A 121,896-nucleotide genomic window follows, 5' to 3' on the forward strand; every position below is an offset into this window, starting at 1 on the left:
GGAAGCTGCCCAGCAGAGAAAGACCTGGGAGTGTTGGTTGAGATCCAGCTGGGAATGAGCCAGGGTGTGCCCAGCTGGGCAAGAAGGGCACCAACAGCCTGGCCTGGATCAGCAATGGTGTGGGCAGCAGTGGGGCAGGGATTGTCCCCCTGTACTCAGCACTGCTGAGGCTGCACCTTGAGTGCTGGGTTCAGTTTTGGGGCCCTCAATGCAAGAAGGACACTGAGGGGCTGGAGCAGGTGCAGCAGGTCCTGCGTGGTGCTGGCCCACACAGTGGGTATCTCAGAGCTGCTGTTATGGAGGCAGCAGCAGTGTGCCCAGGGGTGGTGTGCTGGGAAAGGCCATGGCAACACAAACTCATGTTTCCTGCAGCCAAACCTTAGTGTGGTGCACAGGCTGTGATTCAAATGGCCTTAAATGGCAGCTTTGCCTTCTGGGCACAGCCTGGCAGTAAGGTAACAGCCCTCTGTCCCCAGCTGCCCTTTGTGTCCTGTCCTCAGCAGCCTCTGCAGTGCTGCCCTTCATCGGTGTGGCACTCACCTTCACCCTGGCACAGTTCACTCTGCTCCCAAAGGAGTCACAGAATCACAGAGCTAACCAGGTTGTCAAACACCTCTGAGATCATCCAGCCCAACCTAGCACCTAACACCTAATTAACTAACCCATGGCACTAAGTGCCTCATGCAGACTCCTTTTAAACACCTCCAAGGATGGGGACTCCACCTCCCTGGGCAGCCCATTCCAATGCCAATCACTCTCTCTGACAACAACTTCCTAACAACAGCCAGCCTAGACCTGCCCTGGCACAGCTTGAGACTGTGTCCCCTTCTTCTGTTGCTGCTTGCCTGGCAGCAGAGCCCAACCCCACCTGGCTACAGCCTCCCTTCAGCAATGAGCTGCAGGCAGCAATGAGCTCTGCCCTGAGCCTCCTCTGCTGCAGGCTGCACACCCCCAGCTCCCTCAGCCTCTCCTCACAGGGCTCTGCTCCAGGCCCCTCCCCAGCCTTGCTGCCCTTCTCTCAACACCTTCCAGCACCTCAACAGCTCTCTGCAACGGAGGAGCCCAGAACTGGACACAGCACTTCAGGGGTGGCCTGAGCAGTGCTGAGTACAGGGGCAAAAGGACTGCCCTGGTCCTGCTGCCCACACTGTTCCTGAGCCAGCCCAGGATGTCCTCCTCCCATCTGGAAAGAACCACCATGAAACTTTGCTCTTCATCAGCAGAAGCACAAATACTTCCTGGAGGCCTCCATTCCCCACTCCCAGCTGCTCCAGCCCTCACCAGCAGCTCTGGGGATGCCAGGGCAGCACTGATACAAGGTGGGGGGATTAGGAAGACACAACTGCTGAACCAACAGCCTGGGCAGGTCGAGCTGCCTGGCTGCAGGCAGCTGTCTGTGGCCTAGGCAGCTGGGATGGCTCTGGGATCACCTGTTGTGTGGGGTCAGCTCCTGTTGGCACTCCTGCCTTATTGCTGCACACAAGAGCATGGCATTGCCTCACTTGCTGCATGAGCAGCATGGCTCAGCTGGGGCTGGTCCTCCCTCCTGCTCACAGCCCAGGCTGATTTCCTTGTAAAATGCTCCATATGGCAGGAAACAAGCAGGGAGAGAAATCACACATGGTCAGCCTGTGGCCTGTCTTAGCAGGATGGCAGAGATCAGAGGTCCCTAAGGCATCATCTATCCTAGAGATAGTCAGCTGGCTGGCAGCAGATCATCCCTGAGCTCTCCTTTACTGCTTCTCTGGCCTTGACCACGATATGAACCACTCCCTGCTTCCCCTGGCAGCCTGCCGTGAGCCCAGGAGCTGCTGGGCAAACACTCCCTGTTTGCAGTCTATTGTCTGTGCTATCTCTCTCTTAGCAGCAGAGTTATCTGCAGCACCTACAATGTGCCAGCTTTCCTGTAAGGCTGCTTGTGGTTGTGCTCTCTCCCCTGTGACATGTCTGTGCCCTAAGCAGGCATGGGCAGGAGGGTCAGGGATGGCAGTATCCCAAGCTGGGGCATCAGGAAGCAATCACAGAATGCTCCTGCTCCTATCACAGGGCACCACTGGAAAGAGCCTGGCCCCTTCTTCTTGGCATTATAGACATTGATAAGGCCCTGGGGCAGGATGTCCAGAGATGTTGTGGAATCTCCTTCTCTGGAGACTTTCAGGCTGGATGTTAGGAGGAAGTTGTTGTCAGAGAGAGATTGGCACTGGAATGGGCTGCCCAGGGAGGTGGTGGAGTGGCCGTGGCTGGAGGTGTTGAAGCCAAGCCTGGCTGGGGCACTTAGTGCCATGGTCTAGATGACTGGATAGGGCTGGGTGCTAGGATGGACTGGATGAGCTTGGAAGTCTCTTCCAACCTGCTTGTTTCTATGATTCTATGATTCTATGACCCACCTGGAGGCATTCCTGTGCAACCTGCTCTAGCAAGGGGGCTGCACATGAGCGCCAGAGGTCCCTTCCAGTCCCTCCCATCCTGTGATTCTTTGGTTCTATGAAATGAGAATGACAAGGGGAGAAACATGAAAGGCACTTTGAGGTGCACTGGCTGCACTGGTGCTACAGCTACCCTGTAGAGCAAGAGCTCAGGGGGTCAGAGCGAAGCAAAAGCAGAACAGGTCTGGCTTAGCAAGACAGGGAGGAGAAAAATGTTTCATCTTGAGCAATCAAAAGCACTGAGTTCAACCTGACCATTTGCTATGTTTCTTAACTCTGTATTTAACTCCCCCTTGTACTTAAGGCCATTTGCCATGGGGGGAAAAAATGCATTTTGGAAACTTCCATGGGGAATTCAGGCAGTTGCAGAGGCCCTGAGGAGGAATAAAAGACCTGAAGGTTGAACCAAATACCTGAAGGTTGAACCAAGCAAGGCTCACAGCCCTACCTGCTGTCAAAATCATCGCTGCCATTCCCCAAATGCCTCTGAGTACATTTTGGGCAGCAGCTCAGGGGCTGGCAGGCAGGAGAGAAAATCATTACAGAGGTGAAGAAGGAAGCAGCTGAAGCCTGTTCCCCTGTTCCCTGTGCCCTGGTTCACACGTGGTGAAAACAGGTTCTGACCACACTGCTCTGATTGCCTGTTTGTTATGAACATATCATCAGGGGCTGCAAAAAGCAGTGAGTGCCAGAGTTCAGCAGCCCCTCAGCTGGCTCATAGCTGGCTCACATCATGGCAAAGCATTTGGTGTATCCAGTGCTGATGAGGAAATGGAGCCTTCTTGATATGGAGTAAGAGAAGGCTCCAGGGAGACCTTAGAGCAGCCTCCCAGTACTTGAAGGAGGCTAGAGAAGAGCTGGGAAGGGACTTTTGCCAAGGGCTGGGAGTGCCAGGCTGAGAGACAATAGCTCTGAGCTGAGAGAGGGGAGAGTGACAGTGGAGATGAGGAATAAATTGTTGAGAGTGAGGGTGAGGAGAGACTGGCATAGGTTGCCCAGGGAGGTTGTGGAGCACAGAAGCACAGAATATGAAGGAGGAATGGGTTTGAAGCGGCAGAGGGGAGATTGGAACTGGATGTTAGGAAGAAGTTCTTTGCAGTGAAGGTGGTGAGAGACTGGCACAGGTTGAGGGTGGTGAGACACTGGCACAGGTTGAGGGTGGTGAGACACTGGCACATGTTGCCCAGGGAGGTATTCAAGGCCAGGCTGGATGAGACCTTGAGCAACCCAAGCTGGTGGGAGGTGTCCCTGCCCATGGCAGGGAGATTGGAACTGAATGATCTTCAAGGTCCCTTCCAATCCAACCCATTCCATGTTTCTAGGATAATGTGATTGGCACCAGGGAGCCAAGGGTGCTGCCAAGCAGAATTGCCTGGAGCTTTTGGTTTCTGGGCTTATTCAGGGCAGGGTGGTGTCAGCAGCACTCTTTCTGAGTGCCCATGCACTGCCAGAGTCAGGAGGGCAGCTCAGCTTGAGGGTGCAGTGCAGCAAGGGCAAAGGGTGGGGTGTAGGGCACCTTTCCTCCTGCCTGCCTGCCAGCAGCCTCCCGGCCTGTGGACTTTGTAGTGGTGTTCCGCATGTGCCCTGCACAGCAGCATGTGGACCTCAGGACTTTGCCCCCTCTGATCTGAAACAGGATACACATTTCTCAGCAGCTGAAGCAAGCAATTGAATGAAGCAGGACCTTTGGTTAGGAAGAGCTTTGGAGAGCAGCTGTTTGAGCCAAGAGTTTATTACCCAGGGCACAAGTGTGAAGAGCAAGTGTGGCAATGCAGGGGAACTGCTCTGCTGGGCTCCACAGGGCAGACCCTGGCACCACAGGCTTTTTCTGGTTCCTTCCCCAGAGCCACTGCTCCTGCCAGCTGTGCATCACAAGCACCCAGGCACCTGCAGGGGAGCACCCAGGGAAGATCCTGTCCCACACTGTGCCAGTGGCCCCTTCTGGGCAGTTGGCAGCTACCCCCAGAGCAAAATTTCAGGTGCAGTGCCAGCATTCACAACAAGAGTGTCCCTCAGCCTGACAGCCCCAAGGTTGGACTTAGAGAATCATAGAATGGTTTAGGTTGGAAGGGATCTCAACCCCTTCCAACTCTTTGTCATAGGCAGGGACACTTCCCACTAGAACAGGTCACTCAAGGCCTCATCCAACCTGGTCCTGAACACCTCCAGGGAGGTTGTGGAGGACAGAAGCACAGAATGTGACAGATGAGCACCAGGCTGCAGCCTGCTTCATCTGCATCTCTGATTTCTTTGTTATGATTCACCTTCCACAAATACCCAAACAAACAAGTCTGCTGGCAGGAATACTCTGGTGAGGTAAGAAAAAAACCATAATAGTCACTGAACACTCAGCTGAGTGTTCCACTGTCCCTTATCGTGCCACTGGGCAGCACTGACAGGAGCCCAGCCCCATCCTCTTCCCTCCTACCCTTTAGCTCTCTCTGAGCATTGAGAAGATCCCCTCTGGAGCTGCTCTTCCACAGGCTGAGCAGTCTCAGGGCTCTCAGCTTCTCTTTGTAAGAGCTTCTCCAGTCTGTTCAGCATCTTTGTGTGCTCAGCATCTTCGAGTGTTCAGAGAACTCCTTCTGGCACTTTGCTCACCCAAGATGCCCTGGCTTGTGCCCCTCTGCTCCGTGCCCCGGGCAGGCACCCACAGCGAGTGGTTGGCACAGGGCAGAGCGACAGCAAGAGCAGCCCCAGCACTCCCTTGGCAGCTCTCAAGGCAGTGCATATTTTTCTGCTGTGCTGTCTTTTTGAACCCTTACACACAAAACTATCACTAAATGTTCTTGCAGTGTTCTCCCTGCTTTTGCTGATCCTGCTCTCTGCAAGCAGGCCATGTTATCACCAGCGCTCCCCCCCTGCAGCAACTCCCTTCTCAGAGACTGCTGCAGCCTCTTTGATGCCTTCAAAGATTCTCTGTCCCTAAAAAAATCACAGAGCTTTAGAAGTTGGAAGGTACCTCCAGAGATCACTCAGTTCAACCCCTCTGCCAAGGCAGCATCACCCAGGAGAGTTCACACAGGAGTGCAGCCAGGAGAGGTTTGAAAGTCGGCAGAGAAGGAGACTCCACAGCCTCTCTGGGCAGCCTGCTCCAGGGCTCTGGCACCCTCACTGTAAAGAAGTTTCTCTTCATGTTGAGCTGAAACCTTCTCTGTTCCAGTTTGTAGCTGCTGCTCCTTGGCTTAGTGCTGCTGGCCACCAAAAAGAGCTCGGCCCCCTCCACTTACAGAATCATAGAATCAGTCAGTGTTGGATGGGACCACAGAGGACATCTAACTCCAGCCCCCCTGCCATGGGCAGGGATACCCACTTGACACCCACCCCTCAGATATTGAGAGACATTGACCAGATCTTCTCTCAGCCTTCTCCTCTCCAGACTAAGCAGCCCCAGGGCTCTCAGTCTCTCTCCAGAGGAGAGATGCTCAAGTCCCCCACTCATCCTTGTGTCTCTCCATTGGAGGGGCCTGGAGCACAGCCCTGTGAGGAGAGGCTGAGGGAGCTGGGGGTGTGCAGCCTGCAGCAGAGGAGGCTCAGGGCAGAGCTCATTGCTGTCTGCAGCTCCCTGAGGGAGGCTGTAGCCAGGTGGGGTTGGGCTCTGCTGCCAGGCAGCCAGCAACAGAAGGAGACACAGCCTCAAGCTGTGCCAGGGGAGGTCTAGGCTGGCTGTTGTTAGGAAGTTGTTGTCAGAGAGAGTGATTGGCATTGGAGTGGGCTGCCCAGGGAGGCGGTGGAGTGGCCGTGCCTGGAGGTGTTGAAGCCAAGCACTACTGCATGGTTAAGTTGCTGCTGAGCAGCTGGACAGAGCCAGCAATGGGCACTGGCAGCCAGAAGGCCAAGGGCAGCCTGGGCTGCATCCAAAGCAGCTTGGGCAGAGATGGAGAGAGGGGATCCTGCCCCTCTGCTCTGCTGTGGGGAGACCTCAACCACACTGCTGGGTGCAGCTGTGGGACCCTAACAGAAGAGAGACATGGACCTGATGGAGTGGGTCCACAGATGACCAGAGGGCTGGAGAACCTCTGCTATGGGGACAGGCTGGGAGAGTTTGGGTTGTTCAGCCTGGAGAAGAGAAGGCTCCAGGGAGACCTTGGAGCAGCCTTCCAGTGCCTGAAAGGAGCTAGAGAGGGACTGTTTAGAAAGGCTTGAAGTAAGAGGACATGGGGCAATGGTTTGAAGCTGGAGTAGGGGAGATTAAGGTTGGACATCAGGCTGGAGTCCTGCACAGTGAGGCTGGTGCAGTATATCCAGGGCTGTGGTTGAGGCCCCATCCCTGGAGACGTTCAAGATCAAACTTGATGTGGCCCTGGGCAGCCTGGTCTAGTTGGAGGTGTCCCTGCTGCCTGCAGGGGGACTTGGACAGGATGAGCTTTGAGGGTCCTTTCCAACCCAATGCCACCTGTGAATGCATTCCAGAAAGCAGCAAAGAAGCTGGGGGCCAAGGCATCCTTAATGTCCTCGGCTGGCTGAATCCTGCTGCCGAAGCTAAGCGCACAGCTGGAGCTTTTCCTTCCCACTTTCCCGGGGCAGTGCCTGCTCTCAGGCTGGACAAACAGCCCAGCATCCCTTCTCAACAGTTCATGAGCTGCCAGCTAATGCTCACTGCCTTCTGTGGCTAGAACCCGCCCAGAGCAGCAGGACACAGGTACGGAGCCCAAGGGGCTCGGTGGTGCTTCAGGCAGAGCCTCTCACACCAGCTGTGCTGCGGAGGTTTCCTCCCATCGCTGCTGCTGCTGCTGCTGGGCAAGGAGCAGCAGACTCTGGAATGCTGTCCTGCAGAAGGAGACTAAGTGGCAGCGTTTGAAGCCCTGCCTGTGGAGCAAAGCCTCTCTAATTCAGGCTGCTGGAGCTTTTCCTGGAGCCCTGTGCATTATTTCGGGAAGCCTTTCAAAGGAGCAGTTTTTGGGAAGGGAGAGGGTTCACAAGGAGGATCCTCCCAAGCCAGTCCAGGTTCTTCAGCACTTCTGAAGGAGGAGCAGGGTTGTCATTTGAGCCGTGTGATGACTACTTGTGTGCAAGAGATGTGCCCCGGGACTGCCATGAGGAGCCAGAGCCTGCGGGGAAGGGGCTTACAGGAGCACAGGGACGTGCCTGGTCCCACCCTGCCGGGAAACTGCCTCCTGCCCTGCCAGCAAATGCTGAGAGGAGATAATGAGCAGAAATAACGACCACAAAAGAAGCTGGGGAAGGGGCAGGAGCAGATAAACATACAGAAAGTCTCAGGGACCAGTCCTGGGACCAGTCCTGGGACCAGTCTTGTTCAACATCTTTGTGGGTGCCATGGACAGAGGCACTGAGTGCAGCCTCAGCAAGTTTGCTGCCCACACCAAGCTGTGTGGTGCAGCAGCCAGGCTGGAGGGCAGGGATCCAGCCAGAGGGACCTGGGCAGGCTGCAGAGGTGGGCACAAGCCAAGCTCAGGAGGTTCAACAAGACCAAGGGCAAGGTCCTGCAGCTGGGTGGAGGCAATGCCAAACACAAATGCAGGCTGGGCAGTGAGTGGCTGGAGAGCAGCCCTGAGGAGAAGGATCCGGGGGTGCTGCTGGAGGAGAAGCTCAGCAGGAGCCAGCAGTGTGCACTTGCAGCCCAGAAAGCCAAGCAGAGCCTGGGCTGCAGCAGCAGCAGTGTGGCCAGCAGGGCCAGGAAGAGGATTCTCCCCCTCTGCTGTGCTCTGCTGAGACCCCACCTGGAGTCCTGCATCCAGCTCTGGAGCCCCTGGGACAAGAGGGCTGTGGAGATGCTGGAGAGTGTCCAGAGCAGGGCCAGGAGGATGCTCAGAGGGCTGCAGCAGCTCTGCTGTGAGCACAGTCTGAAAGAGTTGGGGCTGTGCAGGCTGGAGCAGAGGAGGCTCCCAGGTGACCTTCTTGAGGCCTTCCAGGATCTGAAGGGGGCTACAAAAAAGCTGGGGAGGGACTTTTGAGGCTGCCAGGGAGTGGCAGGAGTGGGGGGAATGGAGCAAAGCTGGAGGTGGGGAGAGTCAGGCTGGGCTTGAGGAGGAAGTTGTTGAGCAGGAGAGTGGTGAGAGGCTGGAATGGGTTGCCCAGGGAGGTGGTTGAGGCCCCATGGCTGGAGGTGTTTGAGGCCAGGCTGGCTGAGGCTGTGTGCAGCCTGCTCTAGGGTAGGGTGTCCCTGGGCATGGCAGGGGGGTTGGAACTGGCTGCTCCTGTGGTGCCTTCCAACCCTGCCTGATTCTACGATTCCATGACACAGTGCCCTCTTTTATTTCTGGAGTTTCCTGCCAGAGAGCAAAGCTGTTAGGGCTTTCAAAGGGTCTGAACTTTCTGCAGTGGCAGTGCAGGGCAGAGGAGGATGGCAGTGTGCCCTACTTCTCGCTTTCATTGCCGTCTTGGCTTGACAACACGCTGATGCCCCTAGCACATCTCCTTCCCTCTTCCCTTCTATTAGCAAATGCTCTTGGAGTGGTTGAATTATTCATTGCCAACAACTTAGCAGACCACATAAGTGCAGCTCCTCTCTGCCTCTGAGTGCCCCACAAGTGAGGATGCACTTTTGCGTTGATGTATTTGTTACAGGTGCACACTGGAGGCGGTGAGCTTGTGAGCTGCTGTTTGCTTGGACTTGGCCTGTCTCTGGGTGAGAGCTTTCTGAGAAAGAAGGGAGCAGCGAGGCATGGAGTGAAGATGGAGCAGCCTGACCTCATTTATACTGGAAGCCATCCAATAACCTCTGTCTCTTCTGTCTCAGCAGCGCCCTGATCTTTCAGAGCAGCAGCCACCGTGAACATCAAGGCCAGCCAAGCCTTGTCTGCACCAGTGTGTGCACAAATGGGACAAGACAGGGCAATGCACTCATCCCAAGTCAACACTTTGCAGCCTTACAGCACGTCAAACACCACCAATTTCTGCTGCAGGAGGGACTGCAGTCAAAGGAACACTTCCCAGAATGCCTACACTGAGTGTGCAAAGCTTCCCAGCATGTCTGCGCTACCCCAAGTTTAGAGAGGTTGAATCTGTTACAAACTAAACTGGATTTTCTCCAGTGCCACATTTCTCTAGCAGCTCACCCACCTGACAGGGCACTGCTGTTTTATTATTCACAAGAGGAGATGCAGTGCTGGCTGTGCAAAACTTCCCCCTGGCACCTGACCTGGAGGCTCTTTGCAGGCTGGAAGCACAAGCGTTCACCTGCTGCCAAAGGCAACCACTTTGCTTGAGGCAATGAGGCAGCATCAGTTTAGCACAGGGAAAGGCTTCCAGTACATACCACAACATCATCCAGCTATGTAGTCTTCCTGGAAGAGTCATAGAATCATAGAATCAAGCAGGTTGGAAGAGAGCTCCAAGCTCAGCCAGCACAACCTAGCACCCAGCCCTGCCCAACCAACCAGACCATGGCACTAAGTGCCCCAGCCAGGCTTGGCTTCAACACTTCCAGCCACAGCCACTCCACCACCTCCCTGGGCAGCCCATTCCAATGCCAATCACTCTCTCTGCCAACAGCTTCCTCCTGACATCCAGCCTAGACCTCCCCTGCCACAACTTGAGGCTGTGTCCCCTTCTTCTCTTGCTTCTTGCCTGGCAGAAGTGACCATGGAATGATTTGGGTTGGAAAAGATCTTGGAGATCACTGAGTCTAACCCTTCTCTAACTCTACCAAGGCTGAGGCTAAACCATGGCCCTCAAGCACCACAGCTCTGCCTCTTTCAAACACCTCCAGGGATAGGGATTCAACAACCTTCCTTGGCAGCTGTGACAGCCTTTGAGAACCCATTGTTACTAAGGAGCACAGCCCAACCCTCACCTCACTGCAAACTCCTTCCAGAGAGCTGTAGAGAGCAATGAGCTCTGCCCTCAGCCTCCTCTTCTCCACACTAACCCTCTCAGCTCCCTCAGCTGCTCCTTCCCAGCCCTGTTCTCCAGACCCTTCCCGAGCTTTGTTGCCCTTCTCTGGACCTGCTTCAGCCCCTCAGTGTCCTTCTTGGTCAATCCAAAACTGAGCCCAGTATAGACTTGTGCTGAGCAAATCAGAACAGCTAAACTCAGCACCAGTTGGGCATTGGCTGAAGTGGTTCCCACATAAAAAAAAAGAGATTAAAAAGAAAAAGCTTTTACATTTTGGGTTGAAAATATGAACTAAAACCCTTAGTGTGCAGTTTGCTGGGAGATGATTTGGTGCTTCTTTGTCCTTTCTCAAAAGGACTCTAAGTTGCAATTAACATTTTCTGATATGGAAAGCAAAGGGGTGGGGGAATAGAAAACCTCCTGACACATTTGCCAAGGTCAGCTCAGAAGAAGCAGCTGCCTCCAGGCTGCAGCTACAAATATTAACAATCCAAAAGCTGGAAGCCTCCTCTCTAGTTAGTCTGTTCAGTAAAAAAATATGACTGAGCATCTTGGTTCTCTCTTCACCCCAGAACCATCCTGGCTGCCCTCAGAGGGAGATTCTGAGTGTTTGATTCTCTTGAGATTGGAGCAAGTGTCCAAATATGGACTTAGGAGCCAGCATTTGAACCTGGTCAGTGAGAGGTGAACTGCAAGTGCACACTGCAGGCTCATGTTGGCTGGGCTCATGAGGAGCTCCACAGGAGCCAGCAGTGTGCACTTGCAGCCCAGAGAGCAAGCAGAGCCTGGGCTGCAGCTAGAGAAGTGTGGGCAGCAGGGCCAGGGAGGGGATTCTGCCCTTCTGCTCCACTCTGGTGAGACCACACCTGGAGCACTGTGTCCAGTTCTGGAGCCACTGTGACAGGAAGGATCTGGGATACTGGAAGGTGTTCAATCTCATCCCCTTGGCCTTTGCCCACCCATGCAGCCTGGCCAGGTCCCTCTGCAGGGCTCTCCTACCTTCCAACTGCTCCACAGCTGCTCCTAGCTTGGTGTCATCTGCAAACTTACTGATGCTGGACTCAATCCCCTGCTCCAGATCATCAATAAAGATGTTGAACAGGCCTGTGCCCAGCACTGATCCCTGGGGTCACCACTAGTGCCAGCTGCCAGCTGGATGTGGCACCTATGTCCCACCTGCTTCCTGGCTTACAGTGACAGGGAGAACCAGTGGTGCTCAGAGGGTCTCTGCATCTTCCACTCACAAGGCAGAGACATTTAGAGGCAAGAGAAGACTTTGGGCAAGGATGAGTTTAAAATAACCCCCCTCCAAAACCAAACCAGCACAAGTGTGGCTTCTCTGTGTGCTGCTGTTGTCCTGTGGTCATCCTGGAATAGCATCTGTGAGTCAGACGTGAGCACAGAGCTGCAGCTGCCCTCCTGACACCTCCCTCCCAACCTGCTCACAACAGCCACAAGGCTCTGCTGCTCCCTCCCTGCTGTTTCAGCTGTCCTGGCTCTGAGCTTGAGCAGACCTGGGCTGTCCTGGCTATAATGAGCATGATCAAAATGAAGCCCATGGGCCATAAATAATCCAGAGGCGAGGCGCGGGCGCAGCCTGATGCAGTTACAGCTCTAATTTGCACATTTGCTCTTTGACAGCACTCCTTTCATCTTCCCTGCACAGCCCAGCCTCTCCCAGATGTCATTTGCAAGCCAGCAGAGGTGTTTTGCATCAGAGCCAGGGCACCGGGAGGGGACCTGCAGGAGCTCTTCTGACCTACCCACCAAGAGTTGCACATGAAAGACAGGACGGAGCCCTCCCATCTGCTCTGTCCATCAGCAGTCCCTCACACCTCCCCCCAGCCTTCCAGTCAGCTCTGGGGACAGACGGGAGAAGAACTCCAGAGCTTAACAACAGCCCTGAGCTGAGCTTCCTACTCAGGTGCTTACTGCCAGCAGCTATGGCACAGAGCAGCTACCAGGAGCCAATTATTACTAAAGCAGGACCTGTAGCTCTCAGTGTTTAGAACCTGCTCCTCCTGTGCACCCCTTGGTAGCTCCTTGCAAAGCAGACCAGGCTACCAGCTGCTCTCCTTTCCTAGTTCCTCCCCTGAATGTCTCCTTTTCCCTAGGCCAGGGATGTGATTGTGGAGCTCTCCTGTGGCTGGGCAGCAGCAGGCTGCGGTGCAGAGCTGCACTTCCCTCTCTCTGTGCAGCAGGAGAGAGGTATGTGCAGAGAGACGGTTTGGGATCCCTTCTGAATCTGGGCTAGAAACAGATCCAACGTGCTGGGCGGCACCAGAAGTCCTCTGGCACAGCTTGGTGCTGTCTAGTCACCCCAGGAAAAAGATGTGGGTGTTCCCAGTTGCTGCAGCTCTCTGTTATCGAGCCACTGCCTTCCTTGCTGCTATTTGCTATGCTGATGTCACTCTGGCAATCACGAGTAGCCAGCCCCTGCCAGGATGTGCTGTTGGGGCTGTGATAGCCTGGGCACAAACTCTTAAGCTTTTGCCTACAGCTCTCTGCCTGTGCTTGACAAAGTACCACAGAGTACTCTTGAGGAGACCTCGTGGATGAGGTCTGCCAGCTGCAGGCAGCGACAGAGGGAGAGCACCACACGGAGCCTGCTTTTATGAAGATGTCTGTCACCACCCCAGCGTTTCCTGCACTTGGGGATGCTATGGCTGAGAGATTTCACTAACAGCTCTTTCATCAGACTCTAAGAAATCTCCTATGTATCAAGGCTGACCTGAGAAATATCTGCTGGAGACCTGCCTCAGCCTTTGAAACATCTACAACTAACTCAGGAGCAAAGCTGTGTGACCATAACTGCTGACAGTGCTCTGAGAGCCAGCTCGGCAGTGCTGCCCTTGCCCCACTCCTGCCCAGGCAACAGGCTCCACCTGCCACAGCATTCCCACCCGTGGCAGGAAGCCTGTCCTTATGTGCTCCTAAGCAAGGCTGCTCCCCTGGTGGCACTCAGGGCTCTAATCCCCAGGTGAAGCTATTTTCATGTGTTTGCTGGGGTGACACAAGCTTAGAGCAATGTGTAGGAGTTGTTATCCAGGACAACAGGGTCAGCAGAAATGCCAGTGCTGCTTGGTGGCTCCTTTAGAACTGCAGTACAATCACAGAACTGACAGGGTTAGAAGGGACCTCCAGGATCATCCAGATCCAACCCTCCTGCCATGGGCAGGGACACCTCACACTAGATCAGGTTGCCCAGAGCCACATCTAGCCTGGCCTTAAAGACCTCCAGGGATGAGGATTCCCTGGACAACCTGTGCCAGTGTCTCAGCACCCTCATGGGGAAGAACTTCTTCCTAACATCTCATCTAAATCTCCCCTCTCTAGCTTGATCTAATCTAAATCTCTCCTTTCTGGCTTGGATCCCCCCATGTCACCCATTGGATCCACCATGTGACACCCTAAAAAGTCCCTCCTCAGCTTTTCTGTAGCCCATTTCAGATATTGGAAGGCCACCAGAAGGTCTCCTTGGAGCCTTCTCTTCTCCAAAATGAACAGCCTCGAATCTGTCTTCATAGCAGAGCAGCTCCAGCCCTCCAATCATCCTCGTGGCCCTTCTCTGGACACCTACCAGCACCTCCAGATCCTTCCTGTCACAGTGGCTCCAGAACTGGACACAGTGCTCCAGGTGTGGTCTCACCAGAGTGGAGCAGAAGGGCAGAATCCCCTCCCTGGCCCTGCTGCCCACACTCTCTAGCTGCAGCCCAGGCTCTGCTTGCTCTCTGGGCTGCAAGTGCACACTGCTGCCTCATGCTGAGCTTCTCACCCACCAGCACCCCCAAGTCCCTCTCTCCAGGACTGCTTTCAAGCCAGACAGAGTTCTAAGGAACTGCTGCAAAAGGCAGTTCAGATCTCTTGGGTCCAGGTCCTCTATCTGGATGGCCTCTGAGGCACAGCTTACTGGAGAGGGAAGTGTCATCTGTCAGAGCTCCTCTGGCCAGCAAAAGCTTGGAGGGAGCAGTGCTTTATAGCCAGTAATGATCTTTCCTGGTGGCAGAGTTAATGATGAACATTACCCATGGAAAAGAATTTTTAGCAACCGAGGAGAAGGTTGTGCTTTCCTCTGCAGAGAGATGGAAGGATTGTGTGCTCATGGATGGGAAAAGCAAGGCAAAAGGAACCCCTGGAAGTGCCCATTTTTGCAAGGAACCCTAAGCTTGGCAAGAAAATGTGAATTCCAACTTCCTGTGCCATGATGAAGTTTAGCAAGGCTATTGTCTAGAATAATGGCTGTAGCTTCCTTTTTGGGAGCAAATGCCAGCCAGGACTGGGGGAACAAAGACTTAATCATAGAATCATAGAATCAAGCAGGTTGGAAGAGAGCTCCAAGCTCAGACAGCCCAGCCTAGCACCCAGTCCTGCCCAACCAACCAGACCATGGCACTAAGTGCCCCAGCCAGCCTTGGCTTCAACACCTCCAGCCACGGCCACTCCACCACCTCCCTGGGCAGCCCATTCCAATGCCAATCACTCTCACAACAACTTCCTAACAACATCCAGCCTAGACCTGCCCTGGCACAGCTTGAGGCTGTGTCTCCTTCTTCTGTTGCTGCTTGCCTGGCAGCAGAGCCCAACCCCTCCTGGCCACAGCCTCCCTTCAGCAATGAGCTCAGACAGCAATGAGCTCTGCCCTGAGCCTCCTCTGCTGCAGGCTGCACACCCCCAGCTCCCTCAGCCTCTCCTCACAGGGCTCTGCTCCAGGCCCCTCCCCAGCCTTGCTGCCCTTCTCTCAACACCTTCCAGCACCTCAACAGCTCTCTGCAATTCAGGAGCCCAGAACTGGGCACAGCACTCCAGGGGTGGCCTGAGCAGTGCTGAGCACAGGGGCAGAAGAACCTCCCTTGTCCTGCTGCCCACACTGCTCCTGAGCCAGCCCAGGATGCCATTGGCTCTGCTGCCCACCTGGGCACACTGATGGCTCAAGAAAAGGTTCAGGATAATTCAGTCATGGCCTCCCAGCCAAACCTGTTCGTGTTTCCCAACAGAAGCAAGTCATTCTTTGGGTCAATATTTGAATTAGATAGACATTATTCCCTGTTCAGCCAAGAAATGGGCTACGGCCACTGAGGATTGTTATTTGTGTGAAAATGGGTGGAGGTTATTATAGACTCATAGAATCACAGTGATTGGCATTGGAATGGGCTGCCCAGGGAGGTGGTGGAGTGGCTGTGCCTGGAGGTGTTGAAGCCAAGCCTGGCTGGGGCACTTAGTGCCATGGTCTGGTTGGTTGGGCAGGGCTGGGTGCTAGGCTGGGCTGGCTGAGCTTGGAGCTCTCTTCCAACCTGTTTGATTCTATGATTCTATGTTTACTAAGCTATAGAAATGCTTGATAAGTTTTTCCCCTCCCCCCATGTAGCTGTTATTTTTTCAACTCAGCATTCCCAGGAATTGCTGTTTGCTTTTGGAAACAGCTAACAAAGTCAAAGTCACACAATGCAAGAGAACTGGAGGAGAGTTCCACATCATTCTGCTCAGCTGCATTAGCACCCTCAGTAGATTCCTACTCCCTGCTCTCAAAAGGAACAAATCATTACTCTCCACCCAACCAATTGTCCTTTGCATTTCTGTTCTTTGCTACTTCATGTGGAGTGCTGGAGCAGGTCCAGAGGAGGGCAATGAAGCTGGTGAAGGGCCTAGAGAATAGATCTTAAGAGGAGAGACTGAGGGAGCTGGGGATGTCTGAGGAAGAGGAGGCTGAGGGGAGACTTCATTGCTGTCTACAACTACCTGAAGGGACATTGTGGAGAGGCTACAGATAGGCTCTTCTCACAGGTAACTGGAGACAGAACAAGGGGGAATGGCCTCAAGCTGAGGCTGGGGAGGTTCAGATTGGACATCAGGAAAAAGTTTTTCACTGAGAGGGGTCAGGAACTGGAATGAGCTGCCCAGAGAGGTGCTGGAGTCACCCAGCCTGGGTGTGTTTAAGGTTTGGATGTGCTGCTTGCAGATAGAATTTAGGGTGAATTTTGTGGACTAGGGTTCTAGGTTGGACTTGGTGCTCCTGAGTGGCTTAGCCAACCTGGAAGGTTCTGTGGCTCTGTGATCTCAGGGCTTTGTGTTGCTCACTGGCAGTTTTCAGGTAGGAGGGAGGTCATCCAGACAGGGGCTGTGCACACTGTTGGGATTTCACCCTGCCTTTGCAATGGGTGGTTTAACAAGTGTCTCTCTGTGTGTGTGAGTGTTCAATGTTATCACAAGAACTGAATTGTGAAGTGGTGAAGTCATCTGCAAATGCAACAGGCCCAAGAGGCACTGCACAGTTCACGTCCATTAGAGCAAGCTCAGCCCCAAATATGCTCCTGGTATTTGCCAAGAGAATCTGTTCTTTGCCAGCAAGCACAGAGGCAGAAAGCTGGAAGCAAAAGGACATTTTTCATGCTTACCTCCTGGTCCTTTTGTTGCACACTGGGGAAAGGCTGAGATTCACTGGGTTTGTCCAGCCCTGGGAAGAGAAGGCACAGGACAGACCTTATCATCATGGACCAGGACATGCCAGGAGGATGCAGACTCCCTTTGCACAGGGAGTGCCATGGAGCAGACAAGAGGTGCTGGGGACAAGTTACTGCTGGGGACACTCCCATTGGGGTCCAGAAGGAAATGTTTGCCATAAGAACAGTCAGAGCCTGGAACTATCTCCCAGGGGAAGCAGTGGAGTGCCCTGCACTGGGCAGTTGATGGCTCAGCTTGCCAGAGTGCTGGGGCAGCTCCCTGCCACTGCACTGTCACCTGGAGCAGGTGACCCTTGGGGTCCCTTCCCTCCTGGCATTCTGTGAGTGTATCTTTCAGCCAGACAATGCAGAGCCAAACTCTCCACAAGAATTAACAGAAAGGGGATTAAGAGATTTGCCAGGCTTTTGAAAAATAAATAACCACTAAAGTCAAAGGCTCTGCTTCTGCAGTGGTCCAGGGCCATGTGGACAGCAGAAGACCTACACTGGGTGCTGCAGGGCTTGGGTGATCAGTTTCTCTCCCAGAATTCTCCTATCCCTCTTTTCCCCAAGGCAGCATTGCTGCTAGGTCACATCTTCCTTAGAAGTGCAGCTCACTGTGCAGGAAGGGCAAGCAGCAGCCCTGTGTGTGCAGCCAGGCACTTCATCAGAGCATTTTCTGCCTTCAACTGCCTCTAAGGCAAGCAGGTTGAGGGAGGTTCTTGTTCCCCTTTACTCTGTCCTGGTGAGGCCACATCTGGAGTCTTGTACCCAGTTCTGGGCTCTCCTGGTTCAAGGGAGACAGGGGCTTGCTGGAGAGAGTACAGCAAAGGACTACAAAGATGCTGAGGGGCCTGAAACATCTCTGGTGAGGAAAGGCTGAGAGAATTGGGGCTTCTATTCTGGAGAACAGAAGACAGAGAGGGGGGATCTCATCAGTGCTGATTCATGCTTCAAGGGTGGGTGTCAGGAGGATGGATCCAGGCTTCTTGCAGCGGTGCCTGGTGACAGGACAAGGGGTAACAGGCACATAGGTGATCATAAGAATTTCCATCTAAAAATGAGGATGAACTTCTTTAAGGGCAGCAGAGCCCTGGAGCAGGCTGCCCAGAGAGGTGATGGAGTCTCCGTCTCTGGACACATTCCAAACCCAGCTGAATGTGTTCCTTCTCTAGGTGAAGCTGGCTGGGCCAGGGGGTTGGGATGGATGATCTCCAGAGGTCACTTCCAACCCCCAGCATGCTGGGATTCTGTGATTCTCTGCTGCTTCACTGGCAAGTGCAGGCCATTCAGTCATGGGATCCTGATAAACATCAGCAGGTTTGAGAGAGAGCAAATTTGTTCCTGCTCTGCCAAAGCAAACCAGTGCATGCCTCTGTTTGCCTTCCAGCACACAAGTGTGGTTTGCTGGGATTGACCAGCAGCTGCTGAGCAGCATTTGAGTCCCCATGCAGATTCTATTTTTTGATCTAGAATACCCTGGTGACACTCACAGAATCACATAGAACCACAGAGTGTCAGGGGCTGGAAGGGACCTCCAAAGCTCAGCCAGTCCAACCCCCTGCAGAGCAGGGGCACCTAGAGCAGGTCACACAGGAACATAGCCAGGCAGGTCTTGAGTATCTCCAGAGAGGGAGACTCCACAACCCCCCTGGGCAGCCTGTGCCAGGCTTCTGTCACTCTCAAAGGGAAAAAAATCCTCATGTTTCCATGGCACTTCCTATGCCTCAGCTTCCGCCAGTGCCCCTTGTGCTGGCATTGGGCATCACCCAGCAGAGCCTGGCTCCAGCCTCCTGGCACTCACCTGCACATCTTTATAACCATTGATGAGGTCACCTCTCAGTTTCCTCTTTTCCAAGCTCCAAGCCCCAGCTCCCTCAGGCTCTCCTCATAAGAGAGATGTTCCATTCCCTTCAGCATCTCTGTGGCTCTGTGCTGGACTCTCTCAAGCAGTTCTGTGTCCCTCTTGAACTGGAGGGCCCCTGAACCGGACACAGTACTCCAGATGTGGTCTCATCAGGGCAGAGCAGAGGGGCAGGAAAATCTCTCTTGACCTACTAACCACAGCCTTTCTAATCCACCCCAGAGTGGCAGTAGCCCTCCTGGCCACCAGAGCACATTGCTGGCTCATGCTCACCCTCCCATCAACTACAACCCTCAGATCCTTTTCCCCTTCTCTGCCTTCCAACAGCTCAGTCCCCAACCTATCCTGCTCGCTGGGGTTGTTGTCTCCCAGGTGCCAGACTCTCCCCTTGCCCTTGTTGAATTTCATTCAGTTTCTCCCTTCCCACCCCTCTCAGCCTGAATGGCAGCACAGCCTCCTGGTGTGGCAGCCACTCCACCGAGCTTGGTGTCACCAGCAAACTTGCTGGCAGTGCACTTTGTGCCCTCATCCAGGTCACTGGGCTGGCTTTGAATGCCTGGCTGATTTTAGCTAAGAAATCTCCCATCTATTAGAAGCAGAGCATTTCTTTCTCATGACTACCCCTCCACAAGTGTTGCCCAGTACCTACATCACAAAATTGACTGTGTAGCAAAGTCTTTAAGATCTAACAGACTACATAAAACTGCCTTTGTATCTCCATCTTATCTTGTACAGCTAACCCAGCGTGAAAATTGCAGCTCTCTGTACTGCATGGCTCACAAAGCCTTCTTCTGCACTCCCCTCTCAGGCCCTTCTCCTGCCAGCACAAACTGCTTGCATGGAATTACAGAATGAGTTAGGTTGGAAGGGACCTCAAAGCTCAGCCAGTTCCAAGCCCCTGCCATAGGCAGGGACACCTCCCACTAGATCACTCAAGGCCTCATCTAGCCTGGCCTTGAACACCTCCAGGGAGGTGGTGGAGCACAGAAGCACCCAATGTGATCTTTGATCACATTCAGTGCTCCATCACCTCCCTGGGCAACCTGTGCCAGTGTCTCATCACCCTCACCCTGTGCCTGTGTCTCACCACCCTCAACCTGTGCCAGCGTCTCACCACCCTCACTGCAAAGAACCTTTTCCTAACATCTAGTTTGAATCTCCTCTCTGCCAGCTCAAACCCATTCCTCCTCATCCTCTCATTACAAGATCTTGTCAATAGTCCCTCCACAGCCCCTTCCGTAGCCCCATGCAGATCCTGGAAGGCCACTCCAAGGTCTCCTCAAAGCCTTCTTTTCTCCAGGCTGCAGAGCCCCAACTCCCATAGCCTGTCCTCAGAGCAGAGCTGCTGCAGCCCTCTCAGCATCTTGGTGGCCTCCTCTGGACTGGCTCCAACACTTCCATGTCCTGCTTGTGCTGGGGGCTCCAGAACTGCCCCCAGGACTGCAGGTGGGGCCTGAGGAGAGCAGAGCCAAGGGGCAGAATCCCCTCCCTTGCCCTGCTGCCCTCACTGCTCTTGCTGCAGCCCAGCACAGGGTTGCTGTCTGGGCTGCACTCACACTGCAGGCTTCTCTTGAGCTTTTTGTTACCCCAGACCCCCAGAACTGCTCTCAGCCATTCCCCACCCAGCCTGGAGTTGTGCTTGGGGTTGCCCTGACCCAGATGCAGACTGTCAAGACTGCAGTGAGAGTAAGAGGGGATGTCCTGGAAGTGAGCATCTAAGAGCTCCTGTTGCCTTGCACCAGCCCAAGTCAGACTTGAATCTCACACTCCCAGCATAATACCCAGACAAAGACATCTTCTGCTTTGTTGTGTAATAAGATGTACTGTAGGGACTAATTAGGCATGGTTTGGGCACTAATTGCTTTGCAGCCCTGTTTGCCTTCAGAGACCTTGCTATGGCAGTTGCATGAGTTTGTTTGTTTCATCTAATCAATGGAAGGAAGCTGGGTAGCAGCCAGGTCTGCCAGGAGTGGCTTCGGTCCCTGCAGCACCCGGGCCAGAAAGCAGCACTCAAACTTCAGGGCTTTGAGTTGCCTCCACCCTGGCACAAAGCACCTCTCCTGCTGCAGATGGCATTTGCCACACATCTAGGGCATGGGAACCACCTGGCAGAGCTAGGCCCTGACAACTAAGTGCTCAGGTGGTGCTCAGAATCCCCTTTGGAGCCCCACAGTCTGCAGTTAGGCTTCAGAGAGGGTAAGGTGGCAGCAATGCTAAGGAAACTGCACGAGTGGAGGTGAACAGTAGAAAATGGGGTTTTTTTGGTTCAAAGCCAACAAGTCTTCCCCTAAAGGGAAGGACTGGAAAGGTTGAAGTGTCAAATTCCTGTGGGAGAGAAGCTCTGCCTCTCCCAGCTCTGCTCCAACTGCAACACAGCCTCTCAACACCTGAAGGGCTCTGAGCTCCAAGCACAGGCAGATCCTCATGTTTGAGGTTTCAAGAGGCAGAGCCTTTGGGACTTGCTGCTCTGCCTCGTGATCAGCACAGAATAAAGCAGGCTCAGTGCAGCTCTCCAGACAGCATCTTCTTTCTCAAGTCCATGTCCTGAACAAGCGTATTAAGGTTGACTTCACATCAAACAGAGGCAGCTAATCACTTGGGATTAGACACTGTACTCCCTTCCCCCATGACACTTGCTTCTGGGAAAGACCCAATAAACACCATTGCTTTAATTCCAGACCATTAGCTCCTCCAGGGAGGCAGCTCCACCTGTGCACAGCCTCCAGAAGATTTTGGCTATGCCAGATGCATCTCTATGTAATGGCTTAGGTGCTGCATTCACTGCTCTACTGAAGCAAACTACAGAAGGTTTTTTAGCTGACATATTAGAACCATAGAGTCATAGAATCAAACAGGTTGGAAGAGAGCTCCAGGCTCAGCCAGCCCAACCTAGCACCCAGCCCTGCCCAACCAACCAGACCATGGCACTAAGTGCCCCAGCCAGCCTTGGCTTCAACACCTCCAGGCACAGCCACTCCACCACCTCCCTGGGCAGCCCATTCCAATGCCAATCACTCTCTCTGACAACAACTTCCTAACAACATCCAGCATAGACCTGTCCTGGCACAGCTTCAGGCTGTGTCCCCTTCTTCTGCTGCTGCTTGCCTGGCAGCAGAGCCCAACCCCACCTGGCTACAGCCTCCCTTCAGGAATGAGCTGCAGACAGCAATAAGCTCTGCCCTGAGCCTCCTCTTCTGCAGGCTGCACACCCCCTGAGAGAATGCTCAGAGCAGACTTTAGCATCATGGATCAGGACACACAGGATGGCTGCCAGGAGGATGCAGACTCCCTTTGCACAATGAATGCCATGGAACAGACAACAGGTGCTGGGGACAAGTTACTGCTGGGAACATTCCCATTGGGGTCCAGAAGGAAATGTTTGCCATGAGAACAGTCAGAGCCTGGAATCATCTCCCTAGGGAAGCAGTGGAGTGCCCTGCACTGGGTCATTGAAGGCTCAGCTTGCCAGGGTGCTGGGGCAACTCGTTGCAATTGCACTGTCACCTAGAAAGTTTGGAGCAGATGATTCTCGGGGTCCCTTCCAAGTAGCATTCTATGCAGAGCTGGTTTCTAACACAGACCACAGCAGGACAGCTCAGGGAAGAGGAAAAACTCTGCCCTGGCCCTGCCTGGCTGCCTGAAGAAGTCCAGCCCACTCCACCAGCAAACATTTTGAGTGGATTTTTTTCCTAGCTAGCCCTAGTACGAGCACATCTGAGCAGAGAACCACCTTGCAATCTGCAACCCAGCTAAAAATGCTCTCCTTGAGGCACATGTTGAGGTGCTGGAATGTGTCCAGAGAAGGGCAACAAAGCTGGTGAAGGGCCTGGAACACAAATCCTATGAGGAGAGGTTGAGGGAGCTGGGCCTGTTTAGCCTGGAGAAGAGGAGGCTCAGGGGTGAACTTATTACTGTCTACAAGTACCTGAAGGGACATTGTAGCCAGGTGGGGGGTGGCCTCTTCTCCCAGGTAACCAGCAATAGAACAAGGGGACACAGTCTCAAGTTGTGCCAGGGTAGGTATAGGCTGGATATTAGGAGGAAGTTCTTCACAGAGAGAGTGATTGGCATTGGAATGGGCTGCCCAGGGAGGTGGTGGAGGCACCGTCCCTGGAGGTGCTCAAGCAAAGGCTGGATGAGGCACTTAGTGCCATGGTCTAGTTGACTGGATAGGGCTGGGTGCTAGGTTGGACTGGATGATCTTGGAGGTCTCTTCCAACCTGGTTGATTCTATGATTCAATGATTCTCTGTGATCTGCACCATCTAGCCTCCGTGTGAGCAAAGATGTAGCTGGGGGCTCAGATTAGGAGTTAAAGCCTTGCACTAAAGCTGGGTGGAAGGGGCTGCACTCTCACTTGCTGTTTGTGGCCAGGCTCTGTCATCACCCTGCTGGAGAAGCGCTGCAGTTCCTGCCTGTGTTAATGAGCACTGCTGGGGATGATAGAAATACAGCACCACAACATCTCGTATGCACTGCACAGCAGTCCCTTTCCCCTTCCAGAAGTGCTCTGGTGTTCATTTACATCCAAGATTCGTGACCAGGCACATTTAGCAGCAGGAATCAAAGTGCTTCTAAATGCAGATTCAGACCCACTGCACCCAGTCAGGCTCTGCATGCTCACCAGTGAACGGCACCTCCAGAAGCAGGACAGGTGTGTCCATACCTGGGCTCTTGGTGTGTTTCTGGAACGCTGTAGGAACATAAGCAAACAGACACACATTTTTAACCCCCACTGGTGTAGCTGAGCAGGGATAACAGCCACCAGCTGCAGCAAGCAGGGTGCTGGGCATCCAAATTCCCAGGCAGTGCTGGGGATTCCCCTGCCCAGGGATGCTCCGGGAACAAAGGGGATTCTGCTGCTTGCTAGCACTTGGATACGCCCTCCAGTGTTTCACGGCTGTGGGGGGATGCAAAATGCCTCTGTCTCTCCAGCTTCCTTCCTACTGCCAGGCTTTCCTGTCCCTGGAGGAGGTGATGAGGGAGTGCAGATATGCTACAGAGGAGAGCTTTGTGCCAGCACATGGAAGGTTCCCTCCTTGAGCAAAAGAGGGCTCTGCAGTTCCCACAGGGTCTTTCAGCCTCTCCAACCTTCGCCTTCAGCCTCTCCACCTTCCCTTTCAGATTTTCTGCTTTCCCCAACCCTTCTCTGCTGTTTGTTGCTGAGGTCCAAGCAGGGCCCTTTCCTGCTGGTCCTTTCCCTTTTCATCACTAACAGCAAGGGAAGCAAATGAACAGTTTTTTACCTTTTTGTGGAGCTGGTGAAGTCCTGGGAGGCAGGACATTTCTTTTTCCTCCAGGAACTGAGATCCTTAAGGAATCTCCTTCCCTTGCATCAATCCTGTGTTGAAGTGGAATCAGTAAATCTTTTTGCAGATGGTGTAAGCTTCTCAGAAACTGAAAAAAAAAGAGCAAGTTCTGGACAATTTGCAGGGTTATGCAAAAAAAAACCAAACCAAAACTTCAAACAAACAAAGAACAAAACCAAACAACAACAACAAACCACAAACAAAAAAACCCCAAACCAACAAACAAAACAAACGAACAGAACCAAACATACACAAAAAAAACCCCAAAGGCAGGGGGAAAAAGTTATCTAGTTCTAGTTTCTGGCTGTTTGAACTTTGTTTTCTTTTTGTTGGACACAAGCAGCTTCCATGACCAACAACAAGCAAAAATATGCCCAAGTGCCCAGCAGCCAGCACTGGTGGCTGCAGCCCAGAGCCAGCTGTGTGCTGGCTGCAGCCAAAGCAGGGAGAGCAGCAGCACAGATCTCACCTGCAGCACTGCCTCCAGCGCTGGGGAAGACAGCACAAGAAGGACCTGGAGCTGATGGAGAGGATCCAGAAGAGGCCAAGAAGATGATCAGAGGGTTGAGACCCTCCCCTATGGGGACAGGCTGACACAGTTGGGACTGTTCAGCCTGGAGAAGGCTGCAAGGACACCTCAGAGCACCACTGCAGTGCCTGAAGGGGCTCCAGCAGAGCTGGGGAGGGACTTCTGACAAGGGCTGCGAATGACAGGAAGAGGGACAATGAATTTGAGCTGGGAAAAGGGAGCTTGAGAGTTGAGATGAGGAAGAAATTCTTTAGAGTGAGGTTGGTGAGACATTGGCACAGGTTTTCCAGAGAGGCTGTGGATGCCCTCTCCCTGGAGGTGTTCAAGGCTGGGTTGGATGAGACCTTCAGGGACCTGTTTGAGTGGGGGATGTCTCTGCCTGTGGCAAAGGGGTTGGAACTGGATGATTTTTAAGCTCCCTTCCAACCCAAACCATTCCCTGATTCTTTGGTTCTATGGAAGATTTTGACCTCAGTCTTTCCTAAAGGGAGAATGCCCTCAGCCATGCCACGTGTCCTGCATCCAAGGCTCACTGCATGCCAGGCTGTATTTTCTTCCCTATCTGGAGTCTACGTGGGCTAAGAAACCCACAGGCTCCTATGTACCTGTGTTTATTACAGAAGACCCAGACCTTTGAGAGTGTTTCAGCTCAGTCCTTCCTCAGTTGAGATCCTTCAGAAGTCACATTTCAGCAGTGTTGTGACCACAAAACCTTCAGGACAGAAACTGGGAGTCAAGCAGCCGGAGCTGTGGGTCTGTTGCTGATACCTAGCAGGCAGCTTGCAGGCACCGAATCTGAAGCTGGATTCCTCTCTTCACCCAGGCATTTTCTGCATACCAAAACAAGTCTGGTCAACAAAGAGGCCTTGGATGGGTGGACAGTGACATCCTTTGAGCAAAGACACAGATGAGCCATTGTGCAGGGGGGAAATCCACATGGAGGAAGCGTGCTCTCTGCAGACCCAGAGGAGGTGTGAAACCTGTGAGCTCTTGCAGACACCTTTTTGGCAAAGCTGAGAGTGTGGAGCAGAAGTGGCTGCTATGGAATGTGGCTGCTTTGATTGGTATGGAATGTGGCTGCTTTGACTGGTAGCTTTATGTGGGTGTGCTCCCCAGCAGAGCTGTGCCCAGTGGTACACAGTCATACAATAGTCTGGGTTGGAAGGGACCTCCAAAGCTCATCCAGCCCAACCTCCTCTACAGTCAGCAGGGACATCCTCTACTAGATCAGGTTGTCCAGAGCCTTGTTGAGCCTCACCTTGAATATCTCCAGGGATGGGGCCTCAACCACTTCCCTGGGCAACATGTTCAAGTATTCATAGAATCATAGAATCACAGAATCAGGCAGGGTTGGAAGGGACCACAAGGAGCAGCCAGTTCCAACCCCCCTGCCATGCCCAGGGACACCCTACCCTAGAGCAGGCTGCACACAGCCTCAGCCAGCCTGGCCTTAAACATCTCCAGCCATGGGGCCTCAACCACCTCCCTGGGCAACCCATTCCAGCCTCTCACCACCCACGAGATGAAGAACTTCCTCCTCACATCCAGGCTGAACCTGCCCACCTTCCACAACCTTCATGGTGCAGAATTTGTTCCTAACATCCAGTGTAGATCTGCTCTGCTCTACTTTGAAGCCATTGCCCTCATCCTGTCCCTGAAGGCATTTACAAACAGTCCCTCTGCAGCCTTCTTGTAGCTCACTTCAGGTACTGGAAGACTGTTAATAGCTCTCCCTGGAGCCTTCTCTTCTCCAGGCTGAACATCCCCAGCTCCCTCAGCCTGTCCTCATAGCAGAGCTGCTCCAACCCCCTGAAACTTTGTGTGGCCTCCTCTGGACCTGCTCCATCAGGTCCATGTCCTTCCTGTGTTGAGGGCTCCAGAGCTGAATGCAATACTCCAGGTGAGGTGTCCTCAGAGCAGAATAAAGGGATAGGATCCCCTCTCTCCATCTCTGGCCACACTGCTTTTGGTGCAGCCCAGGTTGCCACTGACCTTCTGTGCTGCAAGCTCACGCTGTCCAGCTTCTCATCCATCACCACTCCCAAGTCCTTTTCTGCAGAGCTTCTTTCTATCACCTCATCCTCCAGCCTGAATTGATACTGAGGATTGTTCTGACCCAGGTGCAGGACCCTACACTTGCTCCTATAGACCCTCATGAGGTTCACCTGGGTACACTTCTCCAGCCTGCCTGGGTTCCTTGCTCTTAGGGCTTTTGGAGCCTTTCATAACTTCATAGACTCATAGAATGGTTTAGGTTGGAAGGGACCACAAGGATCAGCCAGTTCCAAGCCCCTTGCCATAGACAGGGACACCTCCCACTAGAACAGGTCACTCAAGGCCTCGTCCAACCTGGCCTTGAACACCTCCAGGGAGGTGGTGGAGCACAGAAGCACAGAATGTGATCTTTGATCTTTGATCACATTGGGTGCTTCTCTGCTCCACCACCTCCCTGGACAGCCTGTGCCAGTGTCCCACCACCCCCAACCTGTGCCAATGTCTCATCACCCTCACTGCAAAGAACCCTTTCCTAAGATCCAGTTTCAATCTCCCCCCTGCCAGTTCAAACCCATTCCTTCTCATCCTCTCATTACAAGACCTTGTCAACAGCCCTTCCCCAGCCCCTTCCATAGCCCCCTGCAGATCCTGGAAGGCCACTCCAAGGTCTCCTCAAAGCCTTCTCTTCTCCAGGCTGCAGAGCCCAAACTCCCATAGCCTGTCCTCAGAGAAGAGCTGCTGCAGCCCTCTCAGCTCTTGGTGGCCCCCTCTGGACTGTCTCCAACACTTCCATGTCCTGCTTGTGCTGGGGGCTGCAGAACTGCACACAGGACTCCAGCTGGAGTCTCAGGAGAGCAGAGCAAAGGGGCAGAATCCCTTTCCTTGCCCTGCTGCCCTCACTGCTCTTGCTGCAGCCCATGGGGTGTGGTTTTGCCATGAAGTTATGAAATATTCAAACACTGAAGGGCTGTCAACCTACAGCAAGAGCCTTCCTCATACATCACAGGAGAGCCAACTTATTCCTCTGCTGTGTATTTGGGGATGTTAGAACTGGGAATGCTCCATTTGGGGGCTTTGAGAAGGGCACCTCATAGGGCTGGGAGAACTGTGCTGAGCGCTGCATGCAAGTGCTCAGCAAAACACAGGCTGGGAAGGGGCTTCTGCCCATACACACTGCTGGGGGACACAGGCCAGCAGAGAGGTAAGAGCTCAGCAAAGGCTAAGGCTGGCTAGAGACCACACAGAGAGCCACTAACTCATTTAAGGTGGAAAACTGAAGCTAGGAAGGGTCTTCAGAGAAGGGGGTGCTGGGTGGCCCCCAGTAAAAGCAGGAGAGCCTGCCTGCCTTGGGTCTTGTGTCTGCCTCAGGGTTGCCAACTGCCTTGACTCTGGCAGACCTTTATTTGTCCACTGAGAGGCACTGGGAGGACAAAATATGTGCAGAACTTCACCTGTTCCTGACACTTCCAGTGGCACAGCAGGCTCCGTGAGCTCAGTGAGTGCTCCCAGCAAGAATGACAGAAAGCTCTGTTCCTGGAGCAGCCTGGGGAGACACTGCAGGGGCCATGGAGGCGTTGGGCTGATGTTTGGACTTGGTGATGCTGTGATTCTGTGATTATCAGCTGCAGTGTGCTCACAGCCAACATAAGGCCCTCTCTCCTCCCTTGGTGCTTGGCTTCACTTCCCACTCCAGCCACCTGGGGAGTCCTGCCAGTCACCCCCTTCCACCTGCACCCCATGGGACACTTGCTCGAGCCATGGCTGGGGCCAGGGACATCCTTAGCCTCTAGGGATGGGTGACTGAAGAGCAACAGTACCATTGCTGATCTGAGCTCACCTCTTCTTTCTAGAGCCCAGCAAGAGGAGGATTAATGCTTGAAGCCTGGTGTGGTTTAAAGATGAATGTCCTCTTCTCCAGCCTTCACCTATGTGAGGAGTAGAAGTTATGTTTCTCAGGCAAGTGTGTGCTTCTGCAACAAACTGGGGGTGGTACTGAGGGGCACCAAAGTGCTGCCACAACAGGGGATGCGAGGACAAAAGCCTCCAAATGCTGATGGTGGCACAGAGATTCTCATTCATAATGAGACAGCCAAGCAGTGTGTTCTGAGCACTGCAGAGCCAAGCTCCAAACACCTTGAGGCCAACTTAGTAATGTGACATGAAAAAGGAATCATGAAACTGAAGAACTTCCTTAGGTTTTGGCCTCTGATGTCCAAACTTTTCAGTTACTCTTGAGTCCTGGTCTTGCCCACACAGCCACAGCATTGCAGTTTGATTTTCCCACGTAGGATAAGAGAGATTTTCAGCTCTCAGTGTGCCTTCAGCAAACAGAGTTTTAACTGCACCATTAAGCATTGCAGGACCTTCAGTAAAACCATGAGTGCTGGCAGCAGCCCTGCCAGAACTAGGAAGGATCTGCTCTAGGATGTGGCATAATCCTAAATCCTAAACCTCTGATCTTGGGTGGATAAAGTCCCCATCTGATTATTCTGCTCTTCTTGCCTCCACATTTCCGTGCTCTGTTAGGTGATCTCAATGAACAGTGGGAATGTGACTTGAGCAAATATGAGCCAGCAGTGTGCTCAGGTGGCCAAGAAGGTCAATGACACCCTGGTTGGCATCAGGAACAGTGTGGCAAACAGGTCCAGGGATGTGATTATGCCCCTCTACTCTGCACTGGTGGGGTCACACCTCAAATACTGGGTTTAGTTTTGGGCTCCCTGACACAAGAAGGACACTGAAGGGCTGGAGTGTGTGCAGAGAGGAGTAATGAAGCTGGTGAAGGGCCTTAAACACAAGTCTGATGAGGAACAGCTGAGGGAACTGGGGCTGTTTAGTCTTCAGAAAGAGTCTGAGGGGAGACTTCATGGCCCTCTACAGCTCCCTGAAAAGAGATTGGAGCCAGGTGGGCTTTGTCTATTCCCACATGCAACAATTGACAGAAGAGGAAACAGCCTCAAACTGCCAGAGGAGGTTCATGTTGGGCATTAGAAGAAATTTATTCCCAGCAAAGGTTCTCAGGTGCTGGCACAGGCTGTCCAGGGAGGTGGTAGAGTCCTCATCCCTGGAGGTGTTTAAAAGCTGCATGGATGTGATGTTGAGGGATGTGGGTTAATGTCAGTGGCTCAGCATCGTGGTGGCATCGTGAGCTCTGGGGGAGCTTGGACTCAAAGGTCTCTTCCAGCCTTAACATAGAATCATAGAAACAACCAAGTTGGAAGAGACCTCCAGGCTCAGCCAGCCCAACCTAGCACCCAGCCCTGTCCAACCAACCAGACCATGGCACTAAGTGCCCCAGCCAGGCTTGGCTTCAACACCTCCAGCCACGGCCACTCCACCACCTCCCTGGGCAGCCCATTCCAATGCCAATCACTCTCTCTGACAACAACTTCCTCCTAATATCCAGCATAGACCTGCCCTGGCACAGCTTCAGACTGTGTCCCCTTGTTCTGTTGCTGCTTGCCTGTCCAACCCTTACCTGGCTACAGCCTCCCTGCAGGGAGCTGCAGACAGCAATGAGCTCTGCCCTGAGCCTCCTCTTCTGCAGGCTGCACACCCCCAGCTCCCTCAGCAGCTTCTCACAGGGCTGTGCTCCAGCTCCCTCCCCAGCCTTGCTGCCCTTCTCAGCAGGTGGAGCTGCAGGCAGGCTCTGTGGTAGTTCAGAGCTAACACTCTGGCTTCACTCAACATTGTAAATAGAGAATTGCACTGGATACAGAAGAACAACACTAGAGGAGTCTACACCATTCCATTTGCTGCTATAAACAATTTTCTCTCTCCTCTTCTCACTTTTGCCTCTCACTCCTCTGCCCTAACTGACTTCTGCACTAACCTTAGCTCAGCAGTCAACAGTTGGGGCCTTCCTGGTTGCCTCTGGCAGGAGGGAGAAGGTTGCAGTTGACTTTGGCCACGAGGGGATTTCTTTGTTCTTTCTGGAGTGTAAATAATTGCAAGTCTATGTGGATATAGTTTGTACACATGCAGTGTATTAGATGCTTTTAAACTTCAGCTTGCTGTAAATGCACAGCTTCATTTGCTTCCAAGCCTCCCGACCCAGGCTGGGGATTTGATTTTGGGGGGTAATTTAAACACTTAGCGCAGGCTCCAATATCTGGTGAGTGTCTGCAGAGGAGTTCTGTCTGCTGGCTGTACTGCTGCCATCAGGACCTGCTGAGCTGTACCCCTAGGAAGTGAAGGGGGCACAAAAAGACAGCGGGGGGGAGGGGGAGGGGCAGCTGAGGTGCAGCACCTGCTGGCACCCCAGGTCTGCTCGCACACTGCAGCGCTGTCGCTATGGAAACCACCAGACAGTGTCAGACATTGCTGCTGTTGGCACCCCCAGGCTTTGGGCCACATCCCAGCGAAGCACAGGAGTGTGCTGCTGGAGGCCAGCAGAGGTCCAGTGTGGGCTCAGAGGTGGTGCAGAGCAGCTTCTCGGCTCTGCACTGCTGTGCCTTCCTCAAGCAGCGCAGGAGAAGATGCGGGGGCCTTGTCCTCTTCTTCTCCTAGAGCACCATGACCTCTGCTGCTCTCCTCAGCCAAGGGCCCCTCACTTGCATCCTGAGGGGCTGCTGGAGCCATCGCTGCCCTTGGCACAGGAGAACTTTGTGCCAGCTCTTGCTGCTGCTGGACAGCAAGCAGAGCCCTGCCATGATCTCCTCCACAGGGAATTCCCTCCCCTTCTCCAGAGGTTCTCCTCAAGGAGCCCAAGCTGAAGGGGCTGTACCTGCAGACAGCTCCTGTCACTTGCAGCTTCCTCCCCCCACAGGTAACCTGTGCATGTCAGCTGCTGGTGCCAGCCTGAGGCGGCAGGAGCTGCAGCTGCACAGCAGCACAAAGGTCTCTGCTGTGGGGGTGCTGGAGCCCTTCTGGCCCAGCACAGCACAGAGGAGCACCAAGCTGTGTGGCCTGGCTGGCAGCCTGCAGGGAAGCGCTGCCCGCCTGAGGGCTTGGCCAGGCTCCCGAGGGGGGCACAAGCCAAGCTGCTGAAGAGCCCTCAGGCCCCTGATGGCTCTGGCAGTGCTGAGCAGCCCCAGGCCCCGCACAGCCCCGCAGCCTGCTCCTGCCCCTGCCTGCTGCCAGCCCAGGCCATGGTGGCAGAGGGCCTGCAGGAGGTGGTGCTCACAGCAGCAGCTCCAGCAGCAGCAGCTGGGGCTGTGGCCTGCAGGAGCTGTCCCACAGCTCTGCCCAGGGCTGCTGCTAGCTGGGGCCAGCTCTGGGGGTCTCTTGCCTGCACCTCCTCTACCTCCACTGCCTCCTGCTCATCTTCTAGCTGCCTTCTGAGGCCCCTGCGCAGTGCCCAGCCCTGATTGCCAGAGGGACACCACAGTGCCTTCAGGCCCCTGGCATCTGCTCGCAGTGGCCAGGGAAGGGCCTGGGTGCTGCCAGGCATCGCCATGGCGACTGCCTGCCCCGGGATACCCCTGTGCAACAGCTGCCTGCCCCACGGCATCGCCATGGCAGCTGCTCCCCTCAGTGCCGTCACAATGGGGTCCTCGGCTATATAAGGGGGTGCAGGCTCAGGGGAGCAGGCAGTCGGCACAGGAGGTGCAGTCTGGTCAGGTTGCAGCCTTTGCCCCTGCCGGGTGCCAGCAGCGCTGGGACCCTGTTCCCTGGCGTCGCAGAGCGGAGCTGCGCTTGGTGCTGAGGGAGCGTTGTGAGCACACCTGAGTGTGACCCGACCTGCTTGTGGGCACACCTGAGTGTGACCCGAGCTGCTTGTGGGCACTCCTGAGTGTGACCCGACCTGCTTGTGGGCACACCTGAGTGTGACCCGAGCTGCTTGTGGGCACACCTGAGTGTGACCCGAGTTGCAGCACCATGTTTGCCATCCGGTGCCTGCTGGCGCTGCCGAGGTGCCTGGTGCTGCTGGGCCGTGCCCTGCTGGGCTGGGCGCTGCTCCTGGCCGAGTGGCTCTGTGTAAGTGAGCGCTGCAGCCGGCAGGGTGCCCTGCATGGGCTGGTGGGGGATGGGGGTGGGACGGCGTGGGGGTGGAGGAGAAGCTGTGGGGGGAGCACGGGCAGGAGCGTCTCAGGGCAAGGGGGCAGCCAGGCTGCCTTTCCAATGCCTGCCTCTCTACCATCTCCCTGCAGAAGTTGCCGCAGAGGCTGTGCGCAAAGAGGGGCTGCAAGCCCCAGGCGGGAAGCAGGAAGCAGCAGGAGCTGCGAGAGCTGAACGGCAGCGATGCTGGCGGTGAGTGAAGGAGTGCAGCGGGGCAGAGGGAGGGGGAAAGCTGCAGAGGGCAGGCAGTCAGGGCCCTGGCACCGAAGGAAGGAGAGTGGGAAGCTGTTGCCCAAGATGATGTTCACATTTATCTCCCCTGCAACAGGTGAAGAGGCCTCGAGTGGCGAGGGCAGGGAGGGCGAAGCCCTTCCAGTGCCAAGGGCTCCTGGGCTGGCAGCACGGTGGAGAAACCCTTTCCATGCTCGGCGGCTGTGGAAGAAGGTCAAAATCTCTTCACTCTTCAAGAAGCGAAGGCCTGCCCCACAAGAAGCTGCTGGCCCACAGAGTGCTGCCCTGCAAGGTACTGCCCCAGGAAACCCTGCCCCACAGGGAGCTGTCCCGAAGCGCCATGCCTCGAAAGAGCCTGCCCCACAGGGAGCTGTCCTGAGGCACTCTGCCTCGAAAGAGCCTGCCCCACAGGGAGCTGTCCCGAAGCGCCCTGCCTCGAAAGAGCCTGCCCCACAGGGAGCTGTCCCGAAGCGCCCTGCCTCGAAAGAGCCTGCCCCACAGGGAGCTGTCCCGAAGCGCCCTGCCTCGAAAGAGCCTGCCCCACAGGGAGCTGTCCCGAAGCGCCCTGCCCAACAAGGTCCTCTCCAGCAAGGTCCTGTCCCACAAAGTGCTGCCCAACAAATGCCCAGTTTTGCCGTCATAAAAGATGAGGCCTTCACAAAGGAGGCTGTGGAGGAGCTGCTGCCTGGAGTGGTCTGGGAACACCCCTCAGAGATCTTCTGGAAGACCAAACCTCCTAAGGACCAGGCCGTGGCACACATCTTCATCTTCCAGCAGCGCCCAACCTTCAGAAACAGGGCTCAGAAACAGATAGTCCTGTTGGACCTCTCTCAGGTCGCCCGGAACCAGGCTTCACCAGAGCCCTCTGGGCAGGCACAAGCCACAACCAAACAGGCTAAACCACAGACCTCTAGGCAGGCACAAGCCAAAACCAAACAGGCTAAAGCAGTGATCACGACGACACGAGTCACAGCCAAACAGGCTAAAGCAGCGCTCTCCAAGACGACACAAGCCACAGCCAAACAGGCCAAAGCAGCGATCTCCACTACAACACAAGCCACAGCCAAACAGGCTAAAGCAGAGATCTCCACGACGACACAAGCCACAGCCAAACAGGCTAAAGCAGTGATCACGACGACACGAGTCACAGCCAAACAGGCTAAAGCAGCGCTCTCCAAGACGACACAAGCCACAGCCAAACAGGCTAAAGCAGCGATCTCCACGACGACACAAGCCACAGCCAAACAGGCTAAACCAGAGCTACCTGCACAGACAGAAGCCACAACCAAAGAGGCTTCGTCAGAGCTCTCTCTGCAGGCAGAAGCCACTACAAACCAGGCTTCACCAGAGCCCTCTGGGCAGGCAGCAGCCCCCAGCCCCCATGCTGCAGCAGTGATCAGGCCACGCTTCTTCCGTCGCACAGCCCAGGGCATGCGCAGGCTGGGCAGGAGTTTCCTCAGAGCCTTCTCTGGGCAGGCTTCACCAGAGCCCTCTGGGCAGGCAGCAGCCCCCAGCCCCCATGCTGCAGCAGTGATCAGGCCACGCTTCTTCCGTCGCACAGCCCAGGGCATGCGCAGGCTGGGCAGGAGTTTCCTCAGAGCCTTCTCTGGGCAGGCTTCACCAGAGCCCTCTGGGCAGGCAGCAGCCCCCAGCCCCCATGCTGCAGCAGTGATCAGGCCACGCTTCTTCCGTCGCACAGCCCAGGGCATGCGCAGGCTGGGCAGGAGTTTCCTCAGAACCTTCTGCATGGCACCGAGCCCCCAGCAGTAGCAGGGTGCTCTGCTGGCAGCGCCAGGCTGGGCCCCTGGCGTGCCACCTGGACCCTGAACTAGTGCCTGGCCCTGAGCCTGCCAAGAAAGCGGCCCAGGGCAGGCATCCTGCTGCCTTCTGCTGCTTGAATGGCTGTGGCTGCTTTCTGAGCGCAGAGGAGACAGGAGACAGACAGAAGCTGGGTTGCTGCTGCTGGGGCAGGGAAACCGCATCAGGTGACAGACAGCCATGTGCTGGGGTGCAGCAAGCGCAGCGTGGCCAGCAGAGCAAGGGAAATGATTCTACTCCTTTACTCTGCTCTCCTGAGACCCCACCTGCAGTCCTGGGGGCAGTTCTGGAGCGCCCAACACAAGCAGGACATGGAAGTGTTGGAGCCAGTCCCGAGGAGGCCACAAAGACGCTCGGAGAGCTGCAGCAGGTCTGCTTCTGAGCATAGGCTGAGAGAGTTGGGGCTCTGCAGCCAGGAGAAGAGAAGGCTTCCAGGAGACCTTGGAGTGACCTTCCAGGATCTGCAGGGGGCTGCAGGACGGCTGGAGAGGGACTATTGAGAGGACAAAGAGGAATAGGCTTGAAGTGGCAGAGTGGAGATTTAAACTGGATGTTGGGAAGAACACGGACATGGACATGGACATGGACATGGACATGGACATGGACAGAGGCATTGAGTGCAGCCTCAGCAAGTTTGCTGACTGCACCAAGCTCTGTGGGGCAGGGATGCTAACCGGAGGGACCTGGACAGGCTAGAGGGCACAAGCCAAGCTCAGCAGGTTCAAGAAGGGTGGCATCTACTGCACTCATAGGCTTGCTGAGGTGTACAAAAAAAAGGACATAGATATGGGTGTTGCTCTTGGGCTCTGGGGCTGTGTGAACTTCTTTCTCTAACCTGCCTGATTAATCTTTCTGCTTTCTAATCCCCCTGATCCACCCTTCAAACTCACCTTGAATATAAGGCAAAGTCTGGGGTAAAGTAGATGGGTGGAGAGGAGGTGGAAGGGTGCTTGGGAGCCCCTCCTGGAGACTCTGGATTCTGAGAGGGCTGTTCAGTTTCTGTATTACTTTAAGTTGTCTATATCTGTCTATAGCTGTAAATATTACAAATATCTACTTGTATCTTGTACTAATCTGTAAATATAAAGCTTCATTGTTCAATTTCCAGCAGCTGAGCCTTGTCTGGGTGATTTCTCTTAAGTGTGGGGGTCAGAGAACACCCAAACCATCACATCAACAAAGAATCACCATTAGTTCTGTACTGCCTGTGGTGCACAGTTTGAGTATCAGATCCTCTGTCATGATGTCCCACAACTGCAGATTCATCTGAAGGTTCAGGTCTAATGGACAATTTCAATTTCTCAGTTTCTCTCAACATCCTCAATTTCTACAGATGCTATTCCAAAAGCCCATTTGTAACCGTTAGGATCTTTGAAACAACCTTGTCTCACTCTGAGAAGGACATTGAGGGGCTGGAGCATGTCCAGAGGAGGGCAACAAAGCTGGGGAAGGGTCTGGAGAACAGAGCTGGGGAGGAGCAGCTGAGGGAGCTCGAGGGTGCTTACTGTGGAGGAGGCTGAGGGGAGACCTCATTGCTCCCTACAGTTCCCTGAGAGGAGGCTGCAGTAAGGAGGGAGCTGGGCTCTCCTTCCAAGAGACAAGTGACAAAAGTGGAAATGTCTTCAAGTGGCCCCAGGGGAGGTTTGCTTTGGACATTAGAAGGAACTCCTTTCCTGAAAGGGTTCTCAAAGACTGGCACAGGCTGCCCAGGGAGGCGATTGAATGCCCATCCTTGTCGGTGTTTAGAGGACAAGAAAGAGGTGGTGCTGAGGGCCAGGGTTTGGCAGCAGCTTTGGTAGAATTGCAGAGTGGTTGGACTCAGTGAGCTGAAAGCTCTTTTCCAACCTAACCCATTCTGTGATTCCTGCTTTTATGGCACCTGGATTGTTTGCATGCAAGGGTTAGGTCTTCTCCTGGGGTCATTAGTCCTGAAGGCAGTTTGCAGTCATTTCTCTCTGGAGTCACAGGGCTGCTCTCATTGCCAGGCCTGCTAAAGGCAAAGGGGATCACAGCAAGGATCTGCAACCCTGCCACTGCTCTGGCTGCGCTCTAGAGGCAGCTTTGCCAGCAGCAAGGTGCATGCATGGCCCAGCTGGTGCCCCACTGCCTGTGGGGGGCACCCACAGGGACTATGGCCTCCCCCAAAGCACTGTGTGCCCTGTGCCCTGCAATGCCACACTGAGGGGCTGGACTCAGAGCAAAAGCCTGCTGACAGAAGGGAGAGGACCAGAGGTGCCAGCTGAGAAGTCAGGTTCTTTATTCAGTACTTTGGACTCGTACATCACCCCTGTGCCAGCTGACACCACTGCACACGCTCCTTGAACCCAAGGCCGAGTCCAGTCTCCTGCTGAAGGTGCTGGGAGTGAGATGGAAGCAGTCTGCTGAAGATTTGCTGTCATGAGCAGAGCTCAGAGGCCAGGAACAGGCTGTGTCCAGTGCTGGATTGCAGCAGTGCGTAGAGAATGGGTCAGTGACTCACGGCTGGTGCAGGCCTTCCTTAAATGCCTAGACCCAGGTCATCAGCATCTCAGGCAATGCTCTGCAGGGCTGCTGTGGAGCCTGTCCTCCCCCTGCAGCTGCGGGTTCCACTGTGGCATTGCTGTCAGCAGGGCTGGGGTTGCACTTAGGAGATGCCTGATACAGAACCACGGCAGCACTGGAGATGCCTGATACAGAACCACGGCAGCACTGGGAAGCCTGACGTGGGCTGAGGCAGCCTATCTGTGCTGCATGCCAAAGGCAGTCCCCTGGCAGCAGGACACGTCCCTGCCCATCAGGCCAGCAGTAGCAGCCAGAGCAGCAAAGCAAGGAGAATGCCAGGTCCCCAGGCCTGGCTGCTGAGGCTGGCAGAGCTGATCCCTTCTGGCTGATCTGACACTGCACAGCTCGGTGCAGGGTTGCTGCACACACCAAACGGGGCAGGCAGTGGAGTGCAGCAGCTGGTGCCACTGCTGGGACATGACCCTCAGCTCCACACCTGCAGGCAGGCAGTGTCTTCAATGCAGTCCCAACCCCTGGGAGAATGCAGGGAAGGCTCCATGGGTATGGCTTACAGCTGGTCATCCCTCCTCTTGCAGGAGGCACCCCAGGCAACATGGGATGTACTGGCAAGGAGATCATACTGGTGCCAGCCCCATGGCTCCCTAGCAGAGCACTCCAAGAAATTCCATCTCTGCTCATTCTCTACCAAGCCACTCACATCCCACCTGCCCTGCATTCTGGCCCTGACTCTCATCCTGCCTCATCCCTGCCCTCGTCACTCACTCACTCATTCTGCAGGCAAGGAAGGAAAGGGCATGGTGCCAATCAGCTATCTCAGAGGAGGTCTATGGAGCTTTATTGAGCTGCCCGTGGGGGCCCAGCTGCGGGCAGCCGGCAGGGGAGCAGCACTGCTAGGCCATGGTGACCGTCCGGCCGGAGCTGCGCGCTGCCGGGAAGCGCCGCCGGTTCCTCAGCCCAGAGAACCTCTCATCCAGCGTCAGGCTGGTCTGTGGGGAGAGGAGAGCCAGTCAGTCCCGTGGCCCGGGGCAGGGCACGGCCACACAGCACCCATGGATTAGAGCCCACGGGCCAGGACACTGCCAGTTAGTCACCACATCACTCAGCACACGGAGACACGGACCTCAGCGGGCTGGGACGCCTCCAAGCAGCACCCGGCCCCGAGGCACCAGGCATCCTTGGCATGAGCAGGAGCAAGCAGATGGCATTCCAGCACAAGGCATCAGGGACAACCAAACCGTCCAGGTAAGAAGGTGGAGGAAGATTTCTGACCTGCCCCCAGGGCCCTTGGGCCATATTTCTTTGGCACCAAGAAGGTCACCAAAGCACAGAGAGAGCAAAGCCTAGCAGCGCTCCCCCACAGGAGGAGCGAGGGGCACTGACAGTGCCAGGAGCACTCACGAGCAGCATCTCTCTGCTCTGAGCAAGCACATGGGCAGGCCAAGAGGGGCCAACCGAGTGTGGAAATCTGGGCTGAGTCTATAGTTGCTGAGCAGTCTTCTCAGGTGCCTTCAGTTCTGCGAGCAGCCCAGGCTGGCACAGCGGCAGGGCCTTCCGCCTGGGTTATGCTAGACAAAGCCAGCTGGCAGCCCCCGAAACCTGAGCGTGATGTTAACAGCTTAGTGGCAGGGCTGCTGCGGGGTGCAAGGTGCCTCCTGGCCCATCGACAGTCCTCTACCTGGTTGGCCATGGCACGGAAGTTGAATCTCAGCAGCACCCCCTTGGGCTGGGGTTTGGCCAGCCGCGGTGGGGGCCTCTGGCCTCGCAGGAACGGGCGCTTGTATCCAGGCCTAGGGAAAACACAGAGCTGCAGTCACTCCGGAGGCTAAAGCAGCTCACTGCCCATCACCTCCAAACCAGCAGGGACTAAAGGAGACACCTGCACATCCCACACATCCCATGGCATGCCTCACAGCAGCCTGGCTGAGTCGAAGGTTCCATGAGAGCAGCCAGACACACACAGTTCTGGCAGCGGGGACTAGGTCAAGTCAAGGCTATCATGGGGTGCTCTCAGTGTCAGGCCATGCCAAGTGCCCTCACCCACCCTTCTGAGTGCCAGGTCCCATAACTGCACCAGCTCAGCACAGGGGCAAAGCTGCCCCCTCCCAGCCTCTGTGCTCCTTTCACACAGCAAGCAAGCAGTGTCCCTCCAGGGTAGTGCACCCTGCATAGAGGTGACACTCCCCAGTGAGCACAACCAGCCACCTCCCAGGCACTGCTGATCTCTGCACTTCTCCTTACTCTGGATAACAAATGAGCTGCACAGTCACTACCATCTCCTTGCAGATGGACATGAAATTAATTGGCAGTGTGGTTCTGGGGGCAGGAAGGCGCTGCAGAGGGGCTTGGCCGGGCTAGATCAATGGGCTGAGGTTAGCTGTATGAGGTTTAACAAGGCCAGCTGCTGGGTCCTGCACTTGGGTCACAGCCTCATGAATGTTCCAGGCTTGGGGCAGAGAGACTGGAAACTGCCTAGCAGAGACAGACCTGAGGGTGCTGGTTAACAGCTGGCTGACTATGAGCCAGTGTGAGCCCAGCCACCAGAACCCTGACCTGGGTTAGCAACGGTGTGGCCAGCAGGAGCAGGGCAGGGGTTGTCCCTGGAGAGGCTGCCACACCTCAAGTACTGCCCAGTCTGGAGACTCTCACTCCAAGAAGGACATTGAGGGGCTGGAGCAGGTCCAAAGAAGGGCAACAAAGCTGGTGAGGGGGTTTGGAGAACAGGGCTGGTGAGGAACAGCTAAGGGAGCTGGGGTGTTTAGTGTGCAGAAGGCTGAGGGGAGACCTCCTTGCTCTCTACAGCTCCCTGCAAAGGAGGTTGCAGTGAGGCTGGTGTTGGCCTCTTCTCTCAAGGAACAAATGACAGGATGAGAAGAAATGGCCTGAAGCTGTGCTAGGAGAGGTTAGATTGAACATCAAGAAGAATTTCTTTACTGAAAGTGGTCAGGCATTGGAACAGGCTGTCTAGGGAGGTGGTGGAGATGCTGTCCTTGGACGTGTTCAAAAACCAAGGAGATGTGATGCTTTGGGACACAGTCTAGTGCTTGTGGAGCTGCTGGGTTGAAGGTTGGACTTGATGATCTTGGAGGGCTTTTCCAACCTTAGTGATCCTATCAGATATGCTAGACAGGGAAAGGGACGTCACTGGGTCTGGAACCACTCACTGGGCAGTAGGGAGGCTAAAGGGCTTTGCAGTGGCTCCTGGAGGCTCCCATCCCAGCGACCCCCCTCAGACACTTACGCGCCGCTCTGGCCCGCCTGGGGGTTAGCCACAGACACCGTCAGGACCGCTGCAGGACTGGGGTTCACCCTCCACCTGCCAAGACAGGGAGAAGCAGCCAGCTTTGACCCCAGCCTGGCAGCACACGGCGTGCTTGCAGGGTGCCTGTGCTCACCAATTACCTTCTCAGCCTCGCCGGTTTCGCTTCACCGTTAGCATCCATCTGCTGGGAAACAGATCAAAGGGAAGAAAAACCCAAACAGAACCATTAATTAGCTCTCAGAAACAAAGGATTCCTGCCCAGTGCTTCGTTTGGGGTATCTGAACAGCTCTTGCTTTTCATGCTGTCAAGAAATTTGCTAATTTGGGCTTTCCTGCTGGCTTCACTTCACCCTGCTTGTGCTGCTGTATAAGCTGCACGATTTACTTTCATCACCTTCCCAGTTTTTTTCTTTCAGTGGCCAAGGTATTAAGCTGCATTCAAGATTGCCTGTCCTGAACAAAACAGGAATGTAGTAATATTGCTAGGAATATATTCCTTGCTGAAGACACCCATCTCCCCCAGTTACTTTTGGAAGCAAAGACAGCATTGGGTAAAGGCCAGTGAAATGAAAAGCCAGCAGGATGAGGAGGGTGATTCTCTCTCTCTGATCTGCTTTCACTTGACCCCACCTACAGCACTGCATCCAGTTCTGGGGTCCCCAGTACAAGGACCTGCAGCTGTTGGAGAGGGTTCATAGGAAGACATAATCAGAGGACTGAAGAATCTCCCACTATGGGGACAGACTGAGAGAGTTGAGGCTGTTCAGTCTGGAGAGGGGAAGGGTCCAAGGAGACTTTAGAGCAGCCTTCCAGTATCTGAAGGGAGCCCCAGCAGAGCTGAGGAGGGACTTGTGACAAGGGCTTGGAGTGCCAGGATGAGGGACAATGGCTTGAGCTGGGAGAGGGGAGACTGAGAGTGGAGATGAGCAATAAACTTGTGAGAGTGAGGATGGGGAGACACTGGCACAGGTTGCCCAGGGAGGCTGTGGATGTCCCCTCCCTGGAGGTGTTGGAAGCCAGACTGGAGGAGGCCTTGAGTGATCTGTCCTAGTGGAGGTGTCCCTACCCACAGCAGGGGCTTGGAACCGGATGATCCTTAAGCTCCCTTCCAACCCAACCCACTCTGTGAATCTGTGGCAGGCTTGGCATCAGCAGCAGGCTGCAGAACAAGCTGACTGGATACTGACCCCTCTCTGCAAGTTGGCTTTGTAGAACCGCTGCTGCACGCGCTTCTGCTGGAAGACTGGCCCCCTGCTCAGCACAAGAGAGAGGAGAAGGGCAGAGGTGAGTATCTCCTGAGGGATAATGCCAGTGTGGTAGTACAAAGCAGCACGGGCAGCAAGTGAGGCTGTGTGTCACCAATTCAGCCCGGCAGGTTTTGCTGCCAGCAAACCACTGCAGAAGCACTTGTTTGCCTGCTCAAAGCAGACAGGTGTTTGTTCTGAGCTCTGCTCCTTACAAAAGCCATGGGGGGAGGGGGGAGAAACAGCAGAAAAAACCTGCTCTGAAGGCACCTCTGGAAGTCACCAGCGCCTGCTCTACTCAGACAAAGATGGGGTTGCTTCCTCTCCAGCTCAGAGAACACAGGGACTGTAACGTGACAGGCACCGAGGCTGTGCCCAGCACCTGGTAGCTCACCTTCATAGCTCCTGAGGTGGAGCTTCTGGGGGACAGACTCCCTCTCCTTGCCCATCCCTTATGGTTGGAGTCTCTATCTCCTGCCTCAGTGAAAGTAAATAGTACTTCCCCCTGCTGAAGCTTCCCCCAGAGTGACAAAGCTTAGCAGCAATGCCTGGTCACATTCCTCATGCTCTCTAAAACACCAGACCCAGCTCCTGCATTCTCAACCATCCCCACCAGGCTGCTTTACTCCCAGCTGCCTTCTTAACACCTCAGGGGTGTTTCCTCTCACCTCGCACCAGCACATGGCTACAGCCTCTCCCAGCTGGCACAGCCCAAGAGCAGAGCTCCACAGTTACAAAGGCTTTACCTTCTCCCCGAGGCCTGGGTGCTGGCAGCAGCTGCACCAAACCTCTTGGGGCCTGGGGGTGGTCGTGGCCGTCCCTCTGGCTGCCCACTGCTGCCGCTCTTGGCAAAGGCATCGCTGTTCTTCTTGTCCTGAAACAGCAGCAAGAGCTCAGCACCTGCCACCCCTGCCACAACCTCGCTGCACAAAGAGGGAGTGAGCACAGGAGGCGACATGCAGCTGTCCTGTCCTTTGCTGCCTGGGCGCCTCCCTGGCATTCTCTTTGGCTCTGCCTGCTGGGAAGCCCCCAGCGTGCAGGGTTGATGGCTGACACTGCAGCACTGCCCTCTCTGCTCTCAGAGGTGGAATCACAGAATTGTTTGGCTTGGAAAAGACCTCTAAAATCATTGAGCCCAACCACCAGCATAACATCACCATGTCCACTAAGCCATGCCCCCTGGTGCAACTTGAGGCCATTTCCTCTCATCCTGTCACCTGTTACAAGGCAGAAGAGCCCAACCCCCACCTCACTCCAACCTCCTCTCAGGGAGCTATAGAGAGCAATGAGGTCTCCCCTCAACCTCCTCTTCTCTACACTAAACAGCTCCAGTTCCCTCAGCTGCTTCTCCCCAGCCCTGTTCTCCAGACCCTTCACCAGTTTCCTTGCCTTTCTCTGGGCATGTCCCAGCACCTCAATGTCCTTCTTGGAGTGAGGGCCCAAAACTGAACCCTAGATGCAAGCTGTGGCCTCACCAGTGCTGAGTACAAGGGGACAATCACTGCCCTGCTCCTGCTGGCCACACTTGGGCTGACCCAGGCCAGGATGTTGGTGTCCCTCTTGGCCACCTGGGCACACACTGACCACATAGCTCTATGAGAGAGAGGTGGGGGGGGGGGTTGCTTTTTCTGCACAGCTGGAAATCCACTCAAGGAGAAGATCACATACACTCAGTTCAGCTTTTAAAACCCCACTCTGGTGGTTGTGTCACACTTAACAGCTGTGCCCTGGGGAATATAAGCAAGGCAGCCCTAAGCTAAGCATGGAAAATAAAGGACTGCAGTGACTCAGGTGTTGAGTGAGGCTGGGTATTAACAGAAAGCAATAAGCAGTTGCTAGGAGGCATAATTCTACACCAGCTTCCCTTTTGCAGAAATAAACCAAGTGGGAAGACTGTGGCAACACATCCCAGTCGGTGGGGAGTACCAGTGCTGGTGGCTGTCCCACAGAAGGAAGCAGGAGAGAGCCTGTGGCAGTTTGTGTAAGCACAGAAGGAACCACACTGCAGGAGGCTCTTCTGATGTGCTCCCTCCCTCAGGGCTTGCAGCAAGCCAGGTACATGTCCAGACAAAGGGTCAATGAGCACAAAGGCAGCTAAGCAAAGCTATAATGCTTGGTTTGTGTCAGATTTGCTCTCTCTGCACTCGTTTTTGGTTTTTGGCATTCCTGCACCATCAGAATGAAACATTCTTCCTGGCCTTGGGGGTCTCATGCCCAGGAACTGAGGCACACACACACTGATGGCTGAGAAGAGTCTATATACTGAAGCTAGGTGTTGAAACTAACACTGCTTGGTAGAGATATTCCAGCTGGAGATAAAAAAGAACATGGAAGGGACCGATTTTTAATCTATTTACAGAGCACTGGCACAGGCTGCCCACAGAGGTTGTGGAGTCTCCTTCTTTGGAGCCTTTCAAGGCCTGTCTGGATGTGTTCCTGTGTGACCTGAGCTACATTGTGTGGTCCTGCTCTGGCAGGGGGTTTGGACTCAGTGATGTCCTTGGGTCCCTTCCAACCCATAACATCTTATAAGCCTGTGAAGTGGTGGAATTCTCATCCCTGGAGGTGTTTAAGGCCAGGCTGGATGAGGCTCTGGCCAGCCTGATCTAGTGTGAGGTGTCCCTGCCCATGGCAGAGGGTTGGAACTGGTTGATCCTTGTGGTCCCTCCCGACCCTGACTGATTCCATGAGTCTGTGATTGTCTCCCTGTACTCCACACTGGTGAGGCCACACCCGCGGTAGTTAAGTTCAGGTTTGGGGCCCTCACTGCAAGGAGGACAATGAGGTGCTGCAGAAGGGCAAGGAAGCTGCTGGAGGGGCTGGAGAACAGGGCTGGAGAGGAGCAGCTGAGGGACCTGAGGGTGCTTAGCCTGAAGAAGAGGAGGCTGAGGGGACACCTCATTGCTCTCTACAGCTCCTGAAAGGAGGTTAAGGCCAGGTGGGGGTCAGGTTCTTCTCCCTAGTCTCAGGTGACAGAAGGAGAGGAAATGGCCTGAAATTGTGCCAGGGAAGGGTTAGGGTGGAGATGAGGCAAAATGTCCTCGGTGCAATAGTGGTCAGGGATTGGCACAGGCAGCCCAGGGAGGTGGTGGAGTCCCCATGCCTGGAAGTGTTGAAGAAACCTGTAGCCATGGCACTTGGGGAGATGGCTCAGTGGCCACAGTGGGGTTGGGTTGAGGGCTGGACTCAGTGATATTAGAAGCCTTTTCCAACCAAAATAACTCCATGAGTTATCTGTGATTTTCACCTTTTACACCAAGCCAGTTTAATATTAGCACCACTCAGAAAGCAGCTGTAAAAATTACTGTAATGCTGAACACAGCTTTCTCCTGCCCATGTCTCGAGTCTTAAAAATAACTCAAAACCCATCTGAAAACACTTCAGCACTTTCTTTTCTTGGATGTTTTTTGAGCAGAGACAAGAGCTAGACACTTACATTTGAAAAAGGGAAAGCTATGAATAAAAACCAAATGAATGTATTTGGCACTGAAGCATGTGGGCAATGCCTCACATTGTCCTGGGATCTGGGTCTCAGGGTGTGGAGAGGATATCCACTTGCTAGTGAAAAGTGTGTCTCTGAAGCCCTGGACTAGGAAGAGGAACAGAAACCCGTCATGGAGCAGGTCACCTTGAGTGCCACCACACAGCACCTACAGCATGGATCAGCCCCAGCCAGCATGGGTTTAGCAAGGGTAGGTCCTGCCTCATCAACCTGAGCTCCTTTTATGATCAAGTTCCTGCCTGGTGAGTGTGGGGCAGGTGTGAATGGAGTCTGCCTGGACTGCAGCAAAGCCTTTGGCACCCTCTGCCACAAGCAGCTCCTGGCACAGCTGGCAGCTCCTGGGTTGGGCAGAGTCACTCTGCTACGGGTCAAGAACTGGCTGAAGGGCAGGGCCCAGAGAGTGGTGGTGAATGGTGCCACATGCAGCTGGCAGCTGGCACTGGTGGTGTGCCCCAGGGACCACACTGGGCGCTTCTGTGCTCCACAACCTCCCTGGAGGTGTACAAGGCCAGGATGGATGAGACCTTGAGCCACCTGTTCTAGTGGGAGGTGTCCCTGCCCATGGCAGGGGGGTTGCAGCAGCTGATCTCTGAGGTCCTTCCCAACCTGAGCCACTCTGTGATTCTATGACCCCTACAGGCTGTTAGGGAAGGGCTGTGCCTGCCTTTCCCCCAGCTCTTGAGCTGATACCTGGCGATTCAAAGGGCTCACTCCACTGAAGGCAGCAGCTGCTTTTCTCCTGGGCCTGGGCATCATATTCCTGAATTGTCTCCGACTGAACTGTTGTTGTCCAAATCCTCTTCTGAAACCTTTAGGTCCTGTGAAAATAAATCTCTGGTTTTAGCACCCTTCAAAACCCCAGGTTAGGATCACAGTTTTGCCAGTGGATTACAGGGGCAACCAACTGTGCTATAGGAGTATCTACCTAAAGGGTGGTGCAAGAACCAAACCCATTTATTGCAGGAGAAGAAATTAATCTTGCAGAGTACTAATTAATTTCTCTTTCCTATTTTCTTGTCCTGTTGTAGGTAAGGCTGACAAAGACATGATTTGATTGGAGAGAATACAGAAAGGATCCCTAACAAAGGCAGGCATGCTCAGACCAGGAAACCTGTCAGTCTGCTGTCAGAGCTCTCTTTGCAGTGAATTAACTGTGAAAGGAAAATCCCTTTGGATACAGACATGCAAGCAGCTCCAGCACCCAGAGGCCAACAGGCAGCAGTCTGGAATAGATATGAACTCCCACATTAGAGCATTTGATAAGTGAAGAGTGGATCATAACTTTTATATATATATATATATTCATTTACAACTTGTTTATTTTAGCTTGACATAGGAAGAGTGGCTGTGAGAGAACTGAGGTTCAGCCTGCAGAAAGGAGGCTGAGAGGAGACTTTCTTGCTCTCCACAGCTCCCTGAATGGAGGTTGGAGCTAGGTGGGGGTTGGTCTCTTCTCCCTAGGAACAAGTAATAGAATGACAGCAAAGGGCCTCAAGCTCAGAGACCTCAAAGAGAGGTTTGGGCTGGACATGAGAAGAAACTCCTTCACTGAAAGGGTTGTCAAAGCCTGGTACAGGCTGCCTAAGGAGGTGGTTGCACATGCCTGAAGGTGTTTCAAAGAGGCAGAGCTGTGGTGCTGAGGGCCATGGCTTAGCCCCAGCATTGGCAGAGTGAGAGAATGGTTGGACTGGAGGATGTGAAAGGCCTTTTCCAACCAGGACAGTTCTTTGGCTCTACAGTCTTCCTTACTGCATGTACTGAACAAAGCAGCTCCTGCTGCTGGTTTCCACAACTGCACCCATGCTGCAAACACACCAACAGCCTCTCCTGCATTTAACATTTCCCCCTAAGCCAGTTTAGGGAGGTGGTGGAAGCCTCATTCCTGGAGGTCTTTAAGGCCAGGCTGGATGGAGCTCTGAGCAACCTGATCTAGTGTGAGATGTCCTTGCCCATGGCAGTGGGCTTGGAGTTGGATGATCCTTGAGGTCCCTTTCAGCTCTGACAACTCTGTGATTCTAAGTTTGCTGAAGTGTAGAGCTAGAGGAAAGCACTGTTGATGAAGGCACAGAGCATTAGAGCTTAATTACTCCACGTGATGAACTTCTGTAGTCATCAGAAGCAGACATTCTCCAAGTCTCTGTATCAGTGCAGTGTGCACACAGGCTCAGAGTGGTGCACAAACCAGGCAGGAATCAGCACATGGCAGAGGGCAGCAGCAGCATGGTGAAACTCAGGCTGCAGAGCAGAACCTCTCCGATGCAAACCACAGAGCAGCCAGACACAGGTTATTGATCCTGAGCCATTGATTCCTACAATTAATAATGACTTGCAGCAATTAGAAATGAAGTGTTGGGAGGCAGCAGTGATTAATGAGAGCCCCAGCCCTAGGGTGCAGCACTGGCCAGAGCCAGTGTGGGCTGCCGACACAACTGGAGATGATCTGAGCTGCTCTGGCTCTCAGACCCCACCTGACTGTGTCCCCAGTTCCTTTCCTCTTCCCTTCAACAATCATCCTTGGCTTGTCCCCTGCTTGCAGGCCACCAAACTTTTCAGCACAGCTCTGCTGCAGCCTGGAGAGGACACCTGTGCAGCAAGACAGACTGAGCTTAGCTGCCTTTCCTGGGTGCTTCATTGGTACCATGGCAGGGACTGGTGCAGAAGGGAGCCCTGACTAGCAAACCATCCCCCTGTCAGTCAGTTCACATTAAGGAGCCTCTGCTCAGCAGTGCACTCAGGCAGACCTTGGCAGGGCAAATAACCAATGACAAAGCCATCAAGCCTCCAATGGGTACCCTGTGTGCACCAGCTGGAGACTAAGGCCTGGCACTGTCATGTGTATCCTGAAGTGTGACATGTGGGAGATTCCACCTCTGCAGAAGGTGACTCTGCCTTGCTGAGGCTGCATAGGGAATAATGTATCCAGTTCTGAGCCCCTCAGTTCAAGAAGGACTTCAGGGAACTGCTTCAAAGAGTCCAGCACAGAGCCACAAAGATGCTGAAGGCAGTGGAAGATCTTCCTTACGAGGAGAGCCTGAGGGAGCTGGAGCTGGGAGCTTGGAGAGGTGACCTCATGAATGGTTATAAGTATGTAAAGGTGAGTGCCAGGAGGCTGGAGCCAGGCTCTGCTGGGTGATGCCCAACAACAGGACAAGGGGCAATGGTGGAAGCTGAGGCACAGGAAGTGCCATGGAAACATGAGGAGGAGTTTTGTCACTGTGATGGTGCCAGAAGCCTGGAACAGACTGACCAGGGAGGTTGTGGAGTCTCCTTCTCTGGAGATACTCGAGACCTGCCTAGATGTGTTCATGTGTGATCTGCTATAGGTGATTCTGCTCTGGCACAGGGTTTGGACTGGATGAGCTTTGGAGGTCACTTCCAACCCTTAACATGCTGTTGGTCTGTGTAGGTGCAGGCTCAGAGCCTGATGCTGAGCACACCTGGGTTAGCCAAAAGGTACCTCTGTCCTGCCTGGGAAGAAATCTCAATGTCTGACAGATTCATTTTCTGAGGAGATCTGAAATTCAAATTTCTTGCCATTGAAAATGATCTTTCCCCCAAGGGGGAGATGGTTTAAGCCATATTCAAGGAGGGATAACAGCACTTCACTGCTGTGAATTCTCTTGCTGGTTCAAGCAACAAAAGATCCTTCTCCACCCTCTGTCCTTACAGTGCTGGGCTCTTCTGGTGGTCATTTTGACCATGGTTCTCACATCTCAGCTTGGGAGGGACTATATTTCAGCAGGGACCAAATTGAAATGACCCTCTGATGATGACCATGGGCTAAATTCCCAGTCGTGCTGAGCTTCCCAAAGCTGCCACTGACATCAGCACCACACACCATGGTAGGGTTCTGCAGGGTCCAGGGGCACCTTAGGGCAGCCTTTCAGTACCTAAAGTGGGCTAGAAGAAGGCTGCAAAGGGATTGTCTGCAAAGGCCTGCAGTGACAGGAGGATGTGCTATGATTTGAAATGAGAGCAGAGCAGATTCAGATTGGATGTTAGGAACAAGTCCACTAACAGGAGGGTGGTGGAACACTGGAACAGGTAACCCAGGGAAGTGGTTGAGGCCTTATACCTGGAGATATTCAAGGCCAGCTTGGACAAGGCTCTGAGCAACCTGATCTAGTTAAGGATGTCCCTGCTGACTGCAGGGCGGTTGGACTGGACGACCTTTGGAGGTCCCTTCCAATCCAAACCATTCTATGAGGCAGGGATGAATTAAGACTCAGTTAAATGCTTAGAAATACTAAACTTAGCAGAAACAATTCTACAAATGAACAAGAAAAGATCTTCTAAGGAAGAGCTAAAATGTCCCCACTTTGATTTATTTGACTCTGCACGCAGCAGCTGCCTGAGCAGGGGAAGAATATCAAAGCCTGTGTTTTTGACAGAAAAATCTCAATGTGCAAAGGGCAATTACCACCATTCTGTTTGATTCCTGCTAAAGCAATATGTAGTGGAGACCAAGAACAGGAGAGTGGGAGGCAGATCAGAGACAAGCCAGGATTGCTCCCAGCATCCTGTCCTGGCACTCTGAAGGAAGACTGCGAAGAGATTGCAGCAAAACGTCACTAAACTCTTCAGTGAGGTGATTTAGCAGGCATTAAAAGGCAAAAAAAAAAAAAGCAGAATTTTGATAGAGCAGAATTTTTGCTGCATTTTGTGCAGCAGCTCACGTTGGGTTTGTAGATAAGAGGCAGTGGAACCAAGCAGATTAGTGTGTGATCAGTCGGCATTGTGAACAAACCTCCCCATCAAAACAGCGCGGCTGGCAAAAGTGACAAATTAGCTCCAATAACTGAGCTATCAAAGACATTTACTGAAGAGGTAATTTAAGGGTGCTCTGGGGACAAAAAAAAAAGGAGAGGATTAGGATAAGGCATAATTAAAATATGCAAAGCCAAATGGGAATAGAGAATAGATATTAAGTCGCTTTGAATTAGTAATTCAGAAAAGGGAGGAAGGGAGCGAGAGGGATGAATTTATGCTCTGAAAGGGCCCTGATATTCCATTGTGTCAGAGAGAAAAGCTATTCAGAGCCCGAGGACATCTTATGCACACACAGGCATTAGGCAGGAGGAGGACTGAAGAGCTGGATTTTGTGACACAAATGTGTTCCACCGCCCCAAGGAGCTCACCTACCTTGCAGATTCCTCTGCGTCCAGGCGCGGAACCGGGGCCGCCCATACCCGTATGCCAAGTTTCTGTTCTTCACCAGCTGCCTTTGCCCATCTCCTGTGGTGCTGGCATCTGTTTGCTCATTCCTGTGGCGTTTTATGATGTCATCTAGACCAAAATGGCAAAAGGAAAACACATTAACCCTGCTCTTTCGACCAACAGTGATTCCCACTTTTGGTGCCTGCGATTGGAGAGCTGGGGCTGGTTTTGCCTGGAGGAGGCTGAGGGAGATCTGATCAATGTTTACAAATATCTAAGGGGTGGGGGTCAGAAAGATGGGGCCAGACTCTTCTCAGTGGTCCCCAGTGATAGGACAAGATGTACAAGGCACAAATTTGAGCACAGGAAGTTCCATCTAAACATGAGAAGGAAATTCTTGGCTTTGAGGGTGGCAGAGCCCTGGAGCAGGCTGCCCAGAGGCCGTGGAAGTCTCTGAAGACTTTCAAGGCTCACCTGGACATGTTCCTGTGTGACCTGCTTTAAGTGGTCCTGCTCTGGCAGAGAGGTTGGACTCAATGACTTAATAGGTCCTTTCCAACTCCCATCATTCTGTGATAATTGTCCACAGTGAAAATGGAGTTTGTGGTTCTGTAATCTGCACTAGATGGACAACAATTGATGAAGCTTAGCTCTGAAAGTGTAGGATCAACTGACTCAGCTCCTGCAGGCTGGAGATTAGAGTGCAGCAAATCAGTTCAGAATGTGCTGCCATCCAGCACCTATCTACCATGTGCAGGGCAGATTTCAGCCCCATGTCCCATCTGGCAGATGCCCCATGAATATGTCTTGCAGGGACAGCAGGCACTCAGTGTGGGGCAGAGCACATTTCTCGAGAAGATCTGAACTGGGGAGACTGTGACAAAGGTGGTCAGGGCTGGGAGAATGGTCAGAAGCACCCACGGGTGTGCCTGCATTGTAACGGCTGCTCCAAGGGCTCCCCCTGCCCTGCGTGGGACACTGGCACTGCCCCTTGCAGAGGATGTGTTCCTAATGGATAGCAGCACACACACAAGTCAAGTGTCCTGCAGACACAAGTGGGATCAATGTGCCCCTGGTGCCTACATGTGCAAAGGGGAGAAGCTAAAGCTTGCTGCAAGGAGGGCTGCAATTGATGGCTGCAGGGAAGGAAAGCTCACTTGTACCAGGCAGCTGTCAGGAGAGGGGATGTCATCGTCCTGCAAAGACTCATGGCTCACCAAGAGGCTGCAGGATGGTTTCCTTTCAATTCCCATCTCCTGAAGTCAGCTGCCTGCTTGTCTTTGCTCAGTGCTTTAAAAAGACAGAGCAAGCTTCTAGCCCTTCCTGCTCTGAGATGAAGCTTGAAGCCATCAACCTGTAGGGCTCAAAAAGCAGCAAAGCAAACGGACACAAGAAGTGCAGTGAACACCAGCAGCACCTTTGTTATTTTAAGTTCCACAGTCTTCAGGACCTGACCCTTCATTTTCTGACTCTCTGGGGTAGGTGCTCCTGATCAAGAACCTCTTAGCCTCTGCCACTGTCTGGTGAAGCAGAGAGGGAGAACATCCCAGTTACAGAAGGACCACACAGGGGATGCCTGCTCTCCTCTGCAGTGCTTGGGTTCTGCCATACAGACCTGTCTGCACTGCACCTAAGGAACCAGCCCTCGTGCTCGACAAGGAGCACATTGATCTGATTTCCAGGCTTGCCCTGCTGCCAGCAGCAGTAAGGTGCAATGGGAACCCTGCACAGCTCTCTGCAACCAGCCAGCTCCTGTGCTGCTGCTGTACCAGTGTTGGCACCAGGTACCTCAAACCTCTAAGTACCCTTCATGGCCCCGCCACAGAAGGGCTATAAACCAGCAGCAAAACGGACCTGGGATGTCCTGCCAATGTCCCAGAGCTCACTTCACCCAACCTTCTTCTTAGGCAGCTCTGAAAATGTACTCTGCTGAGCTGTTCAAAGAACTGCATGATGTTTGTCACCTTCTTTGCAAGACACCAGCCATGAGCGCAGTTCCCAAGGCTTGCATGACATGATCATCTGGTATCCCTATGATTTTAAGCACTTTGGGTTTGAAACTGCATTAGTAGCACTGAGAAGATGACATCAAATTTCTCACAGGGATGTTCTGCTGCTGTGCTTCACCAGCTCAGCCTTGGCCAAAGCATCCCAGGTGCTGCCCTAGCTGCACACGCCCTAAGCTGCACTGAAGTGCTGTGCTTCATGACAGAGAGGGCAGAAGCAGAAGTGATGATCCAGCTGCAGCCTCCAGAACACACCTGACAGGATTCTGATAGCTCATGCCCACTCTGAACTAGTTTTTCACCCTTGAAAAGACAGCACTGGAAGTCAAGGTACCTAGACCATGTCCAAACTACTTCTAGATGCAGAGGTCTACTACGAAACAGCTCAAAGCCTCTCAGCTCTCAAGGAGCTGGTGTGAAATTAAGGGAGTCTTATTCAAGCTGTTGTGATAAAGAGGAAAGGCAAAGGGATATGCCCTCATTAATCCAAATTTTCCAACAATTTCTCCCTTCAACCTCAAACATTACAGACAATATTTACCAAGTAATAACTCTAACAGCCTAGCAAGGGCAGATCTGCCCAGATCAGGCCTTTGGCCAGTCAGAGCCTACTCCAGCTCGTGAATGAATCACTAGAGGGGAAGCAGAGATGTTCCATTAGCTCTCAGTGGCACTTATCAGGGGCAGCACATCATACCTCCAGTGCTTCCCACTTGTCATTTCCTATCAAGAGACTCCTGGGTCCAAATGAACACAAAGCCCAGGGACAACACACGAGAGCATATGTAAGAATGGGGTGCGTGACTGCTTTTGTGATTCCTCTCTGCAGCCTGCCACGAGGAGAGCACAGGGCAATGAGCACACAACGTTCTTAGCTAAGTGTGCCTCTGGGACATGTGCTATTTGGGGCACAGGCTGCTCTGAAGCACACCTGCAGCATCCCTGCTTGCTCTGCGGGAGAGTGGACAGCAGCATGCAAGGGAGAGGTACCCATAGTGCAAGGAAGAGCTCTCTGAGAATGGAGAGGAGATGAATGCTCAGGTGCCCAGCCTGCCACCTCTCTTTTTTTGTTTGGCTTTCAGTTGTTTCCTTGGCTTTTGCACCCATCCATACCATATGAGTACTGCCTGAGGATGGAAGGCATCCTCAGAGGTCACTTAAGGAATCCCTATGCCCTCAAGACAGAATTAGAGCTATCAGAGCAGCTTTAGAGTTAACTCCTGCAGCGTCCTGAGACTGCAAACTCAAGTAAGGCCCAGCATGTCTGAAAGCACAGAAAAGAAGAACCTGATGGTTAAAGTAGCAGTTCTGCACCTTGACTCTTCCAGCTCTCTCTTCTGCCCTGAGTAAGGTGTAGTATGGATTGACTGTGGAGGTGGACTACAGGAGGTGTGACCAAGTCTGTCACTTTGCTCTGGTGAGACCTCACCTGGAGTACTGCATCCAGGCCTGGAGCCTTCAAACCAGGAAGGACATGGAGCTGATGGAGATGGTCCAGAGGAGCCCACGAAAATGACTGGGGAGTTGGTGCACCTCTGTTAAAAGGGCAGGCTCGGGGAGCTGGGGGTGTTCAACCTGAAGAACAGGAGGCTCCTGGGACACCTAATAGTGAACTTCCAGTACCTGAAGGGGACTACAGGAAGGATGGAGAGGGTCTGGTTATAAAGGCCTGCAGGGACAGGATGAGTGCAATGGCTTCATACTAGAGAAAAGTAGATTTAGGTTGGGTGTTAGGAACAAATTCTGCACCATGAGGGTGCTGGAACACTACAGCAGGTGGCTGAGGCCCCATCCCTGGAGATACTCAAGGTGAGGCTCAACAGGGCTCTGGGCAACCTGATCTGGTGGAGGATGTCCCTGCTGAGTGCAGAGGGGGTTGGACTGGATGAGCTTTGGAGGTGCCTTCCAACCCAGCCCATTCTGTGATGCTGCAAAGCACCAAGGGAGAGCAGAAGTGAAGGGAGTACGGCAGGGCAACAAAAAGAAAATGGGCATGGAGCACTGTGGGGAAATCCAGCGACAAAGGAGGGGCCCAAGCCTGTGCTAAATGCTCACAGCACCAATGCAGCAGGGCGTGTCGACCACTCAAAGGCAACACTTTGAGTTTGCAGTGGAAAATGTTTGCCAAGTGGGACACTGAGGTGCTGGGGCATGTCCAGGGAAGGGCAACAAAGCTGGAGAACAGGGCTGGGGAAGAGCAGCTGAGGGAGCTGGGGGGAGTTAGTGTGGAGAAGAGCAGGCTGAGGGGGGACCTCAGTGCTCCCTGCAGCTCCCTGGAAGGAGGTTGCAATGAGGTGGAGGTTGGGCTCTGCTCTGTAGTACCAAGTGAGAGGACGACAGGAAATGGCCTCGAGTTGCACCAAGGGAGGTTTAGTCCGGACATGAAAAAAGACTTCTTGACTGAAAAGGTTCTCATAGAGTGGCACAGGCTGCCCGGTGAGGTGGCTGAATTCCCATCCCTGGTGGTGCTTCCAAGAGGCAGAGCTGTGGCGCTGAGGGCTACGGTTTAGCCCCAGCCCTGACAGCGTTAAAGAACGGTTGGACTCAACGCCTTTTTCCAACCGCAACCATTCTATGACAGCGCTCTGCTATTCCTGACCAGAGCTCATTGCTGGGAATGAACGACACAAGCTTCCAGTGCAGCAGCTGACCCGATGCTGCTGAACTTCGCTTCCACCGCAGAGCTGTCAACACGGTCACGGCCGAGCGCCGGAGCCCAGGCGGCCGGAGCGGGCGGAAGGGCAGCAGCTTGCGCGGCGCTGCCGTGCCCGGCGCCAGGGAATGCGGGCACAGGGGCAGCGGCTATAAATAGCCCGAGGGCTCTCAGCAGCGGGCTCCCGGCGTCGGCCTGCTCCACCCGGGGGCCGCCAGCCGGGCACAGAGGGGCTTGGAGCCGGCATTCCTCCTTCTCGGTTCCTTCGTCGCCTCCGCTTCCCTTCCCTGCCCTGCCCCGTCCCCTTCCTCCGGAGCCGGGGCAAAACAGCGCTGCGAGCGAGGGCCACATGCACCCCTCGGCCCGCTCCTGCCCGCCCCGCCCCAGCGCACAGCAAGCCCCGGGGACGGGGCCGGCCCCGCCGGGCGCACCGAGCTCCGCGCCGGAGCCCCTTCAGCGCGCCCAGCCCAGCCCCGCCGCCCCCCGCCCCGGCAAGGGCCCTCGCCCCGCCGGACCTACCCAGGGACATGTCAATCTCCTCCGCACCCTGCTGCGGCTCCGCCGCGGGGTCCGCTCCCGCCTGCGGCCCCGCCGCCTCCATGGGCTCCGAGCGCGCACTGCCGCCGCCCCTGTCCCACTGCGCCTGCCCGGAATGCGCCGGCACCCAGCCCCGGCAGCGAGCCTCGGCACCCCGCCCGGCCGCCTCTGCCCCGGCACCCACCCAGCACCCTGCCCCTGGCACCCAGGCACCCGCTGTCTTCCCGAGCTGACCGCCTCGGCATGCAGGCTGCGGGCAGAGTGGCAGGGAAGGGCCCGGGTGTGCATGATGACAGCCACTGAATATGAGTCAGGATGAGCCCAGGTGGGCAAGAAGGCCACCAGCATCTTGGCCTGGATCAGCAATGGTGTGACCAGCAGGAGCAGGGTGCGGATTGTCCCCCTGTACTGCGTACCGGTGAGGCCACAGCTCCTTCAGTTTCGGGGCACTCAGCCAAGAATGACATTGAGGGGCTGGAACAGGTCCAGAGAAGGGCAACACAGCGGGGGAAGGATCTGGAGAAGAGGGCTGGAGAGGAGCAGCTGAGGGAGTCTTTGCTGTAAAAGTGGTCAAGGACTGGAACAGGCTGCCCAGGGAGGTGGTGGAGTGGCCGTGCCTGGAGGTGATGAAGCAAAGCCTGGCTGGGGCACTTAGTGCCATGGTCTGGTTGGTTGGGCAGGGCTGGGTGCTAGGTTGTGCTGGCTGAGCTTGGAGCTCTCTTCCAACCTGCTTGCTTCTATGAGGTGAACAGCATGGGGTTTTCCTTACAGTTTTAGGTAATAGGTGTTCTGAAATACCCTTCCACCTCCATCTCAGAACACAGGCTGCATGCTCTGGGCTTCTGTTACCAAGGCAGTGTCTTTTTCTTGCACTTCAAATAGGAGACAAATTTCTGCGTGCAAATAAATCAGGGCAGAGATCGCCGCCTGGTATGTGTAGAGCTCTTAGCAAGGTCAAGTGCTTCTGGGAGTGTTGGCTCAGGAAAGTGTTCTTTCCTGAAAGAACAGAACAGAAATGTTGAGAAGGCAACACCCAACCGTAGCCACCTTTGGCAACGGCGCCGCAGGGTGAGCGTGAAGGCATTTTCATGTGCCACGTTAGGAGCTAAGGTCTCGATGCACAGTTTGCAGTGTTCTGTGACATGCAAAGGTGCTCTAGGGGTGCTGCTGCTCTCTGGGGAGTCTTGGCTCTAATGGCTGCCGTGGAGGCAGGCAATTCATGTGGCCAACTCAGGAACTATAAAGATAGAGTTATTTTCCTGAACATCTCTGCCCCCACACTATACCCAGAACTAGTTTAGGTTTGTTTACAGGCTCTAATTCAACCTGGGATTCTTCAAAAGGATGTTATGGACAAATGGAGAGGTTTAGGAAGTCAGGAAAGGGAGAAGGCTAAGCTACAAACACAGCCTGACCCCACTATCAATCAGGCTGAGCAGGAGCGCAGCAGGCTTTGCTCATGGAGGTGAGATAGGAAATTGGAGATGATCCTTTGCTGGATTCCTCTGCTCCGCTGCCTTCCTGAGCTGCAAGCAATATCCAGTAGTGTAGATCTGCAGGTCAGGAGCCCAAGGTGAGTGGCAAAGCTGCCACACTCAGAAATGTCTCTGGGCACAGCTGCCACAAGCCAGGGATTGGTGGAAAGGTGCTGCCTCAGCAGCCATAGGGGAGAGCCAAAAACTGCTGGGGGCCCCCAGTCCAGAAGGCAGGCAGGAAGTTGGCTGCTGTATGGTCTGAGGGCCATAGGTGCTGTAGCTGGGGCCTTGGTGCCTCCAGCAGCTCTCTGCAATGGACCCCAGGGACTGCCAAGCTTGCAAGTTTGCACAGAATGGTGCAGAAGTGAGGAGAAGCAGCCAAAGGCAGGGACAGTGTCAAACCCAGAGCCAGGGACTCTGGCAAGGTGGGGACTCTGGCAAGGCAGGAGCTCTGTCCAGGTGGGGGCTTTGCCCAGTCAGGGGCTCTTCTTCTGTGGCTGCTTGCCTGGCAGCAGAACCCAACCCCACCTGGCTACAGCCTCCCTGCAGGCAGCTGCAGACAGCAATGAGCTCTGCCCTGAGCCTCCTCTGCTGCAGGCTGCACACCCCCCAGCTCCCTCAGCCTCTCCTCACAGAGCTGTGGTCCAGGCCCCTCCCCAGCCTTGCTGCCCTTCTCTGGACACCTTCCAGCACCTCAACATCTCTCTGCAATGGAAGACCCCAATGTGCCCAGTTCTGGGCTTCCCAGTTCAAGAGGGATAGGGAACTGGAGAGAGTGCAGTGCAGGACCATGAAGATGCTAAGGGAACTGGAGGAAAGGCTGAGAGACTTGGAGCTGTTTAGCCTGGAGAAGAGCAGCCAGAGAGGGGATCTTATTGATATCTATAAATATCTGAGGGGTGTGTGTCAAGAAGCAGGAGCCAGGCTCACTTTAGGGGCAATGGACACAAACTGGAACCCAGGAACTTCCGCCTCAATGTTAGGACAAAATTCTGTGATGTGAGGGTGCTGGAGCCCTGGAGCAGGCTGCCCAGAGATGATCACAGGCTCACAGGATATCAGAGGTTGGAAGGGACCCAAAAAGATCATCAGGTCTAACACCCTTGCCAGAGCAGGACCACACAATCTAGCTCAGATGGACACATCTAGACAGGCCTTGAAAGTCTCCAGAGTCTCAGCCTTTACTCACCAGGCAGTGCCCTCCAGCCCCCTCATCATCCTTGGAGCCCTCCACTGGACCCTCTCCAGCAGATCCCTGTCCCTCTTCAACTGGGGAGCCAAATACTGAAGGCAGTATTCAAGATGAGGTCTCACCAGGACAGAGTAGAGGGGAAGGAGAACCTCCCTTGATCTGCTGGAGACACTTTTTTTAATAGGCCAAGATCCCATTGGCCTTCTTGGCCACAAAGGCACATTGCTGTGCCATGGATGTTCTCCCAGGTCCCTCTCCACAGGGCTGCTCTCCAGCCGATCACCTCCCAACCTGTACTGCTGCAGTTTATTATTCCTGAGAGGTTGTAGAGTCTCCTTCTCTGGGGACTTTCAAGACTTGTCTGGATGTGTTCCTGTATGATCTGCCCTGGTTGACCCTGCTCTGTCAGGGTGGTTGGACTCAATGATCTCTGGAGGTCCATTAAAACCCCTGACATTCTGTCATTCTGTGATTCTATGAAAAGGCTTTAAGAGGTAGAACCTCTTCTAAAGCACAATCCCCCTGCACTGAAGAGGACTGCAGGTGTCTGGTGAGCACACCTAGAATGAACTTAGAATCATAGAATCAGTCAGGGCTGTAAGGGACCACAAGGAGCAGCCAGTTCCAACCCCCCTGCCATGCCCAGGGACACCCTACCCTAGAGCAGGCTGCACACAGCCTCAGCCAGCCTGGCCTCAAACACCTCCAGCCATGGGGCCTCAACCACCTCCCTGGGCAACCCATGCCAGCCTCTCACCACTCTCATCATGAACAACTTCCTCCTCACCTCCAGCCTCACTCTCCCCACCTCCAGCTTTGCTCCATTCCCCCCACTCCTGGCACTCCCTCACAGCCTAAAAAGTCCCTCCCCAGCTTTTCTGTAGCCCCCTTCAGATCCTGGAAGGCCACAAGAAGGTCACCTGGGAGCCTCCTCTGCTCCAGACTGCACAGCCCCAACTCCTTCAGTCTGTGCTCACAGCAGAGCTGCTGCAGCCCTCTGAGCATCCTCCTGGCCCTGCTCTGGACACTCTCCAGCATCTCCACAGCCCTCTTGTCCCAGGGGCTCCAGAGCTGGATGCAGGACTCCAGGTGGGATCTCAGCAGAGCACAGCAGAGAGGGAGAATCCCCTCACTGGCCCTGCTGGCCACACTTCTGCTGTAGCCCACAAAGAGCAGGGGTTACTCTGGGGCACTGAGCCTTTCAACTCATCAGGTGCACTTGCCACATAATCAAGCCTCAAGAAGCTCTAGAAGGCATTAGCTAAAAAAACCAAATAAAAATAGAACTCAGTGGGAGCTGGGAACACATGGCAGCATCCAAACACTTGTGTGATCTGAAAGGTTTCCTCCATCTCTTGGTAGAATCTTCTGCATCTTAAATAACTTTGGATGGTTTGTTGTTGTTCCAAAATCTTATGCTGTGATATAAATAATATAGCTCTTCAAATTGATGCTGACCACTTTGGTCATAGCTTCACACAGTCACAGAATTGCTTTGGTAGGAAAAGGGCTCTGAGATCACTGAGCCCAGCTGTTGACCACCATGGCCTAAATGAATGATACAGAGACAGACAATGCTGCTGCTGCACTTCTGACTGCTGCCAAAGGATAGGTTCAGTCTGTGTTGGAGGAAGTTCCAGAGGAGGCCCACAAGGATGATCCAAGGGCTGAAAGACCTTTGCTATGGGTTTGTTCAGCCTGGAGAAGAGAAGAATCTGGGGGAGCTGCCTTCCAATACCTGAAGGGATCATAGAATCATAGAATCAAGCAGGTTGGAAGAGAGCTCCAAGCTCAGCCAGCCCAACCTAGCACCCAGCCCTGCCCAACCAACCAGACCATGGCACTAAGTGCCCCAGCCAGGCTTGGCTTCAACACCTCCAGGCACAGCCACTCCACCACCTCCCTGCAGGATAGCTGGGAAGGGACTTTTTGTAAGGATGTCTGGTGACAGAACTAGGGGGAATGGTTTGAAGCTGAGGGACAGCAGGTTTAGACTGGATCTTAGGAAGAAGTTCTTCCATACATGGGTGGAGAGACTCTGGAACAGGTTGCTCTTGTGGATGCCCCCCGCCTAGATGTGTTCCAGGCCAGGTTAAATGAGGCCCTGGGCAACCCAGCCTAGTTGAGAGGCTCAGTTGTGAGTTCAGTTACTTGATAGAAGAAGCCTCAGACATTGCTTCTAACCTATTTCTGACTCTTTGCTCTGCTCTCCTGTGACCCCACCTGCAGTCCTGTTTGCAGTTCTGCAGCCCCCAACACAAGCAGGACATGGACGTGTTGGAGCCAGTCCAGAGGAGGCCACCAAGATGCTGAGTGGGCTGCAGCAGCTCCGCTGTGAGGACAGGCTGAGAGAGTTGGGGCTGTGCAGTCTGGAGAAGAGAAGGCTTGGAGGAGACTTTGGAGTGGCCTTCCAGTATCTGAAGGGGTCTACAGGAGGGCTGGGGAGGAACTATTGACAAGGTCTGGGAATGACAGGAGGAGGAGGAGTGATGTGTTTAAAGTGGCAGAAAGGAGATTCAAACCGGATGTTAGGAAGTTCTCTACAGTGAGGGTGGTGAGACACTGGCACAGGTTGCTCAGGGAGGTTGTGGCTGCCCCCTCCCTGGAGGTGTTGAAGGCCTGGTTGGGTGAAACCTTGAGCAACCTGGGCCAGTGGGAGGTGTCCCTGCCCATGGCAGGAGGTTGGATCAGGATGATCTCTAAGGTTCCTGGCAGCCTAAACCATTCTGTGATTCTATGATCTTAACTCCCTGTAGGAAGCTGTGGACACTTACAGCTCTTGGAGAAGAAAATCAGTATCAGTCAGGACTAGAGCAAGCACTGCTAGAGAAAGTGAGGGAGAGGGAGCTGAAGAGGAATCAAGGCAATGGCACAAGCATCATGTGAGTGCTCAAGTAGTGAATGTGTTGTGTCAGTACCTCACACACGTAGGAGGGCTGAGGCCACTCATAAAGAAGCATAGTAAGAACACTGTGAGAGCTCTGCTTTAATTGCTTAAAGCAAGAAAGGATGCAGGGAAAAGGTCAGTGCTGACACCTCGGGAGGATGTCATTTCTCACAGCAAATGGCAATCTAGGCTGACAAAGATCTGCTTTGTATTCAGCTCAAGTATTTAATTGAGCAATACTGGAAGTTCATAGGTGCCTCTGCTTTCAGCAATCCCCGTTTCTTGCCCACAGCTTGCATTGCCTGGCCTGTAAGTCTGGTGGAGTTGTCAAGGGAGCTTTGTTACTGTGCTTTGATGGTCTTGTCACGTGCCCTTACCTGACCTGGCATACAGCCTGCAGCACACTCGGGAGAATTAGGAGGTAGAGGAGAAACAGGGACTCCACTCTTGCTTTCCTGACACTCACAATCAATTTCTGAAACAGATGAACCTGTCTGAGTCTCTCCAGAAGGCAGTGCTCTGGGCAGAGTTGGAGCTGTGAGTGATGCTGCTGAACAGGGCTCAGCAGAGGTGTGTGAGCAGTGCAGGCAGAGCAGCAGGATGGGCACACAGCCTTGCAAGGCTTGTGAGCAGCCACATCCTGCAATCCATGTGGAAAGGTCGATAGATCAAAGCCTTACCCAGATCTCATTCCTGCAGGCTGGATGAGGCCTTCAACGACCTGTTCCAGTGTGAGGTGTCCCTGCCTAAGGCAGGGGGGCAGAACTGGATGAGCTTTGAGGTCTCTTCCAACCTAAACCATTCTATGATTATCGTACTAGACAGTTTGATGCATCTGAAGAAATGAGAGTGTGCCTGAGCAGGCTGAGCATGCTGGGCTTACTTCTCAGTAGGAGCACCTGCAGACACAGTGAGTTAAACACAGGAGCCCCCTCATTCATGTAGGAGAGTCCAGCAGGACTGAACAGTGTGTTGTCTCCTCTGCCCATTTGTCAGACCTGTTTCTTACAGAGTGACCTGAACCTCTTTCTGCCTGATGCTGCAGAGGTCTATCAGGCCCCAGATAAGCAATTGGCTATGCAGTGTGGCTCAGAGGGAGGACAGTAAAGCTGCACCTCTGAGCTGGTCCTGTGCTGACCCATCTGCTTTGTCAACTCAGAACAACAGTTTCTAACACTCAGTAACACTTAGTTAGGGGTCTGGGTCCTGGCTGCTGCTCTGCTTCACTCCTGCCAGCTGCAGAGCCACTGTGCTTCCCACCTGTGGGCAAGATCATCACATTTGGCACTTGGCCCAACATCAGCCTCTGAGTTTATGCACAGAATCACAGGTTGCACTGGGCTGGAAGGGACCCTCAGAGGTCATCTGGCCCAACCCTCCTGCACTCTGCAGGGACATCTCCAACTAGATCAGGTTACTCAGGACCACATCAAGTCTGACCTCCAGTGTCTGCAGGAATGGGGCCTCAACTGCATCCCTGGGCAATGTGTTCCAGTTTTTCACCACTCCCATCATGAAGAACTTTCTCCTGATGTCCAACTTCAGTCTCCCCTGCTCCAGTTTCAAACTGTTGCCCCTCATTGTATCACCACAGGCCCTTCTAAACAGCCCCTTCCCAGCTCTTCTGTAGCCCCTTCAGGTACTGGGAGGCTGCCCTAAGCCTTCTTTTCTCCAGGCTGAACAGCCCCAACTCTCCCAGCCTGTTGCCACAGCAGAGGTTCTCCATCCTTCTGATCATCTTCATGGCCTCTGGACCCACTCCAGCAGACCCATCTCTTTCATGTTTTGGGGGCCTTAGAGTTGGGCACAGCATCACAGGTGAGCTCTCACCATCACTCACCCTCTTGAGCTGGAAACTGAACCAAGGGCTGCACTCAGCAGTATTTATGCATATTTGTCTGATTTTCATGTTGCAAATCCAGGGAATAATTAGCTTTTCCAGGGTGAGAGCAGAGTCCGTGGCCCAGGCAGCCTGATCAGTAAAGATCCATCTGTCAGCTCTATCCTCCTGCCCACAAAGGTGCCCACAGCTGGGATTAAACGAAGCAGGCAGCCACAACATTTGCAGGTGACAATGGCAGCCTTTCCCCCACCACAGAGATGCCTTGCACATCTTTGGCTGGAAATCCAGTCTATTCCTACTGACACAGTGATCTCCAAGCCCACACAGTGCTGCACCAAGTGATTAAACCCTTCCCTCTTCAGCACCTTCTAATTCTGGCTGAATTGGGTCTGCTGAATTTCAGCCAGATGTTACCCAGAGACTCTTAACAGAGCTGTTCTCTTTTGCCTGACAACAGCTTCTCTGCCTCTCACTGACATATTGCTGCCTGAAGGCTGGCCTCCTCCATCCTGTCTACTTAAGGAATTTCCCTTATATCCCCAAATTCGTCATCATCTGTGCATGCAAAACAACCCCACCAAACCCATTTAAGGACCTCGCAGGAGAAGTAAAGCATAAAAGCAAATTCTGAGTCTCAGCCTCACAGCAACTGTATTAAAATGTGGCTCCCAAAGCCTTTCTTTAGCATTTAACTACAGTTCCAGAGTCGTTCTGACAGATAAATCCGCAGCACTAGCAAGTGCAGATGACATGGTAACAGAGACAATTCTCCATCCCTAGGTGTGTCCCAGCAATTGTGTAACGTTTCATTGCTAACCGGGGCCTCAGACACTGCAACCAGCTCCTGACTCTTGCTTCACCACTGCCTTTCCCTGTTCTGAATCAAGAGCATCAGTGTCTTGGCGGTTTTGCTGATAGGTTTCTTAACTCATTTTAGGCTGATCACCTAACTGCTATTGCCCTTTGTTCTGCTACGGCAGATTCCTGGCTGATTCTCTGTTCGTGCCACCGCACCGAGTGAGCAGTTACCGACAGGCACTGCTCCTTAGAGCTCGCCACGCAGAGGTGGTGCCCTGAGGGACCTGCCTCAGGCGACGTTTTAACCTGAGGAGCAATCGATAATCCATGTTGCCATAGATACGACAGCAAAGCCGGCAGGTGCTCACCAGAGCAAACGCTGCCCGTCTGCTGTGCCGCCGGCGGGCGACGCTGCTTCGCCACCCGGCACGGATGCCGTTTCACAGGCGCTGTGGCCCGTGGCACATAAGCGCCACCTCTGTTTTGTGGGGCCGGCCCACGCTGTCGCTGCCACGGGGCAGCTGCGTTGTCCGCAACCACGCCGACTGACCCGCGCCCGCTGCCGGCACGACTGCCGGAGTCGCCCCGCTGCCAGGCTGCTCGCCAGGCTCCGCTCCCCGTGCGGTTAGCACGTCCCGGGGGCGCTCCCGCAGCCGCCCCTGTCGGCCCCGCCGCCGGCGACACGCAGCCCCCCACGGCGCTCGCGCGTGCCGCCGCAGCCCCGCCCCCTAGGCGCGCACGCGGCCCCTCATTGGCTAGCGCTGGCTCGAGGAACCACACCCCCTCGCCCCACATCGCCGCGGATTGGTGGAGGAGATCGCATCCGACGGGTGGAGCCACGCCCCCTCACCCTGTGCCTCCGCGGATTGGTGAGGGCCGCGGAGAGGCTGTCAGGAGCCACGCCCCCCCCGCCAGCGGTGCCTCAGCGTCCCTCCCACGGCCCCCTACCCGTGCGGGTTGGCTGGCGCCTGCGCAGTGGCGCTGTGGCGGTCCCGGCTGTTGTTATTGTGGGGCAGGTCTGCGCCGTGCGAAGATGGCGGCCGGGCAGGGGGGCGGTGGCGGCAACGGCGGCAACGGCGGCGGCAGCAGCAGCAGCAGCAGCAGCAGCAGCGGTTCTAGCAGCAGCAGCAGCAGCAGCTGCAGCAGTAGCAACAGCAACGCCACCGTCAGCGGAGCGGGGGGATTGGGGATCCCTGCTCACCTCACCCTCTCCTTCTCGGCCGGGCCGCACTGGGGCGCGGCGACTCTGCCGCAGCCACACACGGTGCGCAGCCTGGACCGGGCCCTGGAGGAGGCGGGCAGCTCGGGCATCCTCTGCCTCAGCGGGAGGAAGCTACGCGACTTTCCCGGCAGCGGCTACGACCTCAGCGACACCACTCAAGCAGGTGGGGGGGAAGCTCCGGCGGTGGGGCGGAGGGGGCCTCCTGCTGAGGAGGCCCGGCTGCGGGAGTCAAAACGGGTGGCTAAGGGAGCCGGCTGTGAGGATAGGGTGTATGGGATCGTCCTCGCCATGGTGGCACTGAGGAAGGAGTTTTGGGAAAGGGGGCCCGGTAGTGACAGTGGGCAGTTGCGGAGGAGCCGCTGTGGTGGCAGTGGGTTCTTGTGTGGTGGCAAAGGAGGGCTGCGGGGGCTGGGCCCGTGGTCGCTGTGGGTGAGGAGGATGACATGGGAAAGACCTGCCCTTGTGGCACTGGAGGTCCTGAGCGTAGCCAGTGGGGACAGCAAGAAGGATACGGCTGCTAGATCCCATTGATCCCAGTGACCATTGGAGGGCACAGGCTGTAGCGGCGGTGGGAAAGAGCACGGAGGAGCCCCCGCTGCGATGGCGGTAGGGGTCTCGGAGCGTGTGTGGGGCTGCTGTGGTGGCACCGGGGAGCAGTAGCGGCCCTCGCTGTGTGAGGGCAATGGGGGATAGCGGGGAGGCTCCTCGTTTTGGGGTGGACGGACAAGGAGAGGCCTCCCCCTGCATGCAGTGGGGCAAGAGGAATGGAGGCTCTGGGGTGTGCACTGATTGTATGCTAACCTATGTGTGCCTCGGGGGGGTTACTTCTGCTTTGTGTGCTCCCGGGGGGGTGCTCCCTGCTCTGGCGGGCAGTGCAGCTAGAGAGGAGCTCGGCTCTGCCGTCTGCGGGCAGAGCAGGGATGCCCGAGGAGCTGGGGGAGCAGCCGCTGTATGCAGGGTCAGGGCTCTGCGGGTGGAGAGGCCCCCGCTAAACCCCGGCACACAGCGGTATTGTGCCGGGGGGAGGTTATTGTGCCCGGTGTCTGTTTCTGCCCTGGGCAGGAGTGCAGGAGTCCGCAGTGTCCCTGCGCTTGTGCTTCCAGGGACCGGGGCTACCTGCCTCCAGGGAGGAGAGAGACAGAGGATCCTCTTGGTCGGAGAAGACCTTGAAGATCATCGAGTCCAACCAGTCTCTAACTTTGCCGAGGCTGGTGCTAAACCGTGGCCTTCAACACCACAGCTCTGCCTCTTGGAAACACTTCCAGGGATGGGCATTCAGTCACCACCCTGGGCACCCTCTGACAGGCTTTGAGAACCCTTTCAGTGAAAAAGGCTCTTCTAATATTCATCTTAAACCTCTCCTGGTGCAACTTGAGGCCATTTCTTCTCCTGTAACTTGCCGTTACAGACCCCAACCCCCACCTCGTTGCAGCCCCTTGCGGGGAGCTGTGGAGAGCAATGAGGTCTGCCCTCAGCCTCCTCTTCTCCAGACTGGTCCCTCAGCTGCTCCTCCCCAGATCTGCTCTCCAGACCCTTTACCAGCTTCGCTGCCCTTCTCTGGATATGCTCTAGCCCTTCACTGTCCTTGGAGTGAAAGGCTTAAAACTGAACCCAGCACCCGAGGTATGAAGGATGTTCTCTGGAGGTGTGCTTATCCGGTGAAGGGAAGGCTGTGCTTTCTGTGAGCACAAGGGATGGGTTGGGGGAGCCATGGACAGGAATTCCGTGTTGTATTCTTTGTGTGTCATAAGGATGAGGACTTGCAGTTGCTCTGCATGCACACAGTGCCTGGAGAGAGTGTGCAAGGTGAGGGGAGTAAGAGCTGCGTGCTGTTGGCTGGTTTGTACCCCGGAGGGTGTCAGATGGCTGGCAGTTACCTGGGGTATTGGGGCTGGTCTTTCATCCCGGCTCAGCAAGAGGATGGATGTGAGTGCGGTGTGAGGGATGCGTGCACCTCAGAGCTCTGTGTATTCACCGTGCTGGAGATGCCACGAGTGGGGGGAGCCTGGGTTTACCCACACGAAGTGAACTCGGAGCCGTTTTTCTGTGTGGTTCCTAGAAAACACAATTCTGTAGGAATTCTGTTCTGGTTTGCCTCGTCTCTGGTGTAGTTCTGGGTTCTTTGCTGCTGAAATGGTTGCTGGAAACAGACAATTTTCAGTAAAGGAGAATTAAATATAGATGAGAGCCCAAAGCTCTTTTGTTGACGAGTAGTAGTGGCTTACCAAAATGTTGTTTGGGTGAATAATGTCATGGCCTTCTGTTTGGTTTATTTCTTTTTTTTGGGGGGGTGTGTGTGTGTGGAGGGAGCTTTTCTTTTCCCCTCTGGCTTTGGAATTAACTAGCTTATTGTTTGGCATGTGAAGCTGCCCATTGTGGTATCTTATCCATCTCTGACAATCCCCTACTCCTGCTCCATCAAATCCTCCTTCCGCTGCCCTTTGTTGTGGGTTAGGTTTGTGCGGAGGGTTCGCTAACAACGCAGCCATTCTCCTGTGTGAATGCCAGCCTGTGTGGGATGGACCATTTCTGAAGCACCGATTTAAAACCCCCATTTTCTCTATCCAGAAGCAAGCCTGCCAGTGATGATTACCTTTTGTTGTTTGGGTTGTGCTGGTTTTCTTTTCCCCTGGCACATGTGATGCATCCTTACGTGCAGTGCAGCGCAGGGATATGTCTGTTAATTATTTCGTAGTGGAAGCACATGATTAAAATAAAACCAAGTTCCTTGTAGCTGCTCTTTTTTCACCCCCACCCCCCTTGTAGCAGCATGAAAATCTATTCACTATCAGGTCACTTCTGCATATAGATATTCAATAACTACAGCATTAGAAGCATTTTATGTAGGCAGTCTATTATTAAGGAGACTTTTTTCTGATTCCTATAGCAGGTGGAGCCAGATTTTGTTTGTTTCTAACTATTGCTAACTGTTTTTTTTAGGGGGTTATTTTATTTTTTGGTCTTATTTTGAGTCAACCTATTTGATACCGATCCAAAGCAATGTCATTCTCGATACAGTGATTGGATAATTGAGTGAAAGGTGGCTGCAGTGAGCTTGGTCTTTATCATAGAAAAATCATAGAATCAAGCAGGCTGGAAGAGAGCTCCAAGCTCAGCCAGTCCAACCTAGCACCCAGCCCTGCCCAACCAACCAGACCATGGCACTAAGTGCCCCAGCCAGGCTTTGCTTCAACACCTCCAGGCACGGCCACTCCACCACCTCCCTGGGCAGCCCATTCCAATGCCAATCACTCTCTCTGACAACAACTTCCTCCTAACATCCAGCCTAGACCTGCCCTGGCACAACTTGAGGCTGTGTCCGCTTGTTCTATTGCTTGTTGCCTGGGAGAAGAGACCAATCTCCACCTGGCTCCAGCCTCCATTCAGGTAGTTGTACAGAGCAGTGAGGTCACCCTGAGCCTCCTCTGCTGCAGGCTGCACACCCCCAGCTCCCTCAGCCTCTCCTCATAGGGTTTGTATTCCAGGCCCCTCCCCAGCCTTGCTGCCCTTCTCTCAACACCTTCCAGCACCTCAACATCTCCAGTGTTTCACCACCCTCACTGTAGAGAACTTCTTCCTAACACCTAGTTTAAATCTCCCCTCTGCCAGGTTAAACTCATTACCCCTTGTCCTATCATTACAAGACCTTGTCAGTAGTCCCTCCCTAGCTCTCCTGTAGGTCCCCTTCAGATACTGGAAGGGCACTATAAGGTCTCTTTGAAGCCTTCTCTTCTCCAGGCTGCAGAGCCCCAATTCTCTCAGCCTGTCCTCATAGCAGAGCTGCTGCAGCCCTCTGAGCATCCTCATGGCCTTTCTCTGGACTCGCTCTAACACTTCCCTGTCCTTGTTTTGGGGGCTCCATAACTGCATACAGGACTGCAGGTGGGATCTAACAAGAGCAGAGTAAAGGGGCAGATTTGGCTGTCACTGTAAATGCAAACTGTTGTGCCTTCATAAAACCAGCATCAGCAGGAGAGTCCCCCTAGTTCCCAGTAACTATTCATATGCGTAGAGACCTGTTAGAGCACAAAGACTGTCAAAAAATACCCTGATGTGGGGTTGTTGTGGTGTTGTTGTTGGAAGTGTGGCCTCTCTATTTCCCATCTATCTTATGGAAGGCTTGCCAGGACAGAATTTGCATGTTCTGTAGCACATTTTTGACATCTTTAGTCGTGTGCCAAATATTGCTGCTGAGCTCCAAGCTCAATAGTAGTACCTGAGTGCTTAGCTGTGATTTTGTGCTTGTCATAGTGGGAATTGTCCTTGCAGCTTTCTGGCTAAAAAAACAAACCCTGCTCTAAACAATGAAACAAAAACCCAAACAAACCACCCTCAAACCAAATCAACAAAGCCAAAACCCAACACCGAGTGTGTTTGCCTTCAATTTATTGTTTGCCTGGATTTATCTTCAGGCTTTTCAAACAGATCTTAGGCTGCTCTTCAATGAACTTCTGAAATAAATAAGTGTAAGTAGGTCATGAAGTATCAAAAGGTGCATTGGGTAGTCCAATAATTTTATTAATGTATTTATCTTTGCTCCTATTAGCAGCTCATGCTGAGCAGCATTAGCTCCCCAGGCAGTTAAGTAACTGAGTGTATCACATCAGGGTAGTCACTGTCTGCTTAGCTCAAGAGTTGTGTGATTTCTCTTTTTTGCTGAGATCTTAGAGAGGTTGTGGAGTTTCCTTCTCCAGAGACATTTAAAACCTGCCTATGTGTGTTGCTGTGTGACCTACTCTAGGACACCCTGCTCCTAAACTTGATCTTTTGAGATCCCTTCTAACCCTTAGCAGTCAGTGGTTCCTTTTTCAAGGTAGGTTGCCATGCTGCATTGTTCTGCCCAACCAAACCAAGCAATGCCTTCAGCAATGTCCCCACTGCTTAGTGAGCACTCCCTAAGCCATCAATTCAGTGCCTAGGAAAGGCACCAGGCTGACAGCTGGAGAAACAATCCCTTTGCTCTGGATAATTGTAGTGCTGCCATCAGGTTTGCTTGTTTGTGACTTCCTCTTGACAAACTTCATTCCCAATTTTTAATGCTAAAGCAGTTCCAAGTAGGTGAATGATTGCCTGTAAAAATATTAACTTTGAAATGTCTCCTTTCTCACCACCTGCTACCTTCTTACACAGCTGAGAAGTGACACCAGTGGATTGGCAGTAGGACTTCAGAATGAGCCCTGCTGTCATGCTCAATAACAATCTCTGTAGCACAGGCAGGCTTCCCACATTGTGATTCCTGTGCTCTTGCTGAGAGGATGGGGTGGGAGGAGACACTTGGCTATCTAAGGGAGCAGTGCCTAGTGTTGCTTGCAAGGCTTTCATATGTTTACATTGTATTTCTGGCCCTTTTGAGTGCAGATCAAAGCCCACAAAACCTACAGCTTGGTAGTGAGGGTGCATTGTATAGAATGTTAATTGCTAATACTCCTCTGATGAGGAAAGGCTGAGAGAATTGGGTCTTCTTAGTCTGGAAAAGAGAAGGCTGAGGAGGGATTTCATCAGTGTTTAGAAGTGTTTAAAAGATGGGTGTCAAGAGGATGGGACTTGTCATTTCGATGGCATCCAGTGACAGGATGGGTAACAAGCACAAACTTGAACATAAGTTCCCTCTAAGCATGAGAAACTTCTTCAATTTAAGAATGATGCAGCACTGCAGCAGGCTGCCCAGAAATCATTGAATCAAGCAGGTTGGAAGAGCCCTCCAAGCTCATCCAGTCCAACCTAGCACCCAGCCCTGCCCAACCAACCAGACCATGGCACTAAGTGCCCCAGCCAGGCTTGGCTTCAACACCTCCAGGCACAGCCACTCCACCACCTCCCTGGGCAGCCAATTCCAATGCCAATCACTCTCTCTGTCAACAACTTCCTCCTAACATCCAGCCTAGACCTGCCCTGGCACAGCTTGAGACTGTGTCCCCTTGTTCTGTTGCTGCTTGCCTGGCAGCAGAGCCCAACCCCACCTGGCTACAGCCTCCCTCAGGGAGCTGCAGACAGCAATGAGCTCTGCCCTGAGCCTCCTCTGCTGCAGGCTGCACACCCCCAGCTCCCTCAGCCTCTCCTCACAGGGCTCTGCTCCAGGCCCCTCCCCAGCCTTGCTGCCCTTCTCTCAACACCTTCCAGCACCTCAACAGCTCTCTGCAATGGAGGAGCCCAGAACTGAACACAGCACTCCAGGTGTGGCCTGAGCAGTGCTGAGTCCAGGGCCATAGTAACCTCCTTTGTCCTACTGTTCTGATCACATTGTGTGGCAAAACCTGGCGTGGTAAGAGGAGTGGAGTTGCCTCTGTTTCTGATTTGACTTGTGAAGGTTTGTGTTGTCAGATTCATTTTAGTGGCCAGGCTGAAATGTGTCCTTAGCAAAAAGGTGACTGAATGCAGAAATATTTCAGAGGTTAGTTTTTTAATATCCCAAGGCACAAAAATCTCATTCCAACTGGACTGTCACTCCTTGTCCCAGCACAGGGGGCAGTGGGTAAAAGCTACAGCACAGGAAGTTCCACCTCAATGTGAGGAAGAACTTCTTTACTGTAAGGCTCACAGAGCACTGGAAAGGCTCCCTGGGGAGGTTGTGGAGTCTCCTTCTTCGAAGACTTTCCAGCCCTGTCTGGATGTGCTCCTGTGTGACCTGAGATAGATTCTGTGGCCCTGCTCTGGCAGGGAGGTTGGACTTGATGGTCTCTGGAGGTACCTTCCAACCTCTGACATCCTGTGAGGTTGTGAATCAAGGCTGAAAGCTGGAACTCCCCCCAGAATGCTCACTAGATCCTCACCATATCTTTTTATGTGGTAAAAGTTTGTGACAGTGTGGAGAGACTTCTGAATTCTTGTTCTTCCCTGTCTGTGCCACAGGCTGATTGTCATCTTTGTTCCACCTACCTGGGTCTGCTTGCTGCTCCCTAGGATAATCTGCTGCCAGGTCAGGCAGATCAGAACGAGGGCACAGCCTGCAGCTGTGAGGTGTAGTCTGGGTGGTAGGAAGAGGTTGCTCACAGAAGAGAGTGGCTGGCCATTGGAGTGGGCTGCTCAGGGAGGTAGTGGAGTCACTGTTCCTGGAGGTGTTTAAAAAGAGGCTGGATGAGGCACTTGGTGCTATGGTTTAGTTGATTAGATGGTATTGGGTGATAGGTTGGACTCCATGATCTCAAAGATGTTTTCCAACATGATTAGTTCTGTGATTCTCTGCTCTAGAGAAGGTCTAGCACCTGAAGCAAGAGAAAAAGAGTCTTACTCTCTTTCACAGAAGTGCATTTATTCTGTTTTGCTTGGCAGATAATTATGACTGTGTTTCCCACAATAGGGTTTTGTAGCTGTGAGGCAGACCCCTGCATCTCAGGGCTGTTGGGAGGCTGCTGGCCAACAGATGTAACTGCACAGTAAGCAAATCCCAGACCATCTGTGGATTAAACAAACATCCACTTCAATTTGTCACTTTGCCATACTTTCAATAGGTGGAACCAGGATGTGGTGGGCATGAACTTGATGTGTTAAAGGCTGACCTGGACCTAAAAGGCTTAGAGCAGTGTTCAAGTAATTATAGCCTGTGCTAAGTGCTATTACACACTTACTTTGTGGCCACTTCTGTTAGCTTTAGCCATTCTTAAATGCTGCCAAGAGGCCTGGCATGGGGAGGGCAGGGTCAGCAGCAGGCACCAGTAAAGAAGAGCAGGTGCTGAAGCTGCTGCAGCAGTGGCCTCTGTGCCTGCAAAGGACATGCTGCAGTTGTTGCTAGACCCTGCTCACTCTGCTCAGTGACTGATTTTGCTGCTTCATTCAGTTCACACTCCCTGTTTTCTTTGTCTTTTCATAGTCTAGGTTGGTTTAAAAATGGTTTTGCTTAGTTTATCTAGTGTCAGGCAATTTAGTCTGCACAAAAGGCCTCCTCTTCTGCAGGCTGCACACCCCCAGCTCCCTCAGCCTCTCCTCACAGGGCTGTGCTCCAGGACCCTCCCCAGCCTTGCTGCCCTTCTCTCAACACCTTCCAGCCCCTCAACATCTCTCTTGAACCGAGGAGCCCAGAACTGGACACAGCACTCCAGGTGTATCCTGAGCAGTGCTGAGCACAGGGGCACAAGAACCTCCCTTGTCTTGCTGCCCACACTGCTCCTGAGCCAGCCCAGGATGCCATTGACTTTTTCTTATGTGGAAACATGATGTGATTTGTTCTTCCTCCACATTGACTCCATGCTCAGATTAAAAAGCTTTATACTCTTCTAAAATTGTAGGTTCATAGAATGGTAGGGATTGGAAGGAACCTCTGGAGATCGAGTCCAACCCCCTTGTCAAAGCAACATCACCCAGGGCAGGTCACCCAGGAACATATTCAGATGGGTTTTGAAAATCTCCAGAGAAGGAGACTCCATTCACTCTCTGAGAGACTGCCTGCTCCAGGGCTCCAGCACCCTCAGAGTTGAGTTGGAACTTCCTGGGTTCCACCTTGTACCCATTGTGCCTTATCACTGGGCACCACCAATAAAACCTGGCCCCTTCATCTTGGCACCCACCTCTCAGAAGTTTATAGACATCGATAAGATCCCCTCCCAGCTTTCTCTTCTCCAGAATAAGCAGTCCCAGGGCTCTCAGCCTTCCCCCATCACACAGCTGTTTCAGTCCCTTCATCATCCTCATAACCTCTGTTGCACTCTCTCAGGTAGACCCCTGTCTCTTGAATTGGGGACCTCACAACTGCACAGAGTATTCCAGATGTGTTTTGAGGAAGCTTTTTTTTGGGTGTAAGTTTTACAGTTAATATTTTCAGATGATTAAAAATTATTTTTCAGCTCTGCCAAAGTCCTATTAAAACCCTCAAAATAGCCCAACCAACCAAAACCTCAAACTGTGTTCCAGGGTAACCTTTTAGATGGCATTAAATACTTCAGTGTGAAATCCTTGTTGCTAACAAGCACCTAACAGGTTTTGGAAGTGAAACCTCAGTGTTCTGTGCTCAGGTGTAACTTCATAGCAAGTGGTGTCTGTGTTTTCTGCTGGAGTTGTCCCATTTGTGGGAATACTGCTGCCAAGTGAGAATCCTGTTGTTTGTGATTCCCTAGTAAGTGCTCATGGGACTTACCACCAGGGCTGTGATTTTTGTCTACTGATGTTGGTTGACAACTATCTGAACACGAGCCAGCAATGTGCTCAGGTGGCCAAGAAGGCCACCAGCACTCTGGAGGCCTTCTGAAGGGTAATCAAGGAGGTTGCCACACAACGTGGAGGCATAGATTTGAAACAGGCATCTCAAATCCCAGCTCTGCTGAAGCTGATGCAAGTTTTGCTCTTGGATTCAGAACAGATTTCACCTGATTGATTTATGGAACACCTGAGTGGGAGACAGTGGCAGACATGCAGCAGAGCTTTTGCCTTAGAATCAGAGAATGAAGCAGGTTGGAAGAGAGCTCCAAGCTCAGCCAGTCCAACCTAGCACCCAGCCCTGCCCAATCAACCAGACCATGGCACTAAGTGCCCCAGCCAGGCTTGGCTTCAACACCCCCAGGCACGGCCACTCCACCACCTCCCTGAGCAGCCCATTCCAATGCCAATCACTCTCTCTGCCAACAACTTCCTCCTAACATCCAGCCTAGACCTGCCCTGACACAGCTTGAGGCTGTGTCCCCTTCTTCTGTTGCTGCTGGCCTGGCAGAAGTGACCAACCCCACCTGGCTCCAGCCTCCCTCCACGTAGTTGTAGACAGCAATGAGATCACCCCTGAGTTATTGATACAGGCCAGGATACTGTTGGCCATATTGGCCGCCGTGGCACACTGCTGGCTAATGTTTAGCTGGCCACTGTTTTCATCTGGTTATGATCCCTAGCATTAGTTACAATTACACTCCCAGTCAGAAGGGCCTCTTTGATAATCACAGTGAAGGCTTCACTCTTTCTGTGAAAGAGAATCTAAGCTGCAATCAGCTTCTTGTGTTTGCAGTTCCTCTTTGAAATGTAACCCTGGCAATAGTGCCCTGCCTTGTGCTGCTTCTGCAGGGATGGTGAATTGAAACACCCTGGGATTCACGAGTGCCTGCTTGTTGCTTTTCACATCACGCTCCCAGTTTAGATATTCCAGTCTAAACTGGTTAAGTAAAGAGTACTTCACAATCTCACTTCTAGAGGAGTTGTCATCTTAAACCATCTGCACTTCTCCATTTAGCTGCTTTCCTTGCTTCTTCAGTCTGTTAACCCTTACAAAACCATTCTAATTTCAAGTGCCAGCAACATGCTTTCATCAAATGAAGCCTGTCTGTAGAGGAGCACTCAAGTCCAGAAGTGTTCTCCTTTATTCTTACAGCATTTTTTCAGCCATACATTGACAGGCTGCCCCTCAAAGAATCCCACTCCTACAACCCATCTCTGTCTGCTTTGTGCAGCTGGAGTTTCCTTTTAAAAAGCTGCAGCACTGGAGGTTCCAGCTCAACACAAAGGGCAACTTCTTTAAGGGTCACAGAGCACTGCCACAGGCTCCCCAGAGAGGTTGTGGAGTCTCCTCTGGAGACTTTCAAGGCTCATCTGGATGTGTTCCTCTGTGACCTGAACTAGATTGTGGTCCTGCTCTGGCAGGGGGGTTGGACCTGATGATCTCTTCAGGTCCCTTCCAACCCCTGACATTCTGTGTTCCTGTGTGACCTAAAGGAAGACTTTGTGTTGCTTCTGCTTGAGCTTCTTGGAGGTGATGGAATGCTGCAGCCACAGCCATTCAGCTCACAAATGTCACATTTTCCAGACTTTAGGAGAAGTTGTTGAGGCTGCTTCCAGAAATACTGCCACTGGAAAGTGATGTTTTGTTGTACCAGGCCATTTTACTTGCTGGGCATTCAGCCTAGCAGCATCAGATGTTCTCTGCAAATACAGCTTCTACCTTTTGGTCCTGCACCCCTCACTTAATGGGCACAAGGCTGAGTTGGGGCTGTTCAACCTGGAGAAGAGAAGGCTGCAGGGAAAACTTAGGGCAGCCTTCCAGTAGCTGAAGGGGGGGTAAAGGGGAGCTGGGGAGGGACTTTTGACAAGAGCTGTCAGTGACAGGACAAGGGACAACAGCTTTGAGCTGGAATAGGGGAGATTGAGAGTGGAGATGAGGAAGAAACTCTTGCCAGTGAGGGTGATGAGATGCTGGAACAGGTTGTCCATAGAGGTTGTGTCTGCTCCCTCCCTGGAGGTGTTGAAGGCTAGGTTGGATGAGGCCTTGAGCAACCTGTGCTAGTGGGAGGTGTCCCTGCCCGTGGCAGGGGTATTGGACTCAGTGATCTCTAAGGTCCCTTCCAACCCAAAACCAATTGAAAAGAAGCACCACATGTTAAAAAAAAAGAGGAGTTGCTTAGCCACAGGTGCAGGCCTTTGCAGTGCCTTCATTAAACTGCTGTCTGCCAGTCAGGGTCACTCTGGCTGGCATCCCACCCCTCCAGCATCTGAGTTCCCTCTCCACTCCCTTCAACTTGGTGTTGCCCATGCATTTCCTGGGGGCACATTCTAATCTTGTTTCCTAGGTCGGTGATGAAGACACTAAATGATTCTGATTCCAGTGGTGGCCCTGGGAAATGCTGCTAGTAGCTGGTCTGCCAGTTCTGTGCTCCAGGCTGCTGAGCTGTCTGAGCCTGACAGTGACTTGGAGCCACTCTTCCAGCCACTTTCTGGCCTGTTCTGTCAGTCTAGTGTAGAACAAAGGCTGCACAGTTAAAGGTATGCACTGCATACAGCTCAGACCTGCCTGGTGGCTGGGCCCAAGAGTGGTGGGGAAAGGAGTTCAATCCAGCTGGTGGCTGGTCACAAGTGGTGTTCCCCAAGGCTCAGTGCTGGGGCAGGTTCTCTTTAATCATCTTTGGTGAAGAGCAGTGATCTGGACAAGGAGGTTGAGTGCACACTCAGTAAGTCTGCAGATGGCACTGAGTTGGTCTGCTGGAGGCTAGGAAGGCTCTGCAAAGGCACTTGGCCAGGCTGCAGTGATGGATCAAAATCAATTGTATGGGATTCAACCAGGCCAACTTCTGGATCCTCCACTTGGATCACGGCCACTCCATGAATGCTCCAGGCTTGGGGCAGAGTGACTGGAAACTGCCCAGCAGAAAAGGACCTGTAGATGTAGGTTGATAGTTGGCTGAAGCTGAGCCATTTTGTGCTCAGGTGACCAAAGCAGCCACCAGCATCTTGGTCTGGATCAGCACTGGTGTGGCCAGCAGGAGCAGTGCAGGAGTTGTCCCCCTGTACTCAGCACTGATGAGGCCACACCTTGAGTCCTGGATTCAGTTTTGGATCCCCTCATATACTAAGAAGGACATTGAGATGCTGGAGCATGTCCAGAGAAGGGCAATGAAACTGGTGAAGGGTCTGGAGGAGAACAGGTCTGGTGAGGAGCAGTGAGAGAGCTGGGGTTGTTTAGTGTGGAGAAGAGGAGGCTGAGGGAAGATCTCACTGCTCTCTACAATTCCATGGAGACAGTTGTAGTGAGGTCTGAAGTGGTCCCTTCTCCCAAATAGTGACAGGACAAGAGGAAATGACCTCAAGTTGCACCAAGGGAGGGTAGATTGGAGATGAGGAAAAAGGTCTTTGGTGCAGGAGTGGCCAGGGATTGGCACAGGCTGCTCAGGGAGATGGTGGAGTCCCCATCCCTGGAGGTGTTCAAGAAACCCGTGGCCATGGCACGTTGGGATGTGGTTTGGTGGCCACGGCGGCGATGGCTTGGTGGTTGGGCTCAATAATCTTTGAGCTCTGTTGCACCTGACCCAGCTCTGTGATTCTGTAGGTCATGGAATCATAGAGTGGTTTTAGCTTGGAAGGGACCTCAGAGCTCATTGAGTTCCAGCCCCCTGCCGTGGGCAGGGACACCTCCCACTAGAACAGATTGCTCAAGGCCTCATCCAACCTGGCCTTCAACACCTCTAGGGAAGGAGCAGCCACAACCTGCCTGGGCAACCTGTGCCAGTGTCTCACCACCCTCACTGCAGAGAACTTCTCCCTAACATCCAGTTTCGGTCTCCCCTCTGCCAGTTTAAACCCATTCCTTCTTGTCCTCTTCTTACAAGAGCTTGTCAATAGTCCCTCCCCAGCCCTCCTGTAGCCCCCTTCAGATACTGGAAGGCCACTCCAAGGTCTCCTCCAAGCCTTCTCCAGGCTGCAGAGCCACAACTCTCTCAGCCTGTCCTCAGAGCAGAGCTGCTGCAGCCCTCTGGTCATCTTCATGGCCCTCCTCTGAACTGGCTCCAACAGTTCTATGTCTTTCTTGTGCTGGGGGCTCCAGAACTGCACCCAGGTCTGCAGGTGGGGTCTGAGGAGAGCAGAGCCAAGGGGCAGAATCCCCTCCCTTGCCCTGCTGCCCACACTGCTCTTGCTGCAGCCCAGCACAGGGTTGCTGTCTGGGCTGCGCTCACACTGCAGGCTTCTGTTGAGCTTTTCATCAGCCCAGAGCCTTTTCCCCAGGACTGCTCTCAGCCATTCCCCACCTAGCCTGGGGTTGTGCTTGGGCTTGCTCTGACCCAGGTGCAGGACTTGGCCTTGTTGAATGTCAGGTGGTTGGCCTGGGCACACCTCTGCAGCCTGCCCAGTTCCAGTGTCTGTTCTAATGATGCGTGACAGGAGACAAGCACAAACCCAGTCACTTCCTACCAGTCTAAGAAACTGAGAGCTGGAGCCTGAAATAGCAGAGGAGCTGCTTTGTTAGCAGAAGCTGGTCAGCTTTTCTTAGAAGCCACATCCTTTGGAGCTGTCTGGGGCAGGCTGCAGAGGTTCTTTGAAAGAAAAGTAGACAATGGTTCTCAAGGCTTTTTCTCAAGGTAATTTCATGAGCTCTCACACAGGGTTTGGCAGTGAACCTTGGGTCCCCTCCCAGTTGAATTTTCTGCCCTTTGTGAAGACTTCAGACAGTCAGAACTGGTGTCTGTGTTTGTAGTGCCCTGGTTTTGCTTGCTTTTTGCATGCACTTTTGCATATTGAATTGTCAGAAGCACTCAAGTGTTAGGTTCCTCTTGTCCAAGAGAGCTCTTTCTGCTGCATTACATCCTTAATTTCATAACTAAATGCAGTTGGGGTTTGTGACCTTACACAAATGTGTAACTGGGGAGTGGGGACAGGCTGGGGGAGTTGGGGCTGTTCAGCTTGGAGAAGAGAAGGCTCCAGTGACACCTTGGAGCAGCCTTCCAGTGCCTGAAGGATGATACAAGACAGCTGAAGAGGGACTGTTTAGATGAGTTTGTAGTGACAAAATGATGGGCAATGGCTTTGTGATGGAAGAGGGGAGATTGAGAGTAGAGATGAGGAAGAATGTCTTGAGACTGAGTCATAGAATCAAGCAGCTTGGAAGAGACCTCTGAGATGATCCAGTCCAACTGAGCACCCAGTAAGTCTCCTTGCTCCCTACAACACTCTGAAAGGTTGGAGGCAGGTGAGGGTTGCTCTCTTCTCACATGCACAAGTGACAGGACAAGAGCCTCAAGTTGTTCCAAGGGAGGTTCAGGTTGGATATTAGGAAAACTGTCTTCCCAGCAAGGATTCTCAAGCACTGGAAGGGGCTGCCCAGAGAGGTGGTGGAGTCACCATCCCTGGAGGTGTTTGTAAGCAGTGAGGATGTAATACTGATGGATATGGGTTAGTAGCAGTGGTGGAATGGTGAGCTCGGGATGATCTCAAATGTCCCTCCTAAACTCACCAGTTCTCTGGCTCTGTGTTTAGATTCTGGCCTGCATCAGGAACAGTGTGGCCAGTAGGGCAAGGGAGGTTATTCTTCCCCTGTACTCAGCACTGGTTAGGCTACACCTTGAGTACTGTGTCCAGTTTTGGGCCCCTCAATTCAAGAGAGATGTTGAGGTACTGGAACATGTCCAGAAGGGCAACAAAGCTGGTGAGGGGCCTGGAGCACAGCCCTGTGAGGAGAGGCTGAGGGAGCTGGGGGTGTGCAGCCTGCAGAAGAGGAGGCTCAGGGCAGACCTCATTGCTGTCTATAACTACCTGAAGGGAGGTTGTAGCCAGGTGGGGGGTGGCCTCTTCTCCCAGGCAACCAACAACAGAACAAGGGGACACAGTCTCAAGCTGTGCCAGGGCAGGTCTAGGCTGGATGTTGTTAGGAAGTTGTTGTCAGAGTGATTGGCATTGGAATGGGCTGCCCAAGGAGGTGCCTGGAGGTGTTGAAGAAAAGACTGGCTGAGGCACTTAGTGCCATGGTCTGGTTGACTGGCTAGGGCTGGGGAGGTAGGTCGGACTGGCTGAGCTTGGAGGTCTCTTCCAACCTGGTTGATTGTATGATAAGGTGGGGGTAAGTTCCTGCTGTGCAAAGAATAACAGAGGAAAAAACCCAAGAGTTGCACAGAAAACAGGCTGGTAGAAGAGGGACAATCCCCACCAAGAGTTGCATTTTAGCTGTTCTTAATGATGTGGTAGGTGATAATTTTTATATTCCTGTTGTTTTCCTGTGGCAGTTGCAAGCCAGAGAATCTCATAATCTCTTCTGTATCAATTCTGTGCAGCAGCTGGTACAACTGAATTATTTCACACTTCTTGCAACACCTTAAGTTCTAGAACCATGCCAAGAATAACAGTGGGCACTTCTGTCTCTTACTGCAGGAAAATTCACATGCTCAGAGGGTTTTATAGTTTTGTTTTGCTGTTTTTTTTCCTCTTTATTTTACTTCTAGATCTTTCCAAGAACAGATTCACTGAAATTCCTCCTGATGTCTGGCTGTTTGCTCCACTAGAGACTCTAAATTTGTACCACAACTGCATCAAATCCATTCCAGAATCCATCAAAAACCTGCAGATGCTCACATACCTTAATATTAGGTGAGTAAAGCTAATTATATCACTTAACCTCATTGGAGAGGTCACATTTTACTTCATCAGGTCACTTATTTTTGCCCAGACAGATAAAATGACTCTTTTGTTTGTTTGCCTTATGCTTGGTGTTTTAGGGCCAGGAGTTGTTGCTTCCTTTGTAGGAAATTGACTGCATTTGGAAATGTTGTGTGGTAAACTCTGGTAGCTGAGGACAAGGAGAATTTAGAAAGCTTGCATTGGTTTCAGTGTTATGCAAACAGAAATTGCTTAGAAACTACAGGTTTCAAACTCTGCTGCCTTCAAGAGCACCTTCAATACTGGGTCCAGTTCAATGGCTCCTTCACCTGCTGGAAGGTATCCAGAGAAGGACCACAAGGATGATCAGAGGATTAGAGCTCCTCTCCTATGAGGACAGGCTGAGAGAGCTGGGGTTAATCAGTTTGGAGAAGAGAAGGATCTGAGGGGACATTATTGTGGCCTTCCAATATCTGAAGGGGGCTACAAGAAAGCTGGGGAAAGATTTAGAAGGGTGTCAGGTAGTGATAGGATTGGGGGGAATGGAACAAAGCTAGAAATGGGTAGGTTCAGATGGGATGTTAGGAGCAAATTGTTCAGCATGAGGATGGTGAGACACTGGCACAAGTTGCCCGGGGAAGTAGTGGAAGCCTCATCCCTGGATGTTTTTTAAACCAGGCTGGATGTGGCTATGGGCAAGCTTGATCTAGTGTGAGGTGTCCCTGTCCATGGCATGGAGGTTGGAACTGGATGATCCTTGAGGTCTCTTTCAGCCCTGACAATTCCGTGGTCATAAGGAGGGGGGTTGGACTCGATCTCTTTGGGTCTCATCCAACCCTTAACATCCTATGATCCTATGATAAGGACACAGAACTTTTGGAGTGAGTTCAGGGGAGACCACAAGGATGATCTGAACCACCTCTGCTCTTAGGATAGGCTGAGGGAGCTGGAAGTGTTCAGCTTACAGCAGAGAGGTCTCTCTTACATTTTAGAGTTAGACTCCGTTACAGTACATCCTTGTTCCATCAAGCCAGATGGGGACCTAAAATTGACATATGTGAGAGTGTCTTTATCTGGTAAGGAATTCATGATGGAGGTTGTAACTTAAATTTAGATGTCATTCTAGTAGGTGGAAAGTTATCTTCTGGAAGAGGGGAGAAGTTGTACAATGTGCATCTCCAGCTCCACATCAGACTCGCAGAGATGCTGACCTGCCCTTGCCTCTTTCTTTCTTCTTTCTTTCAAGTCGAAATCTCTTATCAACGCTGCCAAAATACCTGTTTGATCTTCCACTGAAAGTTCTGGTTGTCAGTAATAACAAGCTGGTCTCCATTCCAGAGGAGATTGGGAAGCTGAGAGATCTGATGGAGTTGGTGAGTAGAACTCTGAAGCACACTAGGTATTAGCAGACAGAGGATGCATGGTAGAAGTAGCTCTGTGCAGCTTTGTCACCCTCTAGTGCTTGTATTCAAGGAGCTGTGAGCCTGCTGGTGCTCTTGGTACATTTGGAGGTGCCTCAATTGGTTCAAGCTTTTTGAAGGAAGGAGGAATGTTCCAAAAGGCAAATTATTTGCCAGCAGCAACACAAGTAGTTAACTGATACGGGAGTTACTCCAGGAGCTCCTCATTCCTAGGCTACTGGTTTAATCTCAAAGCCATCATCTTTATTGATGATCTGGAGCAGGGGATTCAGTCCAGCATCAGTAAGTTTGCAGATGACACCAAGCTAGGAGCAGCTGTGGAGCTGTTGGAAGGTAGGAGAGCCCTGCAGAGGGACCTGGCCAGGCTGGATAGGTGGGCAGAGGCCAACAGGATGACATTTACCAAGGCCAAGTGCAGGGTTCTACACTTTGGCCACAACAACCCCGAGCAGCACTACAGGCTGGGGACTGAGTGGCTGGAGAGCAGCCAGGAGGAAAGATTAGATCTTAGGATATTAGCTGCAGTGAACTTCAAGATCTTAACTCATTCATTAAGTGTTTCTTTGCACATCAGCTGTAATGACCTGCAGGTTGTTGGTGTGTTAATTATATCTTTCTTGGGATATTAGTTGCAATAAACTTCAGATTCTTAACTCAGTTGTATCTTTCTTAGGATATCAGCTGCAATGAGCTAAAGGTTCTTGGTTTATTGATCAGATCTTAGGATATTAGCTGCAATGAACTTCAGGATCTTTGTTAATGTATTAATTGTATCTCTCTTAGGATATCAGCTGCAATGAGCTTCAGGATCTTTGTTAATGTATTAATTGTATCTCTCTTAGGATATCAGCTGCAATGAGCTTCAGGTTCTTCCCCAGCAGATAGGAAAATTACAGTCACTTAGAGAATTAAACATAAGAAGAAACAATCTCCATATGTTGCCAGATGGTAAGCTGTTAGTCTTCATTTCTTTGGTGTAGGTAAATGAGGTGAAATGTTAAGAAGGTTTCTGATTCTTTCCTTCTGTTTCCCTCATTGCAGAACTGGGAGACCTCCCCCTGGTAAAGCTGGATTTTTCTTGTAATAAAATTTCAGAAATCCCCATTTGTTACAGAAAATTACGGCACTTACAAGTGATAGTTTTGGATAACAACCCAATGCAGATCCCACCAGCACAGGTTAGTACTGAGCCATTCCAGTGAGAGTTTTGGATAACAACCCAATGCAGCTCCCAGCAGCACAAGTTAGTACTGAGCCATTCCAGTGATAGTTTTGGATAACAACCCAATGCAGATCCCAGTAGCACAGGTTAGTACTGAGCCATTCCAGTGAGAGTTTGGGATAACAACCCAATGCAGCTCCCAGCAGCACAAGTTAGTACTGAGCCATTCCAGTGATAGTTTGGGATAACAGCCCAATGCAGATCCCACCAGCACAAGTTAGTACTGAGCCATTCCAGTGATAGTTTTGGATAACAACCCAATGCAGATCCCACCAGCACAGGTTAGTGCTGAGCCATTCCAGTGAGAGTTTTGGATAACAACCCAATGCATCTCCCAGCAGTACAGGTTAGTACTGAGCCATTCCAGCTGATAGTTTGGGATAACAGCCCAATGCAATGCAGCTCCCAGCAGCACAGGTTAGTACTGAGCCATTCCAGTGAGAGTTTGGGATAACGACCCAATGCAGCTCCCAGCAGCACAGGTTAGTACTGAGCCATTCCAGTGAGAGTTTGGGATAACAGCCCAATGCAATGCAGCTCCCAGCAGCACAGGTTAGTACTGAGCCATTCCAGTGAGAGTTTTGGATAACAGCCCAATGCAATGCAGCTCCCAGCAGCACAGGTTAGTACTGAGCCATTCCAGTGAGAGTTTGGGATAACAGCCCAATGCAGATCCCAGTAGCACAGGTTAGTACTGAGCCATTCCAGTGAGAGTTTGGGATAACAGCCCAATGCAATGCAGCTCCCAGCAGCACAGGTTAGTACTGAGCCATTCCAGTGAGAGTTTGGGATAACAGCCCAATGCAGATCCCACCAGCACAGGTTAGTACTGAGCCATTCCAGCTGATAGTTTGGGATAACAGCCCAATGCAATGCAGCTCCCAGCAGCACAGGTTAGTACTGAGCCATTCCAGTGAGAGTTTGGGATAGCAACCCAATGCAGCTCCCAGCAGCACAGGTTAGTACTGAGCCATTCCAGTGAGAGTTTGGGATAACAACCCAATGCAGCTCCCAGCAGCACAGGTTAGTACTGAGCCATTCCAGTGAGAGTTTGGGATAACGACCCAATGCAGCTCCCAGCAGCACAGGTTAGTACTGAGCCATTCCAGTGAGAGTTTGGGATAACAGCCCAATGCAATGCAGCTCCCAGCAGCACAGGTTAGTACTGAGCCATTCCAGTGAGAGTTTTGGATAACAGCCCAATGCAATGCAGCTCCCAGCAGCACAGGTTAGTACTGAGCCATTCCAGTGAGAGTTTGGGATAACAGCCCAATGCAGATCCCAGTAGCACAGGTTAGTACTGAGCCATTCCAGTGAGAGTTTGGGATAACAGCCCAATGCAGATCCCACCAGCACAGGTTAGTACTGAGCCATTCCAGTGAGAGTTTGGGATAACAGCCCAATGCAATGCAGCTCCCAGCAGCACAGGTTAGTACTGAGCCATTCCAGCTGATAGTTTGGGATAACAGCCCAATGCAATGCAGCTCCCAGCAGCACAGGTTAGTACTGAGCCATTCCAGTGAGAGTTTTGGATAACAGCCCAATGCAATGCAGCTCCCAGCAGCACAGGTTAGTACTGAGCCATTCCAGTGAGAGTTTGGGATAACAGCCCAATGCAGATCCCAGTAGCACAGGTTAGTACTGAGCCATTCCAGTGAGAGTTTGGGATAACAGCCCAATGCAGATCCCACCAGCACAGGTTAGTACTGAGCCATTCCAGTGAGAGTTTGGGATAACAGCCCAATGCAATGCAGCTCCCAGCAGCACAGGTTAGTACTGAGCCATTCCAGTGAGAGTTTGGGATAACAGCCCAATGCAGATCCCACCAGCACAGGTTAGTACTGAGCCATTCCAGCTGATAGTTTGGGATAACAGCCCAATGCAATGCAGCTCCCAGCAGCACAGGTTAGTACTGAGCCATTCCAGTGAGAGTTTGGGATAGCAACCCAATGCAGCTCCCAGCAGCACAGGTTAGTACTGAGCCATTCCAGTGAGAGTTTGGGATAACAACCCAATGCAGCTCCCACCAGCACAGGTTAGTACTGAGCCATTCCAGTGAGAGTTTGGGATAACAACCCAATGCAGCTCCCACCAGCACAGGTTAGTACTGAGCCATTCCAGTGATAGTTTGGGGTAACAGCCCAATGCAGATCCCAGCAGCACAGGTTAGCACTGAGCCATTCCAGTGAGAGTTTGGGATAACAACCCAATGCAGCTCCCAGCAGCACAGGTTAGTACTGAGCCATTCCAGTGATAGTTTGGGATAACAACCCAATGCAGCTCCCAGCAGCACAGGTTAGTACTGAGCCATTCCAGTGATAGTTTGGGATAACAACCCAATGCAGCTCCCAGCAGCACAGGTTAGTACTGAGCCATTCCAGTGATAGTTTGGGATAACAACCCAATGCAGCTCCCAGCAGCACAGGTTAGTGCTGAAGCATTCCAGCTGAGCAATTTGCAGTGGGATCTTAGGAGCAGCTGTTCAAGTTACACCCACCAGGTTTTCTCTCTGCTTTGATCTTTTTATTTTCTAGCTGTATCACTCCTAGGGAGAATTTCTGGCTTACAAACTCAGTGTTTAAAGCATTTGTTGGGTGTGCATTTGCAAAAGGTATTCCATGTTACTAAGTTTCTGTTGTTTGTTTCCCAACAGATATGTTTAAAGGGTAAAGTACATATATTTAAATTCCTCAGCATCCAGGCATGCCTCAGGATAGATAAAAAGCCAGATTCCTTGGATCTTCCCTCGTTAGGGAAACGAATCCCCTCCCAGCCACTCACAGACAGGTGAGCAGTGGGCTTTTGTTTGCTTTTGCTTCAGCGTTGTTGCAGATAACACCTCTAATTTCCATGCTTTATTTCTCCTTTATTTAGAAGTCATCATGTTCATTGTCTAAGGTGTTACTGGAACCTTAATTGACTCTTCTGACTTGCTGTGAAAAGTTTTCATTGCACTGGCTAAAGATTTGGAAATCAGAACAAAGATATGTTTTAAATTTGTTTCTTGGAAAACTCAATTATTTCCCAAAGAGATCCATCAAAACAAGAGAGAAGTTGCCACATATGTCCTGATTAGTCTATTGAGGGTCAAGTCTGCCTCTCTCATATGTATGTTAAAGAAAACTGACTTAAATAACCATGGTATTTTATTGAACAGTGTGGCCAGTAGGACAAGGGAGGTTCTTCTGCCCTTGTGCTCAGCACTGCTCAGGCCACACCCCGAGTACTATGTCCAGTTCTGGGCTCCTCAATTCAAGAGATATGTTGAGGTGCTGGAAGGTGTTTGGAGAAGGGCAGCAAGGCTGGGGAGGGGCCTGGAGCACAGCCCTGTGAGGAGAGGCTGAGGGACCTGGGGCTGCTTAGACTGGAAGAGAGAAGCCTGAGAGGGGATTTGATTAATGTTTATAAGTATCTGGGGGTTGGGGGTCAGGAGGAGGGGACAGGCTCTGCTCACTGCTCCCTGGGATAGTACAAGGAACAATGGGTGTAAGCTGCAGCACAGGATATTCCAGCTCAACACAAGGGGCAACTTCTTGCCTGGAAGGGTCCCAGAGCACTGGCACAGGCTGCCCAGAGAGGCTGTGGAGTCTCCTTCTCTGGAGCCTTTCCAGGCCTGTCTGGATGTGTTCCTGTGTGCCCTGAGCTAGACTGTGTGGTCCTGCTCTGGCAGGGGACTTGGACTTGATGATCTCCTTGGCTCCCTTCCAACCCCTGACAGCCTGTGATATCTAAAGTTCTGTGATTCTGTGACTGTCTGCAAATCATTGTTACTGAACATCTCTGGTAGGAGATACCAAAATCTCCTCTCTGCACATGTGGCATTGAGTATCAGCTCCTGTCCATGGGCATTTATCAAAGGATGCTTATTTACTCTTGGAAAAGTGAAGCTACTCTTTCTTTCATCACTCTGTGGGGTGTTTGTTTGTTTTTCTTCCTCTAGCATGGAGGACTTCTATCCCAATAAAAATCATGGACCAGATTCTGGCATTGGCAGTGATAATGGTGATAAAAGGTTGTCCACAACAGAAGTGAGTTTCTGCTTTGTAAGAAGTCTTTTTATCCTTTGTACTTAACTTAGTTGCAGCTAACATTCTGAATTAGCTGCATTAACTAAGTTGCATTTACCAACAGAGCAGGTTGCCCAGAGAGATTGTGGAGTCTCATTCTCTGGAGGCTTTCAAGACCCATCTGGATGTATTTCTGTGTGGCCTCCCCTAGGTGACCCTGCTTTAACAGAGGGATTGGACTCAGTCTCTGGAGGTTCATTTCAGCCCCTGTGCAGTTGAGTTTAAACCATTAGACTGTCAGTATGAGACAGGAATTGCTTCTGTACCACTTTGCCTGTAAGGTTCATTCCAGGCTGTCAGTATGAGGCAGGAATTGCTTCTCTATCACTTTGACTATTCTAGCTAAGGTTCACTCCAGACCAAATCTCATACATTTTACAACTGAATTCTGAATTCTAAGGAATTGGTTTGGATATTTTAATTTCTACACCAAAGACAAAACCTATTTAAAACTTTATTTTGTTCTTAATGAAATGAATGGAAAACCAAAGTTGATTTGGACTAAACTTGTGTTGTGTCTATGTTAATAATCCCCATCACTGTATAGGTTTTAATAAGCTTTTTGGGGAGGCAACAGTTGAACATCTCTGTGAAGTGATCTCTATTTGTGGAAATTTATGTACCTGCTGACTTGTAGAAATCTAGATTAAAGAGCTGTAATGAATAACAGTCATGTCAAAGATGAGTTTCAAGGTCCTATACCTGGATCAGGGCCATCTCAAGCGCAAATTCACGCTGGGTGGGGAATGGCTTGGTAACAGTCTTGAGGAGAAGGCCCTGGGTGTGTCATTTGGTGCCAAAGTGCCCAGCAGCCAGCACTGGTCACTGGCAGCCCAGAGCCAGCTGTGTGCTGGCTGCCGCCAGAGCAGGGAGAGCAGCAGCACAGGGAGGGGATTCTGCCCCTCTGCTCTGCCCTGCTCAGACCTCACCTGCAGCACTGCCTCCAGTGCTGGGGAACCCAGCACAAGAACCACCTGGAGCTGCTGGAGAAGGTCAGGAGGAGGCCACCAAGATGGTCAGAGGGCTGCGGAACCTCTGCTATGGGGACAGGCTGAGAGAGTTTGGGCTGTTGAGCCTGGAGAGGGGAAGGCTCCAGAGAGATCTTAGAGCAGCCTTCCAGTACCTGAATGAGCTCCAGGAGGGCTGGGGAGAGACTTTTGATCAAGGACTGGGAGTGTCAGGATGAGGGACAATGGCTCTGAGCTGGAAGAGGAGATGTTCAGGCTGGATATTGGAAGCAAGTTCTTCACAATGAGAGTTCTGAAGTACTGGCACAGGTTGTCCAGGGAGGTTGTGGATGTCCCCACCCTGGAGGTGTTCAAGGCCAGGTTGGATGAGGCCTTGAGCAACCTGTTCTAGTGGGAGGTGTCCCTGCCCATGGCAGGGGGCTTGGAACTGGATGATCCTTAGGGTCCCTTCCAACTTCATTCTATGAATGAATGAGTGAAAAGAGTTTTCAAACTTGGGAAGAGAATTGTTACAAATGCAAAGTGGTTGCTGGTCAGGAAGCTCTAGAATATCACTAGCTGCTTTTGTTGTTGTTGTTCAAAGAGAATTCCAGATGTTTAGGGTTTATTTAGCCAGTGGTTAAGCAAGGGTGAAAGTAGTTGGAGGCTTCAGATGAGAAGTTACCTAAATACAGTTTTCTTAGTCCACTAAGTGCTGGGCTGGACCTCCTTGAGTGTATTACAGTATGACATCATGTACCATGCACTTGTCTTTTCCTCTCTAAACTATGACTCTCTTAAGCCTCTTTATCATTCCCTCCCCCAATACTTCCCCCACAAAACCCCCACACCTGACCTGATGTTATTTTCTGTCCTGGGAGCCATCCCTCATGACAGGCTCAGTTGCAGTGTATTTTGTGAGCTCTTAGCAAGGCTCATGATGTCATTTCTTTGTGCTCAATGTGACTGTCTCTGCAGCCATCTGATGATGATACCATCAGCCTTCACTCCCAGGTGTCAGAATCCACGAGAGAACAGACCTTAAGGAATGACAATCATGTCATGGGAAGCAAACTGGATCCACAGAAAGGTAATAGCTGTTGTGCTTCTGCCAGCTTAGCTACTGGAGATAGTTTTGCTTCAGTCATCTATGAAAATGGCACAGAATTCCATGAGCACATTGGTGCTGGGCTTCCAGCATTCCAGAAAACAAGGAAATAGTTACATGTAGACGAGGCCAGAAAGAGGGAAGGAAGATGAGCTCCAGGAGGTATGAGTTCATTGCTGGTTTTCTTCTGGCATTGGGAAACAGGCTGAGAGAGTTGGGGCTGCTCAGCATGGAGAAGAGAAAGTTCCAGGGAGACCTTAGCACAGCCTTCCAGTAGCTGTAGACCAAAAGAGCATAGTGAAGGGAGTACAGGAGAGCTGGGGAGGGACTTTTGATCAGGGCTGGGAGTGAAAGGATGAGGGACAATGGCTTTGAGCTGGGAGAGGAAAGATTGAGACTGGAGATGAGGAAGAAATTCTTTAAGGTGAAGGTGGGGAGACACTGACAGGTGTTGCCCAAGAGAGGTTGTGGCTGCCTTCTCTGATGGTTTGGGAGTTACCTGCCCCGCCCTGCTCTTCTGAAATCACCCAGGCTAGACTCAGCCAGCTGGAAGTTAAGGAATGAAGCTTTCTATTCACAGCTTAGCACAAGATACAAGCAGAGAGTTACAACAGTTACAGCTATAGACAGCAATAGGCAAGTTAAAAGTAACACAGAAACACAGCAGCCCTGCCAGAAACCAGAGTCCCCAAGAGGGGCTCCCAAGCACCCTTCCACCTTCTTTCCACCCCTCTACCTTATCCCAGAGTTTGCCTTACATGCAAGGTGAGCTTGGAGGGTCAGCAAGGGGAATTAGAAGCATAAGGATTAGTTACACAGAAGAAGCTAGGGAGAAACACTGACTCCAAGAGACAGCGACACACACTCTGTCTTATCAGTGTTTGTGTTCTTGTTTTTGTACATCTCAGCAAACCTATGAGTGCAGTAGACATCCCCAATGTTTCCTTTTCACAGCCTAAAATCTATTTTTTTCTCATTAAAATATTCCACTTAGCCTCAAACCAGCACACCCCTCCCTGGGGTTGTTCAAGGCCAAGTTGGATGAGGCCTTGAGCCACCTGGGCTAGTGGGAGGTGTCTCTGCCCATGGCTGGCGTGTTGGAACTTGATGATCTTTAAGGTCCTTTCCAAACCAAACCACTGTAAGGATCTCTAAATCTGTGGGTTTCTCATCAGCACTTAACCTCTCTCAGGAATGCCATTTGGTTTAATTCCATCTTTCCCTTCTTCCTCACCCCTCACTAGACCAGGAGCTTTATGATTACATTGATCCAAGCGCAGAGGAGGGAGCTGTCCCTGAGCAGAGAGATGTGCAGATTGGACCCTTGCTGTCTTACATCAAGGTAGCTTGGCACAAAAATGACCTGTTCAGCAGACTTGCTTTGTCAAAAAATATTCCAGTCTAAGTGGTGTTTGTTTTATTGTGCAAGGAACGAGGGAAACATCCTGAGAAATCCCAGAAAATAGAGCAGAACGAGGACTGGGCAGATGAGAAAAGGTAAATCTCCTTCTCTGGGGGGAAGGTTTTTACAGCCAGCTGTGGGTGAGGGTGGTTTTGGTTTAGTCTCCTTGCACGTGGAGGAAAGAAATCTCATGTTGCATGGGTAGAGAGCTGCTTCTTGGGCAGAAAGTAAGCTCACAGGAAGCACTGCTTAGTTCTTCTCCAGTGTCGTAGCTGTCTCTATGTGCAGAGTACTGAAGTCAGGCAAGTCAGAAAGTTTGCTGATGACACCAAGCTGTGTGGTGCAGCAGGCAGGCTGCAGGGCAGGGATCCATCCAGAGGGACCTGGGCAGGCTACAGGAGGTTCAACAAGACCAAGGGCAAGGTCCTGCAGCTGGGTTGAGGCAATGCCAAGTGCCAATGCAGGCTGGGCAGTGAGTGGCTGGAGAGCAACCCTGAGGAGAGGGACTTGGGAGTGCTGCTGGAGGAGAAGCTCAACAGGAGCCAGCAGTGTGCACTTGCAGCCCAGAAAGCCAAGCAGAGCCTGGGCTGCATGAGGAGAAGTGTGGCCAGCAGGGCCAAGGAGGTGATTCTCCCCCTCTGCTGTGCTCTGCTGAGACCCCACCTGGAGTCCTGCATCCAGCTCTGGAGCCCCTGGGACAAGAGGGATGTGGAGATGCTGGAGAGTGTCCAGAACAGGGCCAGCAGGATGCTGAGAGGGTTGCAGCAGCTCTGCTGTGAGCACAGACTGAAAGAGTTGGGGCTGTGCAGTCTGGAGCAGAGGAGGCTCCCAGGGGACCTTCTTGTGGCCTTCCAGGGTCTGAAGGGGGCTCCAAAAAAGCTGGGGAGGGACTTTTGAGGCTGCCAGGGAGTGCCAGGAGTGGGGGAATGGAGCAAAGCTGGAGGTGGGGCGAGTCAGGCTGAAGGTGAGGAAGTTGTTCAGCAGGAGAGTGGTGAGAGGCTGGAATGGGTTGCCCAGGGAGGTGGTTGAGTCCCCATGGCTGGAGGTGTTTGAGGCCAAGCTGGCTGAGGCTGTGTGCAGCCTGCTCTAGGGTAGGGTGTCCCTGGGCATGGCAGGGGGCTTGGAACTGGCTGCTCCTTGTGGTCCCTTCCAACCCTGCCTGATTCTATTGTGTCGTTTTCAGACTTCAGAAGGAGCAGCTGCTGGCAGAAGATGATGATGAACTGAAAGAAGTGACTGACTTGAGAAAAATAGCAGCTCAGTTGCTGCAGCAAGAACAAAAACACAGGTATTGTAACCCGAGTTCAGGTAACTGACTACAGTGAATAGATTCATTTTCTTTAACTTGCCTTGTACCAAAATCACCTCAGATAGAAAATTGTGCCCTGATTCTAAATCCCTCTTTTGGGAATTGCTCATTTCTTGCCATGGAGACAGCAATAAGAAGAATATTGAGGGGTTCTGTGAAGGTATTTGTGTGTTTATGTTAATTGACCATTTCTTGCTGTATAAACAGCAGTAAGCAGAATATTGAGGGGTTCAGTGCAGATACTTCTGTGTTTATGTGAATTGATCCCTGGGATAGGACAAGCAGCAATGGGTGTAAGTGGCAGCACAGGAGGTTCCAGCTCAACACAAGGGGCAACTTATTGACTGGAAGGGTCCCAGAGCACTGGCACAGACTGCCCAGAGAGGTTGTGGAGCCTCCTTCTTTGGAGCCTTTCCAGGCCCGTCTGGATGTGTTGCTGTGTGCCCTGAGCTAGACTATGTGGTCCTGCTCTGGCAGGGGACTTGGACTTGATGATCCCCTTGGCTCCCTTCCAATCCCCAATATCCTGTGAGCCTGTGATCATTTCTTGCCATAGAATCAGCAGTAAAAAGATTATTGAGGGGTTCAGTGCAAGTGTTTGTGTGTTTATATGAATTGATCTTTTTTTTGCCTTAGAAACAGCAATAAGAAGAATACTGAGGGGTTCAGTGCAGATAGTTCTGTGTGAATTGATCATTTCTTGCTATATAAACAGCAACAAGAAGAATATTGAGGGGTTCAGTGCAGGTGTTTATGTGTTTATGTGAATTGATCATTTCTTGCCTTAGAAGCAGCAACAAGAAGAATATTGAGGGGTTCAGTACAAGTGTTTGTGTTTGCGTGAATTGATCTTTTCTTGCCTTAGAGAAGCAATAAGAATATTGAGGGGTTCAGTGCAAGATAGTTCTGTGTTTATGTGAATTGATCATTTCTTGCCTTAGAAGCATCAATAAGAAGAATATTGAGGGGTCCAGTGTAGATAGTTCTGTGTGAATTGATCATTCATTGCTATATAAACAGCAACAAGAAGAAAATTGAGGGGTTCAGTGCAGGTATTTTTGTGTGGTTATATGAATTGATCATTTCTTGCTTTAGAAGCAGCAACAAGAAGAATATTGAGGGGTTCAGTGCTGGTATTTTTCTGTGTTTATGTGAATTGATCATTTCTTGCTTTAGAAGCAGCAACAAGAAGAATATTGAGGGGTTCAGTGCTGGTATTTTTCTGTGTTTATGTGAATTGATCATTTCTTGCTTTAGAAGCAGCAACAAGAAGAATATTGAGGGGTTCAGTGCAGGTATTTTTGTGTGGTTATATGAATTGATCATTTTTTGCCTTAGAAGCAGCAACAAGAAGAATATTGAGGGGTTCAGTGCAGGTATTCCTGTGTTCATTTGTGGTCAATGTGTTCAATCTGAGTAAAGAAACTCCTCAGAGAAGCCAGCATCACAAAACAATTGCTTACTAATTGTGTTGCTGTTCGTTCAGTGTTGGTTGGTTGCTGGCTTTTTGCTTGTGTTTAAATATTAAGCAGTCTCTTTCTTTTTGCTTGCTGTGCTAATGACTTCCCTGTCCTCTCCCATCAACCTGTCCTGCTTCCTTCTGTGGCTTTGGTGTCCATGAAATGTGAATGCAGACGGAGGCCATTAAGCTATAGGACTTCATTCAGTGAAAAACTCTTCCAGAGGACCAGGGCAGCAGGACGTGCATCAAGGTATAAAGTGTGTGGAGAGCTTCAGATTTCCAGAGTTAAAATGTGGATAAAACCCCAATTTGGGCTATTTAATGAACAAAAATGGAATCAAGGGATTGGGCAAGTTAGCCTAAGATCATTTGTGATCTAAAATAGATTGCAGTGCTTTTATTTTCCTTTAAGGTGAAATATAAAGAGTCTGTATTTAGTTAGGCAGCTCTTCAAGGGAAAAATCAAGAGCCCAGACCTAGAAGCACCGTTTTAAGTTGCTTTCTCTTCTTTCCCCTTCTCTGGAGACATTCAAAGCCTGCCTGTACGCATTTCCCTGTGTGACCTCCCTAGGTGATCCTGCTCTGGCAGCAAGGTTGGACTTGATGACCTCCAGAGGTTCTTTCCTGCCCCTACCATTCTGTGATTCTCTACCTGAAGAGGGCTACAAGAAGGATGGAGAGAGACTGTTTGCAAAGTCCTCTGGTGGTAGGACGAGGAGCTTGAGACTAGAGCAGAGCAGATTTAGATTGGATGGTAGGAACAAGTTCTGCACTATGAGGGTGATGAAACACTGCAGCAGGTTGCACACAAAGGTGGGTGAGAAACTTAGTGCCATGGTCTAGCTGACTGCATAGGGCTGGGTGCTAGGTTGGACTGGATGAGCTTGGAGGTCTCTTCCAACCTGGTTGATTCTATGAGAAGGTCAGGCTCAACAGGGCTCTGGGCAAGATGATCTAATTGAATCATAGAATCAGTCAGGGCTGGAAGGGACCGCAAAGATCAGACAGTTCCAACCTCCTTGCCATGGGCAGGGACACCCTACCCTAGAGCAGGCTCCACACAGCCTCAGCCAGCCTGGCCTTAAACACCTCCAGGGAGGAGGCACCCACAACCTGCCTTGGCAACCAGTTCCAGGGCCTCACCACCCTCACTGTGAAAGATTTCTTCCTAATCTCCAGTCTGAACTTCCCCTCTTCCAGTTTACAGCAGCTGGGCTAGTGGGAGGTGTCCCTGCCTATGGCAGAGGGGTTAGAACTGGATGATCTTTAAGGTCCCTTCCAACCTAAACCATTCAGTGACTTTATGAACCTGAATGCTGCAGTCTGTTGGTTTACAGCTTTAACTTCTCATAATCCCATTAAACTGAGGCTCACACAGTGAGAGAATTAAACTCCAAATGAGATTACTGAGCTCCAGGTTATCACAGTGATCAGAAAATCTGAATGGGAAATCATCCATCAGGTCGTGGTTGTGCTGCCTTGTGTGACAGTGATGAATCACACCCAGGTGCTTACTGGTTTGCTTCCATTGAGTAGCTGGTTTCCTTCTCATTCTTTCTGACCTTCTAGTTCTCCACATAATCCAGCAGAAATGCACTTTGATCACAGTTCTGCACATGAAGTCAGTCTCACAGTGTAACATCCCTACCTCCAAGGCCTCAGGATTAGTCATTCCAGTTCCTTTCCAACATGACACTTGAAAACATTGCAGTAGTAGCAGCTGTGCTGTTGTCTTTACACTCCAGACATCCACATTAGCTCATCCCCTTCCCCTCTGTCTGTTTGGTGATGGAAAAAGAAAGCCATTTCTGAATCTCTCTGGCAACCCAGAGCTTTTTTGACTGTTTGCCTCTTACAGAACTTCAGTTCTCATTGCTTCATTACTGCATTAGGTATTTCATTAGTCCTCAACCTGTTTCTCCGTCTCCCCCTTCTCCCTTTTCCCTTCATTTCCTTTGCACTTGCAGTGTTTCTTACCCAGCCACCTTCTTACCTGCTCCTACTGACTTCTTGTGCTCAACCTGTGCATCACTGCTCTGCTTTGGGCTATTTTCTGTCTTCCAACTGGAGTGAGCAGTGGAGCTTTTTGTGTTGAGGGCAGCATAGCTTGCTGCAGGGGTGAGATCCCATGAAGCAGGAGGAAAAGAAGAGGAGGCTTCATTGCCACTGGAAGTTTTACTCCCTAAAAAGTCAGAACTTGAGCTATTTCAAGAGCTGGGAATGATACTGTTGATTTCAGTGGAGGGAGGATTGGATTTCCCATGTGTGTGCTCACATTCTCAGTGTCACCTGAATGTTCAAACCCTTTTATTTCCAGGTAAATGTTATGTAATGGAAGTACTCTGAGAAAGTTGTTGAATAAATATGCTTTGGTTTCTTGTTTTGTTTTCTTTCCAGGCTTCTGAATCATTCAGTTTCAGTAAATGCAAGGAACAGGCCAAAGCAGCAAATGGAGTCTGAAAAATGGTATTGATATGCTTTTATGTATCACAGCTCTTATGTGAATTGATCTTTTCTTGCCTTAGAAACAGCAATAAGAAGGATATTGAGGGGTTCAGTGCAAGTGTTTGTGTGTTTATGTGAATTGATCATTTCTTGCCTTAGAAGCAGCAACAAGAAGAATATTGAGGGGTTCAGTGCAGATAGTTCTGTGTGAATTGATCATTTCTTGCCTTAGAAGCAGCAACAAGAAGAATATTGAGGGGTTCAATGCAGATAGTTCTGTGTGAATTGATCATTTCTTGCCTTAGAAGCATCAATAAGAAGAATATTGAGGAGGTGTCCCTGCCTATGGCAGGGAGTTGGAACTAAATGATCTTTGAGGTCCCTTCCAACCTAACCTATTCTGTGATTCTATGATCTGTAGTTATTTTGGGTCACTACTGCCATCTTCTGTCCTGCTCAAGGTGAAACAGAAGCTGCAGAGATCCTCTGGGCTTGAGTCAGGTTTAAAATAGAAAAAAGAAATCTGCTCTTGGGAGCCTTTAGGAAAGTTCTGTCACCCAGAAACTGGAGAACAGAAGGCTCTGGGAAGACCTTACAGCAGCATTTCAATAGCTGAGGGGGACCTACAAGAAGGCTGGGGAGGGACTCTGTAGAAGGGCCTATGGGGCTAGAATGAGGGGCAGTGGTTTGAAACTGAAGCAGGGGAGATTTAGGTTGGACATGAGGAGAAGAGAAGGATGAGAGGGAAGCTTAACAATGTGTACAGATATCTGAAGGGCAGCTGCCAGGAGGCTGAAGCAGGTGGATGAGGGGCAATGGACACAAACAGAGTCACAGGAAGAGCCATCTCAACATGAGGAGAAACTTCCTTGCTATGAGGGTGCAGGAGCCCTGGAGCAGGCTGCTCAGAGAGCTTGTGGAGTTTTATGCTCTGGAGATCTTCCAAACCCACTTGGATGTGTTCCTGTGTGATCCTGCTTTGAAGGAGGGATTGGACTGGATGGCCTTTGGAGGTCTCTGCCAACTCCTAACATTCTGTGGTTCTGTGATCATTCACCACCTGCTGTTACTCTAAACTTCTACTCTGCTAGGTAGAGCTAACAGTCAGTGGAGCTATGTGAGTCCCCCAAAACCTGAGAGTAGATATTTTGTCAGCTTTGTACAGAATGTTTCCTTGTCTGCTTTGAGAAACAAAGCAATGAACCTGTTTTGCTAATCCCTGAAGATGAAGCTTAAGGAAAAGCTGTATCTGAATTTTGTCAGTGATGTGGACAGGGGAATCAGTGCAGCCTCAGCACGTGTGCAGATGACACCAAGCTGTGTGGCACAGTCGACTTGCTAGAGGGCAAGGAAGCCATCCAGAGGGACCTGGACAGGCTGCAGAGGTGTGCCCAGGCCAACCTCATGACATTCAACAAGGCCAAGTGTAAGGTGCTGCACCTGGGTGGGTGCAATCCCGGGCACAGCTCCAGGCTGGGTGGGGAATGGCTGAGAGCAGCCCTGAGGAACAGGACCTGGGGGTCTGGGATGATGAAAAACAGGAGCCTGCAGTGTGAGTGCAGCCCAGACAGCAACCCTGTGCTGGGCTGCAGCAAGAGCAGTGTGGGCAGCAGGGCAAGGGAGGGGATTTTGTCCCTTGGCTCTGCTCTCCTCAGACCCCACCTGCAGTCCTGGGTGCAGTTCTGGAGCCCCCAGCACAAGGAGGACATGGAAGTGTTGAAGCCAGTCCAGAGGAGGCCACCAAGATGCTGAGAGGGCTGCAGCAGCTCTGCTCTGAGGACAGGCTGAGAGAGTTGGGGCTCTGCAGTCTGGGGAAGAGAAGGCTTTGAGAAAACCTTGGAGTGGCCTTCCAGTATCTGAAGGGGGCTACAGGAGGGCTGTGAAGGGACTATTGACAAGGTCTTGTCATGACAGGATGAGGAGGAATGGGGTTTAAACTGTAACAGAGGAGATTTACACTAGATGTTTAGGAGGAAATTCTTTGCAGTGAGGGTGGTGAGACACTGGCACAGGTTGCCCCAGGGAAGTTGTGGCTGCTTCTTTCTTGGAGGTGTTGAAGGCCGGGTTGGATGAGGCCTTGAGCAATCTGTTCTAGTGGGAGGTGTCCCTGCCTCTGGCAGGGTGTTGGAACTGGATGATCCTTTAAGTCTCTTCCAACATAGACCACTCTGTGACTCTGTGCTGGAGTGTGGAAGAGCTCTTGGCAGCACGAGGTAAAGGAGAGTGAAATGTGATCTGAGACTTCCTTCAAATGGTCATACTTCTTTAGCCACATTCACAGCATCACAGAATGGTAGGGGTTGGAAGGGACCTCTGGAGGTCATCCAGTCCAACCTTGCTGCCAGAGCAGGATCACCCAGGGGAGGTCACACAGAAACACAACAAGGTGGGTTTGGAAAGTCTCCAGAGAAGGAAACTCCACAACGTCTCTGGACAGCCTGCTCCAGGCCTCCAGCACCCTCAGAGGAGATTTTTTTTCCCCTATGTACCTGTGGACTCTCCTCTGCTCCAGCTTGCAGCTGTTGCCCCTCTTCCTACAATTGGACATCACTGAGCAGAGCCTGGCTCCATCCTCCTGACACTGTGACATCCTTGCAGATAGCCAAAGAAATACTGCACTGCTGCAGAGAAGCTGCTTGAGAAGTGTTTGGTTGTATGATATATGTCAAGTGTTCTGGCTTTAAAGGGCACAAAAGCAGTAAGTTCCATAATGCCTCTTTTGTCTTCATTTTCAGTGTCTCAACAGATGAAGTGAATTCCTCTGTGTCCCCATACAGCTGGCAGGTAAATATTCAAATGTCAATGTGGTAGCTTCATGTGTGAGTGATTTGGGTTTAGTTTTGTTCTGTACTTCCAACAGATAACATTCATATGCTTGCTTGTATCTGGAGAAGAGGAGGCTCAGGGCTGAGCTCATTGCTGTCTGCAGCTACCTACAGGGAGGCCATAGCCAGGTGGGGTTGGGCTCTGCTGCCAGGCAAGCAGCAACAGAAGAAGGGGACACAGCCTCAAGCTGTGCCAGGGCAGGTCTAGGCTGGATGTTAGGAGGAAGTTCCTGCTAGAGAGAGTGATTGGCATTGGAATGGGCTGCCCAGGGAGGTGATGGAGTCTCTGCCCCTGGAGGTGTTGAAGCCAAGGCTGGCTGGGGCACTTAGTGCAACTTATGTTGCTGCTTGGCTGGCAGCAGAGCCCAACCCCACCTTGCTACAGCCTCCCTTCAGGGAGCTGCAGACAGCAATGAGCCTCCTCTTCTGCAGGCTGCACACCCCCTGCTCCTCCTCACAGGGCTGTGCTCCAGGCCCCTCCCCAGCTTTGTTGCCTTTCTCTGGACAGGTTCCAGCACCTCAACATCTCAGTGGAATCCCCTGCATTGGACAGTTTTAAGACTCATCTTGCCAGGCTGCTGGGGCAGCTCATTCCAACTACACTGCTACCTAGAAAGGTTTATCCTTGAGGGAGTCCCTAGCTGACATTCTGTATTGGAGAGGCAAACAACTCCTGATTGTGGTTGCCAGTAGTCTGTGTTAATGCACATCAGCTGTATTTCCCTTTCATGTACAAAGATTGCTGATCTCTCTGATTTCAGCCCTTAGACAACCAGAAGGATCCAGCGGATGAGCAGCGCTGGCCAGAAATACAGCCAGTGATATGGCAGAATGAAGAGAGGAGGAGAAGTAAACAGATCAGAAAAGAGTATTTCAAGGTAAGGATAGGGATGTGGCTGGCTGAAACTTCATCAGCACAGGGGACACAGTCTCAAGTTGTGCTGGGGTAAGTATAGGCTGGATGTTAGGAGGAAGTTGTTGGCAGAGAGAGTGATTGGCATTGGAATGGGCTGCCCAGGGAGGTGGTGGAGTGGTCATGCCTGGAGGTTTTGAAGCCAAGCCTGGCTGGGGCATTTAGTGCCATGGTCTGGTTGGTTGGCCAGGACTGAGTGCTAGGTTGGACTGGATGAGCTTGGAGCTCTCTTCCAACCTGCTTGATTCTATGATTTCTTTATTTGATATATTTTTGTGCTGCAAGGAAAATGCAGAGTGAGTGATGCATTTTGATTCTCACTGCACTAGGTGAGTGAAATTTCCTGGTCTGCTTCTCTTGTTACAGGTACTGTTGGTCAGCAGATGTCACTGCCTGCTTGGCTGTAAAGCAGATCTGTAGTCAGAGCAGCGTTAGATAAAATTTAGTTCCAGGTGTGGCTGAGTTAAAGTATGAAATTAATATCTTGAGTCTTTGCCATGCTCAGGGAAGCTCAAAGAAATTAAATTCTGGGATAACCTGCACATGCCATGCAGCTCAGAGACATTCTTGCAGCTAAAGAAACTCTTTTAGTTGTTTGAGGGTTTGTTTTTTCCCCTAAAGAGTTCATGGAGTTGCATCCTCTTTCCAGGATTTGCATCCTTGCATTTAGTTGTTGCCTAAATTTAATTTTAATGCTGATTGGTTTTGGATCCTAGCTACATTCTAGCTGAAATTCTACAATAGGGGAAAAAATTGTAACCTGCTAGTCTTGATAACATTAATTATGTTGGAAAACCATGGCCACAGAACTGGCCTGAGGCCTGTATGAACAGAATAAAGCAGTGAAGGTCTGCAGGGCATAAAAATGAGGATTTACCTCATCAGCTGCTAAAATAGTGTTATTCCTTTGTACCTCAAACACAGAGGAAATCATAGAATCATAGAATCAAACAGGTTGGAAGAGAGCTCCAAGCTCAGCCAGCCCAACCTAGCACCCAGCCCTGCCCAACCAACCACACCATGGCACTAAGTGCCCCAGCCAGGCTTGGCTTCAACACCTCCAGGCACGGCCACTCCACCACCTCCCTGGGCAGCCCATTCCAATGCCAATCACTCTCTCTGACAACAACTTCATCCTCACATCCAGCCTAGACCTGCCCTGGCACAGCTTCAGGCTGTGTCCCCTTCTTCTGTTGCTGCTTGCCTGGCAGTAGAGCCCAACCCCACCTGGCTACTGCCTCCCTTCAGGGAGTTGCAGACAGCCATGAGCTCTGCCCTGAGCCTCCTCTTCTGCAGGCTGCACACCCCCAGCTCCCTCAGCCTCTCCTCACAGGACTTGTGTGTGTCACCTCACCAGGGCAGAGTAGAGGGGAAGGAGAACCTCTCTGGACCTCCTAACCACAGTTCTTCTAATAGACCCCAGAATGGCACTGGCCACAAGAGCACAAAATGAAGATCCTGACTAGCCTAGCACTTAAATGTTCCTGTTCTCTTTAATTTCTTCTTTGATTCTGTGGGTTTGGTTTTTATCTCAGCAGATTCACCAGTGATAAGAAACATCTGGATGATACCAAACCATTTAGTTGACATGCAAACCATTCTTCCCTTTAACAGTAGTGAATGTTTGTGTTTTGCAGTACAAGTCTTCCAGGAAGAGTTCGAGTGGCAATGAAAATGATGAGGTGAGAAAATAATCGTTGGGTAAAACAATGTGAGAAGGTGTTTTGTTTGTCTGTCTTTTGTGAACACCTATGAGCCACAGTCACAGAACAGCAGAAGGTTGGGTAGTGAATACTCAAACAAAGTTGGCACTGCAGACCCATAGCAGCAATAAGTATTACAAGATCACAGAACTGTCAGGGTTGGAAGGGACCTCAAGGATCATCCAGTTCCACCCCACATGCCATGGGCAGGAACACCTCACACTAGATCAGGTTGCTCAGAGCAACATCCAGCCTGGCCTCAGAAACCTTCAGGGATGAGGCCTCCACCACCTCGCTGCGCAGCCTGTGCCAGGATCTCACCTGCCTCACACTGAAGAACTTCTTCCTGACACCAAATCTGAACCTACCTATTTCTAGTTTTGCTCCATTCCCTCTGCTTGATTGTTGAAGTCACCCAAAACATCTCTTTGGGAAAAGCAGGACTGGATGGACTGAAGCAGCTGGGGCTGGTTAGTTAGAAACAGAGGAGGCTGAGGGCAGAGCTCATGGCTGTCTACAGCAACCTGAAAGGAGGCTGTGGAGAGCTTGATGCTGGTCTCTGCTCACAGGTCATTAGTGACAGAATAAGAAGCAATGGCCTCAAGCTGCCACTGGGCAGCTTTAGACTGGACATTAAGAAACATTTTTTTTTCTCCCAGCAATAGTGGCCAGGGATTGGAATGAGCTGCCCAGGGAGGTGGTGGAGTCACCAACCCTGCAGGTGTTTAAAGGTGGTTCAGATGTGATGCCTGGGGACATGGTTTAGTGTGCATCTTGTTGAGCATGGATATGGTTGGATTTGGTGATCCCAAGGAGCTTTGCCAACCTGATTTTTAATGTGATTCTGTGACTTGGATGATCTTGGAAGTCTCTTCCAGCCAGACCTATTCTGTGATTTACTTGGTTTGGTAACAGGAAAGTTAATTAGTGTCAAATAGAGGTGATGTAAAATACTCCACACAACCCCTTGCAGCCTTTCCTTCTCTTGCATGATTCCAAATGGACTTGCTGCCATTTTGTCACCTCCCTGGCCAGTGTTGTGTGTCTCATGGATTGTGAGTTCATAACTTAGTGTTTCTTGTTCTACCATAATTTTCAGTTTTGTAATTTCACCTCTTTGATTTCTTTTTAGCAAGACAGTGATAATACTAATGTGTCCCCACAGTCTCCTGTGTCGTCTGAGGTACAAGTTTGTGGCTTTGTTTTTCATTCAACCAGCATTTCTTTGTGCTCATGACTTGTCAGCAGGTTTCCTGTGCAGACAGAGAGCTGTTAGCTTCATTTGGAGCTGCAGATAGAAATGTTTCATCATGATAGCAATTCAAAGCCAGGTGGAAACTGCAGACAGATACTGCAACTCCTTTTGCCTTTCTATCTGATCCTTCCTGGATTTCTTCTTTCTGACTGGTGCATTGCTTTGTCTCCACTATCTTATGGAAGGAGCCAAGGAAACAAATCAAATCTGCCCTGTTTTGAAGCTGTCCCTTATGCACTGCCCACCCAGAGGTTTTTAAGTAACACTGAAATTTGAAGCTTGACTTAAAACTTAACTTCACAAGGAACCCAAGGGCACTGACACCTCAGGGAGCTTCATCCTTCACGCTTCTGGCTGGTGCCTTTGTGATGCAGCCTTGAGCTTCTGTAACTGGCTGCTCTCTTTTCTTGAGACCCTTGAGCTTCTGTAAATGGATGCTCTCTCTTTTTGAGGCCCTTGAGCTTCCTCAACTGGCTCCTCTCTTTTTTTGAGGCCCTTGAGCTTCCTCAACTGGCTGCTTTCTTTTTTTGAGGCCCTTGAGCTTCCTCAACTGGCTGCTTTCTTTTTTTGAGGCCCTTGAGCTTCCTCAACTGGCTGCTCTCTTTTTTTGAGGCCCTTGAGCTTCCTCAACTGGCTGCTCTCTTTTTTTGAGGCTCTTGAGCTGCCTCAACTGGCTGCTCTCTCTTTGAGACCCTTGAGCTGCCTCAACTGGCTGCTCTCTCTTTTTGAGGCCCCTGAGCTTCCTTAACTGGCTGCTCTCTTTTTTTGAGGCATGTCCTTGTAGCCTCACTGTGGCCACACTCCACTGCTGACCTCTGAGTCAGGCATACCAAAGACTGCTAAAGCTCCTACCTTGTGTCAGTAAGGATCCTTGAGGGAGAAGGAGGAGAACTTCTCCCAGACACAGGGAAATGAGTTGTAGGAAGGCTATCTTGTGTACATACCAAATGACTGAGTGCATCTCTCTTCTTAGCTGGTGAAATGAGCAAAACCTGATCTTGAAAGCAAACATTCCTTGAGAAGTGTTCAAGAAAAGCCTGGGTGAGGCACTTAGTGCTGTGGCCTAGTTGATTGGATAGGGCTGGGTGCTAGGTTGGACTGGATCATCTTGGAGGTCTCTTCCAACCTGCTTGATTCTGTAATTCTATAGGTACTTTGATGCTAAGCTTTGTGAGGATCTTTGCATTGCAGCTGGCCTAGAACTCTGTGCACAGAGTGGTTGATTTTAGTTCATCTGCTGCTGCTTTACTTGCTCAGCAAGATAATTTTATCTGTGGCCAATGAGGTCACTTTGGTTTTGCACTGCCCACTCCCTAAGAGTGCATTAAGCAGAAGGACTCACTTCTCTGAGGCCAGAACAGTTTGAACACTATCTTGATGGGAACAGAAGGGAATTCCTTTGATGGATGGAAGAAAATTGATTTGATCTTCTTTTCTTAACAGGATTATGAAAGGACAGAGAGTAACATTCATGGTCCATTTGGTCTCAAGCCAAGGTCAGGTAAGCTGCATGATAGAACAGATGTTGAGTTCCTGGGCTGGGTATGGATGGCAGATGAATGAGTTGGAGTGGATATGAGGAGCTGCCACGGTACAGCAATCCACTCAGAGCAGTTATCACAGGCAGAGTGCTGGGGAAGATGTAGACAGCTATTTAGGCAGCTGAATAATGGAAAGGTCCTCAAGTTGCACAGTGATTTCTTTTTAATTGGTTTTTAATTATTGGGTTTTTTCCCCCCCACTGGTTTATTTTGTGCATATTTAGTCAGAGAACAGGGCAACAGCATGCAGTTGTGCTTGAGCTGATAGCTGAGGCAGGAGGGTTGCAGGAGAAGTAGGGTTTTGTGACTTGCTATGAAAGGATGCTTTAAGCAGAGCTTTGTCAGGAGTTTGGTGGTGCAGTGCTTTGTTGCACCCTTATTCAAGGCTCTGTTATGTCCTCATGAGGAAGTTGCATTGTCTGAAGCAGCTTTGCAGTCCTCTGAAATCTAGGTAGGAAGAGTTCAGTTTGTTTTGCAGCTACAGTGTTCCTTTGTTTGCAAGTGTCCATGTGAACATCAGGTGCCAACAACTGGCACAGCCACTGAGCAGTCCCTTTGCTCTGTTTTAAAGGGAAGAGTCTTCCTGCAAGTTCAGTAAGAAAGAAGCAGCTCAGCTCTTCAATTCAGTGTCAAGTGGTGTTTATGGTAGCAAAGCTTGACCTCCTTAATACCAGTCTGTGTGCTGGGCTGCATCAAGAGGAGTGTGGCCAGCAGGGCAAGAGAGAGGGTTCTGTCTCTTTGCTCTGCTGGGACTCCACTTCCAACACTGCATCCCCAGCAGAAGAAGGACACAGAGCTGCTGGAGAGAGTCCAGAGGAGCGTATAAAGGTGATCCAAGCGCTGGAGCACCTCTGCTATGAGGACAAGCTAAGGGAGCTGGGAGTGTTTGGCCTGGAGAAGAGAAGACTCCAGGGAGACCTTAGAGCTGCCTTCCAGCACCTGAAGGGATCCTGCTGGAGGGCTGTAGAGGGACTTTTCGTGAAGGTGTCTAAAGACAGGGCAAGGGGGAGTAGGTCAAAACAGAGGGAGAGCAGGGTTGGACTGGGTATGAGGGAGAAGTTCTTCAGTACAAGGGTGATGAGAGTCTGGAACAGGTTGCCCAGGGAGATCATGAACGTTTCCTCCCTGGAGATGTTCAAGGCCAGGGCACAGGTGCACATCTGTATTTTAAGTCATTCAAAGCTGTATCAGGGAGCTCTGCCCCGTTGTTTTTACACCTGATTGGAAGTCAAACACAATGAAAATAGTTCTCAGAGCTAGACTGAAAGACAGTGCAGATGGAGTTGTGTATCCCAAATAGGTGTTTGAATCTTGAAGGCAGTTCGGTCTCCATCTTTTCTGCTTATCCATTTGCACTTCAAAGGTGGTCTCTCTGTTTTGTTTCATGGATTACCTTATAACTGCCTTCCAATACCTGAAGGGATCCTACAAGAAGGCTGGAGAGGGACTTTTTACAGGAGTGTCCACGGACAGGACAAGGGGAAATGGATTTAGATTGAAGGAGAATCAGATTAGATTGGATCTTTGGAAGCAATTCTTCACCACGAGGGTGGCAAGACTCTGGAATGGATTGTCCAGAGTGCTTATGGATGCTCCCTCCCTGGAGATGCTCTAGACCAGTTTGGATGGGACCTGGAGTAACTTGGTCTAGTTGAGAGGCTTCCCTGCCCATGGCAGGGGATTGGATTAGATGATCTCTGAGATCTCTTCCAGCCTAGGCCATTCTGTGATCAAGATACTGTTAAATCTGTGAGTTCTCCAAACTAACACCAGTGCTGTTGGACAGCTTTCAGCCGTGCATCCCGCCAGGACTACGGAGCAGTGGATCCTGGATTCACCATGAGGAGGAAGATGGAGCATTTGAGGGAGGAGAGGGAGCAGATAAGGCAGCTGCGCAACGTACGTACCCATGGGGACTGAGCTGGCTCTGTGGCACACCTCCAGCCTCTGCCAGCAGGCTCTGCAGGTGCTCACAGCTGCAGAGGGGCTCTGTGGCACACCTCCAGCCTCTGCCAGCAAGCTGTAGAGGGGCACCTCTCTAGGGACATCCCTTCCTAAGCAATTTCATGTTATTTCCTAACAGGACAGGCTAAGAGACTTGGGGCTCTGCAGCCTGGAGAAGGGAAAGCTTTGAGGAGACCTTGCAGTAGCCTTGCAGGATCTGAGGGGGGCTACAGGAGGGCTGGGGAGGGACTATTGACAAGGGCTTATAGTGACAGGATGAAGAGGAATGGGTTTGAAATGGCAGAGGGGAGATTGAAACTGGATGTGAGGAAGAAGTTATTTGCAGTGAGGGTGGTGAGACACTGGCGCAGGTTGAGGGTGGGGAGACACTGGCATAGGCTGCTCAGGGAGGTTGTGGAGCACAGAATCACCCAATGTGATCAAAGATTGGGTGATTCTGTGCTCCACAACCTCCCTGAAAGTGTTCAGGACCAGGTTGGATGAGTCCTTGAGTGACCTGTTCTAGTGGGAGGTGTCCCTGCCTATGGCAGGGGCTTGGAAGTGGCTGAGCTTTGAGGTCCCTTCCAGCCTAAGCCATTCTCTGGTTCTATGTCACAGCCTTACATTGGTGTTATTCTTGATCCAACCAAAATGCCAACCAAGAAGTCTGTTTATTTATTTGATTGGTTATTGATTGAATTTAGAATTGCAATGAACTAGGGCTGGTTAGTCTGGAGAAGACAAAGCTGAGAGGAGATCTTGTTAGTGTCTATCTCAGGGATGGGTGTCTAGATGAAGGGGTCCAGGCTCTTTTTGGTGATGCCCAGTGAGAGGACAAGGAACAGGCTGGAACACAGGAGGCTCCACCTCAATGTGAGGAGACAATTCTTTATTGTGAGGGTGCTGGAACTTTGGAGCAGGCTGCCCAGAAAGGTTGTGGACTCTCCTTTTCTGGAGATTTTCCAGCCCCATCTGGATGTGTTCCTGCTCTGGCAGGGGGTTTGGGATGATCTCCAGAGGTCACTTCCAACCCATAACGTTTTGTGATTCTCTGAAAGTGTTTTAAGTTTCTGAGGCTTTAGGTTTTCCCAAGGAGACACTGAGTCTGCTTGTGTTTGCTGTCCCTTGACCTGAGACTGGGACAAAGATGGTCATAGTCTTCCAAACAGCCAAATGCTTGTAGAATGTAGATAGCTGCTCCAAGTTGCACAATACTGAGTGGGAGCTAAATTTCAGACTTCCAGTAAGTTGTTTTCTGCACAGCTGTGATGGTTTGGGAGTTTCCTGCCCCCCTACTCTGATGAAATCACCCAGACTAGACTCAGCCAGCTGGAAATTAAGGAATGAAGCTTTATATTCACAGCTTAGCACAAGATACAAGCAGAGAGTTACAATAGTTACAGCTATAGACAGGAATAGACAAGTTAAAGGTAATACAGAAACACAACAGCCCTGCCAGAAAGCAGAGCCCCCAGGAGGGGCTCCCAACTACCCTTCCACCTCCTCTCCACCCCTCTACTTTAGCCCAGACTTTGCCTTACCTTCAAGGTGAATTTGGAGGGTCAGACAGGGTGGGGGCTAGAAAGCAGAAGGATTAGTTACACAGACAGCAGGTTAAGGAGAAAAGGGCAGATACCAGCTGCAACAGAGTGTCACTGCAGCTCTGTTGTCTGCCTTTTGTGTTCCTGTTTTTCTCCGTCTCAGCAAGCCCCTGAGTGCAGCAGACATCCCCATGGTTTCTTTTTCACAGCCTGGCATCTAATTCTTCTCACCAAAGTATTCCAGCTAGCCTCAAGCTAGCACAGCAGCTCTGCTCTCAAGACACTTAACAATTCCAGATTAATGGAGCAGGTTTGCTTTCCAGGGCAAGAATGATGTGGGCTGTGACTTCTGTGGAAGCCTTTTCTGTCCTGTCTGCTTCACTTCCTGAGCGGTGAAGTCTTGTTGCTGGGGCAGGAAAAAAAGTCTCCCTCCTTCCCTTTTCTGTTCTGTCACACAAGTGTGGGCACTCAGCTCTTTAACTGTCATCTTCAGGAGTGAAACAGCCATGCCCAGGTGCTTGTTTGCCTCTTTCATTTTTGCCAGGGAAGTCCTGTGTGATTTCAACCCCCAGATTCTGCCTGCTCCCAGCTAGTTAAGGATTCAGCTTGATATTTTGGGCCTTAAATTCTGTGCTTTCTCCCAAGCAGTGTATGCATTGTAGGGCTTTGAGAGCTCTGTGTCGTGGTAGTTGTTGGCTGAATGTCTTTCTCAGTGTAGAGAGTTCAATCAGTTAGAAACCCAACAAATCAAAGTGGATGTCAGGTTAGTGATGTTTGTACTCAGTAAAGAGTGAGCTGACAGAGAAGGACCACCAGGATGATCGGAGGGCTGGAGCACCTCTCCTGTGAGGGCAGGCTGAGAGAGTTGGGGTTGTTCAGTTTGGAGAAGAGAAGGCTCCAAGAAGACCTTAATGTGGCCTTCCAGTATCTGAAGGGGCCCACAAGAAGGCACCTTTTAGAGTGTCAAGTGGTGGTAGGACTGGGGGGAAAGGATCCTAGCTAGAGGAGGGGAGATTTGGATTGGCTGATAAAAAGTTCTTCAGCATGAGGATGGGGAGACACTGGCCCAGCTTGCCCAGGGAGGTGGTGGATGCCCTGTCCATGGAGATCTTCAAGGCCAGGTGAAGATGAGGCCTTGAGCAACCTGGGCTGGTGGGAGATGTCCCTTCCCGTGGCAGGGGGGTTGGAACTGGGTGATCCTTGAGGTCCCTTCTAACCAGGACGGTTGTGTGATTCTGAGACTCCATTCAGCTCAGTGTTACAATGTCCCCCTTGAGCTGAAGGCTTTAAACCACCCTGGGTTTAAAAGTGACAACGAGGTCCTGCTGCAGCTAACACAGTGTTGGCCTTCTCAACAGAACCTGGAGTCGAGGCTGAAGGTAATCCTGCCAGATGACATAGGAGCAGCCTTGATGGACGGGGTCGTCCTTTGCCATTTAGCCAACCACATCAGACCTCGTTCCGTCGCCAGCATCCACGTTCCATCGCCAGCAGTGGTGAGTCAGTTGTGCTGATCTGCTGTGAAAACAACCTTCACAAGTGCCAGACATCACGAATCATGCTTGCCACCTTCACTGCCTTCATTTCCCTTCTGGTTTTTAAGGCACAAAGCATCGAATCAGGCTCAGAATTGTCTTCTCAGAGGCAGGTTTCGTAGCTTGGGTCTCTGCTTTGTGTTTTAGTGGTGGGGTTTGCATCAGAAATATGAAGTCCTTTGCCAGTGTGTGATGAAGCTCTAACATCCTGTCTTTACAGCCTAAACTCAGCATGGCCAAGTGCCGAAGAAATGTTGAAAACTTCCTTGATGCTTGTAAAAAATTGGGCGTTCCACAGGTATGCCAAAGGCTTTCTGACTTCACAGCCGGCGTCAGCCAGTACTGAAGGCTGGGGGGAGCAACAGGGTTATAGCACTGACCAGGGAACTCTTGCATGGCTGCAAGAGTTGGGGCTGTTCAGCCTGGAGAAGAGAATGCTGCAGGGAGACCTCAAAGCAGCCTTCCTGTACCTGAAGGGGCTCCAGGAGAGCTGGGGAGGGACTTTTAACAAGGACTGTGAGTGACAGGACGAGAGACAATGGCTTTGAGCTGGGGAGGGGAGATTGAGAGTGGAGATGAGGAAGAAATTCTTTAGAATGAGGGTGGGGAGACACTGGCACAGGTTGCCCAGGGAGGTGTTCAAGGCCAGGTTGGATGAGGCCTTGAGCAAGCTGGCCTGGCAGGAGGTGTCCCAGCCCATGGCAGGGATTAGAGCTGAAAGATCGATAAGTTCCTTTTCAACCCAAACCATTCTAGGATTCTGTGACTTCCTTGTGGGATGGCTCATTCCTGAGGACCCAATCTATCAACGCTTCCAAGTTTTCCTAAGGGAAGAATTGCTAATAAGCCTACAAAAGTAGGGAAAGAGAAGTAGAGCACTGAGCTAGTAGTGCCCATCAGCCTGGTTTTGTCTGGCAACACTTCCACATTTCCCTAAGGGAAGAATTGCTAATAAGCCTACAAAAGAAGGGAAAGGGAAGTAGGGCACTGAGACAGTAGTGCCCATCAGCCTGGTTTTGTCTGGCAACACTTCCAGGTTTCCCTAAGGGAAGAATTGCTAATAAGCCTACAAAAGAAGGGAAAGGGAAGTAGGGCACTTAGCCAATAGTGCCCATCAGCCTGTTTTTTCTTGCTTTGATTATGGGGAGAAATAGTCTTTGCCTTTAGAAATAAGCAAGCTTTTGCTGTACTGATTAGAATCTGACACCTCTCAACTAGACCTGTTTGCCCAAGGCCTCATCCAGCCTGGCCTTGAACACCTCCAGGGAAGGGACATCCACAATCTCCCTCGGCAACCTGTGCCAGACTCTCACCACCCTTGTGCTGAAGAACTTCTTCCTCAGCTTCAAACCATTCTCCCTTGGCCTGTCTCTAGACACCCTCAGGAAAAGTCCCTCTGCAGCCTTCCTGCAGGATCCCTTCAGGTATTGGAAGGTTGCTTTAAGATCCCCCCAGCATCTTTTCTGCAGAGAGAGTGTTACCAGCCTTGGAGTTAAGGAAGTTTGATAGCCAAACTGCTTTATTTTGCAGGAGAGACTTTGCTTGCCTCATCACATTCTGGAAGAAAGGGGTCTGGTGAAGGTTGGCCTCACAGTTCAAGCTCTGCTTGAGCTGCCTGCATTGAAAGTATCTCAGCTTTCCTCCATGTGACTTCTGGGAAGCTGAACAACTTAACCATTCCATGACTTCAGCTGGATTGCTCTGGGGCACTTCAGCTTCCAACATGGGAGCATCCAAGCCATCAAAGACCATTGTCTGTCCAGAACCTTGCTTTGGAGCTATAGGTGAACAGCTTGGAGCCAGCTGCCAGTTACAAGAACGTCATAACTCTCCTTTTCTTCCGTGATGGGATGCAGAAGGAGAGTCAGGTAGCCTCCAGTTCTCTTTCCAGTCCATTTGGGTTCAAAGCTGGACATCTCACAGTGTTACAGTTACATGCTGGATTTCTTTTCCTATTACTTTAGAAGTACCAAGCACACCCACCCCCACACCCCCCTCCCCTTCCCCTTTCAAGCCAGTCATTTTATTTCAGAGGAAGACAAAACAATGCTGGTGGTGGCACAACAGCACAGCTGTGACCAACTGAACACTTCCAGCACACTTCCACTCTCTCAAGAAAGAGAATTTGTGTCCTTTAGGGTATTTTCTTTTGCACTCCTGTTTGTAATTTCCACATTTCTAACATTGCCAGTATTTAGTCTCTGAGTGTTTGGTGACTCTACAAAGCAGCTTGCAACGAGGGGAAAGGACACATTTTTAATGAGTTTCTTCTTTCTAGGTTGGTGCCAAATATTTGCTTTCCTTTTTTGTTTTGTTTTTCAGTTGTACTGTAGATTGTTTACATGTGAAGTGCCTGTGGAATTGATAACTCTTTCATAGTCTTAAAACATTTTGGACATTTCTTGGGTTTAAAAAAAACCAACAAAAAAACAAACCATAGATAAAAATGGGGAATTTTTTACATATTTTAATAGGTTGGGGTTGGGTTTTTTGTTTTTTGGGGGGGAACTCTGAAGGCTTCAGTAATACTTCACATTTTTGGATGTTGGGTGGTTGGTTGGTTTAAGTTTGCACAGTTTGACTTGCTGATTTTATTGTCTGAAGAATTAGAAGATAGTTGTAAATACTCTTTTATTTATGATATTTAATTGGAGAGTACCTAATCACTTTTTGGGTGGGTTTGGTTTGGGGTTTTTTTTTGGAGGGGTTTAATGTGTTGTTGGATTTTAAAAAACAAAGCAAAACACCACGAGAGAAAAAAACACACAGGGGAAAAAAAAGGAAAAGTTGTCTGCTTTTCTTTGTCTGGGAGAAGGAGATCCACAGGGTGAGGAAGGCCTGAGGACTGGGGGTGCATAGAGGAGTGCAGTAGAGATGCGTCCCAGAGGAGGACTAGAGATGCATCCCAGAGGAGGACTAGAGATGCATCCCAGAGGAGGACTAGAGATGCATCCCAGAGGAGGACTAGAGATGCATCCAAAGGGGGATGCTCCCTCAGCCTCTCGTCATAGGGTTTGTGCTCCAGGCCCCTCCCCAGCCTTGCTGCCCTTCTCTCAACACCTTCCAGATCTGCAGCATTCAATGCAGTAAGGACATGGTGCTGATGGAGCTGGTCTAGAGGAGCCCACGAAAATGATGGAGCTCCTCTGCTATGAGGACAGGCTGAGGGAGTTGGGGGTGTTCAGCCTGGAGAAGAGGAGGCTCCTGGGACACCTAATAGTGAACTTCCAGTACCTGAAGGGGACTACAGGAAGGATGGAGAGGGTCTGGTTATAAAGGCTTGCAGGGACAGGATGAGTGCAATGGCTTCATACTAGAGAAAAGTAGATTTAGGTTGGGTGTTAGGAACAAATTCTGCACCATGAGGGTGCTGGAACACTACAGCAGGTTGCCCAGGGAGGTGGTTGGGGCGCCATCCCTGGAGATACTCAAGGTGAGGCTCAACAGGGCTCTGGGCAACCAGATCTGGTGGAGGATGTCCCTGCTGAGTGCAGAGGGAGTTGGACTGGATGAGCTTTGGAGGTCCCTTCCAACCCATCCCATTCTGTGACTGTATGAAACAAGCTGCTCCACATCTCAGAGTTCAACACCACTGCTGCTTGTGCAGAGTTTGGTTACAGCACAGCTCCTGGAGAGGCTGCATCAAAATTCATTTGCACAGTCCTAGATACCAACCCCAGGTTATGTAAACAGTTGTTTCATCCTTTGGTGTAAGGAAACTGGATTGCTCTGACCTTCAAAATGCTGCATTTTGTGACTCTCTAATGGATTTTAAAGCATTCACAGAAGACTTTGGGGGTCTGTTTTTTTAACAGCTTCCATCTCTACTTCTCCTTAAGAGCAATATCGGAGAAGTCAGGCTGAGAGGAGAAAGAATAATCTCACTCATTTGGCACAGTGCTGCTTGTCTGCTACATTTGGAGAGCATAACCACTCCAAAAGAAGTAGTCACTCTCTTCATTCCTTGCCCAGGGTCTTGAGAACAGCCAATTTCTCTTTCATTGGGTCAGCCACTGGAATTGTCAACTGCCATTTTCACTTATCAGCCTTAAAGTGACCCACACCACTCTGTTGTTGTCATTTAGAGGTTTTCTGATCTTAAAGATAACTTTTTTACCCTACTAGAACTAAATTTGTCCAGCTGTACCAGGCTGTAAACAGGAAACATTCCCTTGATGGAGCATGGCAGATGCTTACCAGGTTGGGGGTTTAAGATTAGCTGATCTCTAAGGAACTTGAGGTTCATTTCAGATCCACTTTTCATTCCCAACTGTTGCTCTGCCAATGGTAAAATAACTTCCTTTTTGTTGTTGTTGTTATTTAATTCTCTGGCATTCTTCCCCACAAACTTGTTAGGAACAGTCTATTCCTTGGAAATTACCATTGCCTTCTTCATCCTTATGGGGAAGGATAATTATGGCTCTCCTAGGGCTTCATTTTTAGCATTGCAAAGATCCAAGCACCCTTAGCAGCAGTCTGAGGAGAGGTCTGCTCTGCTTTGTCTTTCTTCAGCTGAAGACTTGCTGAAAGTGCTGCTCCCATCTTTGTTTTTATCTGTCTTTTTTTAGGAGCAATTGCAAAATCAAATGCTGAAAGAACTTTGTAATGTGAAGTTAGGATTTGAAAGCAGCCTATGGAAGCTGCTGCTGTCTTCTCTAGAAAAGAATTTGCCCACTCTCCCTTCTCCCTGGCCATTGGGTTCCCAGCATCTTACTGTCATTTGTTTGCAGATCTAGTGGCTGCATGGAGGCAGAGAACAGCTTGACTTGGAAGGGACCTTAAAGGCTCCAACTCCCTGCCATGGGCAGAGACACCTCCCATTAGAGTCCAGGCCACTCAAAGCCTCATCCAGCTTGGCCTTCAACACCTCCAGGGATGAGGCACCCACAACCTCTCTGGGCAACCTGTGCCAGTGTCTCCCCACCCCACTCTAAAGAATTTCTTCCTCATCCCCACTCTCACTCTCCCCTCTCCCAGCTCAAAGCCATTGTCCCTCAGTCTGGCACTCCCCAATCCCTCTCAAAACTCCCTCCTCAACTCTCCTGAAGTCCCCTTCTGGTACTAGAAGGCTGCTCTAAGGCTCCCTGGAGCCTTCTCCAGGCTGAACAGCCCCAACTCTCCCAGCCTGTCTCAGCAGTGTGGATGCTCTCTCCAACAGTTCTGGGTCCTTGTGCAGGGGCTCCAGATCTGGACACAGGAGCCCAGATGGAATCTAACCATAGCAAAGAGGAGAGACAGAATCGCCTCTCTTGACTTCACATGGTTCATTATTTCATCCCCCTTTGTTCTCCTTTATCTTCTGGTGAACTGCTGTGATTCCAGAGTCCCTGCTTCCAACACTGAGTCTATTTCTGAGATACTCTTTCCCTGTTCTCTTTTGGCTGCAGTGTCATCACTTAACTCTTGGTACAGCTGGCAGGATGGTTCAGAGCAGAGACCTACCCAACTCCTATTGTGGCTACTCTGTTTTCACTGGGAAGGTGACAAAGAGTCACCATTAAGAGCTTTAGGAAACTGGATTCAGTTCTCCTAATTTCAGAGGATGCTTTTGTTAGTGCTCTCCAAAGTCGCTGCAATAACTTGGCTTGAAGGGAAACATCAGAGTGAGTCAGCAGAGAGCTTCTGACCTTGAGCACTTTGTGTCTCACTTCGGGTCATTGGCTGCAATGTGGCAAACAGAAATGGCCTTTCATGTTAGCAATAATGGCCCAGATATTGTGTGGTCTTCTAGCAGAGGCATTAAAAGTACTTGCTGTGAAGTGTGGTGAGTACCCACACAGTATCTCACTGAACGCTTCACAGCACACCCAGCGTGCTGGCTGGGGCACTGCTGGGTGGGCACCAGCTAGCCCCACGGAGCTGGAGGCCTTCCAAAGTGAACCAAGGAGGCTGTAATAAAACCTGGAGGAATAGATTGGAAGCAATAAACAACAAGGACAGGGTTCATAAAGGAATTCACAGACACCTCCACTCTCAGCTCCACCGCAGCCAATGGCAGTTTTGCTCTTGGCTTCGGCGAAGGTTTCAGCTGTTTGATTTGTGGAACACCTGAGCTGGAGACACTGGCAGGCATGCAGCAGAGCTTTTGCCTTCTCCTCAGAAGGGAGACAACGTGTGGAAACTTCTTGGCAAGGCCTTGTAGTGACAGGATGAAAGGCAGTGGCCTTCAGCTGGGAGAGGAGAGGTTGAGGCTGGAGATGAGGAAGAAATCCTTGAGAGTAAGGGTGGGGAGACACTGGCACAGGTTGCCCAGGGAGGTTGTGGCTGCTCCCTTCCTGGAGGTGGTCAAGGCCAGGTTGGATGAGGCCTTGAGTGACCTGTTCTAGTGGGAGGTGTCCCTGCCTATGGCAGGGGCTTGGAATTGGATGAGCTTTGAGGTCTCTTCCAACCTAAACTATTCTGTGATTCTATGGTTCTATATTAAAGGAGGAGAACAACTGCACCTGGGTGGGAATGTCACTGATGTGGGGAGAATTCCCATTTTGGCAGGTTTATGGTTGGACTGGATGATCTGAAAGGCTTTTTCCTGCCTAAGTGATTCTGTGGCTTCAGTGAGACCAGAATTTCCCTTGAGTTTGTAACTGAAACATGGGATATTATGGGCTGGAAGGGACCTCCAAAGGTCATCTAGTCAGCACCTCTGCCAGAGCAGGGCTGCAACCTCATGTCAGTCATTTCAAATGAACTCTTGGCACAGATGAGGATTCCCTCCCTTCCTTCCTTCAGAATCCTGTGGAATAAGGCAGACAGCAGTTGTTAACAGTCATTGCACAGAGGCAGGCTGTGGATCAGAGAATACTTGGGAATAAGGAGAAGGATTTGCTTGTGTGGTTGCTTACTCTGGAAAGCTGAGCGAGGCAGTGAAGCGTTCCAGCGCTGCTGCGTCAGGTTTGGATTCGGTTGTGCAGCACCCGGCGTGGGAGCTGCTGCTCCTTAAATCTGGATTCTCTTCACGGGGCTCCTGCAGGGCTGTGCTCTCTGCCCGCGGGGCTGTGCTCTCTGCCCGCAGGTGGTTGCTGAACGGAGGTGTTGCCCTGGGCCTTGCTGCAGCTGGGGCAATCCCTTGGCTGTTGCACCGGCAGGTGCTGAAGGCTTTGGCTCCTCTGACCTCGATGCTCTCCGAGGTCTTCTTCACCCAGAACAACTCCGAGGGGCACACAGAGGCATTGCAGAGGCCTTTAGTGAGTGATGCTGGGACTGAGCAGAGGCTCACAGGATGTTAGGGGTTGGAAGGGACCTCTGGAGCTCTTCCAGTTCAGCTCCAAGCATGATGCGAATGCTCTTTAGGATCCCGTGGTGTGCAGGGCGAGGGGAGTGTGGCTGCTTTCCAGTTACCCTCTGGTGACTTGGGTTTGTACCTCCTGCTTCTAAACATGAGAATCAGCAATGGAACCAAGCAAGGTGTCAACACGTGGAGGCCTTGAGAGGAGCCCTGCTGAGGCAGGGTTGGAGAGTGACCATTGGAGGAAGAGATGCTGACATTTCTGTACATACTTACACCACCTTTGATAGTGCATTTGGAGTCATATCTTTGCCTTTCATGTTCTTGTAAAGTGCATCTTCCACCCCTTTGATGATTGTCTACCTGTACAATACTGGATTGAAGTCTTTATTTCAGGTCTTCCATTGTTGCTGGAGCTTCCAACTTCATATTTCTTTGGAAAAAAAATGCTCTTACTGTGATGCTTTTTTTCCTTATTTTTCCTTCTTTGCTTCCCCCCCTCCCTGTAAATAGTTTGGGTGATTTTTTTTTTTGCATGGATAACCCCCCACCTTTCCAAGCCCAGTGTACATACTCTGTGTATAAAAGACAAACTGTTTCATAACTTTCATATAGGCAAGATGCTCAATTTGCTTTCACTTCAGTTTTTATATATTTGTAGTAAATACAAGAGTAAAGGATGACAGTTTGTGGTATCTTCTTTCCAGTGTCTGTCTTGCCTCACCCCCCCTGGCAGGGAAGTCACCACCACAGATGTTAACTGGGAAATACAGGACACATAGACATAGAAAGTGTTTCCCTGCTGGAGAGCAGCTCTCTAGAGAGGGACCTTGGAGTGCTGGAGGGCAGCAAGTTCTGCATGGGCCAGCAATGTGCCCTTGTGGCCAAGAGAGCCAAGGGCATCCTGGGGGGCATCAGGAAAAGTGTGGCCAGCAGGGCTGGGGAGGTTCTCCTCTGCTCTGCCCTGCTGAGGCCACACCTGGGATACTGTGTCCAGTTTTGGGCCACCCAGTTCAGGAGAAACAGGGACCTGCGGGAGAGAGTCCAGCAGAGATACAAGAATGAGTGGAGAACTTGAGCATCTCCCCTCTGGAGAGAGCCTGAGAGCCCTGGGGCTGGTTAGTGTGAGGAGGAGGAGGCTGAGAGGAGATCTGATCAATGTGTACAAACACCTGAGGGGTGGGGATCAAGTGGAGGGGGCCAAGCTCTTCTTGGTAGCCAGCAGCAGTAAGCCAAGGAGCAACAGCTACAAACTGGAACAGAGAAGGTTTCAGCTCTACAGGAGGAGAAACTTCTTTGGTGTGAGGGTGGTGGAGCCCTGGAGCAGGCTGCCCAGAGAGGCTGTGGAGTCTCCTCAGGAGACTTTCCAACCCCACCTGGCTGCATTCCTGTGTGAACTACCCTGAGTGATGCTGCCTTGGCAGAGAGGTTGGACTGGATGATCTCTGGAGGTTCCTTCCAGCCTCTAAGGTTCTGTGATTCTGTGTGTTAGGAGTTTGGGTTGGACCAAGAGGGCTATCAGTGCTGAAGCTCTGTGAAAGTAAAGGTGCTGTCACTTGCAGCAGAGCCTTTATACATCTCCACCCTTCCCTGGTCTCTCACAGTCTGGTTGGAACAGCAGAGTCTTCTGTGGCTTGCTAATTATCATTGAATGAAAACATTGCTTCAGAGAGACCTCAGAGCTCATCCAGCTCCAACCCCCTGCCATGAGCAGAGAACCTCCCACCAGCCCAGCTTGCTCAAGGCCTCGTCCAACCTGGTCTTGAATAGCTCCAGGGAGGGAGCATCCACAGCCTCCCTGGGCAACCTTTGCCAGTGTCTTACCACCCTCAAGAATTTCTTCTCCACTCACTCTCCCAGCTCAAAGCCATTGTCCCTCATCCTGGCACACCCAGCCCTTGTCAAAAGTCCCTCCCCAGCTCTCCTGGAGCCCCTTCAGGTACTGGGATGCTGCTGTAAGGTCTCCCTTCTCTTCTCCAGGCTCAACAGTCGCAGCTCTCAGCCTGTCCCCGGTGCAGTGCCTGCCCTTGGCCGTTCCGTGGCGCTGTTGCAGAGGTTTTACAATAAGGAATGAAGGAATTCAGCCTCCGCAGGAACTCTCTTGGCACTGTTAAGCCACTCTGCCAGGCCATAGAGACATTGGGCCCTCAGAGGGAACCATCCTGCCTTGGATGCGGAACACACTGCTTCTTGCCTTGGACTCAGGAGGAGCTCCAGTGCCCACCCAGGTTGGACCCAGTCCCCCTGTGCCCTCAGGAAAGGTGCCACTCTGAATGCTGTGGTCCCTCTTGTGGAGGCCCTGGCCACCATCTCAGAGCCCCACGAGTTTTGAGAGTGCCACCTGGCCTTGGGAGGAAAAGCTGCATCACCTGGCCATGTGCTCAGCTCAACCTCAGCTAGAGCTCTGGCACTGACCCTAACTGGGAATCATAGAATCGAGCAGGTTGGAAGAGAGCTCCAAGCTCTTCCTGCCAATGACCAACCTAAACCTGCCCTGCTCCAGCTGCAAGCCATTGCCTCACATCCTGTCGCTACAAACCCTTCTGAACAGTCCCTCCCCAGCCTGCCTGGGGGTCCCCTGCAGATGTTGAAAAGCTGCTCGAGGGTCTCCCCAGAGCCTCCTCTTCTCCAGGCAACTTAGAAATCTGCCTCTGCTGCCCAGGCTGAGCGCTAATGCAGCACAGACCTAAATACAGTTCTAATGCCAAAGCTTAAAGGATTTCCCATAATTGAGCAAGGCTGGCAGAGGGGTGAGAGCCTTGGGGGGGGGGGGGGGGGAGGGAAATGAAGCTCATTCCTCCCTCCCCAGCACTGCCCAACCCCGCTGGTCCAAATCTGGCTGTAGCCCCCACCTCTGGACTGTGCAATGTGGGGAATAAAAAAAGACTTCCAATGCTTTCTGCTGCTCAGCAGAGCCCAAACTTGCTCTCCTTACCCTCTCCAAATCCCCTTGGTCTATGCAGTAGCACAAACGGCATCACCACTGGTGAACCCCTGCCACTCCCCACCCTCCTGCTGCAGGTGCTGCCAGGGTCCTGCCTGCCCCTGTCCATCCCAGACTCCCACCATGGCACACAATGAGGTCATGGGGGCAGGACCAGGCTGACGGAGCCCAAAGGATGCTGCGAGCAGGGAGGCTGCAGGCTGCACTTGCTCCTCCTGCACGCTCTGACGTCAAGGGGCTGGGGTGGCTGCCAGCACCAGAGTCCCCAGCGGATCCAGGGGCTGACCTTTGTGTTAGCCCTACCCTGGCACTGCTGCACGCCAGCGCAGGGAGCAGCAGTGCTTTAGCGGGCACCTTCTGTGGCTGCTCACCCTGGGGCTGCTGTGTGCCGCCTCCGAGACGTGTCATGGGTGACCCTCACACGAGCACAAGATGGTGGGGCTTGGGAGGGACCTCTGGACAGCATCGAGTCCAACCCCTGCCAGAGCAGCATCTCCTACAGCAGGTCACACAGAAGCACACCTGGGTGGGTCTTGAAAGTCTCCAGAAATGGAGAGTCCAGCAGCTCTCTGGGCAGCTTGCTCTGGGCAGCCTGCTCCAGCTCTCTGGGCAGCTTGCTCTGGGCAGCCTGCTCCAGCTCTCTGGGCAGCCTGCTCCAGCTCTCTGGGCAACTTGCTCTGGCTCTCTGGGCAGCTTGCTCTGGCTCTCTGGGCAGCTTGCTCTGGCTCTCTGGGCAGCCTGCTCCAGCTCTCTGGGCAGCTTGCTCTGGGCAGCCTGCTCCAGCTCTCTGGGCAGCCTGCTCCAGCTCTCTGGGCAGCCTGCTCTGGCTCTCTGGGCAGCTTGCTCTGGGCAGCCTGCTCCAGCTCTCTGGGCAGCTTGCTCCAGCTCTCTGGGCAGCTTGCTCCAGCTCTCTGGGCAGCTTGCTCTGGCACTCTACTACCCTCAAAGTCAGGAAGCTCTTCCTCACATTGAGGTGGAAATTCCTGTGCTGTAGTTTACATCCATTGCCCTTCTCCCATGTTCAGATGGAGCTTCCAACATTCAAGAGGTGTAGACAGGTGGGGAGAAGGGAGGAATTTGGAGCGCTCTACAACACAGAAGCCCCAGAGGCCTCCCAGGCTGTTCCCAGGGATCTTTATTTTTTGGGATGTGCTGCCATTTCGGAGATGTACTTGAGGCAGGGCCCCCCCTGGGCTGGAAGGGCTGAGTTGGTCCATCCAAGCAGCACCAGCTCAGAGTAAAAGCAGAAGGCTGCAGTCTGTTCTTATGGTGCCCCACGTCCTGATGCTGCCGTGAAGAGCTAAGCAGCTGCTGGCGTTGGGGAGGGTGTTTCAGATCCACAGCTCACTGGGAATTAGCCAAACCTTCCTCTCTCCAGCCTCTCTTTTTCTCATGAGAAACAGATCAAAGTGATCCAGATTCAGTCCAGACTGAACAAAAACTGACTTGGGACCACAGGGTCCCCTGTGAAAATGGAGCAAGCCATGAAAAACAGATCTCATCCCATGCTTCCCACTAAAGATTCCACAGCCCAAGAGCTACATGGAGATACTTTACTACCCCTGGCTTGCCCAGTGGACAGGAAGGCAGATGGGTGCTGTGTTGTTTCCAAATGGCATGAGCCATAAATGCACCAGCTCTGTGCTTTGCTCGGATCCTGTAATGCACCTTCCTCTGCAAAGCACTTTGCAGCAGTTCCTCCACTGATGCCTGCAAGTGGGACCCAGGTGAACCCCCCCCCAGTCCTGGCCCAGGGATATTGTAACTGCCACAGTCCTGTCCCAAGGATGCTTTTTAGCCTTGAGACACAGTTTCGAGTCTGTTGTTACTGGGCTAGCCTTGAGTTTGGATACCAGTGTGGGGCTCCCACCCCCAACCCTCCCCATGGGGAATGCTTCTCCTGGGTGGAATGGGTGTCCCCCAGCAGCCAAGGCTCAGCACTTACAATTGGAGCATGGTTTCAGCTGGAAATGCCCTGTAAGGTCATCCAGTCCAACCACCAACCCAGCACCACCATGGCCACTAAACCATGTTACAAAGTGCCATGGCCACAGGTTTCCTGAACAGCTCCAGGCATGAGGACTCCAGCACCTCCCTGGGCAGCCTGTGCCAATCCCTGACCGCTCTTGCACCAAGGACATTTTTCCTCATCTCCAACCTAACCCTTCCCTGGCACAATTTCAGGCCATTTCCTCTCCTTCTATCACCTGAGACTAGGGAGAAGAGCCCAGCCCCCACCTCACTGCAACCTTCTTTCAGGAGCTGTAAAGAGCAATGAGGTGTCCCCTCAGCCTCCTCTTCTCCAGGCTAAATCTCCCTCCAGCTCCCTCTTCCCAGCCCTGTTCTCCAGACCCTTTCCCAGCTTTGTTGCCCTTCTGTGGGACTCCAGTCTCTCAATGTCCTTCTTGCAGTGAGGGCTCCAAAACTGAGCTCAGTGCTCAAGGTGTGGCCTCAGCAGTGCTGAGCGCAGGGGCATGGACACAGCTCAGCGGAAAGCAGCCCTGGCAAGCCCCCAGCCCCTTCCTGCAGCAAGAGCAAAGCAGAAGGCAGCTGGCAGGCAGTGAAAGCCCAGAGCTGCTGAGGGAGGATCTCGTCCTCCACAGGTTGCTCTGCTGGAGGAAGCTTCAGTTGCCCATTGTTTCGGGA

At 51.8% G+C, this 121,896-nt stretch overlaps 2 protein-coding genes and 1 long non-coding RNA gene across 5 annotated transcripts; 1 reads left to right on the forward strand and 2 right to left on the reverse strand.

Annotated features, from left to right (window-relative positions):
* Positions 1–9,598: 9,598 nt before the first annotated feature.
* LOC135183667 (uncharacterized) lies at positions 9,599–26,448 on the reverse strand. The gene is made up of 5 exons (XR_010305644.1): positions 26,354–26,448; positions 23,770–23,920; positions 23,148–23,216; positions 16,616–16,674; positions 9,599–9,673 (listed from the first exon to the last, which is right to left on the reverse strand). It is a non-coding gene; the product is annotated as an uncharacterized LOC135183667 (long non-coding RNA).
* A 10,197-nt stretch (positions 26,449–36,645) lies between these two features.
* On the reverse strand, positions 36,646–55,364 carry LOC135183846 (UAP56-interacting factor-like). 3 transcript variants are annotated; one of them, XM_064159092.1, is made up of 9 exons: positions 55,248–55,364; positions 50,055–50,198; positions 45,603–45,730; positions 42,157–42,284; positions 41,354–41,417; positions 40,307–40,350; positions 40,146–40,220; positions 38,583–38,694; positions 36,646–37,893 (listed from the first exon to the last, which is right to left on the reverse strand). In XM_064159092.1, the coding sequence occupies exons 1-9, from the start codon at positions 55,327–55,329 to the stop codon at positions 37,798–37,800; spliced, it is 873 nt and encodes a 290-aa protein (XP_064015162.1). In that variant the 5' UTR covers positions 55,330–55,364; the 3' UTR covers positions 36,646–37,797. The 3 variants fall into 3 exon arrangements, with proteins under 3 accessions (XP_064015162.1, XP_064015161.1, XP_064015160.1); XM_064159091.1 differs by having other exon boundaries at positions 37,721–38,694; positions 40,307–40,347; XM_064159090.1 differs by having other exon boundaries at positions 37,721–38,694.
* Positions 55,365–64,598: 9,234 nt separating this feature from the next.
* On the forward strand, positions 64,599–117,001 carry LRCH2 (leucine rich repeats and calponin homology domain containing 2). Its single transcript, XM_064159093.1, has 22 exons — positions 64,599–64,845; positions 80,291–80,435; positions 81,691–81,817; positions 82,708–82,813; positions 82,907–83,043; positions 85,741–85,874; positions 87,028–87,115; positions 89,080–89,191; positions 90,454–90,551; positions 90,639–90,706; positions 91,795–91,899; positions 93,555–93,632; positions 95,780–95,848; positions 98,563–98,611; positions 99,414–99,530; positions 101,203–101,247; positions 102,401–102,451; positions 103,967–104,024; positions 105,851–105,963; positions 108,908–109,045; positions 109,305–109,382; positions 110,615–117,001. Exons 2-22 carry the CDS (start codon positions 80,413–80,415, stop codon positions 110,732–110,734), a joined length of 1,914 nt encoding a protein of 637 aa, XP_064015163.1. The 5' UTR covers positions 64,599–64,845; positions 80,291–80,412; the 3' UTR covers positions 110,735–117,001.
* The last annotated feature ends 4,895 nt before the right edge of the window (positions 117,002–121,896 follow it).

The sequence above is a fragment of the Pogoniulus pusillus genome, chromosome 19 (assembly GCF_015220805.1).
Source record: "Pogoniulus pusillus isolate bPogPus1 chromosome 19, bPogPus1.pri, whole genome shotgun sequence".
In the NCBI taxonomy this organism is placed as follows: domain Eukaryota; kingdom Metazoa; phylum Chordata; class Aves; order Piciformes; family Lybiidae; genus Pogoniulus; species Pogoniulus pusillus.

Excerpts from the sequence above, each read along its gene's own strand:
- LOC135183846 (XM_064159090.1), bottom strand. The coding sequence starts at position 55,329 with ATGGAGGCGGCGGGGCCGCAGGCGGGAGCGGACCCCGCGGCGGAGCCG. Across the intron at positions 50,199-55,247 it reads GGAGATTGACATGTCCCTGG|ATGACATCATAAAACGCCAC; the intron begins GTAGGTCCGGCG and ends ATTTTGGTCTAG. Across the intron at positions 40,351-41,353 it reads AAGCCAACTTGCAGAGAGGG|CAGATGGATGCTAACGGTGA; the intron begins GTCAGTATCCAG and ends TCTGTTTCCCAG.
- LRCH2 (XM_064159093.1), top strand. The coding sequence starts at position 80,413 with ATGCTCACATACCTTAATATTAG. Across the intron at positions 90,552-90,638 it reads CCTTGCTGTCTTACATCAAG|GAACGAGGGAAACATCCTGA; the intron begins GTAGCTTGGCAC and ends TTATTGTGCAAG. Across the intron at positions 91,900-93,554 it reads CAGCAAGAACAAAAACACAG|ACGGAGGCCATTAAGCTATA; the intron begins GTATTGTAACCC and ends ATGTGAATGCAG.